Here is a 144179-nt window from a genome sequence, read left to right as displayed (position 1 = left end):
TATCAAACCAATGTGCTAGCTACTGTCCATCCCAACTATGCTACTATCAAACCAATGTGCTAGCTACTGTCCATCCCAACTATGCTACAATCAAACCAATGTGCTATCTACTGTCAATCCCAACAATGCTATCAAACCTATGTGCTAGCTACTGTCCATCCATCAAACCAATGTGCTAGCTACTGTCCATCCCAACAATGATGCTATCAAACCAATGTGCTAGCTACTGTCCATCCCAACTATGCTACTATCAAACCAACTTGCTAGCTACTGTCCATCCCAACTATGCTACTATCAAACCAATGTGCTAGCTACTGTCCATCCCAACTATGCTACTATCAAACCAATGTGCTAGCTACTGTCCATCCCAACTATGCTACTATCAAACCAATGTGCTAGCTACTGTCCATCCCAACTATGCTACAATCAAACCAATGTGCTATCTACTGTCAATCCCAACAATGCTATCAAACCTATGTGCTAGCTACTGTCCATCCATCAAACCAATGTGCTAGCTACTGTCCATCCCAACTATGCTACTATCAAACCAATGTGCTAGCTACTGTCCATCCCAACTATGCTACTATCAAACCAATGTGCTAGCTACTGTCCATCCCAACTATGCTACTATCAAACCAATGCGCTAGCTACTGTCCATCCCAACTATGCTACTATCAAACCAATGCGCTAGCTACTGTCCATTCCAACTATGCTACTATCAAACCAATGCGCTAGCTACAGTCCATCCCAACTATGCTACTATCAAACCAATGCGCTAGCTACTGTCCATCCCAACTATGCTACTATCAAACCAATGCGCTAGCTACTGTCCATCCCAACTATGATGCTATCAAACCAATGTGCTAGCTACTGTCCATCCCAACTATGCTACTATCAAACCAATGTGCTAGCTACTGTCCATCCCAACTATGCTACTATCAAACCAATGTGCTAGCTACTGTCCATCCCAACTATGCTACTATCAAACCAATGCGCTAGCTACTGTCCATCCCAACTATGCTACTATCAAAACAATGCGCTAGCTACTGTCCATTCCAACTATGCTACTATCAAACCAATGCGCTAGCTACAGTCCATCCCAACTATGCTACTATCAAACCAATGCGCTAGCTACTGTCCATCCCAACTATGCTACTATCAAACCAATGCGCTAGCTACTGTCCATCCCAACTATGATGCTATCAAACCAATGTGCTAGCTACTGTCCATCCCAACTATGCTACTATCAAACCAATGTGCTAGCTACTGTCCATCCCAACTATGCTACTATCAAACCAATGTGCTAGCTACTGTCCATCCCAACTATGCTACTATCAAACCAATGTGCTAGCTACTGTCCATCCCAACTATGCTACTATCAAACCAATGTGCTAGCTACTGTCCATCCCAACGATGCTACAATCAAACCAATGCGCTAGCTACAGTCCATCCCAACTATGCTACTATCAAACCAATGCGCTAGCTACTGTCCATCCCAACTATGCTACTATCAAACCAATGCGCTAGCTACTGTCCATCACAACTATGATGCTATCAAACCAATGTGCTAGCTACTGTCCATCCCAACTATGCTACTATCAAACCAATGTGCTAGCTACTGTCCATCCCAACTATGCTACAATCAAACCAATGTGCTATCTACTGTCTATCCCAACAATGCTATCAAACCTATGTGCTAGCTACTGTACATCCCAACTATACTACTATCAAACCAATGCGCTAGCTACTGTCCATCCCAACTATGCTACTATCAAACCAATGTGCTAGCTACTGTCCATCCCAACTATGCTACTATCAAACCAATGTGCTAGCTACTGTCCATCCCAACTATGCTACTATCAAACCAATGTGCTAGCTACTGTCCATCCCAACTATGCTACTATCAAACCAATGCGCTAGCTACTGTCCATCCCAACTATGCTACTATCAAACCAATGCGCTAGCTACTGTCCATTCCAACTATGCTACTATCAAACCAATGCGCTAGCTACTGTCCATCCCAACTATGCTACTATCAAACCAATGCGCTAGCTACTGTCCATCCCAACTATGATGCTATCAAACCAATGTGCTAGCTACTGTCCATCCCAACTATGCTACTATCAAACCAATGTGCTAGCTACTGTCCATCCCAACTATGCTACTATCAAACCAATGTGCTAGCTACTGTCCATCCCAACTATGCTACTATCAAACCAATGTGCTAGCTACTGTCCATCCCAACTATGCTACTATCAAACCAATGTGCTAGCTACTGTCCATCCCAACGATGCTACAATCAAACCAATGCGCTAGCTACAGTCCATCCCAACTATGCTACTATCAAACCAATGCGCTAGCTACTGTCCATCCCAACTATGCTACTATCAAACCAATGCGCTAGCTACTGTCCATCCCAACTATGATGCTATCAAACCAATGTGCTAGCTACTGTCCATCCCAACTATGCTACTATCAAACCAATGTGCTAGCTACTGTCCATCCCAACTATGCTACAATCAAACCAATGTGCTATCTACTGTCCATCCCAACAATGCTATCAAACCTATGTGCTAGCTACTGTACATCCCAACTATACTACTATCAAACCAATGCGCTAGCTACTGTCCATCCCAACTATGATGCTATCAAACCAATGTGCTAGCTACTGTCCATCCCAACTATACTACTATCAAACCAACTTGCTAGCTACTGTCCATCCCAACTATGCTACTATCAAACCAATGTGCTAGCTACTGTCCATCCCAACTATGCTACTATCAAACCAATGTGCTAGCTACTGTCCATCCCAACTATGCTACTATCAAACCAATGCGCTAGCTACTGTCCATCCCAACTATGCTACTATCAAACCAATGCGCTAGCTACTGTCCATCCCAACTATGATGCTATCAAACCAATGTGCTAGCTACTGTCCATCCCAACTATGCTACTATAAAACCAATGTGCTAGCTACTGTCCATCCCAACTATGCTACAATCAAACCAATGTGCTATCTACTGTCCATCCCAACAATGCTATCAAACCTATGTGCTAGCTTCTGTACATCCCAACTATACTACTATCAAACCAATGCGCTAGCTACTGTCCATCCCAACTATGATGCTATCAAACCAATGTGCTAGCTACTGTCCATCCCAACTATACTACTATCAAACCAACTTGCTAGCTACTGTCCATCCCAACTATGCTACTATCAAACCAATGTGCTAGCTACTGTCCATCCCAACTATGCTACTATCAAACCAATGTGCTAGCTACTGTCCATCCCAACTATGCTACTATCAAACCAATGCGCTAGCTACTGTCCATCCCAACTATGCTACTATCAAACCAATGTGCTAGCTACTGTCCATCCCAACTATAATGCTATCAAACCAATGTGCTAGCTACTGTCCATCCCAACTATGCTACTATAAAACCAATGTGCTAGCTACTGTCCATCCCAACTATGCTACAATCAAACCAATGTGCTATCTACTGTCCATCCCAACAATGCTATCAAACCTATGTGCTAGCTACTGTACATCCCAACTATGCTACTATCAAACCAATGTGCTAGCTACTGTCCATCCCAACTATGCTACTATCAAACCAATGTGCTAGCTACTGTCCATCCCAACTATGCTACTATCAAACCAATGCGCTAGCTACTGTCCATTCCAACTATGCTACTATCAAACCAATGCGCTAGCTACAGTCCATCCCAACTATGCTACTATCAAACCAATGCGCTAGCTACTGTCCATCCCAACTATGCTACTATCAAACCAATGCGCTAGCTACTGTCCATCCCAACTATGATGCTATCAAACCAATGTGCTAGCTACTGTCCATCCCAACTATGCTACTATCAAACCAATGTGCTAGCTACTGTCCATTCCAACTATGCTACTATCAAACCAATGTGCTAGCTACTGTCCATCCTAACTATGCTACAATCAAACCAATGTGCTATCTACTGTCCATCCCAACAATGCTATCAAGCCTATGTGCTAGCTACTGTACATCCCAACTATGCTACTATCAAACCAATGTGCTAGCTACTGTCCATCCCAACTATGCTACTATCAAACCAATGTGCTAGCTACTGTCCATCCCAACTATGCTACTATCAAACCAATGCGCTAGCTACTGTCCATCCCAACTATGCTACTATCAAACCAATGCGCTAGCTACTGTCCATCCCAACTATGCTACTATCAAACCAATGCGCTAGCTACTGTCCATCCCAACTATGATGCTATCAAACCAATGTGCTAGCTACTGTCCATCCCAACTATGCTACTATAAAACCAATGTGCTAGCTACTGTCCATCCCAACTATGCTACAATCAAACCAATGTGCTATCTACTGTCCATCCCAACAATGCTATCAAACCTATGTGCTAGCTACTGTCCATCCATCAAACCAATGTGCTAGCTACTGTCCATCCCAACTATGCTACTATCAAACCAATGTGCTAGCTACTGTCCATCCCAACTATGCTACAATCAAACCAATGCGCTAGCTACAGTCCATCCCAACTATGCTACTATCAAACCAATGTGCTAGCTACTGTCCATCCCAACTATGCTACTATCAAACCAATGTGCTAGCTACTGTCCATCCCAACTATGCTACTATCAAACCAATGCGCTAGCTACTGTCCATCCCAACTATGCTACTATCAAACCAATGCGCTAGCTACTGTCCATTCCAACTATGCTACTATCAAACCAATGCGCTAGCTACAGTCCATCCCAACTATGCTACTATCAAACCAATGCGCTAGCTACTGTCCATCCCAACTATGCTACTATCAAACCAATGCGCTAGCTACTGTCCATCCCAACTATGATGCTATCAAACCAATGTGCTAGCTACTGTCCATCCCAACTATGCTACTATCAAACCAATGTGCTAGCTACTGTCCATCCCAACTATGCTACTATCAAACCAATGTGCTAGCTACTGTCCATCCCAACTATGCTACTATCAAACCAATGCGCTAGCTACTGTCCATCCCAACTATGCTACTATCAAACCAATGCGCTAGCTACTGTCCATTCCAACTATGCTACTATCAAACCAATGCGCTAGCTACAGTCCATCCCAACTATGCTACTATCAAACCAATGCGCTAGCTACTGTCCATCCCAACTATGCTACTATCAAACCAATGCGCTAGCTACTGTCCATCCCAACTATGATGCTATCAAACCAATGTGCTAGCTACTGTCCATCCCAACTATGCTACTATCAAACCAATGTGCTAGCTACTGTCCATCCCAACTATGCTACTATCAAACCAATGTGCTAGCTACTGTCCATCCCAACTATGCTACTATCAAACCAATGTGCTAGCTACTGTCCATCCCAACTATGCTACTATCAAACCAATGTGCTAGCTACTGTCCATCCCAACGATGCTACAATCAAACCAATGCGCTAGCTACAGTCCATCCCAACTATGCTACTATCAAACCAATGCGCTAGCTACTGTCCATCCCAACTATGCTACTATCAAACCAATGCGCTAGCTACTGTCCATCACAACTATGATGCTATCAAACCAATGTGCTAGCTACTGTCCATCCCAACTATGCTACTATCAAACCAATGTGCTAGCTACTGTCCATCCCAACTATGCTACAATCAAACCAATGTGCTATCTACTGTCTATCCCAACAATGCTATCAAACCTATGTGCTAGCTACTGTACATCCCAACTATACTACTATCAAACCAATGCGCTAGCTACTGTCCATCCCAACTATGCTACTATCAAACCAATGTGCTAGCTACTGTCCATCCCAACTATGCTACTATCAAACCAATGTGCTAGCTACTGTCCATCCCAACTATGCTACTATCAAACCAATGTGCTAGCTACTGTCCATCCCAACTATGCTACTATCAAACCAATGCGCTAGCTACTGTCCATCCCAACTATGCTACTATCAAACCAATGCGCTAGCTACTGTCCATTCCAACTATGCTACTATCAAACCAATGCGCTAGCTACTGTCCATCCCAACTATGCTACTATCAAACCAATGCGCTAGCTACTGTCCATCCCAACTATGATGCTATCAAACCAATGTGCTAGCTACTGTCCATCCCAACTATGCTACTATCAAACCAATGTGCTAGCTACTGTCCATCCCAACTATGCTACTATCAAACCAATGTGCTAGCTACTGTCCATCCCAACTATGCTACTATCAAACCAATGTGCTAGCTACTGTCCATCCCAACTATGCTACTATCAAACCAATGTGCTAGCTACTGTCCATCCCAACGATGCTACAATCAAACCAATGCGCTAGCTACAGTCCATCCCAACTATGCTACTATCAAACCAATGCGCTAGCTACTGTCCATCCCAACTATGCTACTATCAAACCAATGCGCTAGCTACTGTCCATCCCAACTATGATGCTATCAAACCAATGTGCTAGCTACTGTCCATCCCAACTATGCTACTATCAAACCAATGTGCTAGCTACTGTCCATCCCAACTATGCTACAATCAAACCAATGTGCTATCTACTGTCCATCCCAACAATGCTATCAAACCTATGTGCTAGCTACTGTACATCCCAACTATACTACTATCAAACCAATGCGCTAGCTACTGTCCATCCCAACTATGATGCTATCAAACCAATGTGCTAGCTACTGTCCATCCCAACTATACTACTATCAAACCAACTTGCTAGCTACTGTCCATCCCAACTATGCTACTATCAAACCAATGTGCTAGCTACTGTCCATCCCAACTATGCTACTATCAAACCAATGTGCTAGCTACTGTCCATCCCAACTATGCTACTATCAAACCAATGCGCTAGCTACTGTCCATCCCAACTATGCTACTATCAAACCAATGCGCTAGCTACTGTCCATCCCAACTATGATGCTATCAAACCAATGTGCTAGCTACTGTCCATCCCAACTATGCTACTATAAAACCAATGTGCTAGCTACTGTCCATCCCAACTATGCTACAATCAAACCAATGTGCTATCTACTGTCCATCCCAACAATGCTATCAAACCTATGTGCTAGCTTCTGTACATCCCAACTATACTACTATCAAACCAATGCGCTAGCTACTGTCCATCCCAACTATGATGCTATCAAACCAATGTGCTAGCTACTGTCCATCCCAACTATACTACTATCAAACCAACTTGCTAGCTACTGTCCATCCCAACTATGCTACTATCAAACCAATGTGCTAGCTACTGTCCATCCCAACTATGCTACTATCAAACCAATGTGCTAGCTACTGTCCATCCCAACTATGCTACTATCAAACCAATGCGCTAGCTACTGTCCATCCCAACTATGCTACTATCAAACCAATGTGCTAGCTACTGTCCATCCCAACTATGATGCTATCAAACCAATGTGCTAGCTACTGTCCATCCCAACTATGCTACTATAAAACCAATGTGCTAGCTACTGTCCATCCCAACTATGCTACAATCAAACCAATGTGCTATCTACTGTCCATCCCAACAATGCTATCAAACCTATGTGCTAGCTACTGTACATCCCAACTATGCTACTATCAAACCAATGTGCTAGCTACTGTCCATCCCAACTATGCTACTATCAAACCAATGTGCTAGCTACTGTCCATCCCAACTATGCTACTATCAAACCAATGCGCTAGCTACTGTCCATTCCAACTATGCTACTATCAAACCAATGCGCTAGCTACAGTCCATCCCAACTATGCTACTATCAAACCAATGCGCTAGCTACTGTCCATCCCAACTATGATGCTATCAAACCAATGTGCTAGCTACTGTCCATCCCAACTATGCTACTATCAAACCAATGTGCTAGCTACTGTCCATTCCAACTATGCTACTATCAAACCAATGTGCTAGCTACTGTCCATCCTAACTATGCTACAATCAAACCAATGTGCTATCTACTGTCCATCCCAACAATGCTATCAAGCCTATGTGCTAGCTACTGTACATCCCAACTATGCTACTATCAAACCAATGTGCTAGCTACTGTCCATCCCAACTATGCTACTATCAAACCAATGTGCTAGCTACTGTCCATCCCAACTATGCTACTATCAAACCAATGCGCTAGCTACTGTCCATCCCAACTATGCTACTATCAAACCAATGCGCTAGCTACTGTCCATCCCAACTATGCTACTATCAAACCAATGCGCTAGCTACTGTCCATCCCAACTATGATGCTATCAAACCAATGTGCTAGCTACTGTCCATCCCAACTATGCTACTATAAAACCAATGTGCTAGCTACTGTCCATCCCAACTATGCTACAATCAAACCAATGTGCTATCTACTGTCCATCCCAACAATGCTATCAAACCTATGTGCTAGCTACTGTCCATCCATCAAACCAATGTGCTAGCTACTGTCCATCCCAACTATGCTACTATCAAACCAATGTGCTAGCTACTGTCCATCCCAACTATGCTACTATCAAACCAATGCGCTAGCTACTGTCCATCCCAACTATGCTACTATCAAACCAATGCGCTAGCTACTGTCCATCCCAACTATGATGCTATCAAACCAATGTGCTAGCTACTGTCCATCCCAACTATGCTACTATAAAACCAATGTGCTAGCTACTGTCCATCCCAACTATGCTACAATCAAACCAATGTGCTATCTACTGTCCATCCCAACAATGCTATCAAACCTATGTGCTAGCTACTGTCCATCCATCAAACCAATGTGCTAGCTACTGTCCATCCCAACTATGCTACTATCAAACCAATGTGCTAGCTACTGTCCATCCCAACTATGCTACTATCAAACCAATGCGCTAGCTACTGTCCATCCCAACTATGCTACTATCAAACCAATGCGCTAGCTACTGTCCATCCCAACTATGATGCTATCAAACCAATGTGCTAGCTACTGTCCATCCCAACTATGCTACTATAAAACCAATGTGCTAGCTACTGTCCATCCCAACTATGCTACAATCAAACCAATGTGCTATCTACTGTCCATCCCAACAATGCTATCAAACCTATGTGCTAGCTACTGTACATCCCAACTATGCTACTATCAAACCAATGTGCTAGCTACTGTCCATCCCAACTATGCTACTATCAAACCAATGTGCTAGCTACTGTCCATCCCAACTATTCTACTATCAAACCAATGCGCTAGCTACTGTCCATTCCAACTATGCTACTATCAAACCAATGCGCTAGCTACAGTCCATCCCAACTATGCTACTATCAAACCAATGCGCTAGCTACTGTCCATCCCAACTATGCTACTATCAAACCAATGCGCTAGCTACTGTCCATCCCAACTATGATGCTATCAAACCAATGTGCTAGCTACTGTCCATCCCAACTATGCTACTATCAAACCAATGTGCTAGCTACTGTCCATTCCAACTATGCTACTATCAAACCAATGTGCTAGCTACTGTCCATCCTAACTATGCTACAATCAAACCAATGTGCTATCTACTGTCCATCCCAACAATGCTATCAAGCCTATGTGCTAGCTACTGTACATCCCAACTATGCTACTATCAAACCAATGTGCTAGCTACTGTCCATCCCAACTATGCTACTATCAAACCAATGTGCTAGCTACTGTCCATCCCAACTATGCTACTATCAAACCAATGCGCTAGCTACTGTCCATCCCAACTATGCTACTATCAAACCAATGTGCTAGCTACTGTCCATCCCAACTATGATGCTATCAAACCAATGTGCTAGCTACTGTCCATCCCAACTATGCTACTATAAAACCAATGTGCTAGCTACTGTCCATCCCAACTATGCTACAATCAAACCAATGTGCTATCTACTGTCCATCCCAACAATGCTATCAAACCTATGTGCTAGCTACTGTCCATCCATCAAACCAATGTGCTAGCTACTGTCCATCCCAACTATGCTACTATCAAACCAATGTGCTAGCTACTGTCCATCCCAACTATGCTACTATCAAACCAATGCGCTAGCTACTGTCCATCCCAACTATGCTACTATCAAACCAATGCGCTAGCTACTGTCCATCCCAACTATGATGCTATCAAACCAATGTGCTAGCTACTGTCCATCCCAACTATGCTACTATAAAACCAATGTGCTAGCTACTGTCCATCCCAACTATGCTACAATCAAACCAATGTGCTATCTACTGTCCATCCCAACAATGCTATCAAACCTATGTGCTAGCTACTGTACATCCCAACTATGCTACTATCAAACCAATGTGCTAGCTACTGTCCATCCCAACTATGCTACTATCAAACCAATGTGCTAGCTACTGTCCATCCCAACTATGCTACTATCAAACCAATGCGCTAGCTACTGTCCATTCCAACTATGCTACTATCAAACCAATGCGCTAGCTACAGTCCATCCCAACTATGCTACTATCAAACCAATGCGCTAGCTACTGTCCATCCCAACTATGCTACTATCAAACCAATGCGCTAGCTACTGTCCATCCCAACTATGATGCTATCAAACCAATGTGCTAGCTACTGTCCATCCCAACTATGCTACTATCAAACCAATGTGCTAGCTACTGTCCATTCCAACTATGCTACTATCAAACCAATGTGCTAGCTACTGTCCATCCTAACTATGCTACAATCAAACCAATGTGCTATCTACTGTCCATCCCAACAATGCTATCAAACCTATGTGCTAGCTACTGTACATCCCAACTATGCTACTATCAAACCAATGTGCTAGCTACTGTCCATCCCAACAATGCTATCAAACCTATGTGCTAGCTACTGTACATCCCAACTATACTACTATCAAACCAATGCGCTAGCTACTGTCCATCCCAACTATGATGCTATCAAACCAATGTGCTAGCTACTGTCCATCCCAACTATGCTACTATCAAACCAATGTGCTAGCTACTGTCCATTCCAACTATGCTACTATCAAACCAATGTGCTATCTACTGTCCATCCCAACAATGCTACTATCAAACCAATGCGCTACTTACAGTCCATCCCAACTATGCTACTATCAAACCAATGCGCTAGCTACTGTCCATCCCAACTATGATGCTATCAAACCAATGTGCTAGCTACTGTCCATCCCATCTATGCTACTATCAAACCAATGTGCTAGCTACTGTCCATCCCAACTATGCTACAATCAAACCAATGTGCTAGCTACTGTCCATCCCAACTATGCTACTATAAAACCAATGTGCTAGCTACTGTCCATCCCAACTATGCTACAATCAAACCAATGTGCTATCTACTGTCCATCCCAACAATGCTATCAAACCTATGTGCTAGCTACTGTCCATCCATCAAACCAATGTGCTAGCTACTGTCCATCCCAACTATGCTACTATCAAACCAATGTGCTAGCTACTGTCCATCCCAACTATGCTACTATCAAACCAATGCGCTAGCTACTGTCCATCCCAACTATGCTACTATCAAACCAATGCGCTAGCTACTGTCCATCCCAACTATGATGCTATCAAACCAATGTGCTAGCTACTGTCCATCCCAACTATGCTACTATAAAACCAATGTGCTAGCTACTGTCCATCCCAACTATGCTACAATCAAACCAATGTGCTATCTACTGTCCATCCCAACAATGCTATCAAACCTATGTGCTAGCTACTGTACATCCCAACTATGCTACTATCAAACCAATGTGCTAGCTACTGTCCATCCCAACTATGCTACTATCAAACCAATGTGCTAGCTACTGTCCATCCCAACTATGCTACTATCAAACCAATGCGCTAGCTACTGTCCATTCCAACTATGCTACTATCAAACCAATGCGCTAGCTACAGTCCATCCCAACTATGCTACTATCAAACCAATGCGCTAGCTACTGTCCATCCCAACTATGCTACTATCAAACCAATGCGCTAGCTACTGTCCATCCCAACTATGATGCTATCAAACCAATGTGCTAGCTACTGTCCATCCCAACTATGCTACTATCAAACCAATGTGCTAGCTACTGTCCATTCCAACTATGCTACTATCAAACCAATGTGCTAGCTACTGTCCATCCTAACTATGCTACAATCAAACCAATGTGCTATCTACTGTCCATCCCAACAATGCTATCAAACCTATGTGCTAGCTACTGTACATCCCAACTATGCTACTATCAAACCAATGTGCTAGCTACTGTCCATCCCAACAATGCTATCAAACCTATGTGCTAGCTACTGTACATCCCAACTATACTACTATCAAACCAATGCGCTAGCTACTGTCCATCCCAACTATGATGCTATCAAACCAATGTGCTAGCTACTGTCCATCCCAACTATGCTACTATCAAACCAATGTGCTAGCTACTGTCCATTCCAACTATGCTACTATCAAACCAATGTGCTATCTACTGTCCATCCCAACAATGCTACTATCAAACCAATGCGCTACTTACAGTCCATCCCAACTATGCTACTATCAAACCAATGCGCTAGCTACTGTCCATCCCAACTATGATGCTATCAAACCAATGTGCTAGCTACTGTCCATCCCATCTATGCTACTATCAAACCAATGTGCTAGCTACTGTCCATCCCAACTATGCTACAATCAAACCAATGTGCTATCTACTGTCCATCCCAACAATGCTATCAAACCTATGTGCTAGCTACTGTACATCCCAACTATACTACTATCAAACCAATGCGCTAGCTACTGTCCATCCCAACTATGATGCTATCAAACCAATGTGCTAGCTACTGTCCATCCCAACTATACTACTATCAAACCAACTTGCTAGCTACTGTCCATCCCAACTATGCTACTATCAAACCAATGTGCTAGCTACTGTCCATCCCAACTATGCTACTATCAAACCAATGTGCTAGCTACTGTCCATCCCAACTATGCTACTATCAAACCAATGCGCTAGCTACTGTCCATCCCAACTATGCTACTATCAAACCAATGCGCTAGCTACTGTCCATCCCAACTATGATGCTATCAAACCAATGTGCTAGCTACTGTCCATCCCAACTATGCTACTATAAAACCAATGTGCTAGCTACTGTCCATCCCAACTATGCTACAATCAAACCAATGTGCTATCTACTGTCCATCCCAACAATGCTATCAAACCTATGTGCTAGCTACTGTACATCCCAACTATACTACTATCAAACCAATGCGCTAGCTACTGTCCATCCCAACTATGATGCTATCAAACCGATGTGCTAGCTACTGTCCATCCCAACTATACTACTATCAAACCAACTTGCTAGCTACTGTCCATCCCAACTATGCTACTATCAAACCAATGCGCTAGCTACTGTCCATCCCAACTATGATGCTATCAAACCAATGTGCTAGCTACTGTCCATCCCAACTATGCTACTATAAAACCAATGTGCTAGCTACTGTCCATCCCAACTATGCTACAATCAAACCAATGTGCTATCTACTGTCCATCCCAACAATGCTATCAAACCTATGTGCTAGCTACTGTACATCCCAACTATACTACTATCAAACCAATGCGCTAGCTACTGTCCATCCCAACTATGATGCTATCAAACCGATGTGCTAGCTACTGTCCATCCCAACTATACTACTATCAAACCAACTTGCTAGCTACTGTCCATCCCAACTATGCTACTATCAAACCAATGTGCTAGCTACTGTCCATCCCAACTATGCTACTATCAAACCAATGTGCTAGCTACTGTCCATCCCAACTATGCTACTATCAAACCAATGCGCTAGCTACTGTCCATCCCAACTATGCTACTATCAAACCAATGTGCTAGCTACTGTCCATCCCAACTATGATGCTATCAAACCAATGTGCTAGCTACTGTCCATCCCAACTATGCTACTATAAAACCAATGTGCTAGCTACTGTCCATCCCAACTATGCTACAATCAAACCAATGTGCTATCTACTGTCCATCCCAACAATGCTATCAAACCTATGTGCTAGCTACTGTACATCCCAACTATGCTACTATCAAACCAATGTGCTAGCTACTGTCCATCCCAACTATGCTACTATCAAACCAATGTGCTAGCTACTGTCCATCCCAACTATGCTACTATCAAACCAATGCGCTAGCTACTGTCCATTCCAACTATGCTACTATCAAACCAATGCGCTAGCTACAGTCCATCCCAACTATGCTACTATCAAACCAATGCGCTAGCTACTGTCCATCCCAACTATGCTACTATCAAACCAATGCGCTAGCTACTGTCCATCCCAACTATGATGCTATCAAACCAATGTGCTAGCTACTGTCCATCCCAACTATGCTACTATCAAACCAATGTGCTAGCTACTGTCCATTCCAACTATGCTACTATCAAACCAATGTGCTAGCTACTGTCCATCCTAACTATGCTACAATCAAACCAATGTGCTATCTACTGTCCATCCCAACAATGCTATCAAGCCTATGTGCTAGCTACTGTACATCCCAACTATGCTACTATCAAACCAATGTGCTAGCTACTGTCCATCCCAACTATGCTACTATCAAACCAATGTGCTAGCTACTGTCCATCCCAACTATGCTACTATCAAACCAATGCGCTAGCTACTGTCCATCCCAACTATGCTACTATCAAACCAATGCGCTAGCTACTGTCCATCCCAACTATGATGCTATCAAACCAATGTGCTAGCTACTGTCCATCCCAACTATGCTACTATAAAACCAATGTGCTAGCTACTGTCCATCCCAACTATGCTACAATCAAACCAATGTGCTATCTACTGTCCATCCCAACAATGCTATCAAACCTATGTGCTAGCTACTGTCCATCCATCAAACCAATGTGCTAGCTACTGTCCATCCCAACTATGCTACTATCAAACCAATGTGCTAGCTACTGTCCATCCCAACTATGCTACTATCAAACCAATGCGCTAGCTACTGTCCATCCCAACTATGCTACTATCAAACCAATGCGCTAGCTACTGTCCATCCCAACTATGATGCTATCAAACCAATGTGCTAGCTACTGTCCATCCCAACTATGCAACTATAAAACCAATGTGCTAGCTACTGTCCATCCCAACTATGCTACAATCATTCAATGTGCTATCTACTGTCCATCCCAACAATGCTATCAAACCTATGTGCTAGCTACTGTACATCCCAACTATGCTACTATCAAACCAATGTGCTAGCTACTGTCCATCCCAACTATGCTACTATCAAACCAATGTGCTAGCTACTGTCCATCCCAACTATGCTACTATCAAACCAATGCGCTAGCTACTGTCCATTCCAACTATGCTACTATCAAACCAATGCGCTAGCTACAGTCCATCCCAACTATGCTACTATCAAACCAATGCGCTAGCTACTGTCCATCCCAACTATGCTACTATCAAACCAATGCGCTAGCTACTGTCCATCCCAACTATGATGCTATCAAACCAATGTGCTAGCTACTGTCCATCCCAACTATGCTACTATCAAACCAATGTGCTAGCTACTGTCCATTCCAACTATGCTACTATCAAACCAATGTGCTAGCTACTGTCCATCCTAACTATGCTACAATCAAACCAATGTGCTATCTACTGTCCATCCCAACAATGCTATCAAACCTATGTGCTAGCTACTGTACATCCCAACTATGCTACTATCAAACCAATGTGCTAGCTACTGTCCATCCCAACAATGCTATCAAACCTATGTGCTAGCTACTGTACATCCCAACTATACTACTATCAAACCAATGCGCTAGCTACTGTCCATCCCAACTATGATGCTATCAAACCAATGTGCTAGCTACTGTCCATCCCAACTATGCTACTATCAAACCAATGTGCTAGCTACTGTCCATTCCAACTATGCTACTATCAAACCAATGTGCTATCTACTGTCCATCCCAACAATGCTACTATCAAACCAATGCGCTACTTACAGTCCATCCCAACTATGCTACTATCAAACCAATGCGCTAGCTACTGTCCATCCCAACTATGCTACTATCAAACCAATGCGCTAGCTACTGTCCATCCCAACTATGATGCTATCAAACCGATGTGCTAGCTACTGTCCATCCCAACTATGCTACTATCAAACCAATGTGCTAGCTACTGTCCATCCCAACTATGCTACAATCAAACCAATGTGCTATCTACTGTCCATCCCAACAATGCTATCAAACCTATGTGCTAGCTACTGTACATCCCAACTATACTACTATCAAACCAATGCGCTAGCTACTGTCCATCCCAACTATGATGCTATCAAACCAATGTGCTAGCTACTGTCCATCCCAACTATGCTACTATCAAACCAACTTGCTAGCTACTGTCCATCCCAACTATGCTACTATCAAACCAATGTGCTAGCTACTGTCCATCCCAACTATGCTACTATCAAACCAATGTGCTAGCTACTGTCCATCCCAACTATGCTACTATCAAACCAATGTGCTAGCTACTGTCCATCCCAACTATGCTACTATCAAACCAATGTGCTAGCTACTGTCCATCCCAACTATGCTACTATCAAACCAATGCGCTAGCTACTGTCCATCCCAACTATGATGCTATCAAACCAATGTGCTAGCTACTGTCCATCCCAACTATTCTACTATCAAACCAATGTAATAGCTACTGTCCATCCCAACTATGCTACTATCAAACCAATGCGCTAGCTACTGTCCATCCCAACTATGCTACTATCAAACCAATGCGCTAGCTACTGTCCATCCCAACTATGATGCTATCAAACCAATGTGCTAGCTACTGTCCATCCCAACTATGCTATCAAACCAATGTAATAGCTACTGTCCATCCCAACTATGCTACTATCAAACCAATGTGCTAGCTACTGTCCATCCCAACTATTCTACTATCAAACCCATGCGCTAGCTACTGTCCATTCCAACTCTGCTACTATCAAACCAATGCGCTTGCTACAGTCCATCCCAACTATGCTACTATCAAACCAATGCGCTAGCTACTGTCCATCCCAACTATGCTACTATCAAACCAATGCGCTAGCTACTGTCCATCCCAACTATGATGCTATCAAACCAATGTGCTAGCTACTGTCCATCCCAACTATGCTACTATCAAACCAATGTGCTAGCTACTGTCCATCCCAACTATGCTACTATCAAACCAATGTGCTAGCTACTGTCCATCCCAACTATGCTATCAAACCAATGTGCTAGCTACTGTACATCCCAACTATGCTACTATCAAACCAATGTGCTAGCTACTGTCCATCCCAACAATGCTATCAAACCTATGTGCTAGCTACTGTACATCCCAACTATACTACTATCAAACCAATGCGCTAGCTACTGTCCATCCCAACTATGATGCTATCAAACCAATGTGCTAGCTACTGTCCATCCCAACTATGCTACTATCAAACCAATGTGCTAGCTACTGTCCATTCCAACTATGCTACTATCAAACCAATGTGCTATCTACTGTCCATCCCAACAATGCTACTATCAAACCAATGCGCTACTTACAGTCCATCCCAACTATGCTACTATCAAACCAATGCGCTAGCTACTGTCCATCCCAACTATGCTACTATCAAACCAATGCGCTAGCTACTGTCCATCCCAACTATGATGCTATCAAACCGATGTGCTAGCTACTGTCCATCCCAACTATGCTACTATCAAACCAATGTGCTAGCTACTGTCCATCCCAACTATGCTACAATCAAACCAATGTGCTATCTACTGTCCATCCCAACAATGCTATCAAACCTATGTGCTAGCTACTGTACATCCCAACTATACTACTATCAAACCAATGCGCTAGCTACTGTCCATCCCAACTATGATGCTATCAAACCAATGTGCTAGCTACTGTCCATCCCAACTATGCTACTATCAAACCAACTTGCTAGCTACTGTCCATCCCAACTATGCTACTATCAAACCAATGTGCTAGCTACTGTCCATCCCAACTATGCTACTATCAAACCAATGTGCTAGCTACTGTCCATCCCAACTATGCTACTATCAAACCAATGTGCTAGCTACTGTCCATCCCAACTATGCTACTATCAAACCAATGTGCTAGCTACTGTCCATCCCAACTATGCTACTATCAAACCAATGCGCTAGCTACTGTCCATCCCAACTATGATGCTATCAAACCAATGTGCTAGCTACTGTCCATCCCAACTATTCTACTATCAAACCAATGTAATAGCTACTGTCCATCCCAACTATGCTACTATCAAACCAATGCGCTAGCTACTGTCCATCCCAACTATGCTACTATCAAACCAATGCGCTAGCTACTGTCCATCCCAACTATGATGCTATCAAACCAATGTGCTAGCTACTGTCCATCCCAACTATGCTATCAAACCAATGTAATAGCTACTGTCCATCCCAACTATGCTACTATCAAACCAATGTGCTAGCTACTGTCCATCCCAACTATTCTACTATCAAACCAATGCGCTAGCTACTGTCCATTCCAACTCTGCTACTATCAAACCAATGCGCTTGCTACAGTCCATCCCAACTATGCTACTATCAAACCAATGCGCTAGCTACTGTCCATCCCAACTATGATGCTATCAAACCAATGTGCTAGCTACTGTCCATCCCAACTATGCTACTATCAAACCAATGTGCTAGCTACTGTCCATCCCAACTATGCTACTATCAAACCAATGTGCTAGCTACTGTCCATCCCAACTATGCTACTATCAAACCAATGTGCTAACTACTGTCCATCCCAACTATGCTACTATCAAACCAATGTGCTAGCTACTGTCCATCCCAACTATGCTACTATCAAACCAATGTGCTAGCACCTGTCCATCCCAACTATGCTATCAAACCAATGTAATAGCTACTGTCCATCCCAACTATGCTACTATCAAACCAATGCGCTAGCTACTGTCCATCCCAACTATGCTACTATCAAACCAATGCACTAGCTACTGTCCATCCCAACTATGATGCTATCAAACCAATGTGCTAGCTACTGTCCATCCCAACTATGCTATCAAACCAATGTAATAGCTACTGTCCATCCCAACTATGCTACTATCAAACCAATGTGCTAGCTACTGTCCATCCCAACTATGCTACTTTCAAACCAATGTGCTAGCTACTGTCCATCCCAACTATGCTACTATCAAACCAATGTGCTAGCTACTGTCCATCCCAACTATGCTACTATCAAACCAATGTGCTAGCTACTGTCCATCCCAACTATGCTACAATCAAACCAATGTGCTATCTACTGTCAATCCCAACAATGCTATCAAACCTATGTGCTAGCTACTGTCCATCCATCAAACCAATGTGCTAGCTACTGTCCATCCCAACTATGCTACTATCAAACCAATGTGCTAGCTACTGTCCATCCCAACTATGCTACTATCAAACCAATGTGCTAGCTACTGTCCATCCCAACTATGCTACTATCAAACCAATGCGCTAGCTACTGTCCATCCCAACTATGCTACTATCAAACCAATGCGCTAGCTACTGTCCATTCCAACTATGCTACTATCAAACCAATGCGCTAGCTACAGTCCATCCCAACTATGCTACTATCAAACCAATGCGCTAGCTACTGTCCATCCCAACTATGCTACTATCAAACCAATGCGCTAGCTACTGTCCATCCCAACTATGATGCTATCAAACCAATGTGCTAGCTACTGTCCATCCCAACTATGCTACTATCAAACCAATGTGCTAGCTACTGTCCATCCCAACTATGCTACTATCAAACCAATGCGCTAGCTACTGTCCATCCCAACTATGCTACTATCAAACCAATGCGCTAGCTACTGTCCATCCCAACTATGCTACTATCAAACCAATGCGCTAGCTACTGTCCATTCCAACTATGCTACTATCAAACCAATGCGCTAGCTACAGTCCATCCCAACTATGCTACTATCAAACCAATGCGCTAGCTACTGTCCATCCCAACTATGCTACTATCAAACCAATGCGCTAGCTACTGTCCATCCCAACTATGATGCTATCAAACCAATGTGCTAGCTACTGTCCATCCCAACTATGCTACTATCAAACCAATGTGCTAGCTACTGTCCATCCCAACTATGCTACTATCAAACCAATGTGCTAGCTACTGTCCATCCCAACTATGCTACTATCAAACCAATGTGCTAGCTACTGTCCATCCCAACTATGCTACTATCAAACCAATGTGCTAGCTACTGTCCATCCCAACGATGCTACAATCAAACCAATGCGCTAGCTACAGTCCATCCCAACTATGCTACTATCAAACCAATGCGCTAGCTACTGTCCATCCCAACTATGCTACTATCAAACCAATGCGCTAGCTACTGTCCATCACAACTATGATGCTATCAAACCAATGTGCTAGCTACTGTCCATCCCAACTATGCTACTATCAAACCAATGTGCTAGCTACTGTCCATCCCAACTATGCTACAATCAAACCAATGTGCTATCTACTGTCCATCCCAACAATGCTATCAAACCTATGTGCTAGCTACTGTACATCCCAACTATACTACTATCAAACCAATGCGCTAGCTACTGTCCATCCCAACTATGCTACTATCAAACCAATGTGCTAGCTACTGTCCATCCCAACTATGCTACTATCAAACCAATGTGCTAGCTACTGTCCATCCCAACTATGCTACTATCAAACCAATGTGCTAGCTACTGTCCATCCCAACTATGCTACTATCAAACCAATGTGCTAGCTACTGTCCATCCCAACTATGCTACTATCAAACCAATGCGCTAGCTACTGTCCATTCCAACTATGCTACTATCAAACCAATGCGCTAGCTACAGTCCATCCCAACTATGCTACTATCAAACTAATGCGCTAGCTACAGTCCATCCCAACTATGCTACTATCAAACCAATGCGCTAGCTACTGTCCATCCCAACTATGCTACTATCAAACCAATGCGCTAGCTACTGTCCATCCCAACTATGATGCTATCAAACCAATGTGCTAGCTACTGTCCATCCCAACTATGCTACTATCAAACCAATGTGCTAGCTACTGTCCATCCCAACTATGCTACTATCAAACCAATGTGCTAGCTACTGTCCATCCCAACTATGCTACTATCAAACCAATGTGCTAGCTACTGTCCATCCTAACTATGCTACTATCAAACCAATGTGCTAGCTACTGTCCATCCCAACGATGCTACAATCAAACCAATGCGCTAGCTACAGTCCATCCCAACTATGCTACTATCAAACCAATGCGCTAGCTACTGTCCATCCCAACTATGCTACTATCAAACCAATGCGCTAGCTACTGTCCATCCCAACTATGATGCTATCAAACCAATGTGCTAGCTACTGTCCATCCCAACTATGCTACTATCAAACCAATGTGCTAGCTACTGTCCATCCCAACTATGCTACAATCAAACCAATGTGCTATCTACTGTCCATCCCAACAATGCTATCAAACCTATGTGCTAGCTACTGTACATCCCAACTATACTACTATCAAACCAATGCGCTAGCTACTGTCCATCCCAACTATGATGCTATCAAACCAATGTGCTAGCTACTGTCCATCCCAACTATACTACTATCAAACCAACTTGCTAGCTACTGTCCATCCCAACTATGCTACTATCAAACCAATGTGCTAGCTACTGTCCATCCCAACTATGCTACTATCAAACCAATGTGCTAGCTACTGTCCATCCCAACTATGCTACTATCAAACCAATGCGCTAGCTACTGTCCATCCCAACTATGCTACTATCAAACCAATGCGCTAGCTACTGTCCATCCCAACTATGATGCTATCAAACCAATGTGCTAGCTACTGTCCATCCCAACTATGCTACTATAAAACCAATGTGCTAGCTACTGTCCATCCCAACTATGCTACAATCAAACCAATGTGCTATCTACTGTCCATCCCAACAATGCTATCAAACCTATGTGCTAGCTACTGTACATCCCAACTATACTACTATCAAACCAATGCGCTAGCTACTGTCCATCCCAACTATGATGCTATCAAACCAATGTGCGAGCTACTGTCCATCCCAACTATACTACTATCAAACCAACTTGCTAGCTACTGTCCATCCCAACTATGCTACTATCAAACCAATGTGCTAGCTACTGTCCATCCCAACTATGCTACTATCAAACCAATGTGCTAGCTACTGTCCATCCCAACTATGCTACTATCAAACCAATGCGCTAGCTACTGTCCATCCCAACTATGCTACTATCAAACCAATGTGCTAGCTACTGTCCATCCCAACTATGATGCTATCAAACCAATGTGCTAGCTACTGTCCATCCCAACTATGCTACTATAAAACCAATGTGCTAGCTACTGTCCATCCCAACTATGCTACAATCAAACCAATGTGCTATCTACTGTCCATCCCAACAATGCTATCAAACCTATGTGCTAGCTACTGTACATCCCAACTATGCTACTATCAAACCAATGTGCTAGCTACTGTCCATCCCAACTGTGCTACTATCAAACCAATGTGCTAGCTACTGTCCATCCCAACTATGCTACTATCAAACCAATGCGCTAGCTACTGTCCATTCCAACTATGCTACTATCAAACCAATGCGCTAGCTACAGTCCATCCCAACTATGCTACTATCAAACCAATGCGCTAGCTACTGTCCATCCCAACTATGCTACTATCAAACCAATGCGCTAGCTACTGTCCATCCCAACTATGATGCTATCAAACCAATGTGCTAGCTACTGTCCATCCCAACTATGCTACTATCAAACCAATGTGCTAGCTACTGTCCATTCCAACTATGCTACTATCAAACCAATGTGCTAGCTACTGTCCATTCTAACTATGCTACAATCAAACCAATGTGCTATCTACTGTCCATCCCAACAATGCTATCAAGCCTATGTGCTAGCTACTGTACATCCCAACTATGCTACTATCAAACCAATGTGCTAGCTACTGTCCATCCCACCAATGCTATCAAACCTATGTGCTAGCTACTGTACATCCCAACTATACTACTATCAAACCAATGCGCTAGCTACTGTCCATCCCAACTATGATGCTATCAAACCAATGTGCTAGCTACTGTCCATCCCAACTATGCTACTATCAAACCAATGTGCTAGCTACTGTCCATTCCAACTATGCTACTATCAAACCAATGTGCTATCTACTGTCCATCCCAACAATGCTACTATCAAACCAATGCGCTACTTACAGTCCATCCCAACTATGCTACTATCAAACCAATGCGCTAGCTACTGTCCATCCCAACTATGCTACTATCAAACCAATGCGCTAGCTACTGTCCATCCCAACTATGATGCTATCAAACCAATGTGCTAGCTACTGTCCATCCCAACTATGCTACTATCAAACCAATGTGCTAGCTACTGTCCATCCCAACTATGCTACAATCAAACCAATGTGCTATCTACTGTCCATCCCAACAATGCTATCAAACCTTTGTGCTAGCTACTGTACATCCCAACTATACTACTATCAAACAAATGCGCTAGCTACTGTCCATCCCAACTATGATGCTATCAAACCAATGTGCTAGCTACTGTCCATCCCAACTATACTACTATCAAACCAACTTGCTAGCTACTGTCCATCCCAACTATGCTACTATCAAACCAATGTGCTAGCTACTGTCCATCCCAACTATGCTACTATCAAACCAATGTGCTAGCTACTGTCCATCCCAACTATGCTACTATCAAACCAATGCGCTAGCTACTGTCCATCCCAACTATGCTACTATCAAACCAATGCGCTAGCTACTGTCCATCCCAACTATGATGCTATCAAACCAATGTGCTAGCTACTGTCCATCCCAACTATGATGCTATCAAACCAATGTGCGAGCTACTGTCCATCCCAACTATACTACTATCAAACCAACTTGCTAGCTACTGTCCATCCCAACTATGCTACTATCAAACCAATGTGCTAGCTACTGTCCATCCCAACTATGCTACTATCAAACCAATGTGCTAGCTACTGTCCATCCCAACTATGCTACTATCAAACCAATGCGCTAGCTACTGTCCATCCCAACTATGCTACTATCAAACCAATGCGCTAGCTACTGTCCATCCCAACTATGATGCTATCAAACCAATGTGCTAGCTACTGTCCATCCCAACTATGCTACTATCAAACCAATGTGCTAGCTACTGTCCATTCCAACTATGCTACTATCAAACCAATGTGCTAGCTACTGTCCATCCTAACTATGCTACAATCAAACCAATGTGCTATCTACTGTCCATCCCAACAATGCTATCAAGCCTATGTGCTAGCTACTGTACATCCCAACTATGCTACTATCAAACCAATGTGCTAGCTACTGTCCATCCCAACAATGCTATCAAACCTATGTGCTAGCTACTGTACATCCCAACTATACTACTATCAAACCAATGCGCTAGCTACTGTCCATCCCAACTATGATGCTATCAAACCAATGTGCTAGCTACTGTCCATCCCAACTATGCTACTATCAAACCAATGTGCTAGCTACTGTCCATTCCAACTATGCTACTATCAAACCAATGTGCTATCTACTGTCCATCCCAACAATGCTACTATCAAACCAATGCGCTACTTACAGTCCATCCCAACTATGCTACTATCAAACCAATGCGCTAGCTACTGTCCATCCCAACTATGCTACTATCAAACCAATGCGCTAGCTACTGTCCATCCCAACTATGATGCTATCAAACCAATGTGCTAGCTACTGTCCATCCCAACTATGCTACTATCAAACCAATGTGCTAGCTACTGTCCATCCCAACTATGCTACAATCAAACCAATGTGCTATCTACTGTCCATCCCAACAATGCTATCAAACCTATGTGCTAGCTACTGTACATCCCAACTATACTACTATCAAACCAATGCGCTAGCTACTGTCCATCCCAACTATGATGCTATCAAACCAATGTGCTAGCTACTGTCCATCCCAACTATACTACTATCAAACCAACTTGCTAGCTACTGTCCATCCCAACTATGCTACTATCAAACCAATGTGCTAGCTACTGTCCATCCCAACTATGCTACTATCAAACCAATGTGCTAGCTACTGTCCATCCCAACTATGCTACTATCAAACCAATGCGCTAGCTACTGTCCATCCCAACTATGCTACTATCAAACCAATGCGCTAGCTACTGTCCATCCCAACTATGATGCTATCAAACCAATGTGCTAGCTACTGTCCATCCCAACTATGCTACTATAAAACCAATGTGCTAGCTACTGTCCATCCCAACTATGCTACAATCAAACCAATGTGCTATCTACTGTCCATCCCAACAATGCTATCAAACCTATGTGCTAGCTACTGTACATCCCAACTATGCTACTATCAAACCAATGTGCTAGCTACTGTCCATCCCAACTATGCTACTATCAAACCAATGTGCTAGCTACTGTCCATCCCAACTATGCTACTATCAAACCAATGCGTTAGCTACTGTCCATTCCAACTATGCTACTATCAAACCAATGCGCTAGCTACAGTCCATCCCAACTATGCTACTATCAAACCAATGCGCTAGCTACTGTCCATCCCAACTATGATGCTATCAAACCAATGTGCTAGCTACTGTCCATCCCAACTATGCTACTATAAAACCAATGTGCTATCTACTGTCCATCCCAACAATGCTATCAAACCTATGTGCTAGCTACTGTACATCCCAACTATACTACTATCAAACCAATGCGCTAGCTACTGTCCATCCCAACTATGATGCTATCAAACCAATGTGCTAGCTACTGTCCATCCCAACTATACTACTATCAAACCAACTTGCTAGCTACTGTCCATCCCAACTATGCTACTATCAAACCAATGTGCTAGCTACTGTCCATCCCAACTATGCTACTATCAAACCAATGTGCTAGCTACTGTCCATCCCAACTATGCTACTATCAAACCAATGCGCTAGCTACTGTCCATCCCAACTATGCTACTATCAAACCAATGCGCTAGCTACTGTCCATCCCAACTATGATGCTATCAAACCAATGTGCTAGCTACTGTCCATCCCAACTATGCTACTATAAAACCAATGTGCTAGCTACTGTCCATCCCAACTATGCTACAATCAAACCAATGTGCTATCTACTGTCCATCCCAACAATGCTATCAAACCTATGTGCTAGCTACTGTACATCCCAACTATGCTACTATCAAACCAATGTGCTAGCTACTGTCCATCCCAACTATGCTACTATCAAACCAATGTGCTAGCTACTGTCCATCCCAACTATGCTACTATCAAACCAATGCGCTAGCTACTGTCCATTCCAACTATGCTACTATCAAACCAATGCGCTAGCTACAGTCCATCCCAACTATGCTACTATCAAACCAATGCGCTAGCTACTGTCCATCCCAACTATGATGCTATCAAACCAATGTGCTAGCTACTGTCCATCCCAACTATGCTACTATAAAACCAATGTGCTAGCTACTGTCCATCCCAACTATGCTTCAATCAAACCAATGTGCTATCTACTGTCCATCCCAACAATGCTATCAAACCTATGTGCTAGCTACTGTACATCCCAACTATGCTACTATCAAACCAATGTGCTAGCTACTGTCCATCCCAACTATGCTACTATCAAACCAATGCGCTAGCTACTGTCCATCCCAACTATGCTACTATCAAACCAATGCGCTAGCTACTGTCCATCCCAACTATGATGCTATCAAACCAATGTGCTAGCTACTGTCCATCCCAACTATGCTACTATCAAACCAATGTGCTAGCTACTGTCCATCCCAACTATGCTACTATCAAACCAATGTGCTAGCTACTGTCCATCCCAACTATGCTACTATCAAACCAATGTGCTAGCTACTGTCCATCCCAACTATGCTACTATCAAACCAATGTGCTAGCTACTGTCCATCCCAACGATGCTACAATCAAACCAATGCGCTAGCTACAGTCCATCCCAACTATGCTACTATCAAACCAATGCGCTAGCTACTGTCCATCCCAACTATGCTACTATCAAACCAATGCGCTAGCTACTGTCCATCACAACTATGATGCTATCAAACCAATGTGCTAGCTACTGTCCATCCCAACTATGCTACTATCAAACCAATGTGCTAGCTACTGTCCATCCCAACTATGCTACAATCAAACCAATGTGCTATCTACTGTCCATCCCAACAATGCTATCAAACCTATGTGCTAGCTACTGTACATCCCAACTATACTACTATCAAACCAATGCGCTAGCTACTGTCCATCCCAACTATGCTACTATCAAACCAATGTGCTAGCTACTGTCCATCCCAACTATGCTACTATCAAACCAATGTGCTAGCTACTGTCCATCCCAACTATGCTACTATCAAACCAATGTGCTAGCTACTGTCCATCCCAACTATGCTACTATCAAACCAATGTGCTAGCTACTGTCCATCCCAACTATGCTACTATCAAACCAATGCGCTAGCTACTGTCCATTCCAACTATGCTACTATCAAACCAATGCGCTAGCTACAGTCCATCCCAACTATGCTACTATCAAACTAATGCGCTAGCTACAGTCCATCCCAACTATGCTACTATCAAACCAATGCGCTAGCTACTGTCCATCCCAACTATGCTACTATCAAACCAATGCGCTAGCTACTGTCCATCCCAACTATGATGCTATCAAACCAATGTGCTAGCTACTGTCCATCCCAACTATGCTACTATCAAACCAATGTGCTAGCTACTGTCCATCCCAACTATGCTACTATCAAACCAATGTGCTAGCTACTGTCCATCCCAACTATGCTACTATCAAACCAATGTGCTAGCTACTGTCCATCCTAACTATGCTACTATCAAACCAATGTGCTAGCTACTGTCCATCCCAACGATGCTACAATCAAACCAATGCGCTAGCTACAGTCCATCCCAACTATGCTACTATCAAACCAATGCGCTAGCTACTGTCCATCCCAACTATGCTACTATCAAACCAATGCGCTAGCTACTGTCCATCCCAACTATGATGCTATCAAACCAATGTGCTAGCTACTGTCCATCCCAACTATGCTACTATCAAACCAATGTGCTAGCTACTGTCCATCCCAACTATGCTACAATCAAACCAATGTGCTATCTACTGTCCATCCCAACAATGCTATCAAACCTATGTGCTAGCTACTGTACATCCCAACTATACTACTATCAAACCAATGCGCTAGCTACTGTCCATCCCAACTATGATGCTATCAAACCAATGTGCTAGCTACTGTCCATCCCAACTATACTACTATCAAACCAACTTGCTAGCTACTGTCCATCCCAACTATGCTACTATCAAACCAATGTGCTAGCTACTGTCCATCCCAACTATGCTACTATCAAACCAATGTGCTAGCTACTGTCCATCCCAACTATGCTACTATCAAACCAATGCGCTAGCTACTGTCCATCCCAACTATGCTACTATCAAACCAATGCGCTAGCTACTGTCCATCCCAACTATGATGCTATCAAACCAATGTGCTAGCTACTGTCCATCCCAACTATGCTACTATAAAACCAATGTGCTAGCTACTGTCCATCCCAACTATGCTACAATCAAACCAATGTGCTATCTACTGTCCATCCCAACAATGCTATCAAACCTATGTGCTAGCTACTGTACATCCCAACTATACTACTATCAAACCAATGCGCTAGCTACTGTCCATCCCAACTATGATGCTATCAAACCAATGTGCGAGCTACTGTCCATCCCAACTATACTACTATCAAACCAACTTGCTAGCTACTGTCCATCCCAACTATGCTACTATCAAACCAATGTGCTAGCTACTGTCCATCCCAACTATGCTACTATCAAACCAATGTGCTAGCTACTGTCCATCCCAACTATGCTACTATCAAACCAATGCGCTAGCTACTGTCCATCCCAACTATGCTACTATCAAACCAATGTGCTAGCTACTGTCCATCCCAACTATGATGCTATCAAACCAATGTGCTAGCTACTGTCCATCCCAACTATGCTACTATAAAACCAATGTGCTAGCTACTGTCCATCCCAACTATGCTACAATCAAACCAATGTGCTATCTACTGTCCATCCCAACAATGCTATCAAACCTATGTGCTAGCTACTGTACATCCCAACTATGCTACTATCAAACCAATGTGCTAGCTACTGTCCATCCCAACTATGCTACTATCAAACCAATGTGCTAGCTACTGTCCATCCCAACTATGCTACTATCAAACCAATGCGCTAGCTACTGTCCATTCCAACTATGCTACTATCAAACCAATGCGCTAGCTACAGTCCATCCCAACTATGCTACTATCAAACCAATGCGCTAGCTACTGTCCATCCCAACTATGCTACTATCAAACCAATGCGCTAGCTACTGTCCATCCCAACTATGATGCTATCAAACCAATGTGCTAGCTACTGTCCATCCCAACTATGCTACTATCAAACCAATGTGCTAGCTACTGTCCATTCCAACTATGCTACTATCAAACCAATGTGCTAGCTACTGTCCATTCTAACTATGCTACAATCAAACCAATGTGCTATCTACTGTCCATCCCAACAATGCTATCAAGCCTATGTGCTAGCTACTGTACATCCCAACTATGCTACTATCAAACCAATGTGCTAGCTACTGTCCATCCCACCAATGCTATCAAACCTATGTGCTAGCTACTGTACATCCCAACTATACTACTATCAAACCAATGCGCTAGCTACTGTCCATCCCAACTATGATGCTATCAAACCAATGTGCTAGCTACTGTCCATCCCAACTATGCTACTATCAAACCAATGTGCTAGCTACTGTCCATTCCAACTATGCTACTATCAAACCAATGTGCTATCTACTGTCCATCCCAACAATGCTACTATCAAACCAATGCGCTACTTACAGTCCATCCCAACTATGCTACTATCAAACCAATGCGCTAGCTACTGTCCATCCCAACTATGCTACTATCAAACCAATGCGCTAGCTACTGTCCATCCCAACTATGATGCTATCAAACCAATGTGCTAGCTACTGTCCATCCCAACTATGCTACTATCAAACCAATGTGCTAGCTACTGTCCATCCCAACTATGCTACAATCAAACCAATGTGCTATCTACTGTCCATCCCAACAATGCTATCAAACCTATGTGCTAGCTACTGTACATCCCAACTATACTACTATCAAACAAATGCGCTAGCTACTGTCCATCCCAACTATGATGCTATCAAACCAATGTGCTAGCTACTGTCCATCCCAACTATACTACTATCAAACCAACTTGCTAGCTACTGTCCATCCCAACTATGCTACTATCAAACCAATGTGCTAGCTACTGTCCATCCCAACTATGCTACTATCAAACCAATGTGCTAGCTACTGTCCATCCCAACTATGCTACTATCAAACCAATGCGCTAGCTACTGTCCATCCCAACTATGCTACTATCAAACCAATGCGCTAGCTACTGTCCATCCCAACTATGATGCTATCAAACCAATGTGCTAGCTACTGTCCATCCCAACTATGATGCTATCAAACCAATGTGCGAGCTACTGTCCATCCCAACTATACTACTATCAAACCAACTTGCTAGCTACTGTCCATCCCAACTATGCTACTATCAAACCAATGTGCTAGCTACTGTCCATCCCAACTATGCTACTATCAAACCAATGTGCTAGCTACTGTCCATCCCAACTATGCTACTATCAAACCAATGCGCTAGCTACTGTCCATCCCAACTATGCTACTATCAAACCAATGCGCTAGCTACTGTCCATCCCAACTATGATGCTATCAAACCAATGTGCTAGCTACTGTCCATCCCAACTATGCTACTATCAAACCAATGTGCTAGCTACTGTCCATTCCAACTATGCTACTATCAAACCAATGTGCTAGCTACTGTCCATCCTAACTATGCTACAATCAAACCAATGTGCTATCTACTGTCCATCCCAACAATGCTATCAAGCCTATGTGCTAGCTACTGTACATCCCAACTATGCTACTATCAAACCAATGTGCTAGCTACTGTCCATCCCAACAATGCTATCAAACCTATGTGCTAGCTACTGTACATCCCAACTATACTACTATCAAACCAATGCGCTAGCTACTGTCCATCCCAACTATGATGCTATCAAACCAATGTGCTAGCTACTGTCCATCCCAACTATGCTACTATCAAACCAATGTGCTAGCTACTGTCCATTCCAACTATGCTACTATCAAACCAATGTGCTATCTACTGTCCATCCCAACAATGCTACTATCAAACCAATGCGCTACTTACAGTCCATCCCAACTATGCTACTATCAAACCAATGCGCTAGCTACTGTCCATCCCAACTATGCTACTATCAAACCAATGCGCTAGCTACTGTCCATCCCAACTATGATGCTATCAAACCAATGTGCTAGCTACTGTCCATCCCAACTATGCTACTATCAAACCAATGTGCTAGCTACTGTCCATCCCAACTATGCTACAATCAAACCAATGTGCTATCTACTGTCCATCCCAACAATGCTATCAAACCTATGTGCTAGCTACTGTACATCCCAACTATACTACTATCAAACCAATGCGCTAGCTACTGTCCATCCCAACTATGATGCTATCAAACCAATGTGCTAGCTACTGTCCATCCCAACTATACTACTATCAAACCAACTTGCTAGCTACTGTCCATCCCAACTATGCTACTATCAAACCAATGTGCTAGCTACTGTCCATCCCAACTATGCTACTATCAAACCAATGTGCTAGCTACTGTCCATCCCAACTATGCTACTATCAAACCAATGCGCTAGCTACTGTCCATCCCAACTATGCTACTATCAAACCAATGCGCTAGCTACTGTCCATCCCAACTATGATGCTATCAAACCAATGTGCTAGCTACTGTCCATCCCAACTATGCTACTATAAAACCAATGTGCTAGCTACTGTCCATCCCAACTATGCTACAATCAAACCAATGTGCTATCTACTGTCCATCCCAACAATGCTATCAAACCTATGTGCTAGCTACTGTACATCCCAACTATGCTACTATCAAACCAATGTGCTAGCTACTGTCCATCCCAACTATGCTACTATCAAACCAATGTGCTAGCTACTGTCCATCCCAACTATGCTACTATCAAACCAATGCGTTAGCTACTGTCCATTCCAACTATGCTACTATCAAACCAATGCGCTAGCTACAGTCCATCCCAACTATGCTACTATCAAACCAATGCGCTAGCTACTGTCCATCCCAACTATGATGCTATCAAACCAATGTGCTAGCTACTGTCCATCCCAACTATGCTACTATAAAACCAATGTGCTATCTACTGTCCATCCCAACAATGCTATCAAACCTATGTGCTAGCTACTGTACATCCCAACTATACTACTATCAAACCAATGCGCTAGCTACTGTCCATCCCAACTATGATGCTATCAAACCAATGTGCTAGCTACTGTCCATCCCAACTATACTACTATCAAACCAACTTGCTAGCTACTGTCCATCCCAACTATGCTACTATCAAACCAATGTGCTAGCTACTGTCCATCCCAACTATGCTACTATCAAACCAATGTGCTAGCTACTGTCCATCCCAACTATGCTACTATCAAACCAATGCGCTAGCTACTGTCCATCCCAACTATGCTACTATCAAACCAATGCGCTAGCTACTGTCCATCCCAACTATGATGCTATCAAACCAATGTGCTAGCTACTGTCCATCCCAACTATGCTACTATAAAACCAATGTGCTAGCTACTGTCCATCCCAACTATGCTACAATCAAACCAATGTGCTATCTACTGTCCATCCCAACAATGCTATCAAACCTATGTGCTAGCTACTGTACATCCCAACTATGCTACTATCAAACCAATGTGCTAGCTACTGTCCATCCCAACTATGCTACTATCAAACCAATGTGCTAGCTACTGTCCATCCCAACTATGCTACTATCAAACCAATGCGCTAGCTACTGTCCATTCCAACTATGCTACTATCAAACCAATGCGCTAGCTACAGTCCATCCCAACTATGCTACTATCAAACCAATGCGCTAGCTACTGTCCATCCCAACTATGATGCTATCAAACCAATGTGCTAGCTACTGTCCATCCCAACTATGCTACTATAAAACCAATGTGCTAGCTACTGTCCATCCCAACTATGCTTCAATCAAACCAATGTGCTATCTACTGTCCATCCCAACAATGCTATCAAACCTATGTGCTAGCTACTGTACATCCCAACTATGCTACTATCAAACCAATGTGCTAGCTACTGTCCATCCCAACTATGCTACTATCAAACCAATGTGCTAGCTACTGTCCATCCCAACTATGCTACTATCAAACCAATGCGCTAGCTACTGTCCATTCCAACTATGCTACTATCAAACCAATGCGCTAGCTACAGTCCATCCCAACTATGCTACTATCAAACCAATGCGCTAGCTACTGTCCATCCCAACTATGATGCTATCAAACCAATGTGCTAGCTACTGTCCATCCCAACTATGCTACTATAAAACCAATGTGCTAGCTACTGTCCATCCCAACTATGCTTCAATCAAACCAATGTGCTATCTACTGTCCATCCCAACAATGCTATCAAACCTATGTGCTAGCTACTGTACATCCCAACTATGCTACTATCAAACCAATGTGCTAGCTACTGTCCATCCCAACTATGCTACTATCAAACCAATGCGCTAGCTACTGTCCATTCCAACTATGCTACTATCAAACCAATGCGCTAGCTACTGTCCATCCCAACTATGCTACTATCAAACCAATGTGCTAGCTACTGTCCATTCCAACTATGCTACTATCAAACCAATGTGCTAGCTACTGTCCATCCTAACTATGCTACAATCAAACCAATGTGCTATCTACTGTCCATCCCAACAATGCTATCAAGCCTATGTGCTAGCTACTGTACATCCCAACTATGCTACTATCAAACCAATGTGCTAGCTACTGTCCATCCCAACAATGCTATCAAACCTATGTGCTAGCTACTGTACATCCCAACTATACTACTATCAAACCAATGCGCTAGCTACTGTCCATCCCAACTATGATGCTATCAAACCAATGTGCTAGCTACTGTCCATCCCAACTATGCTACTATCAAACCAATGTGCTAGCTACTGTCCATTCCAACTATGCTACTATCAAACCAATGTGCTATCTACTGTCCATCCCAACAATGCTACTATCAAACCAATGCGCTACTTACAGTCCATCCCAACTATGCTACTATCAAACCAATGCGCTAGCTACTGTCCATCCCAACTATGCTACTATCAAACCAATGCGCTAGCTACTGTCCATCCCAACTATGATGCTATCAAACCAATGTGCTAGCTACTGTCCATCCCAACTATGCTACTATCAAACCAATGTGCTAGCTACTGTCCATCCCAACTATGCTACAATCAAACCAATGTGCTATCTACTGTCCATCCCAACAATGCTATCAAACCTATGTGCTAGCTACTGTACATCCCAACTATACTACTATCAAACCAATGCGCTAGCTACTGTCCATCCCAACTATGATGCTATCAAACCAATGTGCTAGCTACTGTCCATCCCAACTATACTACTATCAAACCAACTTGCTAGCTACTGTCCATCCCAACTATGCTACTATCAAACCAATGTGCTAGCTACTGTCCATCCCAACTATGCTACTATCAAACCAATGTGCTAGCTACTGTCCATCCCAACTATGCTACTATCAAACCAATGCGCTAGCTACTGTCCATCCCAACTATGCTACTATCAAACCAATGCGCTAGCTACTGTCCATCCCAACTATGATGCTATCAAACCAATGTGCTAGCTACTGTCCATCCCAACTATGCTACTATAAAACCAATGTGCTAGCTACTGTCCATCCCAACTATGCTACAATCAAACCAATGTGCTATCTACTGTCCATCCCAACAATGCTATCAAACCTATGTGCTAGCTACTGTACATCCCAACTATGCTACTATCAAACCAATGTGCTATCTACTGTCCATCCCAACAATGCTATCAAACCTATGTGCTAGCTACTGTACATCCCAACTATGCTACTATCAAACCAATGTGCTAGCTACTGTCCATCCCAACTATGCTACTATCAAACCAATGTGCTAGCTACTGTCCATCCCAACTATGCTACTATCAAACCAATGCGCTAGCTACTGTCCATTCCAACTATGCTACTATCAAACCAATGCGCTAGCTACAGTCCATCCCAACTATGCTACTATCAAACCAATGCGCTAGCTACTGTCCATCCCAACTATGCTACTATCAAACCAATGCGCTAGCTACTGTCCATCCCAACTATGATGCTATCAAACCAATGTGCTAGCTACTGTCCATCCCAACTATGCTACTATCAAACCAATGTGCTAGCTACTGTCCATTCCAACTATGCTACTATCAAACCAATGTGCTAGCTACTGTCCATCCTAACTATGCTACAATCAAACCAATGTGCTATCTACTGTCCATCCCAACAATGATATCAAGCCTATGTGCTAGCTACTGTACATCCAAACTATGCTACTATCAAACCAATGTGCTAGCTACTGTCCATCCCAACAATGCTATCAAACCTATGTGCTAGCTACTGTACATCCCAACTATACTACTATCAAACCAATGCGCTAGCTACTGTCCATCCCAACTATGATGCTATCAAACCAATGTGCTAGCTACTGTCCATCCCAACTATGCTACTATCAAACCAATGTGCTAGCTACTGTCCATTCCAACTATGCTACTATCAAACCAATGTGCTATCTACTGTCCATCCCAACAATGCTACTATCAAACCAATGCGCTACTTACAGTCCATCCCAACTATGCTACTATCAAACCAATGCGCTAGCTACTGTCCATCCCAACTATGATGCTATCAAACCAATGTGCTAGCTACTGTCCATCCCAACTATGCTACTATAAAACCAATGTGCTAGCTACTGTCCATCCCAACTATGCTACAATCAAACCAATGTGCTATCTACTGTCCATCCCAACAATGCTATCAAACCTATGTGCTAGCTACTGTACATCCCAACTATACTACTATCAAACCAATGCGCTAGCTACTGTCCATCCCAACTATGATGCTATCAAACCAATGTGCTAGCTACTGTCCATCCCAACTATACTACTATCAAACCAACTTGCTAGCTACTGTCCATCCCAACTATGCTACTATCAAACCAATGTGCTAGCTACTGTCCATCCCAACTATGCTACTATCAAACCAATGTGCTAGCTACTGTCCATCCCAACTATGCTACTATCAAACCAATGCGCTAGCTACTGTCCATCCCAACTATGCTACTATCAAACCAATGCGCTAGCTACTGTCCATCCCAACTATGATGCTATCAAACCAATGTGCTAGCTACTGTCCATCCCAACTATGCTACTATAAAACCAATGTGCTAGCTACTGTCCATCCCAACTATGCTACAATCAAACCAATGTGCTATCTACTGTCCATCCCAACAATGCTATCAAACCTATGTGCTAGCTACTGTACATCCCAACTATGCTACTATCAAACCAATGTGCTAGCTACTGTCCATCCCAACTATGCTACTATCAAACCAATGTGCTAGCTACTGTCCATCCCAACTATGCTACTATCAAACCAATGCGTTAGCTACTGTCCATTCCAACTATGCTACTATCAAACCAATGCGCTAGCTACAGTCCATCCCAACTATGCTACTATCAAACCAATGCGCTAGCTACTGTCCATCCCAACTATGATGCTATCAAACCAATGTGCTAGCTACTGTCCATCCCAACTATGCTACTATAAAACCAATGTGCTATCTACTGTCCATCCCAACAATGCTATCAAACCTATGTGCTAGCTACTGTACATCCCAACTATACTACTATCAAACCAATGCGCTAGCTACTGTCCATCCCAACTATGATGCTATCAAACCAATGTGCTAGCTACTGTCCATCCCAACTATACTACTATCAAACCAACTTGCTAGCTACTGTCCATCCCAACTATGCTACTATCAAACCAATGTGCTAGCTACTGTCCATCCCAACTATGCTACTATCAAACCAATGTGCTAGCTACTGTCCATCCCAACTATGCTACTATCAAACCAATGCGCTAGCTACTGTCCATCCCAACTATGCTACTATCAAACCAATGCGCTAGCTACTGTCCATCCCAACTATGATGCTATCAAACCAATGTGCTAGCTACTGTCCATCCCAACTATGCTACTATAAAACCAATGTGCTAGCTACTGTCCATCCCAACTATGCTACAATCAAACCAATGTGCTATCTACTGTCCATCCCAACAATGCTATCAAACCTATGTGCTAGCTACTGTACATCCCAACTATGCTACTATCAAACCAATGTGCTAGCTACTGTCCATCCCAACTATGCTACTATCAAACCAATGTGCTAGCTACTGTCCATCCCAACTATGCTACTATCAAACCAATGCGCTAGCTACTGTCCATTCCAACTATGCTACTATCAAACCAATGCGCTAGCTACAGTCCATCCCAACTATGCTACTATCAAACCAATGCGCTAGCTACTGTCCATCCCAACTATGATGCTATCAAACCAATGTGCTAGCTACTGTCCATCCCAACTATGCTACTATAAAACCAATGTGCTAGCTACTGTCCATCCCAACTATGCTTCAATCAAACCAATGTGCTATCTACTGTCCATCCCAACAATGCTATCAAACCTATGTGCTAGCTACTGTACATCCCAACTATGCTACTATCAAACCAATGTGCTAGCTACTGTCCATCCCAACTATGCTACTATCAAACCAATGCGCTAGCTACTGTCCATCCCAACTATGCTACTATCAAACCAATGCGCTAGCTACTGTCCATCCCAACTATGATGCTATCAAACCAATGTGCTAGCTACTGTCCATCCCAACTATGCTACTATCAAACCAATGTGCTAGCTACTGTCCATCCCAACTATGCTACTATCAAACCAATGTGCTAGCTACTGTCCATCCCAACTATGCTACTATCAAACCAATGTGCTAGCTACTGTCCATCCCAACTATGCTACTATCAAACCAATGTGCTAGCTACTGTCCATCCCAACGATGCTACAATCAAACCAATGCGCTAGCTACAGTCCATCCCAACTATGCTACTATCAAACCAATGCGCTAGCTACTGTCCATCCCAACTATGCTACTATCAAACCAATGCGCTAGCTACTGTCCATCACAACTATGATGCTATCAAACCAATGTGCTAGCTACTGTCCATCCCAACTATGCTACTATCAAACCAATGTGCTAGCTACTGTCCATCCCAACTATGCTACAATCAAACCAATGTGCTATCTACTGTCCATCCCAACAATGCTATCAAACCTATGTGCTAGCTACTGTACATCCCAACTATACTACTATCAAACCAATGCGCTAGCTACTGTCCATCCCAACTATGCTACTATCAAACCAATGTGCTAGCTACTGTCCATCCCAACTATGCTACTATCAAACCAATGTGCTAGCTACTGTCCATCCCAACTATGCTACTATCAAACCAATGTGCTAGCTACTGTCCATCCCAACTATGCTACTATCAAACCAATGTGCTAGCTACTGTCCATCCCAACTATGCTACTATCAAACCAATGCGCTAGCTACTGTCCATTCCAACTATGCTACTATCAAACCAATGCGCTAGCTACAGTCCATCCCAACTATGCTACTATCAAACTAATGCGCTAGCTACAGTCCATCCCAACTATGCTACTATCAAACCAATGCGCTAGCTACTGTCCATCCCAACTATGCTACTATCAAACCAATGCGCTAGCTACTGTCCATCCCAACTATGATGCTATCAAACCAATGTGCTAGCTACTGTCCATCCCAACTATGCTACTATCAAACCAATGTGCTAGCTACTGTCCATCCCAACTATGCTACTATCAAACCAATGTGCTAGCTACTGTCCATCCCAACTATGCTACTATCAAACCAATGTGCTAGCTACTGTCCATCCTAACTATGCTACTATCAAACCAATGTGCTAGCTACTGTCCATCCCAACGATGCTACAATCAAACCAATGCGCTAGCTACAGTCCATCCCAACTATGCTACTATCAAACCAATGCGCTAGCTACTGTCCATCCCAACTATGCTACTATCAAACCAATGCGCTAGCTACTGTCCATCCCAACTATGATGCTATCAAACCAATGTGCTAGCTACTGTCCATCCCAACTATGCTACTATCAAACCAATGTGCTAGCTACTGTCCATCCCAACTATGCTACAATCAAACCAATGTGCTATCTACTGTCCATCCCAACAATGCTATCAAACCTATGTGCTAGCTACTGTACATCCCAACTATACTACTATCAAACCAATGCGCTAGCTACTGTCCATCCCAACTATGATGCTATCAAACCAATGTGCTAGCTACTGTCCATCCCAACTATACTACTATCAAACCAACTTGCTAGCTACTGTCCATCCCAACTATGCTACTATCAAACTAATGTGCTAGCTACTGTCCATCCCAACTATGCTACTATCAAACCAATGTGCTAGCTACTGTCCATCCCAACTATGCTACTATCAAACCAATGCGCTAGCTACTGTCCATCCCAACTATGCTACTATCAAACCAATGCGCTAGCTACTGTCCATCCCAACTATGATGCTATCAAACCAATGTGCTAGCTACTGTCCATCCCAACTATGCTACTATAAAACCAATGTGCTAGCTACTGTCCATCCCAACTATGCTACAATCAAACCAATGTGCTATCTACTGTCCATCCCAACAATGCTATCAAACCTATGTGCTAGCTACTGTACATCCCAACTATACTACTATCAAACCAATGCGCTAGCTACTGTCCATCCCAACTATGATGCTATCAAACCAATGTGCGAGCTACTGTCCATCCCAACTATACTACTATCAAACCAACTTGCTAGCTACTGTCCATCCCAACTATGCTACTATCAAACCAATGTGCTAGCTACTGTCCATCCCAACTATGCTACTATCAAACCAATGTGCTAGCTACTGTCCATCCCAACTATGCTACTATCAAACCAATGCGCTAGCTACTGTCCATCCCAACTATGCTACTATCAAACCAATGTGCTAGCTACTGTCCATCCCAACTATGATGCTATCAAACCAATGTGCTAGCTACTGTCCATCCCAACTATGCTACTATAAAACCAATGTGCTAGCTACTGTCCATCCCAACTATGCTACAATCAAACCAATGTGCTATCTACTGTCCATCCCAACAATGCTATCAAACCTATGTGCTAGCTACTGTACATCCCAACTATGCTACTATCAAACCAATGTGCTAGCTACTGTCCATCCCAACTATGCTACTATCAAACCAATGTGCTAGCTACTGTCCATCCCAACTATGCTACTATCAAACCAATGCGCTAGCTACTGTCCATTCCAACTATGCTACTATCAAACCAATGCGCTAGCTACAGTCCATCCCAACTATGCTACTATCAAACCAATGCGCTAGCTACTGTCCATCCCAACTATGATGCTATCAAACCAATGTGCTAGCTACTGTCCATCCCAACTATGCTACTATCAAACCAATGTGCTAGCTACTGTCCATTCCAACTATGCTACTATCAAACCAATGTGCTAGCTACTGTCCATTCTAACTATGCTACAATCAAACCAATGTGCTATCTACTGTCCATCCCAACAATGCTATCAAGCCTATGTGCTAGCTACTGTACATCCCAACTATGCTACTATCAAACCAATGTGCTAGCTACTGTCCATCCCACCAATGCTATCAAACCTATGTGCTAGCTACTGTACATCCCAACTATACTACTATCAAACCAATGCGCTAGCTACTGTCCATCCCAACTATGATGCTATCAAACCAATGTGCTAGCTACTGTCCATCCCAACTATGCTACTATCAAACCAATGTGCTAGCTACTGTCCATTCCAACTATGCTACTATCAAACCAATGTGCTATCTACTGTCCATCCCAACAATGCTACTATCAAACCAATGCGCTACTTACAGTCCATCCCAACTATGCTACTATCAAACCAATGCGCTAGCTACTGTCCATCCCAACTATGCTACTATCAAACCAATGCGCTAGCTACTGTCCATCCCAACTATGATGCTATCAAACCAATGTGCTAGCTACTGTCCATCCCAACTATGCTACTATCAAACCAATGTGCTAGCTACTGTCCATCCCAACTATGCTACAATCAAACCAATGTGCTATCTACTGTCCATCCCAACAATGCTATCAAACCTATGTGCTAGCTACTGTACATCCCAACTATACTACTATCAAACAAATGCGCTAGCTACTGTCCATCCCAACTATGATGCTATCAAACCAATGTGCTAGCTACTGTCCATCCCAACTATACTACTATCAAACCAACTTGCTAGCTACTGTCCATCCCAACTATGCTACTATCAAACCAATGTGCTAGCTACTGTCCATCCCAACTATGCTACTATCAAACCAATGTGCTAGCTACTGTCCATCCCAACTATGCTACTATCAAACCAATGCGCTAGCTACTGTCCATCCCAACTATGCTACTATCAAACCAATGCGCTAGCTACTGTCCATCCCAACTATGATGCTATCAAACCAATGTGCTAGCTACTGTCCATCCCAACTATGATGCTATCAAACCAATGTGCGAGCTACTGTCCATCCCAACTATACTACTATCAAACCAACTTGCTAGCTACTGTCCATCCCAACTATGCTACTATCAAACCAATGTGCTAGCTACTGTCCATCCCAACTATGCTACTATCAAACCAATGTGCTAGCTACTGTCCATCCCAACTATGCTACTATCAAACCAATGCGCTAGCTACTGTCCATCCCAACTATGCTACTATCAAACCAATGCGCTAGCTACTGTCCATCCCAACTATGATGCTATCAAACCAATGTGCTAGCTACTGTCCATCCCAACTATGCTACTATCAAACCAATGTGCTAGCTACTGTCCATTCCAACTATGCTACTATCAAACCAATGTGCTAGCTACTGTCCATCCTAACTATGCTACAATCAAACCAATGTGCTATCTACTGTCCATCCCAACAATGCTATCAAGCCTATGTGCTAGCTACTGTACATCCCAACTATGCTACTATCAAACCAATGTGCTAGCTACTGTCCATCCCAACAATGCTATCAAACCTATGTGCTAGCTACTGTACATCCCAACTATACTACTATCAAACCAATGCGCTAGCTACTGTCCATCCCAACTATGATGCTATCAAACCAATGTGCTAGCTACTGTCCATCCCAACTATGCTACTATCAAACCAATGTGCTAGCTACTGTCCATTCCAACTATGCTACTATCAAACCAATGTGCTATCTACTGTCCATCCCAACAATGCTACTATCAAACCAATGCGCTACTTACAGTCCATCCCAACTATGCTACTATCAAACCAATGCGCTAGCTACTGTCCATCCCAACTATGCTACTATCAAACCAATGCGCTAGCTACTGTCCATCCCAACTATGATGCTATCAAACCAATGTGCTAGCTACTGTCCATCCCAACTATGCTACTATCAAACCAATGTGCTAGCTACTGTCCATCCCAACTATGCTACAATCAAACCAATGTGCTATCTACTGTCCATCCCAACAATGCTATCAAACCTATGTGCTAGCTACTGTACATCCCAACTATACTACTATCAAACCAATGCGCTAGCTACTGTCCATCCCAACTATGATGCTATCAAACCAATGTGCTAGCTACTGTCCATCCCAACTATACTACTATCAAACCAACTTGCTAGCTACTGTCCATCCCAACTATGCTACTATCAAACCAATGTGCTAGCTACTGTCCATCCCAACTATGCTACTATCAAACCAATGTGCTAGCTACTGTCCATCCCAACTATGCTACTATCAAACCAATGCGCTAGCTACTGTCCATCCCAACTATGCTACTATCAAACCAATGCGCTAGCTACTGTCCATCCCAACTATGATGCTATCAAACCAATGTGCTAGCTACTGTCCATCCCAACTATGCTACTATAAAACCAATGTGCTAGCTACTGTCCATCCCAACTATGCTACAATCAAACCAATGTGCTATCTACTGTCCATCCCAACAATGCTATCAAACCTATGTGCTAGCTACTGTACATCCCAACTATGCTACTATCAAACCAATGTGCTAGCTACTGTCCATCCCAACTATGCTACTATCAAACCAATGTGCTAGCTACTGTCCATCCCAACTATGCTACTATCAAACCAATGCGTTAGCTACTGTCCATTCCAACTATGCTACTATCAAACCAATGCGCTAGCTACAGTCCATCCCAACTATGCTACTATCAAACCAATGCGCTAGCTACTGTCCATCCCAACTATGATGCTATCAAACCAATGTGCTAGCTACTGTCCATCCCAACTATGCTACTATAAAACCAATGTGCTATCTACTGTCCATCCCAACAATGCTATCAAACCTATGTGCTAGCTACTGTACATCCCAACTATACTACTATCAAACCAATGCGCTAGCTACTGTCCATCCCAACTATGATGCTATCAAACCAATGTGCTAGCTACTGTCCATCCCAACTATACTACTATCAAACCAACTTGCTAGCTACTGTCCATCCCAACTATGCTACTATCAAACCAATGTGCTAGCTACTGTCCATCCCAACTATGCTACTATCAAACCAATGTGCTAGCTACTGTCCATCCCAACTATGCTACTATCAAACCAATGCGCTAGCTACTGTCCATCCCAACTATGCTACTATCAAACCAATGCGCTAGCTACTGTCCATCCCAACTATGATGCTATCAAACCAATGTGCTAGCTACTGTCCATCCCAACTATGCTACTATAAAACCAATGTGCTAGCTACTGTCCATCCCAACTATGCTACAATCAAACCAATGTGCTATCTACTGTCCATCCCAACAATGCTATCAAACCTATGTGCTAGCTACTGTACATCCCAACTATGCTACTATCAAACCAATGTGCTAGCTACTGTCCATCCCAACTATGCTACTATCAAACCAATGTGCTAGCTACTGTCCATCCCAACTATGCTACTATCAAACCAATGCGCTAGCTACTGTCCATTCCAACTATGCTACTATCAAACCAATGCGCTAGCTACAGTCCATCCCAACTATGCTACTATCAAACCAATGCGCTAGCTACTGTCCATCCCAACTATGATGCTATCAAACCAATGTGCTAGCTACTGTCCATCCCAACTATGCTACTATAAAACCAATGTGCTAGCTACTGTCCATCCCAACTATGCTTCAATCAAACCAATGTGCTATCTACTGTCCATCCCAACAATGCTATCAAACCTATGTGCTAGCTACTGTACATCCCAACTATGCTACTATCAAACCAATGTGCTAGCTACTGTCCATCCCAACTATGCTACTATCAAACCAATGTGCTAGCTACTGTCCATCCCAACTATGCTACTATCAAACCAATGCGCTAGCTACTGTCCATTCCAACTATGCTACTATCAAACCAATGCGCTAGCTACAGTCCATCCCAACTATGCTACTATCAAACCAATGCGCTAGCTACTGTCCATCCCAACTATGATGCTATCAAACCAATGTGCTAGCTACTGTCCATCCCAACTATGCTACTATAAAACCAATGTGCTAGCTACTGTCCATCCCAACTATGCTTCAATCAAACCAATGTGCTATCTACTGTCCATCCCAACAATGCTATCAAACCTATGTGCTAGCTACTGTACATCCCAACTATGCTACTATCAAACCAATGTGCTAGCTACTGTCCATCCCAACTATGCTACTATCAAACCAATGCGCTAGCTACTGTCCATTCCAACTATGCTACTATCAAACCAATGCGCTAGCTACTGTCCATCCCAACTATGCTACTATCAAACCAATGTGCTAGCTACTGTCCATTCCAACTATGCTACTATCAAACCAATGTGCTAGCTACTGTCCATCCTAACTATGCTACAATCAAACCAATGTGCTATCTACTGTCCATCCCAACAATGCTATCAAGCCTATGTGCTAGCTACTGTACATCCCAACTATGCTACTATCAAACCAATGTGCTAGCTACTGTCCATCCCAACAATGCTATCAAACCTATGTGCTAGCTACTGTACATCCCAACTATACTACTATCAAACCAATGCGCTAGCTACTGTCCATCCCAACTATGATGCTATCAAACCAATGTGCTAGCTACTGTCCATCCCAACTATGCTACTATCAAACCAATGTGCTAGCTACTGTCCATTCCAACTATGCTACTATCAAACCAATGTGCTATCTACTGTCCATCCCAACAATGCTACTATCAAACCAATGCGCTACTTACAGTCCATCCCAACTATGCTACTATCAAACCAATGCGCTAGCTACTGTCCATCCCAACTATGCTACTATCAAACCAATGCGCTAGCTACTGTCCATCCCAACTATGATGCTATCAAACCAATGTGCTAGCTACTGTCCATCCCAACTATGCTACTATCAAACCAATGTGCTAGCTACTGTCCATCCCAACTATGCTACAATCAAACCAATGTGCTATCTACTGTCCATCCCAACAATGCTATCAAACCTATGTGCTAGCTACTGTACATCCCAACTATACTACTATCAAACCAATGCGCTAGCTACTGTCCATCCCAACTATGATGCTATCAAACCAATGTGCTAGCTACTGTCCATCCCAACTATACTACTATCAAACCAACTTGCTAGCTACTGTCCATCCCAACTATGCTACTATCAAACCAATGTGCTAGCTACTGTCCATCCCAACTATGCTACTATCAAACCAATGTGCTAGCTACTGTCCATCCCAACTATGCTACTATCAAACCAATGCGCTAGCTACTGTCCATCCCAACTATGCTACTATCAAACCAATGCGCTAGCTACTGTCCATCCCAACTATGATGCTATCAAACCAATGTGCTAGCTACTGTCCATCCCAACTATGCTACTATAAAACCAATGTGCTAGCTACTGTCCATCCCAACTATGCTACAATCAAACCAATGTGCTATCTACTGTCCATCCCAACAATGCTATCAAACCTATGTGCTAGCTACTGTACATCCCAACTATGCTACTATCAAACCAATGTGCTATCTACTGTCCATCCCAACAATGCTATCAAACCTATGTGCTAGCTACTGTACATCCCAACTATGCTACTATCAAACCAATGTGCTAGCTACTGTCCATCCCAACTATGCTACTATCAAACCAATGTGCTAGCTACTGTCCATCCCAACTATGCTACTATCAAACCAATGCGCTAGCTACTGTCCATTCCAACTATGCTACTATCAAACCAATGCGCTAGCTACAGTCCATCCCAACTATGCTACTATCAAACCAATGCGCTAGCTACTGTCCATCCCAACTATGCTACTATCAAACCAATGCGCTAGCTACTGTCCATCCCAACTATGATGCTATCAAACCAATGTGCTAGCTACTGTCCATCCCAACTATGCTACTATCAAACCAATGTGCTAGCTACTGTCCATTCCAACTATGCTACTATCAAACCAATGTGCTAGCTACTGTCCATCCTAACTATGCTACAATCAAACCAATGTGCTATCTACTGTCCATCCCAACAATGATATCAAGCCTATGTGCTAGCTACTGTACATCCCAACTATGCTACTATCAAACCAATGTGCTAGCTACTGTCCATCCCAACAATGCTATCAAACCTATGTGCTAGCTACTGTACATCCCAACTATACTACTATCAAACCAATGCGCTAGCTACTGTCCATCCCAACTATGATGCTATCAAACCAATGTGCTAGCTACTGTCCATCCCAACTATGCTACTATCAAACCAATGTGCTAGCTACTGTCCATTCCAACTATGCTACTATCAAACCAATGTGCTATCTACTGTCCATCCCAACAATGCTACTATCAAACCAATGCGCTACTTACAGTCCATCCCAACTATGCTACTATCAAACCAATGCGCTAGCTACTGTCCATCCCAACTATGCTACTATCAAACCAATGCGCTAGCTACTGTCCATCCCAACTATGATGCTATCAAACCAATGTGCTAGCTACTGTCCATCCCAACTATGCTACTATCAAACCAATGTGCTAGCTACTGTCCATCCCAACTATGCTACAATCAAACCAATGTGCTATCTACTGTCCATCCCAACAATGCTATCAAACCTATGTGCTAGCTACTGTACATCCCAACTATACTACTATCAAACCAATGCGCTAGCTACTGTCCATCCCAACTATGGTGCTATCAAACCAATGTGCTAGCTACTGTCCATCCCAACTATACTACTATCAAACCAACTTGCTAGCTACTGTCCATCCCAACTATGCTACTATCAAACCAATGTGCTAGCTACTGTCCATCCCAACTATGCTACTATCAAACCAATGTGCTAGCTACTGTCCATCCCAACTATGCTACTATCAAACCAATGCACTAGCTACTGTCCATCCCAACTATGCTACTATCAAACCAATGCGCTAGCTACTGTCCATCCCAACTATGATGCTATCAAACCAATGTGCTAGCTACTGTCCATCCCAACTATGCTACTATAAAACCAATGTGCTAGCTACTGTCCATCCCAACTATGCTACAATCAAACCAATGTGCTATCTACTGTCCATCCCAACAATGCTATCAAACCTATGTGCTAGCTACTGTACATCCCAACTATGCTACTATCAAACCAATGTGCTAGCTACTGTCCATCCCAACTATGCTACTATCAAACCAATGTGCTAGCTACTGTCCATCCCAACTATGCTACTATCAAACCAATGCGCTAGCTACTGTCCATTCCAACTATGCTACTATCAAACCAATGCGCTAGCTACAGTCCATCCCAACTATGCTACTATCAAACCAATGCGCTAGCTACTGTCCATCCCAACTATGATGCTATCAAACCAATGTGCTAGCTACTGTCCATCCCAACTATGCTACTATAAAACCAATGTGCTAGCTACTGTCCATCCCAACTATGCTACAATCAAACCAATGTGCTATCTACTGTCCATCCCAACAATGCTATCAAACCTATGTGCTAGCTACTGTACATCCCAACTATGCTACTATCAAACCAATGTGCTAGCTACTGTCCATCCCAACTATGCTACTATCAAACCAATGTGCTAGCTACTGTCCATCCCAACTATGCTACTATCAAACCAATGCGCTAGCTACTGTCCATTCCAACTATGCTACTATCAAACCAATGCGCTAGCTACTGTCCATCCCAACTATGCTACTATCAAACCAATGTGCTAGCTACTGTCCATTCCAACTATGCTACTATCAAACCAATGTGCTAGCTACTGTCCATCCTAACTATGCTACAATCAAACCAATGTGCTATCTACTGTCCATCCCAACAATGCTATCAAGCCTATGTGCTAGCTACTGTACATCCCAACTATGCTACTATCAAACCAATGTGCTAGCTACTGTCCATCCCAACAATGCTATCAAACCTATGTGCTAGCTACTGTACATCCCAACTATACTACTATCAAACCAATGCGCTAGCTACTGTCCATCCCAACTATGCTACTATCAAACCAATGTGCTAGCTACTGTCCATTCCAACTATGCTACTATCAAACCAATGTGCTAGCTACTGTCCATCCTAACTATGCTACAATCAAACCAATGTGCTATCTACTGTCCATCCCAACAATGCTATCAAGCCTATGTGCTAGCTACTGTACATCCCAACTATGCTACTATCAAACCAATGTGCTAGCTACTGTCCATCCCAACAATGCTATCAAACCTATGTGCTAGCTACTGTACATCCCAACTATACTACTATCAAACCAATGCGCTAGCTACTGTCCATCCCAACTATGATGCTATCAAACCAATGTGCTAGCTACTGTCCATCCCAACTATGCTACTATCAAACCAATGTGCTAGCTACTGTCCATTCCAACTATGCTACTATCAAACCAATGTGCTATCTACTGTCCATCCCAACAATGCTACTATCAAACCAATGCGCTACTTACAGTCCATCCCAACTATGCTACTATCAAACCAATGCGCTAGCTACTGTCCATCCCAACTATGCTACTATCAAACCAATGCGCTAGCTACTGTCCATCCCAACTATGATGCTATCAAACCAATGTGCTAGCTACTGTCCATCCCAACTATGCTACTATCAAACCAATGTGCTAGCTACTGTCCATCCCAACTATGCTACAATCAAACCAATGTGCTATCTACTGTCCATCCCAACAATGCTATCAAACCTATGTGCTAGCTACTGTACATCCCAACTATACTACTATCAAACCAATGCGCTAGCTACTGTCCATCCCAACTATGATGCTATCAAACCAATGTGCTAGCTACTGTCCATCCCAACTATACTACTATCAAACCAACTTGCTAGCTACTGTCCATCCCAACTATGCTACTATCAAACCAATGTGCTAGCTACTGTCCATCCCAACTATGCTACTATCAAACCAATGTGCTAGCTACTGTCCATCCCAACTATGCTACTATCAAACCAATGCGCTAGCTACTGTCCATCCCAACTATGCTACTATCAAACCAATGCGCTAGCTACTGTCCATCCCAACTATGATGCTATCAAACCAATGTGCTAGCTACTGTCCATCCCAACTATGCTACTATAAAACCAATGTGCTAGCTACTGTCCATCCCAACTATGCTACAATCAAACCAATGTGCTATCTACTGTCCATCCCAACAATGCTATCAAACCTATGTGCTAGCTACTGTACATCCCAACTATGCTACTATCAAACCAATGTGCTAGCTACTGTCCATCCCAACTATGCTACTATCAAACCAATGTGCTAGCTACTGTCCATCCCAACTATGCTACTATCAAACCAATGCGCTAGCTACTGTCCATTCCAACTATGCTACTATCAAACCAATGCGCTAGCTACAGTCCATCCCAACTATGCTACTATCAAACCAATGCGCTAGCTACTGTCCATCCCAACTATGCTACTATCAAACCAATGCGCTAGCTACTGTCCATCCCAACTATGATGCTATCAAACCAATGTGCTAGCTACTGTCCATCCCAACTATGCTACTATCAAACCAATGTGCTAGCTACTGTCCATTCCAACTATGCTACTATCAAACCAATGTGCTAGCTACTGTCCATCCTAACTATGCTACAATCAAACCAATGTGCTATCTACTGTCCATCCCAACAATGCTATCAAACCTATGTGCTAGCTACTGTACATCCCAACTATGCTACTATCAAACCAATGTGCTAGCTACTGTCCATCCCAACAATGCTATCAAACCTATGTGCTAGCTACTGTACATCCCAACTATACTACTATCAAACCAATGTGCTAGCTACTGTCCATCCCAACTATGCTACTATCAAACCAATGTGCTAGCTACTGTATATCCCAACTATGCTACAATCAAACCAATGTGCTATCTACTGTCCATCCCAACAATGCTATCAAACCTATGTGCTAGCTACTGTCCATCCATCAAACCAATGTGCTAGCTACTGTCCATCCCAACTATGCTACTATCAAACCAATGTGCTAGCTACTGTCCATCCCAACTATGCTACTATCAAACCAATGTGCTAGCTACTGTCCATCCCAACTATGCTACTATCAAACCAATGTGCTAGCTACTGTCCATCCCAACTATGCTACTATCAAACCAATGTGCTAGCTACTGTCCATCCCAACTATGCTACTATCAAACCAATGTGCTAGCTACTGTCCATCCCAACTATGCTACTATCAAACCAATGTGCTAGCTACTGTCCATCCCAACTATGCTACTATCAAACCAATGCGCTAGCTACTGTCCATCCCAACTATGATGCTATCAAACCAATGTGCTAGCTACTGTCCATCCCAACTATGCTATCAAACCAATGTAATAGCTACTGTCCATCCCAACTATGCTACTATCAAACCAATGTGCTAGCTACTGTCCATCCCAACTATGCTACAATCAAACCAATGTGCTATCTACTGTCCATCCCAACAATGCTATCAAACCTATGTGCTAGCTACTGTACATCCCAACTATACTACTATCAAACCAATGCGCTAGCTACTGTCCATCCCAACTATGATGCTATCAAACCAATGTGCTAGCTACTGTCCATCCCAACTATGCTACTATCAAACCAACTTGCTAGCTACTGTCCATCCCAACTATGCTACTATCAAACCAATGTGCTAGCTACTGTCCATCCCAACTATGCTACTATCAAACCAATGTGCAAGCTACTGTCCATCCCAACTATGCTACTATCAAACCAATGTGCTAGCTACTGTCCATCCCAACTATGCTACTATCAAACCAATGTGCTAGCTACTGTCCATCCCAACTATGCTACAATCAAACCAATGTGCTATCTACTGTCCATCCCAACAATGCTATCAAACCTATGTGCTAGCTACTGTCCATCCATCAAACCAATGTGCTAGCTACTGTCCATCCCAACTATGCTACTATCAAACCAATGTGCTAGCTACTGTCCATTCCAACTATGCTACTATCAAACCAATGTGCTAGCTACTGTCCATCCCAACTATGCTATCAAACCAATGTAATAGCTACTGTCCATCCCAACTATGCTACTATCAAACCTGTGCTAGCTAAATCCCAACAATGCTACGATCAAAACAATGTGCTAGCTACTGTCCATCCCAACTATGCTACTTTCAAACCAATGTGCTAGCTACTGTCCATCCCAACTATGCTACTATCAAACCAATGTGCTAGCTACTGTCCATCCCAACTATGCTACAATCAAACCAATGTGCTATCTACTGTCCATCCCAACAATGCTATCAAACCTATGTGCTAGCTACTGTACATCCCAACTATGCTACTATCAAACCAATGTGCTAGCTACTGTCCATCCCAACTATGCTACTATCAAACCAATGTGCTAGCTACTGTCCATCCCAACTATGCTACTATCAAACCAATGCGCTAGCTACTGTCCATTCCAACTATGCTACTATCAAACCAATGCGCTAGCTACTGTCCATCCCAACTATGCTACTATCAAACCAATGTGCTAGCTACTGTCCATTCCAACTATGCTACTATCAAACCAATGTGCTAGCTACTGTCCATCCTAACTATGCTACAATCAAACCAATGTGCTATCTACTGTCCATCCCAACAATGCTATCAAGCCTATGTGCTAGCTACTGTACATCCCAACTATGCTACTATCAAACCAATGTGCTAGCTACTGTCCATCCCAACAATGCTATCAAACCTATGTGCTAGCTACTGTACATCCCAACTATACTACTATCAAACCAATGCGCTAGCTACTGTCCATCCCAACTATGATGCTATCAAACCAATGTGCTAGCTACTGTCCATCCCAACTATGCTATCAAACCAATGTAATAGCTACTGTCCATCCCAACTATGCTACTATCAAACCAATGTGCTAGCTACTGTCCATCCCAACTATGCTACAATCAAACCAATGTGCTATCTACTGTCCATCCCAACAATGCTATCAAACCTATGTGCTAGCTACTGTACATCCCAACTATACTACTATCAAACCAATGCGCTAGCTACTGTCCATCCCAACTATGATGCTATCAAACCAATGTGCTAGCTACTGTCCATCCCAACTATGCTACTATCAAACCAACTTGCTAGCTACTGTCCATCCCAACTATGCTACTATCAAACCAATGTGCTAGCTACTGTCCATCCCAACTATGCTACTATCAAACCAATGTGCTAGCTACTGTCCATCCCAACTATGCTACTATCAAACCAATGTGCTAGCTACTGTCCATCCCAACTATGCTACTATCAAACCAATGTGCTAGCTACTGTCCATCCCAACTATGCTACAATCAAACCAATGTGCTATCTACTGTCCATCCCAACAATGCTATCAAACCTATGTGCTAGCTACTGTCCATCCATCAAACCAATGTGCTAGCTACTGTCCATCCCAACTATGCTACTATCAAACCAATGTGCTAGCTACTGTCCATTCCAACTATGCTACTATCAAACCAATGTGCTAGCTACTGTCCATCCCAACTATGCTATCAAACCAATGTAATAGCTACTGTCCATCCCAACTATGCTACTATCAAACCTGTGCTAGCTAAATCCCAACAATGCTACGATCAAAACAATGTGCTAGCTACTGTCCATCCCAACTATGCTACTTTCAAACCAATGTGCTAGCTACTGTCCATCCCAACTATGCTACTATCAAACCAATGTGCTAGCTACTGTCCATCCCAACTATGCTACAATCAAACCAATGTGCTATCTACTGTCCATCCCAACAATGCTATCAAACCTATGTGCTAGCTACTGTACATCCCAACTATGCTACTATCAAACCAATGTGCTAGCTACTGTCCATCCCAACTATGCTACTATCAAACCAATGTGCTAGCTACTGTCCATCCCAACTATGCTACTATCAAACCAATGCGCTAGCTACTGTCCATTCCAACTATGCTACTATCAAACCAATGCGCTAGCTACTGTCCATCCCAACTATGCTACTATCAAACCAATGTGCTAGCTACTGTCCATTCCAACTATGCTACTATCAAACCAATGTGCTAGCTACTGTCCATCCTAACTATGCTACAATCAAACCAATGTGCTATCTACTGTCCATCCCAACAATGCTATCAAGCCTATGTGCTAGCTACTGTACATCCCAACTATGCTACTATCAAACCAATGTGCTAGCTACTGTCCATCCCAACAATGCTATCAAACCTATGTGCTAGCTACTGTACATCCCAACTATACTACTATCAAACCAATGCGCTAGCTACTGTCCATCCCAACTATGATGCTATCAAACCAATGTGCTATCTACTGTCCATCCCAACAATGCTACTATCAAACCAATGCGCTACTTACAGTCCATCCCAACTATGCTACTATCAAACCAATGCGCTAGCTACTGTCCATCCCAACTATGCTACTATCAAACCAATGCGCTAGCTACTGTCCATCCCAACTATGATGCTATCAAACCAATGTGCTAGCTACTGTCCATCCCAACTATGCTACTATCAAACCAATGTGCTAGCTACTGTCCATCCCAACTATGCTACAATCAAACCAATGTGCTATCTACTGTCCATCCCAACAATGCTATCAAACCTATGTGCTAGCTACTGTACATCCCAACTATACTACTATCAAACCAATGCGCTAGCTACTGTCCATCCCAACTATGATGCTCTCAAACCAATGTGCTAGCTACTGTCCATCCCAACTATACTACTATCAAACCAACTTGCTAGCTACTGTCCATCCCAACTATGCTACTATCAAACCAATGTGCTAGCTACTGTCCATCCCAACTATGCTACTATCAAACCAATGTGCTAGCTACTGTCCATCCCAACTATGCTACTATCAAACCAATGCGCTAGCTACTGTCCATCCCAACTATGCTACTATCAAACCAATGCGCTAGCTACTGTCCATCCCAACTATGATGCTATCAAACCAATGTGCTAGCTACTGTCCATCCCAACTATGCTACTATAAAACCAATGTGCTAGCTACTGTCCATCCCAACTATGCTACAATCAAACCAATGTGCTATCTACTGTCCATCCCAACAATGCTATCAAACCTATGTGCTAGCTACTGTACATCCCAACTATGCTACTATCAAACCAATGTGCTAGCTACTGTCCATCCCAACTATGCTACTATCAAACCAATGTGCTAGCTACTGTCCATCCCAACTATGCTACTATCAAACCAATGCGCTAGCTACTGTCCATTCCAACTATGCTACTATCAAACCAATGCGCTAGCTACAGTCCATCCCAACTATGCTACTATCAAACCAATGTGCTAGCTACTGTCCATCCCAACTATGCTACTATCAAACCAATGCGCTAGCTACTGTCCATCCCAACTATGATGCTATCAAACCAATGTGCTAGCTACTGTCCATCCCAACTATGCTACTATCAAACCAATGTGCTAGCTACTGTCCATTCCAACTATGCTACTATCAAACCAATGTGCTAGCTACTGTCCATCCTAACTATGCTACAATCAAACCAATGTGCTATCTACTGTCCATCCCAACAATGCTATCAAACCTATGTGCTAGCTACTGTACATCCCAACTATGCTACTATCAAACCAATGTGCTAGCTACTGTCCATCCCAACAATGCTATCAAACCTATGTGCTAGCTACTGTACATCCCAACTATACTACTATCAAACCAATGTGCTAGCTACTGTCCATCCCAACTATGCTACTATCAAACCAATGTGCTAGCTACTGTATATCCCAACTATGCTACAATCAAACCAATGTGCTATCTACTGTCCATCCCAACAATGCTATCAAACCTATGTGCTAGCTACTGTCCATCCATCAAACCAATGTGCTAGCTACTGTCCATCCCAACTATGCTACTATCAAACCAATGTGCTAGCTACTGTCCATCCCAACTATGCTACTATCAAACCAATGTGCTAGCTACTGTCCATCCCAACTATGCTACTATCAAACCAATGTGCTAGCTACTGTCCATCCCAACTATGCTACTATCAAACCAATGTGCTAGCTACTGTCCATCCCAACTATGCTACTTTTAAACCAATGTGCTAGCTACTGTCCATCCCAACTATGCTACTATCAAACCAATGTGCTAGCTACTGTCCATCCCAACTATGCTACTATCAAACCAATGCGCTAGCTACTGTCCATCCCAACTATGATGCTATCAAACCAATGTGCTAGCTACTGTCCATCCCAACTATGCTATCAAACCAATGTAATAGCTACTGTCCATCCCAACTATGCTACTATCAAACCAATGTGCTAGCTACTGTCCATCCCAACTATGCTACAATCAAACCAATGTGCTATCTACTGTCCATCCCAACAATGCTATCAAACCTATGTGCTAGCTACTGTACATCCCAACTATACTACTATCAAACCAATGCGCTAGCTACTGTCCATCCCAACTATGATGCTATCAAACCAATGTGCTAGCTACTGTCCATCCCAACTATGCTACTATCAAACCAACTTGCTAGCTACTGTCCATCCCAACTATGCTACTATCAAACCAATGTGCTAGCTACTGTCCATCCCAACTATGCTACTATCAAACCAATGTGCTAGCTACTGTCCATCCCAACTATGCTACTATCAAACCAATGTGCTAGCTACTGTCCATCCCAACTATGCTACTATCAAACCAATGTGCTAGCTACTGTCCATCCCAACTATGCTACAATCAAACCAATGTGCTATCTACTGTCCATCCCAACAATGCTATCAAACCTATGTGCTAGCTAATGTCCATCCATCAAACCAATGTGCTAGCTACTGTCCATCCCAACTATGCTACAATCAAACCAATGTGCTATCTACTGTCCATCCCAACAATGCTATCAAACCTATGTGCTAGCTACTGTCCATCCATCAAACCAATGTGCTAGCTACTGTCCATCCCAACTATGCTACTATCAAACCAATGTGCTAGCTACTGTCCATTCCAACTATGCTACTATCAAACCAATGTGCTAGCTACTGTCCATCCCAACTATGCTATCAAACCAATGTAATAGCTACTGTCCATCCCAACTATGCTACTATCAAACCTGTGCTAGCTAAATCCCAACAATGCTACGATCAAAACAATGTGCTAGCTACTGTCCATCCCAACTATGCTACTTTCAAACCAATGTGCTAGCTACTGTCCATCCCAACTATGCTACTATCAAACCAATGTGCTAGCTACTGTCCATCCCAACTATGCTACAATCAAACCAATGTGCTATCTACTGTCCATCCCAACAATGCTATCAAACCTATGTGCTAGCTACTGTACATCCCAACTATGCTACTATCAAACCAATGTGCTAGCTACTGTCCATCCCAACTATGCTACTATCAAACCAATGTGCTAGCTACTGTCCATCCCAACTATGCTACTATCAAACCAATGCGCTAGCTACTGTCCATTCCAACTATGCTACTATCAAACCAATGCGCTAGCTACTGTCCATCCCAACTATGCTACTATCAAACCAATGTGCTAGCTACTGTCCATTCCAACTATGCTACTATCAAACCAATGTGCTAGCTACTGTCCATCCTAACTATGCTACAATCAAACCAATGTGCTATCTACTGTCCATCCCAACAATGCTATCAAGCCTATGTGCTAGCTACTGTACATCCCAACTATGCTACTATCAAACCAATGTGCTAGCTACTGTCCATCCCAACAATGCTATCAAACCTATGTGCTAGCTACTGTACATCCCAACTATACTACTATCAAACCAATGCGCTAGCTACTGTCCATCCCAACTATGATGCTCTCAAACCAATGTGCTAGCTACTGTCCATCCCAACTATACTACTATCAAACCAACTTGCTAGCTACTGTCCATCCCAACTATGCTACTATCAAACCAATGTGCTAGCTACTGTCCATCCCAACTATGCTACTATCAAACCAATGTGCTAGCTACTGTCCATCCCAACTATGCTACTATCAAACCAATGCGCTAGCTACTGTCCATCCCAACTATGCTACTATCAAACCAATGCGCTAGCTACTGTCCATCCCAACTATGATGCTATCAAACCAATGTGCTAGCTACTGTCCATCCCAACTATGCTACTATAAAACCAATGTGCTAGCTACTGTCCATCCCAACTATGCTACAATCAAACCAATGTGCTATCTACTGTCCATCCCAACAATGCTATCAAACCTATGTGCTAGCTACTGTACATCCCAACTATGCTACTATCAAACCAATGTGCTAGCTACTGTCCATCCCAACTATGCTACTATCAAACCAATGTGCTAGCTACTGTCCATCCCAACTATGCTACTATCAAACCAATGCGCTAGCTACTGTCCATTCCAACTATGCTACTATCAAACCAATGCGCTAGCTACAGTCCATCCCAACTATGCTACTATCAAACCAATGTGCTAGCTACTGTCCATCCCAACTATGCTACTATCAAACCAATGCGCTAGCTACTGTCCATCCCAACTATGATGCTATCAAACCAATGTGCTAGCTACTGTCCATCCTAACTATGCTACTATCAAACCAATGTGCTAGCTACTGTCCATTCCAACTATGCTACTATCAAACCAATGTGCTAGCTACTGTCCATCCTAACTATGCTACAATCAAACCAATGTGCTATCTACTGTCCATCCCAACAATGCTATCAAACCTATGTGCTAGCTACTGTACATCCCAACTATGCTACTATCAAACCAATGTGCTAGCTACTGTCCATCCCAACAATGCTATCAAACCTATGTGCTAGCTACTGTACATCCCAACTATACTACTATCAAACCAATGTGCTAGCTACTGTCCATCCCAACTATGCTACTATCAAACCAATGTGCTAGCTACTGTATATCCCAACTATGCTACAATCAAACCAATGTGCTATCTACTGTCCATCCCAACAATGCTATCAAACCTATGTGCTAGCTACTGTCCATCCATCAAACCAATGTGCTAGCTACTGTCCATCCCAACTATGCTACTATCAAACCAATGTGCTAGCTACTGTCCATCCCAACTATGCTACTATCAAACCAATGTGCTAGCTACTGTCCATCCCAACTATGCTACTATCAAACCAATGTGCTAGCTACTGTCCATCCCAACTATGCTACTTTTAAACCAATGTGCTAGCTACTGTCCATCCCAACTATGCTACTATCAAACCAATGTGCTAGCTACTGTCCATCCCAACTATGCTACTATCAAACCAATGCGCTAGCTACTGTCCATCCCAACTATGATGCTATCAAACCAATGTGCTAGCTACTGTCCATCCCAACTATGCTATCAAACCAATGTAATAGCTACTGTCCATCCCAACTATGCTACTATCAAACCAATGTGCTAGCTACTGTCCATCCCAACTATGCTACAATCAAACCAATGTGCTATCTACTGTCCATCCCAACAATGCTATCAAACCTATGTGCTAGCTACTGTACATCCCAACTATACTACTATCAAACCAATGCGCTAGCTACTGTCCATCCCAACTATGATGCTATCAAACCAATGTGCTAGCTACTGTCCATCCCAACTATGCTACTATCAAACCAACTTGCTAGCTACTGTCCATCCCAACTATGCTACTATCAAACCAATGTGCTAGCTACTGTCCATCCCAACTATGCTACTATCAAACCAATGTGCTAGCTACTGTCCATCCCAACTATGCTACTATCAAACCAATGTGCTAGCTACTGTCCATCCCAACTATGCTACTATCAAACCAATGTGCTAGCTACTGTCCATCCCAACTATGCTACAATCAAACCAATGTGCTATCTACTGTCCATCCCAACAATGCTATCAAACCTATGTGCTAGCTACTGTCCATCCATCAAACCAATGTGCTAGCTACTGTCCATCCCAACTATGCTACAATCAAACCAATGTGCTATCTACTGTCCATCCCAACAATGCTATCAAACCTATGTGCTAGCTACTGTCCATCCATCAAACCAATGTGCTAGCTACTGTCCATCCCAACTATGCTACTATCAAACCAATGTGCTAGCTACTGTCCATTCCAACTATGCTACTATCAAACCAATGTGCTAGCTACTGTCCATCCCAACTATGCTATCAAACCAATGTAATAGCTACTGTCCATCCCAACTATGCTACTATCAAACCTGTGCTAGCTAAATCCCAACAATGCTACGATCAAAACAATGTGCTAGCTACTGTCCATCCCAACTATGCTACTTTCAAACCAATGTGCTAGCTACTGTCCATCCCAACTATGCTACTATCAAACCAATGTGCTAGCTACTGTCCATCCCAACTATGCTACAATCAAACCAATGTGCTATCTACTGTCCATCCCAACAATGCTATCAAACCTATGTGCTAGCTACTGTACATCCCAACTATGCTACTATCAAACCAATGTGCTAGCTACTGTCCATCCCAACTATGCTACTATCAAACCAATGTGCTAGCTACTGTCCATCCCAACTATGCTACTATCAAACCAATGCGCTAGCTACTGTCCATTCCAACTATGCTACTATCAAACCAATGCGCTAGCTACTGTCCATCCCAACTATGCTACTATCAAACCAATGTGCTAGCTACTGTCCATTCCAACTATGCTACTATCAAACCAATGTGCTAGCTACTGTCCATCCTAACTATGCTACAATCAAACCAATGTGCTATCTACTGTCCATCCCAACAATGCTATCAAGCCTATGTGCTAGCTACTGTACATCCCAACTATGCTACTATCAAACCAATGTGCTAGCTACTGTCCATCCCAACAATGCTATCAAACCTATGTGCTAGCTACTGTACATCCCAACTATACTACTATCAAACCAATGCGCTAGCTACTGTCCATCCCAACTATGATGCTATCAAACCAATGTGCTAGCTACTGTCCATCCCAACTATGCTACTATCAAACCAATGTGCTAGCTACTGTCCATTCCAACTATGCTACTATCAAACCAATGTGCTATCTACTGTCCATCCCAACAATGCTACTATCAAACCAATGCGCTACTTACAGTCCATCCCAACTATGCTACTATCAAACCAATGCGCTAGCTACTGTCCATCCCAACTATGCTACTATCAAACCAATGCGCTAGCTACTGTCCATCCCAACTATGATGCTCTCAAACCAATGTGCTAGCTACTGTCCATCCCAACTATACTACTATCAAACCAACTTGCTAGCTACTGTCCATCCCAACTATGCTACTATCAAACCAATGTGCTAGCTACTGTCCATCCCAACTATGCTACTATCAAACCAATGTGCTAGCTACTGTCCATCCCAACTATGCTACTATCAAACCAATGCGCTAGCTACTGTCCATCCCAACTATGATGCTCTCAAACCAATGTGCTAGCTACTGTCCATCCCAACTATACTACTATCAAACCAACTTGCTAGCTACTGTCCATCCCAACTATGCTACTATCAAACCAATGTGCTAGCTACTGTCCATCCCAACTATGCTACTATCAAACCAATGTGCTAGCTACTGTCCATTCCAACTATGCTACTATCAAACCAATGTGCTATCTACTGTCCATCCCAACAATGCTACTATCAAACCAATGCGCTACTTACAGTCCATCCCAACAATGCTATCAAACCTATGTGCTAGCTACTGTACATCCCAACTATACTACTATCAAACCAATGCGCTAGCTACTGTCCATCCCAACTATGATGCTCTCAAACCAATGTGCTAGCTACTGTCCATCCCAACTATACTACTATCAAACCAACTTGCTAGCTACTGTCCATCCCAACTATGCTACTATCAAACCAATGTGCTAGCTACTGTCCATCCCAACTATGCTACTATCAAACCAATGTGCTAGCTACTGTCCATCCCAACTATGCTACTATCAAACCAATGCGCTAGCTACTGTCCATCCCAACTATGCTACTATCAAACCAATGCGCTAGCTACTGTCCATCCCAACTATGATGCTATCAAACCAATGTGCTAGCTACTGTCCATCCCAACTATGCTACTATAAAACCAATGTGCTAGCTACTGTCCATCCCAACTATGCTACAATCAAACCAATGTGCTATCTACTGTCCATCCCAACAATGCTATCAAACCTATGTGCTAGCTACTGTACATCCCAACTATGCTACTATCAAACCAATGTGCTAGCTACTGTCCATCCCAACTATGCTACTATCAAACCAATGTGCTAGCTACTGTCCATCCCAACTATGCTACTATCAAACCAATGCGCTAGCTACTGTCCATTCCAACTATGCTACTATCAAACCAATGCGCTAGCTACAGTCCATCCCAACTATGCTACTATCAAACCAATGCGCTAGCTACTGTCCATCCCAACAATGCTACTATCAAACCAATGCGCTACTTACAGTCCATCCCAACTATGCTACTATCAAACCAATGCGCTAGCTACTGTCCATCCCAACTATGCTACTATCAAACCAATGCGCTAGCTACTGTCCATCCCAACTATGATGCTCTCAAACCAATGTGCTAGCTACTGTCCATCCCAACTATACTACTATCAAACCAACTTGCTAGCTACTGTCCATCCCAACTATGCTACTATCAAACCAATGTGCTAGCTACTGTCCATCCCAACTATGCTACTATCAAACCAATGTGCTAGCTACTGTCCATCCCAACTATGCTACTATCAAACCAATGCGCTAGCTACTGTCCATCCCAACTATGATGCTCTCAAACCAATGTGCTAGCTACTGTCCATCCCAACTATACTACTATCAAACCAACTTGCTAGCTACTGTCCATCCCAACTATGCTACTATCAAACCAATGTGCTAGCTACTGTCCATCCCAACTATGCTACTATCAAACCAATGTGCTAGCTACTGTCCATTCCAACTATGCTACTATCAAACCAATGTGCTATCTACTGTCCATCCCAACAATGCTACTATCAAACCAATGCGCTACTTACAGTCCATCCCAACAATGCTATCAAACCTATGTGCTAGCTACTGTACATCCCAACTATACTACTATCAAACCAATGCGCTAGCTACTGTCCATCCCAACTATGATGCTCTCAAACCAATGTGCTAGCTACTGTCCATCCCAACTATACTACTATCAAACCAACTTGCTAGCTACTGTCCATCCCAACTATGCTACTATCAAACCAATGTGCTAGCTACTGTCCATCCCAACTATGCTACTATCAAACCAATGTGCTAGCTACTGTCCATCCCAACTATGCTACTATCAAACCAATGCGCTAGCTACTGTCCATCCCAACTATGCTACTATCAAACCAATGCGCTAGCTACTGTCCATCCCAACTATGATGCTATCAAACCAATGTGCTAGCTACTGTCCATCCCAACTATGCTACTATAAAACCAATGTGCTAGCTACTGTCCATCCCAACTATGCTACAATCAAACCAATGTGCTATCTACTGTCCATCCCAACAATGCTATCAAACCTATGTGCTAGCTACTGTACATCCCAACTATGCTACTATCAAACCAATGTGCTAGCTACTGTCCATCCCAACTATGCTACTATCAAACCAATGTGCTAGCTACTGTCCATCCCAACTATGCTACTATCAAACCAATGCGCTAGCTACTGTCCATTCCAACTATGCTACTATCAAACCAATGCGCTAGCTACAGTCCATCCCAACTATGCTACTATCAAACCAATGCGCTAGCTACTGTCCATCCCAACTATGCTACTATCAAACCAATGCGCTAGCTACTGTCCATCCCAACTATGATGATATCAAACCAATGTGCTAGCTACTGTCCATCCCAACTATGCTACTATCAAACCAATGTGCTAGCTACTGTCCATTCCAACTATGCTACTATCAAACCAATGTGCTAGCTACTGTCCATCCTAACTATGCTACAATCAAACCAATGTGCTATCTACTGTCCATCCCAACAATGCTATCAAACCTATGTGCTAGCTACTGTACATCCCAACTATGCTACTATCAAACCAATGTGCTAGCTACTGTCCATCCCAACAATGCTATCAAACCTATGTGCTAGCTACTGTACATCCCAACTATACTACTATCAAACCAATGTGCTAGCTACTGTCCATCCCAACTATGCTACTATCAAACCAATGTGCTAGCTACTGTATATCCCAACTATGCTATAATCAAACCAATGTGCTATCTACTGTCCATCCCAACAATGCTATCAAACCTATGTGCTAGCTACTGTCCATCCATCAAACCAATGTGCTAGCTACTGTCCATCCCAACTATGCTACTATCAAACCAATGTGCTAGCTACTGTCCATCCCAACTATGCTACTATCAAACCAATGTGCTAGCTACTGTCCATCCCAACTATGCTACTATCAAACCAATGTGCTAGCTACTGTCCATCCCAACTATGCTACTATCAAACCAATGTGCTAGCTACTGTCCATCCCAACTATGCTACTATCAAACCAATGCGCTAGCTACTGTCCATTCCAACTATGCTACTATCAAACCAATGCGCTAGCTACAGTCCATCCCAACTATGCTACTATCAAACCAATGCGCTAGCTACTGTCCATCCCAACTATGCTACTATCAAACCAATGCGCTAGCTACTGTCCATCCCAACTATGATGCTATCAAACCAATGTGCTAGCTACTGTCCATCCCAACTATGCTACTATCAAACCAATGTGCTAGCTACTGTCCATTCCAACTATGCTACTATCAAACCAATGTGCTAGCTACTGTCCATCCTAACTATGCTACAATCAAACCAATGTGCTATCTACTGTCCATCCCAACAATGCTATCAAGCCTATGTGCTAGCTACTGTACATCCCAACTATGCTACTATCAAACCAATGTGCTAGCTACTGTCCATCCCAACAATGCTATCAAACCTATGTGCTAGCTACTGTACATCCCAACTATACTACTATCAAACCAATGCGCTAGCTACTGTCCATCCCAACTATGATGCTATCAAACCAATGTGCTAGCTACTGTCCATCCCAACTATGCTACTATCAAACCAATGTGCTAGCTACTGTCCATTCCAACTATGCTACTATCAAACCAATGTGCTATCTACTGTCCATCCCAACAATGCTACTATCAAACCAATGCGCTACTTACAGTCCATCCCAACTATGCTACTATCAAACCAATGCGCTAGCTACTGTCCATCCCAACTATGCTACTATCAAACCAATGCGCTAGCTACTGTCCATCCCAACTATGATGCTATCAAACCAATGTGCTAGCTACTGTCCATCCCAACTATGCTACTATCAAACCAATGTGCTAGCTACTGTCCATCCCAACTATGCTACAATCAAACCAATGTGCTATCTACTGTCCATCCCAACAATGCTATCAAACCTATGTGCTAGCTACTGTACATCCCAACTATACTACTATCAAACCAATGCGCTAGCTACTGTCCATCCCAACTATGATGCTATCAAACCAATGTGCTAGCTACTGTCCATCCCAACTATACTACTATCAAACCAACTTGCTAGCTACTGTCCATCCCAACTATGCTACTATCAAACCAATGTGCTAGCTACTGTCCATCCCAACTATGCTACTATCAAACCAATGTGCTAGCTACTGTCCATCCCAACTATGCTACTATCAAACCAATGCGCTAGCTACTGTCCATCCCAACTATGCTACTATCAAACCAATGCGCTAGCTACTGTCCATCCCAACTATGATGCTATCAAACCAATGTGCTAGCTACTGTCCATCCCAACTATGCTACTATAAAACCAATGTGCTAGCTACTGTCCATCCCAACTATGCTACAATCAAACCAATGTGCTATCTACTGTCCATCCCAACAATGCTATCAAACCTATGTGCTAGCTACTGTACATCCCAACTATGCTACTATCAAACCAATGTGCTAGCTACTGTCCATCCCAACTATGCTACTATCAAACCAATGTGCTAGCTACTGTCCATCCCAACTATGCTACTATCAAACCAATGCGCTAGCTACTGTCCATTCCAACTATGCTACTATCAAACCAATGCGCTAGCTACAGTCCATCCCAACTATGCTACTATCAAACCAATGCGCTAGCTACTGTCCATCCCAACTATGATGCTATCAAACCAATGTGCTAGCTACTGTCCATCCCAACTATGCTACTATAAAACCAATGTGCTAGCTACTGTCCATCCCAACTATGCTACAATCAAACCAATGTGCTATCTACTGTCCATCCCAACAATGCTATCAAACCTATGTGCTAGCTACTGTACATCCCAACTATGCTACTATCAAACCAATGTGCTAGCTACTGTCCATCCCAACTATGCTACTATCAAACCAATGTGCTAGCTACTGTCCATCCCAACTATGCTACTATCAAACCAATGCGCTAGCTACTGTCCATTCCAACTATGCTACTATCAAACCAATGCGCTAGCTACTGTCCATCCCAACTATGCTACTATCAAACCAATGCGCTAGCTACTGTCCATCCCAACTATGCTACTATCAAACCAATGCGCTAGCTACTGTCCATCCCAACTATGCTACTATAAAACCAATGTGCTAGCTACTGTCCATCCCAACTATGCTACAATCAAACCAATGTGCTATCTACTGTCCATCCCAACAATGCTATCAAACCTATGTGCTAGCTACTGTACATCCCAACTATGCTACTATCAAACCAATGTGCTAGCTACTGTCCATCCCAACTATGCTACTATCAAACCAATGTGCTAGCTACTGTCCATCCCAACTATGCTACTATCAAACCAATGCGCTAGCTACAGTCCATCCCAACTATGCTACTATCAAACCAATGCGCTAGCTACTGTCCATCCCAACTATGCTACAATCAAACCAATGTGCTATCTACTGTCCATCCCAACAATGCTATCAAACCTATGTGCTAGCTACTGTACATCCCAACTATACTACTATCAAACCAATGTGCGAGCTACTGTCCATCCCAACTATGCTACTATCAAACCAATGTGCTAGCTACTGTATATCCCAACTATGCTACAATCAAACCAATGTGCTATCTACTGTCCATCCCAACAATGCTATCAAACCTATGTGCTAGCTACTGTCCATCCATCAAACCAATGTGCTAGCTACTGTCCATCCCAACTATGCTACTATCAAACCAATGTGCTAGCTACTGTCCATCCCAACTATGCTACTATCAAACCAATGTGCTAGCTACTGTCCATCCCAACTATGCTACTATCAAACCAATGTGCTAGCTTCTGTCCATCCCAACTATGCTACTATCAAACCAATGTGCTAGCTACTGTCCATCCCAACTATGCTACTATCAAACCAATGCGCTAGCTACTGTCCATTCCAACTATGCTACTATCAAACCAATGCGCTAGCTACAGTCCATCCCAACTATGATGCTATCAAACCAATGTGCTAGCTACTGTCCATCCCAACTATGCTACTATAAAACCAATGTGCTAGCTACTGTCCATCCCAACTATGCTACAATCAAACCAATGTGCTATCTACTGTCCATCCCAACAATGCTATCAAACCTATGTGCTAGCTACTGTACATCCCAACTATGCTACTATCAAACCAATGTGCTAGCTACTGTCCATCCCAACTATGCTACTATCAAACCAATGTGCTAGCTACTGTCCATCCCAACTATGCTACTATCAAACCAATGCGCTAGCTACTGTCCATTCCAACTATGCTACTATCAAACCAATGCGCTAGCTACTGTCCATCCCAACTATGCTACTATCAAACCAATGCGCTAGCTACTGTCCATCCCAACTATGCTACTATCAAACCAATGCGCTAGCTACTGTCCATCCCAACTATGCTACTATAAAACCAATGTGCTAGCTACTGTCCATCCCAACTATGCTACAATCAAACCAATGTGCTATCTACTGTCCATCCCAACAATGCTATCAAACCTATGTGCTAGCTACTGTACATCCCAACTATGCTACTATCAAACCAATGTGCTAGCTACTGTCCATCCCAACTATGCTACTATCAAACCAATGTGCTAGCTACTGTCCATCCCAACTATGCTACTATCAAACCAATGCGCTAGCTACAGTCCATCCCAACTATGCTACTATCAAACCAATGCGCTAGCTACTGTCCATCCCAACTATGCTACAATCAAACCAATGTGCTATCTACTGTCCATCCCAACAATGCTATCAAACCTATGTGCTAGCTACTGTACATCCCAACTATACTACTATCAAACCAATGTGCGAGCTACTGTCCATCCCAACTATGCTACTATCAAACCAATGTGCTAGCTACTGTATATCCCAACTATGCTACAATCAAACCAATGTGCTATCTACTGTCCATCCCAACAATGCTATCAAACCTATGTGCTAGCTACTGTCCATCCATCAAACCAATGTGCTAGCTACTGTCCATCCCAACTATGCTACTATCAAACCAATGTGCTAGCTACTGTCCATCCCAACTATGCTACTATCAAACCAATGTGCTAGCTACTGTCCATCCCAACTATGCTACTATCAAACCAATGTGCTAGCTACTGTCCATCCCAACTATGCTACTATCAAACCAATGTGCTAGCTACTGTCCATCCCAACTATGCTACTATCAAACCAATGCGCTAGCTACTGTCCATTCCAACTATGCTACTATCAAACCAATGCGCTAGCTACAGTCCATCCCAACTATGCTACTATCAAACCAATGCGCTAGCTACTGTCCATCCCAACTATGCTACTATCAAACCAATGCGCTAGCTACTGTCCATCCCAACTATGATGCTATCAAACCAATGTGCTAGCTACTGTCCATCCCAACTATGCTACTATCAAACCAATGTGCTAGCTACTGTCCATTCCAACTATGCTACTATCAAACCAATGTGCTAGCTACTGTCCATCCTAACTATGCTACAATCAAACCAATGTGCTATCTACTGTCCATCCCAACAATGCTATCAAGCCTATGTGCTAGCTACTGTACATCCCAACTATGCTACTATCAAACCAATGTGCTAGCTACTGTCCATCCCAACAATGCTATCAAACCTATGTGCTAGCTACTGTACATCCCAACTATACTACTATCAAACCAATGCGCTAGCTACTGTCCATCCCAACTATGATGCTATCAAACCAATGTGCTAGCTACTGTCCATCCCAACTATGCTACTATCAAACCAATGTGCTAGCTACTGTCCATTCCAACTATGCTACTATCAAACCAATGTGCTATCTACTGTCCATCCCAACAATGCTACTATCAAACCAATGCGCTACTTACAGTCCATCCCAACTATGCTACTATCAAACCAATGCGCTAGCTACTGTCCATCCCAACTATGCTACTATCAAACCAATGCGCTAGCTACTGTCCATCCCAACTATGATGCTATCAAACCAATGTGCTAGCTACTGTCCATCCCAACTATGCTACTATCAAACCAATGTGCTAGCTACTGTCATTCCCAACTATGCTACAATCAAACCAATGTGCTATCTACTGTCCATCCCAACAATGCTATCAAACCTATGTGCTAGCTACTGTACATCCCAACTATACTACTATCAAACCAATGCGCTAGCTACTGTCCATCCCAACTATGATGCTATCAAACCAATGTGCTAGCTACTGTCCATCCCAACTATACTACTATCAAACCAACTTGCTAGCTACTGTCCATCCCAACTATGCTACAATCAAACCAATGTGCTAGCTACTGTCCATCCTAACTATGCTACAATCAAACCAATGTGCTATCTACTGTCCATCCCAACAATGCTATCAAGCCTATGTGCTAGCTACTGTACATCCCAACTATGCTACTATCAAACCAATGTGCTAGCTACTGTCCATCCCAACAATGCTATCAAACCTATGTGCTAGCTACTGTACATCCCAACTATACTACTATCAAACCAATGCACTAGCTACTGTCCATCCCAACTATGATGCTATCAAACCAATGTGCTAGCTACTGTCCATCCCAACTATGCTACTATCAAACCAATGTGCTAGCTACTGTCCATTCCAACTATGCTACTATCAAACCAATGTGCTATCTACTGTCCATCCCAACAATGCTACTATCAAACCAATGCGCTACTTACAGTCCATCCCAACTATGCTACTATCAAACCAATGCGCTAGCTACTGTCCATCCCAACTATGCTACTATCAAACCAATGCGCTAGCTACTGTCCATCCCAACTATGATGCTATCAAACCAATGTGCTAGCTACTGTCCATCCCAACTATGCTACTATCAAACCAATGTGCTAGCTACTGTCCATCCCAACTATGCTACAATCAAACCAATGTGCTATCTACTGTCCATCCCAACAATGCTATCAAACCTATGTGCTAGCTACTGTACATCCCAACTATACTACTATCAAACCAATGCGCTAGCTACTGTCCATCCCAACTATGATGCTATCAAACCAATGTGCTAGCTACTGTCCATCCCAACTATACTACTATCAAACCAACTTGCTAGCTACTGTCCATCCCAACTATGCTACTATCAAACCAATGTGCTAGCTACTGTCCATCCCAACTATGCTACTATCAAACCAATGTGCTAGCTACTGTCCATCCCAACTATGCTACTATCAAACCAATGCGCTAGCTACTGTCCATCCCAACTATGCTACTATCAAACCAATGCGCTAGCTACTGTCCATCCCAACTATGATGCTATCAAACCAATGTGCTAGCTACTGTCCATCCCAACTATGCTACTATAAAACCAATGTGCTAGCTACTGTCCATCCCAACTATGCTACAATCAAACCAATGTGCTATCTACTGTCCATCCCAACAATGCTATCAAACCTATGTGCTAGCTACTGTACATCCCAACTATGCTACTATCAAACCAATGTGCTAGCTACTGTCCATCCCAACTATGCTACTATCAAACCAATGTGCTAGCTACTGTCCATCCCAACTATGCTACTATCAAACCAATGCGCTAGCTACTGTCCATTCCAACTATGCTACTATCAAACCAATGCGCTAGCTACAGTCCATCCCAACTATGCTACTATCAAACCAATGCGCTAGCTACTGTCCATCCCAACTATGCTACTATCAAACCAATGCGCTAGCTACTGTCCATCCCAACTATGATGCTATCAAACCAATGTGCTAGCTACTGTCCATCCCAACTATGCTACTATCAAACCAATGTGCTAGCTACTGTCCATTCCAACTATGCTACTATCAAACCAATGTGCTAGCTACTGTCCATCCTAACTATGCTACAATCAAACCAATGTGCTATCTACTGTCCATCCCAACAATGCTATCAAACCTATGTGCTAGCTACTGTACATCCCAACTATGCTACTATCAAACCAATGTGCTAGCTACTGTCCATCCCAACAATGCTATCAAACCTATGTGCTAGCTACTGTACATCCCAACTATACTACTATCAAACCAATGTGCGAGCTACTGTCCATCCCAACTATGCTACTATCAAACCAATGTGCTAGCTACTGTATATCCCAACTATGCTACAATCAAACCAATGTGCTATCTACTGTCCATCCCAACAATGCTATCAAACCTATGTGCTAGCTACTGTCCATCCATCAAACCAATGTGCTAGCTACTGTCCATCCCAACTATGCTACTATCAAACCAATGTGCTAGCTACTGTCCATCCCAACTATGCTACTATCAAACCAATGTGCTAGCTACTGTCCATCCCAACTATGCTACTATCAAACCAATGTGCTAGCTACTGTCCATCCCAACTATGCTACTATCAAACCAATGTGCTAGCTACTGTCCATCCCAACTATGCTACTATCAAACCAATGCGCTAGCTACTGTCCATTCCAACTATGCTACTATCAAACCAATGCGCTAGCTACAGTCCATCCCAACTATGCTACTATCAAACCAATGCGCTAGCTACTGTCCATCCCAACTATGCTACTATCAAACCAATGCGCTAGCTACTGTCCATCCCAACTATGATGCTATCAAACCAATGTGCTAGCTACTGTCCATCCCAACTATGCTACTATCAAACCAATGTGCTAGCTACTGTCCATTCCAACTATGCTACTATCAAACCAATGTGCTAGCTACTGTCCATCCTAACTATGCTACAATCAAACCAATGTGCTATCTACTGTCCATCCCAACAATGCTATCAAGCCTATGTGCTAGCTACTGTACATCCCAACTATGCTACTATCAAACCAATGTGCTAGCTACTGTCCATCCCAACAATGCTATCAAACCTATGTGCTAGCTACTGTACATCCCAACTATACTACTATCAAACCAATGCGCTAGCTACTGTCCATCCCAACTATGATGCTATCAAACCAATGTGCTAGCTACTGTCCATCCCAACTATGCTACTATCAAACCAATGTGCTAGCTACTGTCCATTCCAACTATGCTACTATCAAACCAATGTGCTATCTACTGTCCATCCCAACAATGCTACTATCAAACCAATGCGCTACTTACAGTCCATCCCAACTATGCTACTATCAAACCAATGCGCTAGCTACTGTCCATCCCAACTATGCTACTATCAAACCAATGCGCTAGCTACTGTCCATCCCAACTATGATGCTATCAAACCAATGTGCTAGCTACTGTCCATCACAACTATGCTACTATCAAACCAATGTGCTAGCTACTGTCCATCCCAACTATGCTACAATCAAACCAATGTGCTATCTACTGTCCATCCCAACAATGCTATCAAACCTATGTGCTAGCTACTGTCCATCCCAACTATGCTACTATCAAACCAATGTGCTAGCTACTGTCCATCCCAACTATGCTACAATCAAACCAATGTGCTATCTACTGTCCATCCCAACAATGCTATCAAACCTATGTGCTAGCTACTGTACATCCCAACTATGCTACTATCAAACCAATGTGCTAGCTACTGTCCATCCCAACTATGCTACTATCAAACCAATGTGCTAGCTACTGTCCATCCCAACTATGCTACTATCAAACCAATGCGCTAGCTACTGTCCATTCCAACTATGCTACTATCAAACCAATGCGCTAGCTACTGTCCATCCCAACTATGCTGCTATCAAACCAATGTGCTAGCTACTGTCCATCCCAACTATGCTACTATCAAACCAATGTGCTAGCTACTGTCCATCCTAACTATGCTACAATCAAACCAATGTGCTATCTACTGTCCATCCCAACAATGCTATCAAACCTATGTGCTAGCTACTGTACATCCCAACTATGCTACTATCAAACCAATGTGCTAGCTACTGTCCATCCCAACAATGCTATCAAACCTATGTGCTAGCTACTGTACATCCCAACTATACTACTATCAAACCAATGCGCTAGCTACTGTCCATCCCAACTATGATGCTATCAAACCAATGTGCTAGCTACTGTCCATCCCAACTATGCTACTATCAAACCAATGTGCTAGCTACTGTCCATTCCAACTATGCTACTATCAAACCAATGTGCTATCTACTGTCCATCCCAACAATGCTACTATCAAACCAATGCGCTACTTACAGTCCATCCCAACTATGCTACTATCAAACCAATGCGCTAGCTACTGTCCATCCCAACTATGCTACTATCAAACCAATGCGCTAGCTACTGTCCATCCCAACTATGATGCTATCAAACCAATGTGCTAGCTACTGTCCATCCCAACTATGCTACTATCAAACCAATGTGCTAGCTACTGTCCATCCCAACTATGCTACAATCAAACCAATGTGCTATCTACTGTCCATCCCAACAATGCTATCAAACCTATGTGCTAGCTACTGTACATCCCAACTATACTACTATCAAACCAATGCGCTAGCTACTGTCCATCCCAACTATGATGCTATCAAACCAATGTGCTAGCTACCGTCCATCCCAACTATACTACTATCAAACCAACTTGCTAGCTACTGTCCATCCCAACTATGCTACTATCAAACCAATGTGCTAGCTACTGTCCATCCCAACTATGCTACTATCAAACCAATGTGCTAGCTACTGTCCATCCCAACTATGCTACTATCAAACCAATGCGCTAGCTACTGTCCATCCCAACTATGCTACTATCAAACCAATGCGCTAGCTACTGTCCATCCCAACTATGATGCTATCAAACCAATGTGCTAGCTACTGTCCATCCCAACTATGCTACTATAAAACCAATGTGCTAGCTACTGTCCATCCCAACTATGCTACAATCAAACCAATGTGCTATCTACTGTCCATCCCAACAATGCTATCAAACCTATGTGCTAGCTACTGTACATCCCAACTATGCTACTATCAAACCAATGTGCTAGCTACTGTCCATCCCAACTATGCTACTATCAAACCAATGTGCTAGCTACTGTCCATCCCAACTATGCTACTATCAAACCAATGCGCTAGCTACTGTCCATTCCAACTATGCTACTATCAAACCAATGCGCTAGCTACAGTCCATCCCAACTATGCTACTATCAAACCAATGCGCTAGCTACTGTCCATCCCAACTATGCTACTATCAAACCAATGCGCTAGCTACTGTCCATCCCAACTATGATGCTATCAAACCAATGTGCTAGCTACTGTCCATCCCAACTATGCTACTATCAAACCAATGTGCTAGCTACTGTCCATTCCAACTATGCTACTATCAAACCAATGTGCTAGCTACTGTCCATCCTAACTATGCTACAATCAAACCAATGTGCTATCTACTGTCCATCCCAACAATGCTATCAAACCTATGTGCTAGCTACTGTACATCCCAACTATGCTACTATCAAACCAATGTGCTAGCTACTGTCCATCCCAACAATGCTATCAAACCTATGTGCTAGCTACTGTACATCCCAACTATACTACTATCAAACCAATGTGCTAGCTACTGTCCATCCCAACTATGCTACTATCAAACCAATGTGCTAGCTACTGTATATCCCAACTATGCTACAATCAAACCAATGTGCTATCTACTGTCCATCCCAACAATGCTATCAAACCTATGTGCTAGCTACTGTCCATCCATCAAACCAATGTGCTAGCTACTGTCCATCCCAACTATGCTACTATCAAACCAATGTGCTAGCTACTGTCCATCCCAACTATGCTACTATCAAACCAATGTGCTAGCTACTGTCCATCCCAACTATGCTACTATCAAACCAATGTGCTAGCTACTGTCCATCCCAACTATGCTACTATCAAACCAATGTGCTAGCTACTGTCCATCCCAACTATGCTACTATCAAACCAATGTGCTAGCTACTGTCCATCCCAACTATGCTACTATCAAACCAATGTGCTAGCTACTGTCCATCCCAACTATGCTACTATCAAACCAATGCGCTAGCTACTGTCCATCCCAACTATGATGCTATCAAACCAATGTGCTAGCTACTGTCCATCCCAACTATGCTATCAAACCAATGTAATAGCTACTGTCCATCCCAACTATGCTACTATCAAACCAATGTGCTAGCTACTGTCCATCCCAACTATGCTACAATCAAACCAATGTGCTATCTACTGTCCATCCCAACAATGCTATCAAACCTATGTGCTAGCTACTGTACATCCCAACTATACTACTATCAAACCAATGCGCTAGCTACTGTCCATCCTAACTATGATGCTATCAAACCAATGTGCTAGCTACTGTCCATCCCAACTATGCTACTATCAAACCAACTTGCTAACTACTGTCCATCCCAACTATGCTACTATCAAACCAATGTGCTAGCTACTGTCCATCCCAACTATGCTACTATCAAACCAATGTGCTAGCTACTGTCCATCCCAACTATGCTACTATCAAACCAATGTGCTAGCTACTGTCCATCCCAACTATGCTACTATCAAACCAATGTGCTAGCTACTGTCCATCCCAACTATGCTACAATCAAACCAATGTGCTATCTACTGTCCATCCCAACAATGCTATCAAACCTATGTGCTAGCTACTGTCCATCCATAAAACCAATGTGCTAGCTACTGTCCATCCCAACTATGCTACTATCAAACCAATGTGCTAGCTACTGTCCATTCCAACTATGCTACTATCAAACCAATGTGCTAGCTACTGTCCATCCCAACTATGCTATCAAACCAATGTAATAGCTACTGTCCATCCCAACTATGCTACTATCAAACCTGTGCTAGCTAAATCCCAACAATGCTACGATCAAAACAATGTGCTAGCTACTGTCCATCCCAACTATGCTACTTTCAAACCAATGTGCTAGCTACTGTCCATCCCAACTATGCTACTATCAAACCAATGTGCTAGCTACTGTCCATCCCAACTATGCTACAATCAAACCAATGTGCTATCTACTGTCCATCCCAACAATGCTACTATCAAACCAATGCGCTAGCTACAGTCCATCCCAACTATGCTACTATCAAACCAATGCGCTAGCTACTGTCCATCCCAACTATGCTACTATGAAACCAATGCGCTAGCTACTGTCCATCCCAACTATGATGCTATCAAACCAATGTGCTAGCTACTGTCCATCCCAACTATGCTACTATCAAACCAATGTGCTAGCTACTGTCCATCCCAACTATGCTACAATCAAACCAATGTGCTATCTACTGTCCATCCCAACAATGCTATCAAACATATGTGCTAGCTACTGTACATCCCAACTATGCTACTATCAAACCAATGCGCTAGCTACTGTCCATCCCAACTATGCTACTATCAAACCAATGCGCTAGCTACTGTCCATCCCAACTATGATGCTATCAAACCAATGTGCTAGCTACTGTCCATCCCAACTATGCTACTATCAAACCAATGTGCTAACTACTGTCCATCCCAACTATGCTACTATCAAACCAATGTGCTAGCTACTGTCCATCCCAACTATGCTACTATCAAACCAATGTGCTAGCTACTGTCCATCCCAACTATGCTATCAAACCAATGTAATAGCGACTGTCCATCCCAACTATGCTACTATCAAACCAATGTGCTAGCTACTGTCCATCCCAACTATACTACTATCAAACCAATGCGCTAGCTACTGTCCATTCCAACTATGCTACTATCAAACCAATGCGCTAGCTACTGTCCATCCCAACTATGCTACTATCAAACCAATGCGCTAGCTACTGTCCATCCCAACTATGATGCTATCAAACCAATGTGCTAGCTACTGTCCATCCCAACTATGCTACTATAAAACCAATGTGCTAGCTAATGTCCCTCCCAACTATGCTACAATCAAACCAATGTGCTATCTACTGTCCATCCCAACAATGCTATCAAACCTATGTGCTAGCTACTGTACATCCCAACTATGCTACTATCAAACCAATGTGCTAGCTACTGTCCATCCCAACTATGCTACTATCAAACCAATGTGCTAGCTACTGTCCATCCCAACTATGCTACTATCAAACCAATGCGCTAGCTACTGTCCATTCCAACTATGCTACTATCAAACCAATGCGCTAGCTACAGTCCAACCCAACTATGCTACTATCAAACCAATGCGCTAGCTACTGTCCATCCCAACTATGCTACTATCAAACCAATGCGCTAGCTACTGTCCATCCCAACTATGATGCTATCAAACCAATGTGCTAGCTACTGTCCATCCCAACTATGCTACTATCAAACCAATGTGCTAGCTACTGTCCATTCCAACTATGCTACTATCAAACCAATGTGCTAGCTACTGTCCATCCTAACTATGCTACAATCAAACCAATGTGCTATCTACTGTCCATCCCAACAATGCTATCAAACCTATGTGCTAGCTACTGTACATCCCAACTATGCTACTATCAAACCAATGTGCTAGCTACTGTCCATCCCAACTATGCTACTATCAAACCAATGTGCTAGCTACTGTCCATCCCAACTATGCTACTATCAAACCAATGTGCTAGCTACTGTACATCCCAACTATGCTACTATCAAACCAATGTGCTAGCTACTGTACATCCCAACTATGCTACTATCAAACCTGTGCTAGCTAAATCCCAACAATGCTACGATCAAAACAATGTGCTAGCTACTGTCCATCCCAACTATGCTACTTTCAAACCAATGTGCTAGCTACTGTCCATCCCAACTATGCTACTATCAAACCAATGTGCTAGCTACTGTCCATCCCAACTATGCTACAATCAAACCAATGTGCTATCTACTGTCCATCCCAACAATGCTACTATCAAACCAATGCGCTAGCTACTGTCCATCCCAACAATGCTATCAAACCTATGTGCTAGCTACTGTACATCCCAACTATGCTACTATCAAACCAATGTGCTAGCTACTGTCCATCCCAACAATGCTATCAAACCTATGTGCTAGCTACTGTACATCCCAACTATACTACTATCAAACCAATGTGCGAGCTACTGTCCATCCCAACTATGCTACTATCAAACCAATGTGCTAGCTACTGTATATCCCAACTATGCTACAATCAAACCAATGTGCTATCTACTGTCCATCCCAACAATGCTATCAAACCTATGTGCTAGCTACTGTCCATCCATCAAACCAATGTGCTAGCTACTGTCCATCCCAACTATGCTACTATCAAACCAATGTGCTAGCTACTGTCCATCCCAACTATGCTACTATCAAACCAATGTGCTAGCTACTGTCCATCCCAACTATGCTACTATCAAACCAATGTGCTAGCTACTGTCCATCCCAACTATGCTACTATCAAACCAATGTGCTAGCTACTGTCCATCCCAACTATGCTACTATCAAACCAATGCGCTAGCTACTGTCCATTCCAACTATGCTACTATCAAACCAATGCGCTAGCTACAGTCCATCCCAACTATGCTACTATCAAACCAATGCGCTAGCTACTGTCCATCCCAACTATGCTACTATCAAACCAATGCGCTAGCTACTGTCCATCCCAACTATGATGCTATCAAACCAATGTGCTAGCTACTGTCCATCCCAACTATGCTACTATCAAACCAATGTGCTAGCTACTGTCCATTCCAACTATGCTACTATCAAACCAATGTGCTAGCTACTGTCCATCCTAACTATGCTACAATCAAACCAATGTGCTATCTACTGTCCATCCCAACAATGCTATCAAGCCTATGTGCTAGCTACTGTACATCCCAACTATGCTACTATCAAACCAATGTGCTAGCTACTGTCCATCCCAACAATGCTATCAAACCTATGTGCTAGCTACTGTACATCCCAACTATACTACTATCAAACCAATGCGCTAGCTACTGTCCATCCCAACTATGATGCTATCAAACCAATGTGCTAGCTACTGTCCATCCCAACTATGCTACTATCAAACCAATGTGCTAGCTACTGTCCATTCCAACTATGCTACTATCAAACCAATGTGCTATCTACTGTCCATCCCAACAATGCTACTATCAAACCAATGCGCTACTTACATTCCATCCCAACTATGCTACTATCAAACCAATGCGCTAGCTACTGTCCATCCCAACTATGCTACTATCAAACCAATGCGCTAGCTACTGTCCATCCCAACTATGATGCTATCAAACCAATGTGCTAGCTACTGTCCATCCCAACTATGCTACTATCAAACCAATGTGCTAGCTACTGTCCATCCCAACTATGCTACAATCAAACCAATGTGCTATCTACTGTCCATCCCAACAATGCTATCAAACCTATGTGCTAGCTACTGTCCATCCCAACTATGCTACTATCAAACCAATGTGCTAGCTACTGTCCATCCCAACTATGCTACAATCAAACCAATGTGCTATCTACTGTCCATCCCAACAATGCTATCAAACCTATGTGCTAGCTACTGTACATCCCAACTATGCTACTATCAAACCAATGTGCTAGCTACTGTCCATCCCAACTATGCTACTATCAAACCAATGTGCTAGCTACTGTCCATCCCAACTATGCTACTATCAAACCAATGCGCTAGCTACTGTCCATTCCAACTATGCTACTATCAAACCAATGCGCTAGCTACTGTCCATCCCAACTATGCTGCTATCAAACCAATGTGCTAGCTACTGTCCATCCCAACTATGCTACTATCAAACCAATGTGCTAGCTACTGTCCATCCTAACTATGCTACAATCAAACCAATGTGCTATCTACTGTCCATCCCAACAATGCTATCAAACCTATGTGCTAGCTACTGTACATCCCAACTATGCTACTATCAAACCAATGTGCTAGCTACTGTCCATCCCAACAATGCTATCAAACCTATGTGCTAGCTACTGTACATCCCAACTATACTACTATCAAACCAATGCGCTAGCTACTGTCCATCCCAACTATGATGCTATCAAACCAATGTGCTAGCTACTGTCCATCCCAACTATGCTACTATCAAACCAATGTGCTAGCTACTGTCCATTCCAACTATGCTACTATCAAACCAATGTGCTATCTACTGTCCATCCCAACAATGCTACTATCAAACCAATGCGCTACTTACAGTCCATCCCAACTATGCTACTATCAAACCAATGCGCTAGCTACTGTCCATCCCAACTATGCTACTATCAAACCAATGCGCTAGCTACTGTCCATCCCAACTATGATGCTATCAAACCAATGTGCTAGCTACTGTCCATCCCAACTATGCTACTATCAAACCAATGTGCTAGCTACTGTCCATCCCAACTATGCTACAATCAAACCAATGTGCTATCTACTGTCCATCCCAACAATGCTATCAAACCTATGTGCTAGCTACTGTACATCCCAACTATACTACTATCAAACCAATGCGCTAGCTACTGTCCATCCCAACTATGATGCTATCAAACCAATGTGCTAGCTACTGTCCATCCCAACTATACTACTATCAAACCAACTTGCTAGCTACTGTCCATCCCAACTATGCTACTATCAAACCAATGTGCTAGCTACTGTCCATCCCAACTATGCTACTATCAAACCAATGTGCTAGCTACTGTCCATCCCAACTATGCTACTATCAAACCAATGCGCTAGCTACTGTCCATCCCAACTATGCTACTATCAAACCAATGCGCTAGCTACTGTCCATCCCAACTATGATGCTATCAAACCAATGTGCTAGCTACTGTCCATCCCAACTATGCTACTATAAAACCAATGTGCTAGCTACTGTCCATCCCAACTATGCTACAATCAAACCAATGTGCTATCTACTGTCCATCCCAACAATGCTATCAAACCTATGTGCTAGCTACTGTACATCCCAACTATGCTACTATCAAACCAATGTGCTAGCTACTGTCCATCCCAACTATGCTACTATCAAACCAATGTGCTAGCTACTGTCCATCCCAACTATGCTACTATCAAACCAATGCGCTAGCTACTGTCCATTCCAACTATGCTACTATCAAACCAATGCGCTAGCTACAGTCCATCCCAACTATGCTACTATCAAACCAATGCGCTAGCTACTGTCCATCCCAACTATGCTACTATCAAACCAATGCGCTAGCTACTGTCCATCCCAACTATGATGCTATCAAACCAATGTGCTAGCTACTGTCCATCCCAACTATGCTACTATCAAACCAATGTGCTAGCTACTGTCCATTCCAACTATGCTACTATCAAACCAATGTGCTAGCTACTGTCCATCCTAACTATGCTACAATCAAACCAATGTGCTATCTACTGTCCATCCCAACAATGCTATCAAACCTATGTGCTAGCTACTGTACATCCCAACTATGCTACTATCAAACCAATGTGCTAGCTACTGTACATCCCAACTATACTACTATCAAACCAATGTGCTAGCTACTGTCCATCCCAACTATGCTACTATCAAACCAATGTGCTAGCTACTGTATATCCCAACTATGCTACAATCAAACCAATGTGCTATCTACTGTCCATCCCAACAATGCTATCAAACCTATGTGCTAGCTACTGTCCATCCATCAAACCAATGTGCTAGCTACTGTCCATCCCAACTATGCTACTATCAAACCAATGTGCTAGCTACTGTCCATCCCAACTATGCTACTATCAAACCAATGTGCTAGCTACTGTCCATCCCAACTATGCTACTATCAAACCAATGTGCTAGCTACTGTCCATCCCAACTATGCTACTATCAAACCAATGTGCTAGCTACTGTCCATCCCAACTATGCTACTATCAAACCAATGTGCTAGCTACTGTCCATCCCAACTATGCTACTATCAAACCAATGTGCTAGCTACTGTCCATCCCAACTATGCTACTATCAAACCAATGCGCTAGCTACTGTCCATCCCAACTATGATGCTATCAAACCAATGTGCTAGCTACTGTCCATCCCAACTATGCTATCAAACCAATGTAATAGCTACTGTCCATCCCAACTATGCTACTATCAAACCAATGTGCTAGCTACTGTCCATCCCAACTATGCTACAATCAAACCAATGTGCTATCTACTGTCCATCCCAACAATGCTATCAAACCTATGTGCTAGCTACTGTACATCCCAACTATACTACTATCAAACCAATGCGCTAGCTACTGTCCATCCTAACTATGATGCTATCAAACCAATGTGCTAGCTACTGTCCATCCCAACTATGCTACTATCAAACCAACTTGCTAACTACTGTCCATCCCAACTATGCTACTATCAAACCAATGTGCTAGCTACTGTCCATCCCAACTATGCTACTATCAAACCAATGTGCTAGCTACTGTCCATCCCAACTATGCTACTATCAAACCAATGTGCTAGCTACTGTCCATCCCAACTATGCTACTATCAAACCAATGTGCTAGCTACTGTCCATCCCAACTATGCTACAATCAAACCAATGTGCTATCTACTGTCCATCCCAACAATGCTATCAAACCTATGTGCTAGCTACTGTCCATCCATAAAACCAATGTGCTAGCTACTGTCCATCCCAACTATGCTACTATCAAACCAATGTGCTAGCTACTGTCCATTCCAACTATGCTACTATCAAACCAATGTGCTAGCTACTGTCCATCCCAACTATGCTATCAAACCAATGTAATAGCTACTGTCCATCCCAACTATGCTACTATCAAACCTGTGCTAGCTAAATCCCAACAATGCTACGATCAAAACAATGTGCTAGCTACTGTCCATCCCAACTATGCTACTTTCAAACCAATGTGCTAGCTACTGTCCATCCCAACTATGCTACTATCAAACCAATGTGCTAGCTACTGTCCATCCCAACTATGCTACAATCAAACCAATGTGCTATCTACTGTCCATCCCAACAATGCTACTATCAAACCAATGCGCTAGCTACAGTCCATCCCAACTATGCTACTATCAAACCAATGCGCTAGCTACTGTCCATCCCAACTATGCTACTATGAAACCAATGCGCTAGCTACTGTCCATCCCAACTATGATGCTATCAAACCAATGTGCTAGCTACTGTCCATCCCAACTATGCTACTATCAAACCAATGTGCTAGCTACTGTCCATCCCAACTATGCTACAATCAAACCAATGTGCTATCTACTGTCCATCCCAACAATGCTATCAAACATATGTGCTAGCTACTGTACATCCCAACTATGCTACTATCAAACCAATGCGCTAGCTACTGTCCATCCCAACTATGCTACTATCAAACCAATGCGCTAGCTACTGTCCATCCCAACTATGATGCTATCAAACCAATGTGCTAGCTACTGTCCATCCCAACTATGCTACTATCAAACCAATGTGCTAACTACTGTCCATCCCAACTATGCTACTATCAAACCAATGTGCTAGCTACTGTCCATCCCAACTATGCTACTATCAAACCAATGTGCTAGCTACTGTCCATCCCAACTATGCTATCAAACCAATGTAATAGCGACTGTCCATCCCAACTATGCTACTATCAAACCAATGTGCTAGCTACTGTCCATCCCAACTATACTTCTATCAAACCAATGCGCTAGCTACTGTCCATTCCAACTATGCTACTATCAAACCAATGCGCTAGCTACTGTCCATCCCAACTATGCTACTATCAAACCAATGCGCTAGCTACTGTCCATCCCAACTATGATGCTATCAAACCAATGTGCTAGCTACTGTCCATCCCAACTATGCTACTATAAAACCAATGTGCTAGCTAATGTCCCTCCCAACTATGCTACAATCAAACCAATGTGCTATCTACTGTCCATCCCAACAATGCTATCAAACCTATGTGCTAGCTACTGTACATCCCAACTATGCTACTATCAAACCAATGTGCTAGCTACTGTCCATCCCAACTATGCTACTATCAAACCAATGTGCTAGCTACTGTCCATCCCAACTATGCTACTATCAAACCAATGCGCTAGCTACTGTCCATTCCAACTATGCTACTATCAAACCAATGCGCTAGCTACAGTCCAACCCAACTATGCTACTATCAAACCAATGCGCTAGCTACTGTCCATCCCAACTATGCTACTATCAAACCAATGCGCTAGCTACTGTCCATCCCAACTATGATGCTATCAAACCAATGTGCTAGCTACTGTCCATCCCAACTATGCTACTATCAAACCAATGTGCTAGCTACTGTCCATTCCAACTATGCTACTATCAAACCAATGTGCTAGCTACTGTCCATCCTAACTATGCTACAATCAAACCAATGTGCTATCTACTGTCCATCCCAACAATGCTATCAAACCTATGTGCTAGCTACTGTACATCCCAACTATGCTACTATCAAACCAATGTGCTAGCTACTGTCCATCCCAACTATGCTACTATCAAACCAATGTGCTAGCTACTGTCCATCCCAACTATGCTACTATCAAACCAATGTGCTAGCTACTGTACATCCCAACTATGCTACTATCAAACCAATGTGCTAGCTACTGTACATCCCAACTATGCTACTATCAAACCTGTGCTAGCTAAATCCCAACAATGCTACGATCAAAACAATGTGCTAGCTACTGTCCATCCCAACTATGCTACTTTCAAACCAATGTGCTAGCTACTGTCCATCCCAACTATGCTACTATCAAACCAATGTGCTAGCTACTGTCCATCCCAACTATGCTACAATCAAACCAATGTGCTATCTACTGTCCATCCCAACAATGCTACTATCAAACCAATGCGCTAGCTACAGTCCATCCCAACTATGCTACTATCAAACCAATGCGCTAGCTACTGTCCATCCCAACTATGCTACTATGAAACCAATGCGCTAGCTACTGTCCATCCCAACTATGCTACTATCAAACCAATGCGCTAGCTACTGTCCATCCCAACTATGATGCTATCAAACCAATGTGCTAGCTACTGTCCATCCCAACTATGCTACTATCAAACCAATGTGCTAACTACTGTCCATCCAAACTATGCTACTATCAAACCAATGTGCTAGCTACTGTCCATCCCAACTATGCTACTATCAAACCAATGTGATAGCTACTGTCCATCCCAACTATGCTATCAAACCAATGTAATAGCTACTGTCCATCCCAACTATGCTACTATCAAACCAATGCGCTAGCTACTGTCCATCCCAACTATGCTACTATCAAACCAATGCGCTAGCTACTGTCCATCCCAACTATGATGCTATCAAACCAATGTGCTAGCTTCTGTCCATCCCAACTATGCTATCAAACCAATGTAATAGCTACTGTCCATCCCAACTATGCTACTATCAAACCAATGTGCTAGCTACTGTCCATCCCAACTATGCTACTATCAAACCAATGCGCTAGCTACTGTCCATTCCAACTATGCTACTATCAAACCAATGCGCTAGCTACAGTCCATCCCAACTATGCTACTATCAAACCAATGCGCTAGCTACAGTCCATCCCAACTATGCTACTATCAAACCAATGCGCTAGCTACTGTCCATCCCAACTATGCTACTATCAAACCAATGCGCTAGCTACTGTCCATCCCAACTATGATGCTATCAAACCAATGTGCTAGCTACTGTCCATCCCAACTATGCTACTATCAAACCAATGTGCTAGCTACTGTCCATCCCAACTATGCTACTATCAAACCAATGTGCTAGCTACTGTCCATCCCAACTATGCTACTATCAAACCAATGTGCTAGCTACTGTCCATCCCAACTATGCTACTATCAAACCAATGTGCTAGCTACTGTCCATCCCAACGATGCTACAATCAAACCAATGCGCTAGCTACAGTCCATCCCAACTATGCTACTATCAAACCAATGCGCTAGCTACTGTCCATCCCAACTATGCTACTATCAAATCAATGCGCTAGCTACTGTCCATCCCAACTATGCTACTATCAAACCAATGCGCTAGCTACTGTCCATCCCAACTATGATGCTATCAAACCAATGTGCTAGCTACTGTCCATCCCAACTATGCTACTATCAAACCAATGTGCTAGCTACTGTCCATCCCAACTATGCTACAATCAAACCAATGTGCTATCTACTGTCCATCCCAACAATGCTATCAAACCTATGTGCTAGCTACTGTACATCCCAACTATACTACTATCAAACCAATGCGCTAGCTACTGTCCATCCCAACTATGATGCTATCAAACCAATGTGCTAGCTACTGTCCATCCCAACTATGCTACTATCAAACCAATGTGCTAACTACTGTCCATCCCAACTATGCTACTATCAAACCAATGCGCTAGCTACAGTCCATCCCAACTATGCTACTATCAAACCAATGCGCTAGCTACTGTCCATCCCAACTATGCTACTATCAAACCAATGCGCTAGCTACTGTCCATCCCAACTATGATGCTATCAAACCAATGTGCTAGCTACTGTCCATCCCAACTATGCTACTATCAAACCAATGTGCTAGCTACTGTCCATCCCAACTATGCTACAATCAAACCAATGTGCTATCTACTGTCCATCCCAACAATGCTATCAAACCTATGTGCTAGCTACTGTACATCCCAACTATACTACTATCAAACCAATGCGCTAGCTACTGTCCATCCCAACTATGATGCTATCAAACCAATGTGCTAGCTACTGTCCATCCCAACTATGCTACTATCAAACCAATGTGCTAGCTACTGTCCATCCCAACTATGCTACTATCAAATCAATGTGCTAGCTACTGTCCATCCCAACTATGCTACTATCAAACCAATGTGCTAGCTACTGTCCATCCCAACTATGCTACTATCAAACCAATGCGCTAGCTACTGTCCATCCCAACTATGATGCTATCAAACCAATGTGCTAGCTACTGTCCATCCCAACTATTCTACTATCAAACCAATGTAATAGCTACTGTCCATCCCAACTATGCTACTATCAAACCAATGCGCTAGCTACTGTCCATCCCAACTATGCTACTATCAAACCAATGCGCTTGCTACTGTCCATCCCAACTATGATGCTATCAAACCAATGTGCTAGCTACTGTCCATCCCAACTATGCTATCAAACCAATGTAATAGCTACTGTCCATCCCAACTATGCTACTATCAAACCAATGTGCTAGCTACTGTCCATCCCAACTATTCTACTATCAAACCAATGCGCTAGCTACTGTCCATTCCAACTATGCTACTATCAAACCAATGCGCTTGCTACAGTCCATCCCAACTATGCTACTATCAAACCAATGCGCTAGCTACTGTCCATCCCAACTATGCTACTATCAAACCAATGTGCTAGCTACTGTCAATCCCAACTATGATGCTATCAAACCAATGTGCTAGCTACTGTCCATCCCAACTATGCTACTATCAAACCAATGTGCTAGCTACTGTCCATCCCAACTATGCTACTATCAAACCAATGTGCTAGCTACTGTCCATCCCAACTATGCTACTATCAAACCAATGTGCTAACTACTGTCCATCCCAACTATGCTACTATCAAACCAATGTGCTAGCTACTGTCCATCCCAACTATGCTACTATCAAACCAATGTGCTAGCTACTGTCCATCCCAACTATGCTATCAAACCAATGTAATAGCTACTGTCCATCCCAACTATGCTACTATCAAACCAATGCGCTAGCTACTGTCCATCCCAACTATGCTACTATCAAACCAATGCGCTAGCTACTGTCCATCCCAACTATGATGCTATCAAACCAATGTGCTAGCTACTGTCCATCCCAACTATGCTATCAAACCAATGTAATAGCTACGGTCCATCCCAACTATGCTACTATCAAACCAATGTGCTAGCTACTGTCCATCCCAACTATGCTACTTTCAAACCAATGTGCTATCTACTGTCCATCCCAACAATGCTATCAAACCTATGTGCTAGCTACTGTACATCCCAACTATACTACTATCAAACCAATGCGCTAGCTACTGTCCATCCCAACTATGATGCTATCAAACCAATGTGCTAGCTACTGTCCATCCCAACTATGCTACTATCAAACCAACTTGCTAGCTACTGTCCATCCCAACTATGCTACTATCAAACCAATGTGCTAGCTACTGTCCATCCCAACTATGCTACTATCAAACCAATGTGCTAGCTACTGTCCATCCCAACTATGCTACTATCAAACCAATGTGCTAGCTACTGTCCATCCCAACTATGCTACAATCAAACCAATGTGCTATCTACTGTCAATCCCAACAATGCTATCAAACCTATGTGCTAGCTACTGTCCATCCATCAAACCAATGTGCTAGCTACTGTCCATCCCAACTATGCTACTATCAAACCAATGTGCTAGCTACTGTCCATCCCAACTATGCTACTATCAAACCAATGTGCTAGCTACTGTCCATCCCAACTATGCTACTATCAAACCAATGTGCTAGCTACTGTCCATCCCAACTATGCTACTATCAAACCAATGTGCTAACTACTGTCCATCCAAACTATGCTACTATCAAACCAATGTGCTAGCTACTGTCCATCCCAACTATGCTACTATCAAACCAATGTGATAGCTACTGTCCATCCCAACTATGCTATCAAACCAATGTAATAGCTACTGTCCATCCCAACTATGCTACTATCAAACCAATGCGCTAGCTACTGTCCATCCCAACTATGCTACTATCAAACCAATGCGCTAGCTACTGTCCATCCCAACTATGATGCTATCAAACCAATGTGCTAGCTACTGTCCATCCCAACTATGCTATCAAACCAATGTAATAGCTACTGTCCATCCCAACTATGCTACTATCAAACCAATGTGCTAGCTACTGTCCATCCCAACTATGCTACTATCAAACCAATGCGCTAGCTACTGTCCATTCCAACTATGCTACTATCAAACCAATGCGCTAGCTACAGTCCATCCCAACTATGCTACTATCAAACCAATGCGCTAGCTACAGTCCATCCCAACTATGCTACTATCAAACCAATGCGCTAGCTACTGTCCATCCCAACTATGCTACTATCAAACCAATGCGCTAGCTACTGTCCATCCCAACTATGATGCTATCAAACCAATGTGCTAGCTACTGTCCATCCCAACTATGCTACTATCAAACCAATGTGCTAGCTACTGTCCATCCCAACTATGCTACTATCAAACCAATGTGCTAGCTACTGTCCATCCCAACTATGCTACTATCAAACCAATGTGCTAGCTACTGTCCATCCCAACTATGCTACTATCAAACCAATGTGCTAGCTACTGTCCATCCCAACGATGCTACAATCAAACCAATGCGCTAGCTACAGTCCATCCCAACTATGCTACTATCAAACCAATGCGCTAGCTACTGTCCATCCCAACTATGCTACTATCAAATCAATGCGCTAGCTACTGTCCATCCCAACTATGCTACTATCAAACCAATGCGCTAGCTACTGTCCATCCCAACTATGATGCTATCAAACCAATGTGCTAGCTACTGTCCATCCCAACTATGCTACTATCAAACCAATGTGCTAGCTACTGTCCATCCCAACTATGCTACAATCAAACCAATGTGCTATCTACTGTCCATCCCAACAATGCTATCAAACCTATGTGCTAGCTACTGTACATCCCAACTATACTACTATCAAACCAATGCGCTAGCTACTGTCCATCCCAACTATGATGCTATCAAACCAATGTGCTAGCTACTGTCCATCCCAACTATGCTACTATCAAACCAATGTGCTAACTACTGTCCATCCCAACTATGCTACTATCAAACCAATGCGCTAGCTACAGTCCATCCCAACTATGCTACTATCAAACCAATGCGCTAGCTACTGTCCATCCCAACTATGCTACTATCAAACCAATGCGCTAGCTACTGTCCATCCCAACTATGATGCTATCAAACCAATGTGCTAGCTACTGTCCATCCCAACTATGCTACTATCAAACCAATGTGCTAGCTACTGTCCATCCCAACTATGCTACAATCAAACCAATGTGCTATCTACTGTCCATCCCAACAATGCTATCAAACCTATGTGCTAGCTACTGTACATCCCAACTATACTACTATCAAACCAATGCGCTAGCTACTGTCCATCCCAACTATGATGCTATCAAACCAATGTGCTAGCTACTGTCCATCCCAACTATGCTACTATCAAACCAATGTGCTAGCTACTGTCCATCCCAACTATGCTACTATCAAATCAATGTGCTAGCTACTGTCCATCCCAACTATGCTACTATCAAACCAATGTGCTAGCTACTGTCCATCCCAACTATGCTACTATCAAACCAATGCGCTAGCTACTGTCCATCCCAACTATGATGCTATCAAACCAATGTGCTAGCTACTGTCCATCCCAACTATTCTACTATCAAACCAATGTAATAGCTACTGTCCATCCCAACTATGCTACTATCAAACCAATGCGCTAGCTACTGTCCATCCCAACTATGCTACTATCAAACCAATGCGCTTGCTACTGTCCATCCCAACTATGATGCTATCAAACCAATGTGCTAGCTACTGTCCATCCCAACTATGCTATCAAACCAATGTAATAGCTACTGTCCATCCCAACTATGCTACTATCAAACCAATGTGCTAGCTACTGTCCATCCCAACTATTCTACTATCAAACCAATGCGCTAGCTACTGTCCATTCCAACTATGCTACTATCAAACCAATGCGCTTGCTACAGTCCATCCCAACTATGCTACTATCAAACCAATGCGCTAGCTACTGTCCATCCCAACTATGCTACTATCAAACCAATGTGCTAGCTACTGTCAATCCCAACTATGATGCTATCAAACCAATGTGCTAGCTACTGTCCATCCCAACTATGCTACTATCAAACCAATGTGCTAGCTACTGTCCATCCCAACTATGCTACTATCAAACCAATGTGCTAGCTACTGTCCATCCCAACTATGCTACTATCAAACCAATGTGCTAACTACTGTCCATCCCAACTATGCTACTATCAAACCAATGTGCTAGCTACTGTCCATCCCAACTATGCTACTATCAAACCAATGTGCTAGCTACTGTCCATCCCAACTATGCTATCAAACCAATGTAATAGCTACTGTCCATCCCAACTATGCTACTATCAAACCAATGCGCTAGCTACTGTCCATCCCAACTATGCTACTATCAAACCAATGCGCTAGCTACTGTCCATCCCAACTATGATGCTATCAAACCAATGTGCTAGCTACTGTCCATCCCAACTATGCTATCAAACCAATGTAATAGCTACGGTCCATCCCAACTATGCTACTATCAAACCAATGTGCTAGCTACTGTCCATCCCAACTATGCTACTTTCAAACCAATGTGCTATCTACTGTCCATCCCAACAATGCTATCAAACCTATGTGCTAGCTACTGTACATCCCAACTATACTACTATCAAACCAATGCGCTAGCTACTGTCCATCCCAACTATGATGCTATCAAACCAATGTGCTAGCTACTGTCCATCCCAACTATGCTACTATCAAACCAACTTGCTAGCTACTGTCCATCCCAACTATGCTACTATCAAACCAATGTGCTAGCTACTGTCCATCCCAACTATGCTACTATCAAACCAATGTGCTAGCTACTGTCCATCCCAACTATGCTACTATCAAACCAATGTGCTAGCTACTGTCCATCCCAACTATGCTACAATCAAACCAATGTGCTATCTACTGTCAATCCCAACAATGCTATCAAACCTATGTGCTAGCTACTGTCCATCCATCAAACCAATGTGCTAGCTACTGTCCATCCCAACTATGCTACTATCAAACCAATGTGCTAGCTACTGTCCATCCCAACTATGCTACTATCAAACCAATGTGCTAGCTACTGTCCATCCCAACTATGCTACTATCAAACCAATGTGCTAGCTACTGTCCATCCCAACTATGCTACTATCAAACCAATGTGCTAGCTACTGTCCATCCCAACTATGCTACTATCAAACCAATGTGCTAGCTACTGTCCATCCCAACTATGCTACTATCAAACCAATGCGCTAGCTACTGTCCATCCCAACTATGATGCTATCAAACCAATGTGCTAGCTACTGTCCATCCCAACTATGCTATCAAACCAATGTAATAGCTACTGTCCATCCCAACTATGCTACTATCAAACCAATCCGCTAGCTACTGTCCATCCCAACTATGCTACTATCAAACCAATGCGCTAGCTACTGTCCATTCCAACTATGATGCTATCAAACCAATGTGCTAGCTACTGTCCATCCCAACTATGCTACTATCAAACCAATGTGCTAGCTACTGTCTATCCCAACTATGCTACTATCAAACCAATGTGCTAGCTACTGTCCATCCCAACTATCAAACCAATGTGCTAGCTACTGAACATCCCAGCTATGTTACTATCAAACCAATGCGCTAGCTACTGTCCATCCCAACTATGCTATTATCAAACCAATGTGCTAGCTACTGTCCATCCCAACTATCAAACCAATGTGCTAGCTACTGAACATCCCAGCTATGTTACTATCAAACCAATGTGCTAGCTACTGTCCATCCCAACTATGCTACTATCAAACCAATGTGCTAGCTACTGTCCATCCCAACTATGCTACTATCAAACCAATGTGCTAGCTACTGTCCATCCCAACTATGCTACAATCAAACCAATGTGCTATCTACTGTCCATCCCAACAATGCTATCAAACCTATGTGCTAGCTACTGTCCATCCATCAAACCAATGTGCTAGCTACTGTCCATCCCAACTATGCTACTATCAAACCAATGTGCTAGCTACTGTCCATCCCAACTATGCTACTATCAAACCAATGTGCTAGCTACTGTCCATCCCAACTATGCTACTATCAAACCAATGTGCTAGCTACTGTCCATCCCAACTATGCTACTATCAAACCAATGTGCTAGCTACTGTCCATCCCAACTATGCTACTATCAAACCAATGTGCTAGCTACTGTCCATCTGTTGATAATTATTTTCTTAATATACTTGGATTAAGAATAAGAGCACGCGAGTGGTCGATTCAGTCTGGGTAAAACAAAGACAGAGCTTTATTCTCAATACGTTTGCAAGCGGTCTCTCACAACAGGAAATGGATTCCAGCAGAGAGCCCCGTCCAATAGAGGCGGAGCCCTTTTAAAGGAACAGTGTCGTGACATAATGTTTGACCAGCTGCTCTGGCAGGCACATATGGCAGTGAGAAGTTAACTAAGGTGTGATTCCCACAAACATTGTAAAATAATTAAACAGAGGAAACAGGAACATCAATAGAATAAGATAAACAGAAACCTATCTTGGCGTGAACACATGGTGATGAGTTGAAATTCTTTAACAATTCCCCAATCTTGTGGGTAAAACATCCACAACAATAATAAATGAAAGAATCAACCATGTGGAATCAAATTATAAAATATCATCATAAGCAAGGTAAAAAGATAACATGATACTAATCTAATACAGATTTCATATATTCATGAGTGGAAAAAAAAACCTCTTTCTTTTGAGAGGAAAAAAAACTTAACTTCAAGTTTCAAAACAATTCAAAATCCTTATTTCCAATGGCACAGACTTGACTAAGTTCTTGAGTTGAATGAAGGTCTAATTCAACTTCTCCTTTGAACATTAATGCAGTAATGGGTATCTCTGTAACAGTATTCAAACACTTTCCAATACACTTAAGAACAATGCCAATAATAATAATAATCAAAATAATAATCATAAAAATGATACCTAGAGATCTGAGAATATTTCCAGAACTTGAAAAAGCATTATCGAAAATTCCCCAAGCATTAAACCCATGGACAGTCTTTAAAGTCTGAATACCTTTCATGTTTGATTCATGGAACTCTGTTAATGTGGCATTTGGATCTGAGATGAACGAACAACATTCTGACCCTACAATCGCGCATGTTCCTCCTTTACTAGCAAGAATTATATCTAAGGCAAACCTATTCTGTAGCACAACTTTCTTCATTTCATTCACCTCCTTAGCTAAGGCTGAAATTACTCTGTCCGATGCATTCAAGTGATCCGCCAAGACAGCGGAGAGAGTCATGAGTTCAGTTTGGGTGTTATACATGCCATAGTTAGGGAAAAATACACCAAAAATAAACTGAAAGGGCGATATAGCACGACGATGTCTATAATTGGATTGATGATGAATTACCTGCATTTCAGCGTGATCCACCTTCCTAATCATGGGGATTAAATGAGCAAGATAGCATCTTCCTACACTGTTGCTATTTAGGTTTGAATAAGCTGTATCGCCACAGACTAGAAATACCCCTTTTGGAAGGCCTATCGCTGAACCTGGATACAAGAATTCGTAGATAGGAGCAACGCAGGAGCTAGTGCCTAGATCATTAATTTGTGTCCTAATTTGTGTGTTGTATCTGAAAAGATCAATACAGGCTGTAACCTGTTGAAGAGGTACTACTTTGAATTGGTCGACTTGATTTTGATGTTCCATTTCTTGAGGATGCAATTTTGTTTGTGCTTTAATGATACAATCGATAATTTGACATTTTAATCCAGAAATGGTAATTGAATTTCGCCAATTAACTGTAGTAGATACAGCTGTGCAAGCTAACCTAGTACTCGGTGCATGATTGTCTATTTGGACTAATATAACTTGAATTTTGTGAACCAATCCCTGTCCAGCTATTTCAGAAAAGTGTGTAACCTTGAACAGAATAAGGCGGGAGAAATTAGAAGGTCTATGATTCTCATTAACCTCTAGTGTCAATTTGCTTAGAATAACCTCTTCAATCCCTGTATAGGAGTTACCTAGTCTATCTAATCCTACATGAAAGTGACAAGCAGAGGATTGTCCAGGAGCAGAGAAAACATGAGTAGCTAAACCCTGCCAGTCATAGTGTGACCATTCTGCTTGGGTTAAAGGAATTGGATAGAATATGGGCGCAGCAGTACTAAGAGGTACATTTTGACAAATCCAACAGTTAGCGTAGTTCATTCTATGTGCAAAGTCTCTGACTACACTAATAGCTTCATTAGGATGCTTCTTTTCCTGTCCAATTGACTTAGCTGATTTGGTTAGGTGCATAGAGCAGTTAAACACAGTACCTCGAGGATAATCTGGAACAGATCTACAAATGTCAACTCCATAATTCTTTGTTCTTGATACTCGCATAACATCTTTAGCTAAAACACACCAATAAGGAGAATCTTTCTCTACATTAACTTCAGTCACAGTTACAATAGTAGAACCTGGGAATCGTTTGTTACTTTCAAATCTCACATAAGCAGTATGCAGCATCTTCCATCCATCTTCGTCTACCGTATAGACCCAACAGTCAAGTGGAGTGCAACGCTCAACGGGACAAACGAATACTGGAGTGTGTTCTTGTCTTTTCCTTCGTTCAATGGTTTCAGTTTCAGGAGAGAACTGGTCCGAGTTCTCTTTCAAGGGGGGTGCGAGTAGGTGTGTGAGGGGGAGTGTGGTTGGATTATGATTGGGCGTTGCTGGGGCAGGGGTCAAAGTTGTCATCATGACAGCAATGAGGAAAAGATAGGGTGTGTTATCCTTGGTCTGATTCCTCAGATGAGGAGACCAGAGAGTGAGCTTTCGCCCTGGTGGTGACACCGGGTAATGCATCTTGGTTGTTGGAATCTTTTGGCCGGCTGGCCTCCTCTTGGTTTGGAACCAGCCTGCAGTGGGTGGCGTGTACCCAAGACGTCCTCTCAGCTACTTTGATGGCCGTCTGGGTTGTCAGCAAGATCTGGTACGGGCCCAGCCAACGAGCACTATTCCACGCCTTCCGTTTCAGGTCCCGGATCACCACCCATTGGCCTGGCTGGAGGTGATGCAAGAAACCCTCTCTGGCATCCGGGATGGTCGCCTTCACTCTGTTGAAGAGATCTTTTAGTATGTTGTTGAGTGCCAGACAATACTGTACCATGTCTTGTTCACAGGACATCAGAGTCAGCTTGTTCTGGGGAAAAGGTTTGTTAAACATTCTCATAGGTCTACCAGAAATGATTTCATAGGGGGAGAGCCCCGTAGTTTGGTGGGGACGGCCCCTCATGAACATCAAAGCTAAAGGTAAAATTTTCATCCATGACAGATTTGTCTCTGCCATCAGTTTGGTGAGCTTAACCTTCAATGTCTGGTTAGCTCTTTCTACAATCCCAGCTGATGCAGCATGGTAACTGCAGTGCGTTCGGAGGTCAATTTGCAAACTCTTACAAATCTCATTAATCACATTATTCACAAAATGGCTTCCTCTATCAGAGGAAAGTTTCAAAGGCAATCCCCATCTGGGGATTATCTCTCGGAGGAGACTCCTGGCCACAGCGATTGCTGAGGCATGCCTGCAAGGGAAAACTTCAGTCCACTTAGAAAAAACATCAGTTAAGACAAGGCAATATTTATACCCTTCGCATGGTGTAAGTTCAATAAAATCCATCATCACATGTTCCCACGGAGACTCTGGTCTCGGGTGAGCTGACATTTTCATTTTGATACCTTTCCCAATGTTGTTTTGCATACAGATGATGCATTTGGCACAACTCTGCTCTGCAAACACAGTGAACCCTGGCGCATACCAATACCTTTGTACATCATCCACAACTCCTAATTTTGAAATATGATCAGGACCATGCGCTAGTTTGAACGCATACTGGAAACAAGAACGAGGTAAGACTGGTTTGTTATTAGGTCCTAGCCATAACCTGCTTTCATCATTGAATGTGCATTTGGTTTTCCACTTCTTCTTCTCATCAGGAGGAGCAGATTCCTGTAGGTCGGCAATGTCGTTCAGAGACATGGGAGGAGAGACCTGTGAATCCACAGATGAGAGAGAGAGCATAGACAACACAGGAGCGCAAGAGGAGAGTGCCGCCGCTTTAGCAGCTGAGTCAGCAGCCGTATTACCTATGGACACAGGATCCAAGGTTCTAGCATGAGCTTTACATTTGCATACTGCTAAACTGGATGGCAACAACATTGCTTGCAATAAATGGTTAATCAAAGTATTATGAGCAATGGGTTTACCACTTGAGGTAAGGAACCCACGATTCCTCCATAGCATCGCAAAATCATGGACTGTGCTAAACGCATATGCACTGTCAGTGTGGATAGTAGCAGACTTACCCTTGGCTAAAATACATGCCCTGGTGAGCGCAAATAATTCAGCAGCCTGTGCAGAGAGATGGTTAGGAAGTCTGGCTGATTCCAGCACTGTAACAGCAGTAGTAACCGCATAGGCAACAACAGGCTCACCAGCTTGTGATCGCTGGGCAGAACCATCCACAAAGAGTTCAAAATCAGGGTTAGACAAAGGAACATCAGTGAGGTCAGGGCGTGGCTTACTGACTAAGTCAATAACAGCCACACAATCATGTGGATCTCCGTCATCTGGTGTTGGCAACAGTGTCGCTGGATTCAGGACAGTACATCTCTGGAGAGTAACATTAGACATGGTTAGTAACACATTCTGATAGTGTAACAGTCTCGCTGGATGCAGGTGTGAGGTCTTTGCCTGTAAAAGTAAAGCAGAAACAGCATGTGGAACATTCACGATTAGTGGTCGCATGGCTACCACGTCGACACATCCCAATACTGCTTCAGTGGCCGCCGCCACTGATCTAAGACATGGGATTAACCCTCTAACTACACTATCAAGCCTTTTAGAGTAGTATGCTACCGGTCTGTACCGGTCCCCATGCTTTTGGGTTAAAACGGCGGACATATAACCGTCCTTTTCATTTGTGAAAAGGTGGAAAGGCTTTTCATAGTCAGGGAGACCTAAACAAGGGGCTGTAGACAGCCTCTGTTTAAGGGCCGTTAGAGTCAGTCGTGCTTCGTCAGTCCAGGTGATTTGGTCAGAGGGAGAAAGGTTGCGTCCGTGGGCCAGATCGGACAAGGGTTGTGTGAGCTCAGCGAAATCCGGGACCCAGGCCCGGCAATAGTTTGCAGTTCCTAACAGAGACATCATTTGTTTTTTGGTTGTAGGCATGGGCAGAGCAAGGATAGCCTCCACACGGCTGCTACCTAAAGATTTTCCATTTTTAGAAATAACGTGACCTAGGTATGTAACCTGTTCACGCACCAGCTGGATTTTGTGTTTGGAAACCTTATGGCCATTCTCTGCTAAATAAAACAACAATGCGTTTGTGTCTTTGACACATGACTCCTTGTCTGAGCTAGCAACAAGCAAATCATCCATATACTGGACAATGATGCTATTCTGTGGTGGAATAAACCCTTCTAAGCTGCGCGCGAGCTCTGCATTGTAGATAGAAGGACTATCAACAAATCCTTGAGGCATAACATTCCACACATATGTTTTGTTCTTGAACTGGAAAGCAAACCAATGTCTGCTATCAGGGTGTACAGGTACAGAAAAAAATGCATTACTGAGATCAATAACACTAAAGAAAGTAGCTGATGAAGGAATGGAGGCAAGGAGGGTTACAGGATTAGGACAAAGAGGAGTCCTAGCAATGACAGCTTCATTAACACAACGCAAATCTTGAACAAAACGCCATTCTCCTGAGGCTTTGCGCACAGGGAGGATTGGAGAATTGACAGGAGAGCTGTCAACCTCAGAAATGGCTCCACGCTCTAACAAAGATGCATGTACCTCTGCAATACCTTCTATAGCCTCTAGAGGGAGCGGGTACTGAGCGCGCTTTGGTCGGAATGAACCTTTAGGGGTAACTACAACAGGATTCACGTTTCGAATTTTCCCTATATCAAATTTGTCCTTTGCCCATAATGAATTTGGAAGTCCTTGTAACACAGATAAATCCTCAGATAAGTCATCAGATTGTGTCTGGAAGAAACATGATCCTTGGATTCCCCTAGTGACTGGAATAGCCCAGGTGTAAGGAAATGCTCTTACCCCCGTCTTGGGGGAATACCTCATTTGATGAGGATTTCCGACCCAGTCCGTTATTGTCATTATGTCCATCAGCCACGCATCAGCATCCCTCCTATTAACAAACTCAGAAACAGCAAGAGACACATGAGGCACAGAATGACCATCATACAGCTGTTTCTGTGTACCGTTAAGGTCGACAGAAAGAACTGCATGATCCGGTCCAACATACAACACATTACACATCAATGTCTCATCCACTTGAGGCAACATCCAAGTGTCCTCAAACCCATGGTCTTGGCTTAAAAAAGATGTTGATGCGGTACAGAGCAAGTTATCATGAGGGCTGAGCGGAGCATCGTAGCTATAACATGTCCGTACTTTTGAAAACAACTTTTCCAAATGTTGTGATGTATGAGTGTTACAATCAACATACCAATTATAAGACCAATCGGTAGGCGCGTCGGTGTACATGGTTGTCACCTCCGGAGGTGTCATTGTTGATGATCTGAGTATGGTGACACCTTCTGAGGAGCAGGTCATCTGGAAACCTAGCTTACATAACAAGTCTCGCCCACAAAGATTCACTGGACAACATTCACTCAAAATGAACTGGTGTGTTAGCTGACAATCATCTACTTCCACTTTCAATGGAACAGTCACTCTTTCATTCTTCACAATGCCTGCAGCACCAACAGTTTTAGCCAGCTCCTCAGTCACTTGAGGACGCTGTGTCATGCTAGCAGTACTAATTACAGAAGAATGAGCACCTGTGTCAGCCAAAAAAAACAAACTTTCCCCATTAACAGTCATAGTTACAGTAGGATTATCAGATGGTTTGGTATGCAGATTAAGGTATTGATGAATATGAATGATTCTCTCCTCATCACGTACACACTCACTTTCCCTAGCTTTCCCTACCTGTCCTACACCTAGTCAGAAACCACTTCCCTGCGGAGAACTGACAGAGACTCCAGGAGGGGGTGCAGATCCCCATTGGTTAGGAGAAGACCTTTGTACCCTAGCGTATTGTCTACATTCCCTCCAGAAATGCCCTTTTCTCCCACAGTGATTACAGCGCTCATTTGATTTGTTAAACCTGCTGGGTGGTTGTGAATTACCCTGATTCCCTCTATTCTCCCTTGATTGTTGACGCTGTCCATCTCTCTGCTGTGGCTCTGTGCGAGCATTGGAGTTGAAGTACCTAACCTGTGCAGCCTGCAGCTTCACGTCAGAGTCCTTCTTTTCAGCAGCCTCCCTTTGCTCCTTTAGCAGAGTGAAACGTTCGGCAAATCTGAACACACCCACGACCTGTACTAGCGGTTGTGTTTCCCAGTTTACACACGAAGTCCTGACTTGGTCACTAAGGGCAGGGAGAACATTGTTCATTAATTGTTGTTTCAAAACAGTATTGTAGTCATTGGCATGCTTATTCATGCCCGAGTGAAGAGAAAAAGTTTTCTCCAGGCGTTCATAAAAATCATCGAAAGATTCATTCAGCTTCTGTTTACAGGAGGAGATCAGGTCCCAGTTAGTTTGTGGAGGGAACCGGAGCCTGATTCTCTGCAGCAGCTGTAACACCTGAGGTGCAAATAAAGGATCATCAAAAGTCAATTTATCATCAAAATTTCCCCTTATATCAGCCCATTTGAGACGTAGCGCAAGCCTCATTACAGCCTCAAGTTCCTCAGAGTGCGGTCTGTACATCTGAACAGCTGCATTCACATCTCTCTCAAAGCTGTCAATGTCCTTAGCAGGATCAGGTAATGAGGAAGCCAGCTCCCGCAGCTCATCACAACGGAAAGGTCTGTAGACATCAGAAAAAGGGCTCCATATGGCGTGACCTGGATGGCCCAGAGGTGGTTGAGGTACAGGATTAATGCATCTAATCATTGGCAATAGCATCTTGCCTAATGCAGAAGAGAGTTGTTGTTCCTGAACCTGACCAGTAGACCTAAGACTATAGTGCTGATGGCCCTCGACTGTTTCAAGAGCAGGGGGAGAAATAGTATCAGGGGGAGACCATAAAGGAGGTGAGACTTTGGCTGAGGTGTCATCAGGAGTCACAGAGCCAGTCAATGAAGGGGATGAGTCAGTAGAAAGGGAAGTTTCAGGGAAGGAAATAGCCAATTTAGACTGACTGTGAACATCACCAAAAGAAGACCCTGCCGGAGTACTGTTATGGGAATAATAACCTGGAGGGGGTGACATCTGAAGCAACCAAGGAGCTTTAGGGTGGGCTCCAAAAGGAGTTCCAGTAGAGGGAGAGGGGAGATGTGAAACCTGAGAGGGGACAGATGACGGACCAGCAATAGGGGTCGTAAACCGTGACAATGCAGGACCAGGGGGGGGGGGTTGAACCATGGAGGTTGGCGGAAGTGTCGGGACTGGAAGAGGGGGGGGCAGCACAAGAGGGGGGGGCAGCACCTGGGCTAGAGGAGGGATGATGCCCTGCTGAGCCTGAGGGTTTGGAACAGGGATGGCCGCATTTGGATCAGGATATAAACGACACGGTTCTAAAAGGTCATCGTTGTCTGAAGGAGAAATTAATTTCTTAACATAAACAGCTTTAGCAGTGACAGAGTTTTTCCTAGCCTCCCTTTTGTTGCGGGCAGTTTCAGCTCTATCAATTGAGTCATTTGCAGCTGTTTCCCAAGCAAGAAAGTGAGACCAGTTAATGGCATTCTCTGATTTCCTACCTAGCTTAGTTAATTGAAACTCCTTAAGCTGTCTCTTAACTGTCCCTAGCAATTTAACAGACAGTGTACCAGACACAGGAGGAAAATCACTATTTTTAGCCCATAAAGAAATTTGCTCACACACACTCGGATCATACTTTAATGCCACTATCTTGGCAGCCCCCATTAAAGGTTCCCTTTTTGGTGCACTAGCAGTACTTCCCATTTTACAAATCCAAACAAATATCAAAATTACAGTAAAAAAACAATAACTGCTGTGTTGAGAGGGTTTTTTTTTTTTTTTTTTTTTCTGTTACTTTTTTTTTTTCTTCCCAAAATGGCAGACTTCAGAAACCAAAATGGTGGATCCTCAATGTTTGAGGAAAAACAGGACCTCTCTCTTTTTTTTTTTTCACAAGCAGCAAAACAGGAAGTCAATCCAGTGTGCACAAAGGTAGCTAAGCACGTGGGCTAACCAACATGTGGAACCAACCACGTGGACGAATTAGCTAGCACAGAGAAGCTAATCAATGAAACAAAAGGACAAAAAACCAAAGCTAACAGAAATACAAGATACGTAGCTTGGAGCAGAATTAAAAGAACAAAGGATGAGCACAAGAGTGCCGTAGAAATACCAAAATAATCCCAACACTGAACACAAAACAAAGCCAGCACAACAGATAGTTAAATGCAAAACCAAACCGTAGCATGTACAGAAGTTTAACACTAAACAAAAACCCAGGATCTGAAATCCCAAGACAAGACAAACACAATGAAACAAAACAAGGCCTACTCGACTCACTTAACAAAAGCAAATCACCCGGGGTTTAAAAGTTCTCGAAGTGTAACAGCCACCTCCGTGTAAGGCTTTTCGAGAGTAATAACGCTGTGTAGTACTCCACTATCAGTACTGGGAACGCTGTAAAATGCGTCGCAAACAAAAACCTAACCCTGGTTAGATATATAGGGCAGGGAGAACATTAGGTAATTTAAGCGGGCACGCGGTCAATAACCGGCTTCAAGAACAAATGCATGTACAGAAATGCATGTATAACAACCGGTGCGAATAAAACTATGGTCAATGTCTCCAGCTGAAAAACACAATCGTACCACTATAATTTAGATTCACAACGTACCAGACCTTTCAGCGGGCTGCAGAGGAGAAGGGCATCGAGAAAACAGCCAGCAAGTTACGCGAGCCGCTCGACGTTTGAGTCCCCAAGTTAAAAACTCGTCGCGGATCCACGCATCGCCTCCGGAGCACGCGAAAAAGACTCGTAGTTGTCCCAGAAACCGCAATTCGGTTTTACAGACCCGTCGCCAGATTGTTGATAATTATTTTCTTAATATACTTGGATTAAGAATAAGAGCACGCGAGTGGTCGATTCAGTCTGGGTAAAACAAAGACAGAGCTTTATTCTCAATACGTTTGCAAGCGGTCTCTCACAACAGGAAATGGATTCCAGCAGAGAGCCCCGTCCAATAGAGGCGGAGCCCTTTTAAAGGAACAGTGTCGTGACATAATGTTTGACCAGCTGCTCTGGCAGGCACATATGGCAGTGAGAAGTTAACTAAGGTGTGATTCCCACAAACATTGTAAAATAATTAAACAGAGGAAACAGGAACATCAATAGAATAAGATAAACAGAAACCTATCTTGGCGTGAACACATGGTGATGAGTTGAAATTCTTTAACACATCCCAACTATGCTACTATCAAACCAATGCGCTAGCTACTGTCCATCCCAACTATGATGCTATCAAACCAATGTGCTAGCTACTGTCCATCCCAACTATGCTATCAAACCAATGTAATAGCTACTGTCCATCCCAACTATGCTACTATCAAACCAATGTGCTAGCTACTGTCCATCCCAACTATGCTACAATCAAACCAATGTGCTATCTACTGTCCATCCCAACAATGCTATCAAACCTATGTGCTAGCTACTGTACATCCCAACTATACTACTATCAAACCAATGCGCTAGCTACTGTCCATCCCAACTATGATGCTATCAAACCAATGTGCTAGCTACTGTCCATCCCAACTATGCTACTATCAAACCAACTTGCTAGCTACTGTCCATCCCAACTATGCTACTATCAAACCAATGTGCTAGCTACTGTCCATCCCAACTATGCTACTATCAAACCAATGTGCTAGCTACTGTCCATCCCAACTATGCTACTATCAAACCAATGTGCTAGCTACTGTCCATCCCAACTATGCTACTATCAAACCAATGTGCTAGCTACTGTCCATCCCAACTATGCTACAATCAAACCAATGTGCTATCTACTGTCCATCCCAACAATGCTATCAAACCTATGTGCTAGCTACTGTCCATCCATCAAACCAATGTGCTAGCTACTGTCAATCCCAACTATGCTACTATCAAACCAATGTGCTAGCTACTGTCCATTCCAACTATGCTACTATCAAACCAATGTGCTAGCTACTGTCCATCCTAACTATGCTACAATCAAACCAATGTGCTATCTACTGTCCATCCCAACAATGCTATCAAACCTATGTGCTAGCTACTGTACATCCCAACTATGCTACTATCAAACCAATGTGCTAGCTACTGTCCATCCCAACTATGCTACTATCAAACCAATGTGCTAGCTACTGTCCATCCCAACTATGCTACTATCAAACCAATGTGCTAGCTACTGTACATCCCAACTATGCTACTATCAAACCAATGTGCTAGCTACTGTACATCCCAACTATGCTACTATCAAACCTGTGCTAGCTAAATCCCAACAATGCTACGATCAAAACAATGTGCTAGCTACTGTCCATCCCAACTATGCTACTTTCAAACCAATGTGCTAGCTACTGCCCATCCCAACTATGCTACTATCAAACCAATGTGCTAGCTACTGTCCATCCCAACTATGCTACTATCAAACCAATGTGCTAGCTACTGTCCATTCCAACTATGCTACTATCAAACCAATGTGCTAGCTACTGTCCATCCTAACTATGCTACAATCAAACCAATGTGCTATCTACTGTCCATCCCAACAATGCTATCAAACCTATGTGCTAGCTACTGTACATCCCAACTATGCTACTATCAAACCAATGTGCTAGCTACTGTCCATCCCAACTATGCTACTATCAAACCAATGTGCTAGCTACTGTCCATCCCAACTATGCTACTATCAAACCAATGTGCTAGCTACTGTACATCCCAACTATGCTACTATCAAACCAATGTGCTAGCTACTGTACATCCCAACTATGCTACTATCAAACCTGTGCTAGCTAAATCCCAACAATGCTACTATCAAACCAATGTGCTAGCTACTGTCCATCCCAACTATGCTACTATCAAACCAATGTGCTAGCTACTGTCCATTCCAACTATGCTACTATCAAACCAATGTGCTAGCTACTGTCCATCCTAACTATGCTACAATCAAACCAATGTGCTATCTACTGTCCATCCCAACAATGCTATCAAACCTATGTGCTAGCTACTGTACATCCCAACTATGCTACTATCAAACCAATGTGCTAGCTACTGTCCATCCCAACTATGCTACAATCAAACCAATGCGCTAGCTACAGTCCATCCCAACTATGCTACTATCAAACCAATGCGCTAGCTACTGTCCATCCCAACTATGCTACTATCAAATCAATGCGCTAGCTACTGTCCATCCCAACTATGCTACTATCAAACCAATGCGCTAGCTACTGTCCATCCCAACTATGATGCTATCAAACCAATGTGCTAGCTACTGTCCATCCCAACTATGCTACTATCAAACCAATGTGCTAGCTACTGTCCATCCCAACTATGCTACAATCAAACCAATGTGCTATCTACTGTCCATCCCAACAATGCTATCAAACCTATGTGCTAGCTACTGTACATCCCAACTATACTACTATCAAACCAATGCGCTAGCTACTGTCCATCCCAACTATGATGCTATCAAACCAATGTGCTAGCTACTGTCCATCCCAACTATGCTACTATCAAACCAATGTGCTAACTACTGTCCATCCCAACTATGCTACTATCAAACCAATGCGCTAGCTACAGTCCATCCCAACTATGCTACTATCAAACCAATGCGCTAGCTACTGTCCATCCCAACTATGCTACTATCAAACCAATGCGCTAGCTACTGTCCATCCCAACTATGATGCTATCAAACCAATGTGCTAGCTACTGTCCATCCCAACTATGCTACTATCAAACCAATGTGCTAGCTACTGTCCATCCCAACTATGCTACAATCAAACCAATGTGCTATCTACTGTCCATCCCAACAATGCTATCAAACCTATGTGCTAGCTACTGTACATCCCAACTATACTACTATCAAACCAATGCGCTAGCTACTGTCCATCCCAACTATGATGCTATCAAACCAATGTGCTAGCTACTGTCCATCCCAACTATGCTACTATCAAACCAATGTGCTAGCTACTGTCCATCCCAACTATGCTACTATCAAATCAATGTGCTAGCTACTGTCCATCCCAACTATGCTACTATCAAACCAATGTGCTAGCTACTGTCCATCCCAACTATGCTACTATCAAACCAATGCGCTAGCTACTGTCCATCCCAACTATGATGCTATCAAACCAATGTGCTAGCTACTGTCCATCCCAACTATTCTACTATCAAACCAATGTAATAGCTACTGTCCATCCCAACTATGCTACTATCAAACCAATGCGCTAGCTACTGTCCATCCCAACTATGCTACTATCAAACCAATGCGCTTGCTACTGTCCATCCCAACTATGATGCTATCAAACCAATGTGCTAGCTACTGTCCATCCCAACTATGCTATCAAACCAATGTAATAGCTACTGTCCATCCCAACTATGCTACTATCAAACCAATGTGCTAGCTACTGTCCATCCCAACTATTCTACTATCAAACCAATGCGCTAGCTACTGTCCATTCCAACTATGCTACTATCAAACCAATGCGCTTGCTACAGTCCATCCCAACTATGCTACTATCAAACCAATGCGCTAGCTACTGTCCATCCCAACTATGCTACTATCAAACCAATGTGCTAGCTACTGTCAATCCCAACTATGATGCTATCAAACCAATGTGCTAGCTACTGTCCATCCCAACTATGCTACTATCAAACCAATGTGCTAGCTACTGTCCATCCCAACTATGCTACTATCAAACCAATGTGCTAGCTACTGTCCATCCCAACTATGCTACTATCAAACCAATGTGCTAACTACTGTCCATCCCAACTATGCTACTATCAAACCAATGTGCTAGCTACTGTCCATCCCAACTATGCTACTATCAAACCAATGTGCTAGCTACTGTCCATCCCAACTATGCTATCAAACCAATGTAATAGCTACTGTCCATCCCAACTATGCTACTATCAAACCAATGCGCTAGCTACTGTCCATCCCAACTATGCTACTATCAAACCAATGCGCTAGCTACTGTCCATCCCAACTATGATGCTATCAAACCAATGTGCTAGCTACTGTCCATCCCAACTATGCTATCAAACCAATGTAATAGCTACGGTCCATCCCAACTATGCTACTATCAAACCAATGTGCTAGCTACTGTCCATCCCAACTATGCTACTTTCAAACCAATGTGCTATCTACTGTCCATCCCAACAATGCTATCAAACCTATGTGCTAGCTACTGTACATCCCAACTATACTACTATCAAACCAATGCGCTAGCTACTGTCCATCCCAACTATGATGCTATCAAACCAATGTGCTAGCTACTGTCCATCCCAACTATGCTACTATCAAACCAACTTGCTAGCTACTGTCCATCCCAACTATGCTACTATCAAACCAATGTGCTAGCTACTGTCCATCCCAACTATGCTACTATCAAACCAATGTGCTAGCTACTGTCCATCCCAACTATGCTACTATCAAACCAATGTGCTAGCTACTGTCCATCCCAACTATGCTACTATCAAACCAATGTGCTATCTACTGTCAATCCCAACAATGCTATCAAACCTATGTGCTAGCTACTGTCCATCCATCAAACCAATGTGCTAGCTACTGTCCATCCCAACTATGCTACTATCAAACCAATGTGCTAGCTACTGTCCATCCCAACTATGCTACTATCAAACCAATGTGCTAGCTACTGTCCATCCCAACTATGCTACTATCAAACCAATGTGCTAGCTACTGTCCATCCCAACTATGCTACTATCAAACCAATGTGCTAGCTACTGTCCATCCCAACTATGCTACTATCAAACCAATGTGCTAGCTACTGTCCATCCCAACTATGCTACTATCAAACCAATGCGCTAGCTACTGTCCATCCCAACTATGATGCTATCAAACCAATGTGCTAGCTACTGTCCATCCCAACTATGCTACTATCAAACCAATGTGCTAGCTACTGTACATCCCAACTATGCTACTATCAAACCAATGTGCTAGCTACTGTACATCCCAACTATGCTACTATCAAACCTGTGCTAGCTAAATCCCAACAATGCTACGATCAAAACAATGTGCTAGCTACTGTCCATCCCAACTATGCTACTTTCAAACCAATGTGCTAGCTACTGTCCATCCCAACTATGCTACTATCAAACCAATGTGCTAGCTACTGTCCATCCCAACTATGCTACAATCAAACCAATGTGCTATCTACTGTCCATCCCAACTATGCTACAATCAAACCAATGTGCTATCTACTGTCCATCCCAACAATGCTACTATCAAACCAATGCGCTAGCTACAGTCCATCCCAACTATGCTACTATCAAACCAATGCGCTAGCTACTGTCCATCCCAACTATGCTACTATGAAACCAATGCGCTAGCTACTGTCCATCCCAACTATGATGCTATCAAACCAATGTGCTAGCTACTGTCCATCCCAACTATGCTACTATCAAACCAATGTGCTAGCTACTGTCCATCCCAACTATGCTACAATCAAACCAATGTGCTATCTACTGTCCATCCCAACAATGCTATCAAACCTATGTGCTAGCTACTGTACATCCCAACTATGCTACTATCAAACCAATGTAATAGCTACTGTCCATCCCAACTATGCTACTATCAAACCAATCCGCTAGCTACTGTCCATCCCAACTATGCTACTATCAAACCAATGCGCTAGCTACTGTCCATTCCAACTATGATGCTATCAAACCAATGTGCTAGCTACTGTCCATCCCAACTATGCTACTATCAAACCAATGTGCTAGCTACTGTCTATCCCAACTATGCTACTATCAAACCAATGTGCTAGCTACTGTCCATCCCAACTATCAAACCAATGTGCTAGCTACTGAACATCCCAGCTATGTTACTATCAAACCAATGCGCTAGCTACTGTCCATCCCAACTATGCTATTATCAAACCAATGTGCTAGCTACTTTCCATCCCAACTATCAAACCAATGTGCTAGCTACTGAACATCCCAGCTATGTTACTATCAAACCAATGTGCTAGCTACTGTCCATCCCAACTATGCTACTATCAAACCAATGTGCTAGCTACTGTCCATCCCAACTATGCTACTATCAAACCAATGTGCTAGCTACTGTCCATCCCAACTATGCTACAATCAAACCAATGTGCTATCTACTGTCCATCCCAACAATGCTATCAAACCTATGTGCTAGCTACTGTCCATCCATCAAACCAATGTGCTAGCTACTGTCCATCCCAACTATGCTACTATCAAACCAATGTGCTAGCTACTGTCCATCCCAACTATGCTACTATCAAACCAATGTGCTAGCTACTGTCCATCCCAACTATGCTACTATCAAACCAATGTGCTAGCTACTGTCCATCCCAACTATGCTACTATCAAACCAATGTGCTAGCTACTGTCCATCCCAACTATGCTACTATCAAACCAATGTGCTAGCTACTGTCCATCCCAACTATGCTACTATCAAACCAATGCGCTAGCTACTGTCCATCCCAACTATGATGCTATCAAACCAATGTGCTAGCTACTGTCCATCCCAACTATGCTATCAAACCAATGTAATAGCTACTGTCCATCCCAACTATGCTACTATCAAACCAATGTGCTAGCTACTGTCCATCCCAACTATGCTACAATCAAACCAATGTGCTATCTACTGTCCATCCCAACAATGCTATCAAACCTATGTGCTAGCTACTGTACATCCCAACTATACTACTATCAAACCAATGCGCTAGCTACTGTCCATCCCAACTATGATGCTATCAAACCAATGTGCTAGCTACTGTCCATCCCAACTATGCTACTATCAAACCAACTTGCTAGCTACTGTCCATCCCAACTATGCTACTATCAAACCAATGTGCTAGCTACTGTCCATCCCAACTATGCTACTATCAAACCAATGTGCTAGCTACTGTCCATCCCAACTATGCTACTATCAAACCAATGTGCTAGCTACTGTCCATCCCAACTATGCTACTATCAAACCAATGTGCTAGCTACTGTCCATCCCAACTATGCTACAATCAAACCAATGTGCTATCTACTGTCCATCCCAACAATGCTATCAAACCTATGTGCTAGCTACTGTCCATCCATCAAACCAATGTGCTAGCTACTGTCAATCCCAACTATGCTACTATCAAACCAATGTGCTAGCTACTGTCCATTCCAACTATGCTACTATCAAACCAATGTGCTAGCTACTGTCCATCCTAACTATGCTACAATCAAACCAATGTGCTATCTACTGTCCATCCCAACAATGCTATCAAACCTATGTGCTAGCTACTGTACATCCCAACTATGCTACTATCAAACCAATGTGCTAGCTACTGTCCATCCCAACTATGCTACTATCAAACCAATGTGCTAGCTACTGTCCATCCCAACTATGCTACTATCAAACCAATGTGCTAGCTACTGTACATCCCAACTATGCTACTATCAAACCAATGTGCTAGCTACTGTACATCCCAACTATGCTACTATCAAACCTGTGCTAGCTAAATCCCAACAATGCTACGATCAAAACAATGTGCTAGCTACTGTCCATCCCAACTATGCTACTTTCAAACCAATGTGCTAGCTACTGCCCATCCCAACTATGCTACTATCAAACCAATGTGCTAGCTACTGTCCATCCCAACTATGCTACTATCAAACCAATGTGCTAGCTACTGTCCATTCCAACTATGCTACTATCAAACCAATGTGCTAGCTACTGTCCATCCTAACTATGCTACAATCAAACCAATGTGCTATCTACTGTCCATCCCAACAATGCTATCAAACCTATGTGCTAGCTACTGTACATCCCAACTATGCTACTATCAAACCAATGTGCTAGCTACTGTCCATCCCAACTATGCTACTATCAAACCAATGTGCTAGCTACTGTCCATCCCAACTATGCTACTATCAAACCAATGTGCTAGCTACTGTACATCCCAACTATGCTACTATCAAACCAATGTGCTAGCTACTGTACATCCCAACTATGCTACTATCAAACCTGTGCTAGCTAAATCCCAACAATGCTACTATCAAACCAATGTGCTAGCTACTGTCCATCCCAACTATGCTACTATCAAACCAATGTGCTAGCTACTGTCCATTCCAACTATGCTACTATCAAACCAATGTGCTAGCTACTGTCCATCCTAACTATGCTACAATCAAACCAATGTGCTATCTACTGTCCATCCCAACAATGCTATCAAACCTATGTGCTAGCTACTGTACATCCCAACTATGCTACTATCAAACCAATGTGCTAGCTACTGTCCATCCCAACTATGCTACTATCAAACCAATGTGCTAGCTACTGTCCATCCCAACTATGCTACTATCAAACCAATGTGCTAGCTACTGTACATCCCAACTATGCTACTATCAAACCAATGTGCTAGCTACTGTACATCCCAACTATGCTACTATCAAACCTGTGCTAGCTAAATCCCAACAATGCTACGATCAAAACAATGTGCTAGCTACTGTCCATCCCAACTATGCTACTTTCAAACCAATGTGCTAGCTACTGTCCATCCCAACTATGCTACTATCAAACCAATGTGCTAGCTACTGTCCATCCCAACTATGCTACAATCAAACCAATGTGCTATCTACTGTCCATCCCAACTATGCTACAATCAAACCAATGTGCTATCTACTGTCCATCCCAACAATGCTACTATCAAACCAATGCGCTAGCTACAGTCCATCCCAACTATGCTACTATCAAACCAATGCGCTAGCTACTGTCCATCCCAACTATGCTACTATGAAACCAATGCGCTAGCTACTGTCCATCCCAACTATGATGCTATCAAACCAATGTGCTAGCTACTGTCCATCCCAACTATGCTACTATCAAACCAATGTGCTAGCTACTGTCCATCCCAACTATGCTACAATCAAACCAATGTGCTATCTACTGTCCATCCCAACAATGCTATCAAACCTATGTGCTAGCTACTGTACATCCCAACTATGCTACTATCAAACCAATGCGCTAGCTACTGTCCATCCCAACTATGCTACTATCAAACCAATGCGCTAGCTACTGTCCATCCCAACTATGATGCTATCAAACCAATGTGCTAGCTACTGTCCATCCCAACTATGCTACTATCAAACCAATGTGCTAACTACTGTCCATCCCAACTATGCTACTATCAAACCAATGTGCTAGCTACTGTCCATCCCAACTATGCTACTATCAAACCAATGTGCTAGCTACTGTCCATCCCAACTATGCTATCAAACCAATGTAATAGCTACTGTCCATCCCAACTATGCTACTATCAAACCAATGCGCTAGCTACTGTCCATCCCAACTATGCTACAATCAAACCAATGCGCTAGCTACTGTCCATCCCAACTATGCTATCAAACCAATGTAATAGCTACTGTCCATCCCAACTATGCTACTATCAAACCAATGTGCTAGCTACTGTCCATCCCAACTATGCTACTATCAAACCAATGCGCTAGCTACTGTCCATTCCAACTATGCTACTATCAAACCAATGCGCTAGCTACAGTCCATCCCAACTATGCTACTATCAAACCAATGCGCTAGCTACAGTCCATCCCAACTATGCTACTATCAAACCAATGCGCTAGCTACTGTCCATCCCAACTATGCTACTATCAAACCAATGCGCTAGCTACTGTCCATCCCAACTATGATGCTATCAAACCAATGTGCTAGCTACTGTCCATCCCAACTATGCTACTATCAAACCAATGTGCTAGCTACTGTCCATCCCAACTATGCTACTATCAAACCAATGTGCTAGCTACTGTCCATCCCAACTATGCTACTATCAAACCAATGTGCTAGCTACTGTCCATCCCAACTATGCTACTATCAAACCAATGTGCTAGCTACTGTCCATCCCAACGATGCTACAATCAAACCAATGCGCTAGCTACAGTCCATCCCAACTATGCTACTATCAAACCAATGCGCTAGCTACTGTCCATCCCAACTATGCTACTATCAAACCAATGCGCTAGCTACTGTCCATCCCAACTATGATGCTATCAAACCAATGTGCTAGCTACTGTCCATCCCAACTATGCTACTATCAAACCAATGTGCTAGCTACTGTCCATCCCAACTATGCTACAATCAAACCAATGTGCTATCTACTGTCCATCCCAACAATGCTATCAAACCTATGTGCTAGCTACTGTACATCCCAACTATACTACTATCAAACCAATGCGCTAGCTACTGTCCATCCCAACTATGATGCTATCAAACCAATGTGCTAGCTACTGTCCATCCCAACTATACTACTATCAAACCAACTTGCTAGCTACTGTCCATCCCAACTATGCTACTATCAAACCAATGTGCTAGCTACTGTCCATCCCAACTATGCTACTATCAAACCAATGTGCTAGCTACTGTCCATCCCAACTATGCTACTATCAAACCAATGCGCTAGCTACTGTCCATCCCAACTATGCTACTATCAAACCAATGCGCTAGCTACTGTCCATCCCAACTATGATGCTATCAAACCAATGTGCTAGCTACTGTCCATCCCAACTATGCTACTATAAAACCAATGTGCTAGCTACTGTCCATCCCAACTATGCTACAATCAAACCAATGTGCTATCTACTGTCCATCCCAACAATGCTATCAAACCTATGTGCTAGCTACTGTACATCCCAACTATGCTACTATCAAACCAATGTGCTAGCTACTGTCCATCCAACTATGCTACTATCAAACCAATGTGCTAGCTACTGTCCATCCCAACTATGCTACTATCAAACCAATGCGCTAGCTACTGTCCATTCCAACTATGCTACTATCAAACCAATGCGCTAGCTACAGTCCATCCCAACTATGCTACTATCAAACCAATGCGCTAGCTACTGTCCATCCCAACTATGCTACTATCAAACCAATGCGCTAGCTACTGTCCATCCCAACTATGATGCTATCAAACCAATGTGCTAGCTACTGTCCATCCCAACTATGCTACTATCAAACCAATGTGCTAGCTACTGTCCATTCCAACTATGCTACTATCAAACCAATGTGCTAGCTACTGTCCATCCTAACTATGCTACAATCAAACCAATGTGCTATCTACTGTCCATCCCAACAATGCTATCAAACCTATGTGCTAGCTACTGTACATCCCAACTATGCTACTATCAAACCAATGTGCTAGCTACTGTCCATCCCAACAATGCTATCAAACCTATGTGCTAGCTACTGTACATCCCAACTATACTACTATCAAACCAATGCGCTAGCTACTGTCCATCCCAACTATGATGCTATCAAACCAATGTGCTAGCTACTGTCCATCCCAACTATGCTACTATCAAACCAATGTGCTAGCTACAGTCCATTCCAACTATGCTACTATCAAACCAATGTGCTATCTACTGTCCATCCCAACAATGCTACTATCAAACCAATGCGCTACTTACAGTCCATCCCAACTATGCTACTATCAAACCAATGCGCTAGCTACTGTCCATCCCAACTATGCTACTATCAAACCAATGCGCTAGCTACTGTCAATCCCAACTATGATGCTATCAAACCAATTTGCTAGCTACTGTCCATCCCAACTATGCTACTATCAAACCAATGTGCTAGCTACTGTCCATCCCAACTATGCTACAATCAAACCAATGTGCTATCTACTGTCCATCCCAACAATGCTATCAAACCTATGTGCTAGCTACTGTACATCCCAACTATACTACTATCAAACCAACTTGCTAGCTACTGTCCATCCCAACTATGCTACTATCAAACCAATGTGCTAGCTACTGTCCATCCCAACTATGCTACTATCAAACCAATGTGCTAGCTACTGTCCATCCCAACTATGCTACTATCAAACCAATGCGCTAGCTACTGTCCATCCCAACTATGCTACTATCAAACCAATGCGCTAGCTACTGTCCATCCCAACTATGATGCTATCAAACCAATGTGCTAGCTACTGTCCATCCCAACTATGCTACTATAAAACCAATGTGCTAGCTACTGTCCATCCCAACTATGCTACAATCAAACCAATGTGCTATCTACTGTCCATCCCAACAATGCTATCAAACCTATGTGCTAGCTACTGTACATCCCAACTATGCTACTATCAAACCAATGTGCTAGCTACTGTCCATCCAACTATGCTACTATCAAACCAATGTGCTAGCTACTGTCCATCCCAACTATGCTACTATCAAACCAATGCGCTAGCTACTGTCCATTCCAACTATGCTACTATCAAACCAATGCGCTAGCTACAGTCCATCCCAACTATGCTACTATCAAACCAATGCGCTAGCTACTGTCCATCCCAACTATGCTACTATCAAACCAATGCGCTAGCTACTGTCCATCCCAACTATGATGCTATCAAACCAATGTGCTAGCTACTGTCCATCCCAACTATGCTACTATCAAACCAATGTGCTAGCTACTGTCCATTCCAACTATGCTACTATCAAACCAATGTGCTAGCTACTGTCCATCCTAACTATGCTACAATCAAACCAATGTGCTATCTACTGTCCATCCCAACAATGCTATCAAACCTATGTGCTAGCTACTGTACATCCCAACTATGCTACTATCAAACCAATGTGCTAGCTACTGTCCATCCCAACAATGCTATCAAACCTATGTGCTAGCTACTGTACATCCCAACTATACTACTATCAAACCAATGCGCTAGCTACTGTCCATCCCAACTATGATGCTATCAAACCAATGTGCTAGCTACTGTCCATCCCAACTATGCTACTATCAAACCAATGTGCTAGCTACAGTCCATTCCAACTATGCTACTATCAAACCAATGTGCTATCTACTGTCCATCCCAACAATGCTACTATCAAACCAATGCGCTACTTACAGTCCATCCCAACTATGCTACTATCAAACCAATGCGCTAGCTACTGTCCATCCCAACTATGCTACTATCAAACCAATGCGCTAGCTACTGTCAATCCCAACTATGATGCTATCAAACCAATTTGCTAGCTACTGTCCATCCCAACTATGCTACTATCAAACCAATGTGCTAGCTACTGTCCATCCCAACTATGCTACAATCAAACCAATGTGCTATCTACTGTCCATCCCAACAATGCTATCAAACCTATGTGCTAGCTACTGTACATCCCAACTATACTACTATCAAACCAATGCGCTAGCTACTGTCCATCCCAACTATGATGCTATCAAACCAATGTGCTAGCTACTGTCCATCCCAACTATACTACTATCAAACCAACTTGCTAGCTACTGTCCATCCCAACTATGCTACTATCAAACCAATGTGCTAGCTACTGTCCATCCCAACTATGCTACTATCAAACCAATGCGCTAGCTACTGTCCATCCCAACTATGCTACTATCAAACCAATGCGCTAGCTACTGTCCATCCCAACTATGATGCTATCAAACCAATGTGCTAGCTACTGTCCATCCCAACTATGCTACTATAAAACCAATGTGCTAGCTACTGTCCATCCCAACTATGCTACAATCAAACCAATGTGCTATCTACTGTCCATCCCAACAATGCTATCAAACCTATGTGCTAGCTACTGTACATCCCAACTATGCTACTATCAAACCAATGTGCTATCTACTGTCCATCCCAACAATGCTATCAAACCTATGTGCTAGCTACTGTCCATCCATCAAACCAATGTGCTAGCTACTGTCCATCCCAACTATGCTACTATCAAACCAATGTGCTAGCTACTGTCCATCCCAACTATGCTACTATCAAACCAATGTGCTGGCTACTGTCCATCCCAACTATGCTACTATCAAACCAATGTGCTAGCTACTGTCCATCCCAACTATGCTACTATCAAACCAATGTGCTAGCTACTGTCCATCCCAACTATGCTACTATCAAACCAATGCGCTAGCTACTGTCCATCCCAACTATGATGCTATCAAACCAATGTGCTAGCTACTGTCCATCCCAACTATGCTATCAAACCAATGTAATAGCTACTGTCCATCCCAACTATGCTACTATCAAACCAATGTGCTAGCTACTGTCCATCCCAACTATGCTACAATCAAACCAATGTGCTATCTACTGTCCATCCCAACAATGCTATCAAACCTATGTGCTAGCTACTGTACATCCCAACTATACTACTATCAAACCAATGCGCTAGCTACTGTCCATCCCAACTATGATGCTATCAAACCAATGTGCTAGCTACTGTCCATCCCAACTATGCTACTATCAAACCAACTTGCTAGCTACTGTCCATCCCAACTATGCTACTATCAAACCAATGTGCTAGCTACTGTCCATCCCAACTATGCTACTATCAAACCAATGTGCTAGCTACTGTCCATCCCAACTATGCTACTATCAAACCAATGTGCTAGCTACTGTCCATCCCAACTATGCTACTATCAAACCAATGTGCTAGCTACTGTCCATCCCAACTATGCTACAATCAAACCAATGTGCTATCTACTGTCCATCCCAACAATGCTATCAAACCTATGTGCTAGCTACTGTCCATCCATCAAACCAATGTGCTAGCTACTGTCCATCCCAACTATGCTACTATCAAACCAATGTGCTAGCTACTGTCCATCCCAACTATGCTACTATCAAACCAATGTGCTAGCTACTGTCCATCCCAACTATGCTACTATCAAACCAATGTGCTAGCTACTGTCCATCCCAACTATGCTACTATCAAACCAATGTGCTAGCTACTGTCCATCCCAACTATGCTACTATCAAACCAATGCGCTAGCTACTGTCCATCCCAACTATGATGCTATCAAACCAATGTGCTAGCTACTGTCCATCCCAACTATGCTATCAAACCAATGTAATAGCTACTGTCCATCCCAACTATGCTACTATCAAACCAATCCGCTAGCTACTGTCCATCCCAACTATGCTACTATCAAACCAATGCGCTAGCTACTGTCCATCCCAACTATGATGCTATCAAACCAATGTGCTAGCTACTGTCCATCCCATCTATGCTACTATCAAACCAATGTGCTAGCTACTGTCTATCCCAACTATGCTACTATCAAACCAATGTGCTAGCTACTGTCCATCCCAACTATCAAACCAATGTGCTAGCTACTGAACATCCCAGCTATGTTACTATCAAACCAATGCGCTAGCTACTGTCCATCCCAACTATACTATTATCAAACCAATGTGCTAGCTACTGTCCATCCCAACTATCAAACCAATGTGCTAGCTACTGAACATCCCAGCTATGTTACTATCAAACCAATGTGCTAGCTACTGTCCATCCCAACTATGCTACTATCAAACCAATGTGCTAGCTACTGTCCATCCCAACTATGCTACTATCAAACCAATGTGCTAGCTACTGTCCATCCCAACTATGCTACAATCAAACCAATGTGCTATCTACTGTCCATCCCAACAATGCTATCAAACCTATGTGCTAGCTACTGTCCATCCATCAAACCAATGTGCTAGCTACTGTCCATCCCAACTATGCTACTATCAAACCAATGTGCTAGCTACTGTCCATCCCAACTATGCTACTATCAAACCAATGTGCTAGCTACTGTCCATCCCAACTATGCTACTATCAAACCAATGTGCTAGCTACTGTCCATCCCAACTATGCTACTATCAAACCAATGTGCTAGCTACTGTCCATCCCAACTATGCTACTATCAAACCAATGTGCTAGCTACTGTCCATCCCAACTATGCTACTATCAAACCAATGTGCTAGCTACTGTCCATCCCAACTATGCTACTATCAAACCAATGTGCTAGCTACTGTCCATCCCAACTATGCTACTATCAAACCAATGTGCTAGCTACTGTCCATCCAAACTATGCTACTATCAAACCAATGTGCTAGCTACTGTCCATCCCAACTATGCTACTATCAAACCAATGTGCTAGCTACTGTCCATCCCAACTATGCTACAATCAAACCAATGTGCTATCTACTGTCCATCCCAACAATGCTATCAAACCTATGTGCTAGCTACTGTCCATCCATCAAACCAATGTGCTAGCTACTGTCCATCCCAACTATGCTACTATCAAACCAATGTGCTAGCTACTGTCCATCCCAACTATGCTACTATCAAACCAATGTGCTAGCTACTGTCCATCCCAACTATGCTACTATCAAACCAATGTGCTAGCTACTGTCCATCCCAACTATGCTACTATCAAACCAATGTGCTAGCTACTGTCCATCCCAACTATGCTACTATCAAACCAATGTGCTAGCTACTGTCCATCCCAACTATGCTACTATCAAACCAATGCGCTAGCTACTGTCCATCCCAACTATGATGCTATCAAACCAATGTGCTAGCTACTGTCCATCCCAACTATGCTATCAAACCAATGTAATAGCTACTGTCCATCCCAACTATGCTACTATCAAACCAATCCGCTAGCTACTGTCCATCCCAACTATGCTACTATCAAACCAATGCGCTAGCTACTGTCCATCCCAACTATGATGCTATCAAACCAATGTGCTAGCTACTGTCCATCCCAACTATGCTACTATCAAACCAATGTGCTAGCTACTGTCCATCCCAACTATGCTACTATCAAACCAATGTGCTAGCTACTGTCCATCCCAACTATGCTACTATCAAACCAATGTGCTAGCTACTGTACATCCCAACTATGCTACTATCAAACCAATGTGCTAGCTACTGTACATCCCAACTATGCTACTATCAAACCTGTGCTAGCTAAATCCCAACAATGCTACGATCAAAACAATGTGCTAGCTACTGTCCATCCCAACTATGCTACTTTCAAACCAATGTGCTAGCTACTGTCCATCCCAACTATGCTACTATCAAACCAATGTGCTAGCTACTGTTCATCCCAACTATGCTACTATCAAACCAATGTGCTAGCTACTGTCCATTCCAACTATGCTACTATCAAACCAATGTGCTAGCTACTGTCCATCCTAACTATGCTACAATCAAACCAATGTGCTATCTACTGTCCATCCCAACAATGCTATCAAACCTATGTGCTAGCTACTGTACATCCCAACTATGCTACTATCAAACCAATGTGCTAGCTACTGTCCATCCCAACTATGCTACTATCAAACCAATGTGCTAGCTACTGTCCATCCCAACTATGCTACTATCAAACCAATGTGCTAGCTACTGTACATCCCAACTATGCTACTATCAAACCAATGTGCTAGCTACTGTACATCCCAACTATGCTACTATCAAACCTGTGCTAGCTAAATCCCAACAATGCTACTATCAAACCAATGTGCTAGCTACTGTGCATCCCAACTATGCTACTATCAAACCAATGTGCTAGCTACTGTCCATTCCAACTATGCTACTATCAAACCAATGTGCTAGCTACTGTCCATCCTAACTATGCTACAATCAAACCAATGTGCTATCTACTGTCCATCCCAACAATGCTATCAAACCTATGTGCTAGCTACTGTACATCCCAACTATGCTACTATCAAACCAATGTGCTAGCTACTGTCCATCCCAACTATGCTACTATCAAACCAATGTGCTAGCTACTGTCCATCCCAACTATGCTACTATCAAACCAATGTGCTAGCTACTGTACATCCCAACTATGCTACTATCAAACCAATGTGCTAGCTACTGTACATCCCAACTATGCTACTATCAAACCTGTGCTAGCTAAATCCCAACAATGCTATGATCAAAACAATGTGCTAGCTACTGTCCATCCCAACTATGCTACTTTCAAACCAATGTGCTAGCTACTGTCCATCCCAACTATGCTACTATCAAACCAATGTGCTAGCTACTGTCCATCCCAACTATGCTACAATCAAACCAATGTGCTATCTACTGTCCATCCCAACTATGCTACAATCAAACCAATGTGCTATCTACTGTCCATCCCAACAATGCTACTATCAAACCAATGCGCTAGCTACAGTCCATCCCAACTATGCTACTATCAAACCAATGCGCTAGCTACTGTCCATCCCAACTATGCTACTATGAAACCAATGCGCTAGCTACTGTCCATCCCAACTATGATGCTATCAAACCAATGTGCTAGCTACTGTCCATCCCAACTATGCTACTATCAAACCAATGTGCTAGCTACTGTCCATCCCAACTATGCTACAATCAAACCAATGTGCTATCTACTGTCCATCCCAACAATGCTATCAAACCTATGTGCTAGCTACTGTACATCCCAACTATGCTACTATCAAACCAATGCGCTAGCTACTGTCCATCCCAACTATGCTACTATCAAACCAATGCGCTAGCTACTGTCCATCCCAACTATGATGCTATCAAACCAATGTGCTAGCTACTGTCCATCCCAACTATGCTACTATCAAACCAATGTGCTAACTACTGTCCATCCCAACTATGCTACTATCAAACCAATGTGCTAGCTACTGTCCATCCCAACTATGCTACTATCAAACCAATGTGCTAGCTACTGTCCATCCCAACTATGCTATCAAACCAATGTAATAGCTACTGTCCATCCCAACTATGCTACTATCAAACCAATGCGCTAGCTACTGTCCATCCCAACTATGCTACTATCAAACCAATGCGCTAGCTACTGTCCATCCCAACTATGCTATCAAACCAATGTAATAGCTACTGTCCATCCCAACTATGCTACTATCAAACCAATGTGCTAGCTACTGTCCATCCCAACTATGCTACTATCAAACCAATGCGCTAGCTACTGTCCATTCCAACTATGCTACTATCAAACCAATGCGCTAGCTACAGTCCATCCCAACTATGCTACTATCAAACCAATGCGCTAGCTACAGTCCATCCCAACTATGCTACTATCAAACCAATGCGCTAGCTACTGTCCATCCCAACTATGCTACTATCAAACCAATGCGCTAGCTACTGTCCATCCCAACTATGATGCTATCAAACCAATGTGCTAGCTACTGTCCATCCCAACTATGCTACTATCAAACCAATGTGCTAGCTACTGTCCATCCCAACTATGCTACTATCAAACCAATGTGCTAGCTACTGTCCATCCCAACTATGCTACTATCAAACCAATGTGCTAGCTACTGTCCATCCCAACTATGCTACTATCAAACCAATGTGCTAGCTACTGTCCATCCCAACGATGCTACAATCAAACCAATGCGCTAGCTACAGTCCATCCCAACTATGCTACTATCAAACCAATGCGCTAGCTACTGTCCATCCCAACTATGCTACTATCAAACCAATGCGCTAGCTACTGTCCATCCCAACTATGATGCTATCAAACCAATGTGCTAGCTACTGTCCATCCCAACTATGCTACTATCAAACCAATGTGCTAGCTACTGTCCATCCCAACTATGCTACAATCAAACCAATGTGCTATCTACTGTCCATCCCAACAATGCTATCAAACCTATGTGCTAGCTACTGTACATCCCAACTATACTACTATCAAACCAATGCGCTAGCTACTGTCCATCCCAACTATGATGCTATCAAACCAATGTGCTAGCTACTGTCCATCCCAACTATACTACTATCAAACCAACTTGCTAGCTACTGTCCATCCCAACTATGCTACTATCAAACCAATGTGCTAGCTACTGTCCATCCCAACTATGCTACTATCAAACCAATGTGCTAGCTACTGTCCATCCCAACTATGCTACTATCAAACCAATGCGCTAGCTACTGTCCATCCCAACTATGCTACTATCAAACCAATGCGCTAGCTACTGTCCATCCCAACTATGATGCTATCAAACCAATGTGCTAGCTACTGTCCATCCCAACTATGCTACTATAAAACCAATGTGCTAGCTACTGTCCATCCCAACTATGCTACAATCAAACCAATGTGCTATCTACTGTCCATCCCAACAATGCTATCAAACCTATGTGCTAGCTACTGTACATCCCAACTATGCTACTATCAAACCAATGTGCTAGCTACTGTCCATCCAACTATGCTACTATCAAACCAATGTGCTAGCTACTGTCCATCCCAACTATGCTACTATCAAACCAATGCGCTAGCTACTGTCCATTCCAACTATGCTACTATCAAACCAATGCGCTAGCTACAGTCCATCCCAACTATGCTACTATCAAACCAATGCGCTAGCTACTGTCCATCCCAACTATGCTACTATCAAACCAATGCGCTAGCTACTGTCCATCCCAACTATGATGCTATCAAACCAATGTGCTAGCTACTGTCCATCCCAACTATGCTACTATCAAACCAATGTGCTAGCTACTGTCCATTCCAACTATGCTACTATCAAACCAATGTGCTAGCTACTGTCCATCCTAACTATGCTACAATCAAACCAATGTGCTATCTACTGTCCATCCCAACAATGCTATCAAACCTATGTGCTAGCTACTGTACATCCCAACTATGCTACTATCAAACCAATGTGCTAGCTACTGTCCATCCCAACAATGCTATCAAACCTATGTGCTAGCTACTGTACATCCCAACTATACTACTATCAAACCAATGCGCTAGCTACTGTCCATCCCAACTATGATGCTATCAAACCAATGTGCTAGCTACTGTCCATCCCAACTATGCTACTATCAAACCAATGTGCTAGCTACAGTCCATTCCAACTATGCTACTATCAAACTAATGTGCTATCTACTGTCCATCCCAACAATGCTACTATCAAACCAATGCGCTACTTACAGTCCATCCCAACTATGCTACTATCAAACCAATGCGCTAGCTACTGTCCATCCCAACTATGATGCTATCAAACCAATTTGCTAGCTACTGTCCATCCCAACTATGCTACTATCAAACCAATGTGCTAGCTACTGTCCATCCCAACTATGCTACAATCAAACCAATGTGCTATCTACTGTCCATCCCAACAATGCTATCAAACCTATGTGCTAGCTACTGTACATCCCAACTATACTACTATCAAACCAATGCGCTAGCTACTGTCCATCCCAACTATGATGCTATCAAACCAATGTGCTAGCTACTGTCCATCCCAACTATACTACTATCAAACCAACTTGCTAGCTACTGTCCATCCCAACTATGCTACTATCAAACCAATGTGCTAGCTACTGTCCATCCCAACTATGCTACTATCAAACCAATGTGCTAGCTACTGTCCATCCCAACTATGCTACTATCAAACCAATGCGCTAGCTACTGTCCATCCCAACTATGCTACTATCAAACCAATGCGCTAGCTACTGTCCATCCCAACTATGATGCTATCAAACCAATGTGCTAGCTACTGTCCATCCCAACTATGCTACTATAAAACCAATGTGCTAGCTACTGTCCATCCCAACTATGCTACAATCAAACCAATGTGCTATCTACTGTCCATCCCAACAATGCTATCAAACCTATGTGCTAGCTACTGTACATCCCAACTATGCTACTATCAAACCAATGTGCTAGCTACTGTCCATCCCAACTATGCTACTATCAAACCAATGTGCTAGCTACTGTCCATCCCAACTATGCTACTATCAAACCAATGTGCTAGCTACTGTCCATCCCAACTATGCTATCAAACCAATGTAATAGCTACTGTCCATCCCAACTATGCTACTATCAAACCAATGTGCTAGCTACTGTCCATCCCAACTATGCTACAATCAAACCAATGTGCTATCTACTGTCCATCCCAACAATGCTATCAAACCTATGTGCTAGCTACTGTACATCCCAACTATACTACTATCAAACCAATGCGCTAGCTACTGTCCATCCCAACTATGATGCTATCAAACCAATGTGCTAGCTACTGTCCATCCCAACTATGCTACTATCAAACCAACTTGCTAGCTACTGTCCATCCCAACTATGCTACTATCAAACCAATGTGCTAGCTACTGTCCATCCCAACTATGCTACTATCAAACCAATGTGCTAGCTACTGTCCATCCCAACTATGCTACTATCAAACCAATGTGCTAGCTACTGTCCATCCCAACTATGCTACTATCAAACCAATGTGCTAGCTACTGTCCATCCCCACTATGCTACAATCAAACCAATGTGCTATCTACTGTCCATCCCAACAATGCTATCAAACCTATGTGCTAGCTACTGTCCATCCATCAAACCAATGTGCTAGCTACTGTCCATCCCAACTATGCTACTATCAAACCAATGTGCTAGCTACTGTCCATCCCAACTATGCTACTATCAAACCAATGTGCTAGCTACTGTCCATCCCAACTATGCTACTATCAAACCAATGTGCTAGCTACTGTCCATCCCAACTATGCTACTATCAAACCAATGTGCTAGCTACTGTCCATCCCAACTATGCTACTATCAAACCAATGCGCTAGCTACTGTCCATCCCAACTATGATGCTATCAAACCAATGTGCTAGCTACTGTCCATCCCAACTATGCTATCAAACCAATGTAATAGCTACTGTCCATCCCAACTATGCTACTATCAAACCAATCCGCTAGCTACTGTCCATCCCAACTATGCTACTATCAAACCAATGCGCTAGCTACTGTCCATCCCAACTATGATGCTATCAAACCAATGTGCTAGCTACTGTCCATCCCATCTATGCTACTATCAAACCAATGTGCTAGCTACTGTCTATCCCAACTATGCTACTATCAAACCAATGTGCTAGCTACTGTCCATCCCAACTATCAAACCAATGTGCTAGCTACTGAACATCCCAGCTATGTTACTATCAAACCAATGCGCTAGCTACTGTCCATCCCAACTATACTATTATCAAACCAATGTGCTAGCTACTGTCCATCCCAACTATCAAACCAATGTGCTAGCTACTGAACATCCCAGCTATGTTACTATCAAACCAATGTGCTAGCTACTGTCCATCCCAACTATGCTACTATCAAACCAATGTGCTAGCTACTGTCCATCCCAACTATGCTACTATCAAACCAATGTGCTAGCTACTGTCCATCCCAACTATGCTACAATCAAACCAATGTGCTATCTACTGTCCATCCCAACAATGCTATCAAACCTATGTGCTAGCTACTGTCCATCCATCAAACCAATGTGCTAGCTACTGTCCATCCCAACTATGCTACTATCAAACCAATGTGCTAGCTACTGTCCATCCCAACTATGCTACTATCAAACCAATGTGCTAGCTACTGTCCATCCCAACTATGCTACTATCAAACCAATGTGCTAGCTACTGTCCATCCCAACTATGCTACTATCAAACCAATGTGCTAGCTACTGTCCATCCCAACTATGCTACTATCAAACCAATGTGCTAGCTACTGTCCATCCCAACTATGCTACTATCAAACCAATGTGCTAGCTACTGTCCATCCCAACTATGCTACTATCAAACCAATGTGCTAGCTACTGTCCATCCAAACTATGCTACTATCAAACCAATGTGCTAGCTACTGTCCATCCCAACTATGCTACTATCAAACCAATGTGCTAGCTACTGTCCATCCCAACTATGCTACAATCAAACCAATGTGCTATCTACTGTCCATCCCAACAATGCTATCAAACCTATGTGCTAGCTACTGTCCATCCATCAAACCAATGTGCTAGCTACTGTCCATCCCAACTATGCTACTATCAAACCAATGTGCTAGCTACTGTCCATCCCAACTATGCTACTATCAAACCAATGTGCTAGCTACTGTCCATCCCAACTATGCTACTATCAAACCAATGTGCTAGCTACTGTCCATCCCAACTATGCTACTATCAAACCAATGTGCTAGCTACTGTCCATCCCAACTATGCTACTATCAAACCAATGTGCTAGCTACTGTCCATCCCAACTATGCTACTATCAAACCAATGCGCTAGCTACTGTCCATCCCAACTATGATGCTATCAAACCAATGTGCTAGCTACTGTCCATCCCAACTATGCTATCAAACCAATGTAATAGCTACTGTCCATCCCAACTATGCTACTATCAAACCAATCCGCTAGCTACTGTCCATCCCAACTATGCTACTATCAAACCAATGCGCTAGCTACTGTCCATCCCAACTATGATGCTATCAAACCAATGTGCTAGCTACTGTCCATCCCAACTATGCTACTATCAAACCAATGTGCTAGCTACTGTCTATCCCAACTATGCTACTATCAAACCAATGTGCTAGCTACTGTCCATCCCGACTATCAAACCAATGTGCTAGCTACTGAACATCCCAGCTATGTTACTATCAAACCAATGCGCTAGCTACTGTCCATCCCAACTATACTATTATCAAACCAATGTGCTAGCTACTGTCCATCCCAACTATCAAACCAATGTGCTAGCTACTGAACATCCCAGCTATGTTACTATCAAACCAATGTGCTAGCTACTGTCCATCCCAACTATGCTACTATCAAACCAATGTGCTAGCTACTGTCCATCCCAACTATGCTACTATCAAACCAATGTGCTAGCTACTGTCCATCCCAACTATGCTACAATCAAACCAATGTGCTATCTACTGTCCATCCCAACAATGCTATCAAACCTATGTGCTAGCTACTGTCCATCCATCAAACCAATGTGCTAGCTACTGTCCATCCCAACTATGCTACTATCAAACCAATGTGCTAGCTACTGTCCATCCCAACTATGCTACTATCAAACCAATGTGCTAGCTTCTGTCCATCCCAACTATGCTACTATCAAACCAATGTGCTAGCTACTGTCCATCCCAACTATGCTACTATCAAACCAATGTGCTAGCTACTGTCCATCCCAACTATGCTACTATCAAACCAATGTGCTAGCTACTGTCCATCCCAACTATGCTACTATCAAACCAATGTGCTAGCTACTGTCCATCCCAACTATGCTACTATCAAACCAATGTGCTAGCTACTGTCCATCCCAACTATGATGCTATCAAACCAATGTGCTAGCTACTGTCCATCCCAACTATGCTATCAAACCAATGTAATAGCTACTGTCCATCCCAACTATGCTACTATCAAACCAATGCGCTAGCTACTGTCCATCCCAACTATGCTACTATCAAACCAATGCGCTAGCTACTGTCCATCCCAACTATGCTATAAAACCAATGTAATAGCTACTGTCCATCCCAACTATGCTACTATCAAACCAATGTGCTAGCTACTGTCCATCTCAACTATGCTACTATCAAACCAATGCGCTAGCTACTGTCCATTCCAACTATGCTACTATCAAACCCAATGTGCTAGCTACTGTCCATCCCAACTATGCTATCAAACCAATGTGCTAGCTACTGTCCATCCCAACTATGCTACTATCAAACCAATGTGCTAGCTACTGTCCATCCCAACTATGCTACTATCAAACCAATGTGCTAGCTACTGTCCATCCCAACTATGCTACTATCAAACCAATGTGCTAGCTACTGTCCATCCCAACTATGCTACTATCAAACCAATGCGCTAGCTACTGTCCATCCCAACTATGCTACTATCAAACCAATGCGCTAGCTACTGTCCATCCCAACTATGCTATAAAACCAATGTAATAGCTACTGTCCATCCCAACTATGCTACTATCAAACCAATGTGCTAGCTACTGTCCATCTCAACTATGCTACTATCAAACCAATGTGCTAGCTACTGTACATCCCAACTATACTACTATCAAACCAATGCGCTAGCTACTGTCCATCCCAACTATGATGCTATCAAACCAATGTGCTAGCTACTGTCCATCCCAACTATGCTACTATCAAACCAACTTGCTAGCTACTGTCCATCCCAACTATGCTACTATCAAACCAATGTGCTAGCTACTGTCCATCCCAACTATGCTACTATCAAACCAATGTGCTAGCTACTGTCCATCCCAACTATGCTACTATCAAACCAATGTGCTAGCTACTGTCCATCCCAACTATGCTACTATCAAACCAATGTGCTAGCTACTGTCCATCCCAACTATGCTACAATCAAACCAATGTGCTATCTACTGTCCATCCCAACAATGCTATCAAACCTATGTGCTAGCTACTGTCCATCCATCAAACCAATGTGCTAGCTACTGTCAATCCCAACTATGCTACTATCAAACCAATGTGCTAGCTACTGTCCATTCCAACTATGCTACTATCAAACCAATGTGCTAGCTACTGTCCATCCTAACTATGCTACAATCAAACCAATGTGCTATCTACTGTCCATCCCAACAATGCTATCAAACCTATGTGCTAGCTACTGTACATCCCAACTATGCTACTATCAAACCAATGTGCTAGCTACTGTCCATCCCAACTATGCTACTATCAAACCAATGTGCTAGCTACTGTCCATCCCAACTATGCTACTATCAAACCAATGTGCTAGCTACTGTACATCCCAACTATGCTACTATCAAACCAATGTGCTAGCTACTGTACATCCCAACTATGCTACTATCAAACCTGTGCTAGCTAAATCCCAACAATGCTACGATCAAAACAATGTGCTAGCTACTGTCCATCCCAACTATGCTACTTTCAAACCAATGTGCTAGCTACTGTCCATCCCAACTATGCTACTATCAAACCAATGTGCTAGCTACTGTCCATCCCAACTATGCTACTATCAAACCAATGTGCTAGCTACTGTCCATTCCAACTATGCTACTATCAAACCAATGTGCTAGCTACTGTCCATCCTAACTATGCTACAATCAAACCAATGTGCTATCTACTGTCCATCCCAACAATGCTATCAAACCTATGTGCTAGCTACTGTACATCCCAACTATGCTACTATCAAACCAATGTGCTAGCTACTGTCCATCCCAACTATGCTACTATCAAACCAATGTGCTAGCTACTGTCCATCCCAACTATGCTACTATCAAACCAATGTGCTAGCTACTGTACATCCCAACTATGCTACTATCAAACCAATGTGCTAGCTACTGTACATCCCAACTATGCTACTATCAAACCTGTGCTAGCTAAATCCCAACAATGCTACTATCAAACCAATGTGCTAGCTACTGTCCATCCCAACTATGCTACTATCAAACCAATGTGCTAGCTACTGTCCATTCCAACTATGCTACTATCAAACCAATGTGCTAGCTACTGTCCATCCTAACTATGCTACAATCAAACCAATGTGCTATCTACTGTCCATCCCAACAATGCTATCAAACCTATGTGCTAGCTACTGTACATCCCAACTATGCTACTATCAAACCAATGTGCTAGCTACTGTCCATCCCAACTATGCTACTATCAAACCAATGTGCTAGCTACTGTCCATCCCAACTATGCTACTATCAAACCAATGTGCTAGCTACTGTACATCCCAACTATGCTACTATCAAACCAATGTGCTAGCTACTGTACATCCCAACTATGCTACTATCAAACCTGTGCTAGCTAAATCCCAACAATGCTACGATCAAAACAATGTGCTAGCTACTGTCCATCCCAACTATGCTACTTTCAAACCAATGTGCTAGCTACTGTCCATCCCAACTATGCTACTATCAAACCAATGTGCTAGCTACTGTCCATCCCAACTATGCTACAATCAAACCAATGTGCTATCTACTGTCCATCCCAACTATGCTACAATCAAACCAATGTGCTATCTACTGTCCATCCCAACAATGCTACTATCAAACCAATGCGCTAGCTACAGTCCATCCCAACTATGCTACTATCAAACCAATGCGCTAGCTACTGTCCATCCCAACTATGCTACTATGAAACCAATGCGCTAGCTACTGTCCATCCCAACTATGATGCTATCAAACCAATGTGCTAGCTACTGTCCATCCCAACTATGCTACTATCAAACCAATGTGCTAGCTACTGTCCATCCCAACTATGCTACAATCAAACCAATGTGCTATCTACTGTCCATCCCAACAATGCTATCAAACCTATGTGCTAGCTACTGTACATCCCAACTATGCTACTATCAAACCAATGCGCTAGCTACTGTCCATCCCAACTATGCTACTATCAAACCAATGCGCTAGCTACTGTCCATCCCAACTATGATGCTATCAAACCAATGTGCTAGCTACTGTCCATCCCAACTATGCTACTATCAAACCAATGTGCTAACTACTGTCCATCCCAACTATGCTACTATCAAACCAATGTGCTAGCTACTGTCCATCCCAACTATGCTACTATCAAACCAATGTGCTAGCTACTGTCCATCCCAACTATGCTATCAAACCAATGTAATAGCTACTGTCCATCCCAACTATGCTACTATCAAACCAATGCGCTAGCTACTGTCCATCCCAACTATGCTACTATCAAACCAATGCGCTAGCTACAGTCCATCCCAACTATGCTATCAAACCAATGTAATAGCTACTGTCCATCCCAACTATGCTACTATCAAACCAATGTGCTAGCTACTGTCCATCCCAACTATGCTACTATCAAACCAATGCGCTAGCTACTGTCCATTCCAACTATGCTACTATCAAACCAATGCGCTAGCTACAGTCCATCCCAACTATGCTACTATCAAACCAATGCGCTAGCTACAGTCCATCCCAACTATGCTACTATCAAACCAATGCGCTAGCTACTGTCCATCCCAACTATGCTACTATCAAACCAATGCGCTAGCTACTGTCCATCCCAACTATGATGCTATCAAACCAATGTGCTAGCTACTGTCCATCCCAACTATGCTACTATCAAACCAATGTGCTAGCTACTGTCCATCCCAACTATGCTACTATCAAACCAATGTGCTAGCTACTGTCCATCCCAACTATGCTACTATCAAACCAATGTGCTAGCTACTGTCCATCCCAACTATGCTACTATCAAACCAATGTGCTAGCTACTGTCCATCCCAACGATGCTACAATCAAACCAATGCGCTAGCTACAGTCCATCCCAACTATGCTACTATCAAACCAATGCGCTAGCTACTGTCCATCCCAACTATGCTACTATCAAACCAATGCGCTAGCTACTGTCCATCCCAACTATGATGCTATCAAACCAATGTGCTAGCTACTGTCCATCCCAACTATGCTACTATCAAACCAATGTGCTAGCTACTGTCCATCCCAACTATGCTACAATCAAACCAATGTGCTATCTACTGTCCATCCCAACAATGCTATCAAACCTATGTGCTAGCTACTGTACATCCCAACTATACTACTATCAAACCAATGCGCTAGCTACTGTCCATCCCAACTATGATGCTATCAAACCAATGTGCTAGCTACTGTCCATCCCAACTATACTACTATCAAACCAACTTGCTAGCTACTGTCCATCCCAACTATGCTACTATCAAACCAATGTGCTAGCTACTGTCCATCCCAACTATGCTACTATCAAACCAATGTGCTAGCTACTGTACATCCCAACTATGCTACTATCAAACCAATGTGCTAGCTACTGTACATCCCAACTATGCTACTATCAAACCTGTGCTAGCTAAATCCCAACAATGCTACGATCAAAACAATGTGCTAGCTACTGTCCATCCCAACTATGCTACTTTCAAACCAATGTGCTAGCTACTGTCCATCCCAACTATGCTACTATCAAACCAATGTGCTAGCTACTGTCCATCCCAACTATGCTACAATCAAACCAATGTGCTATCTACTGTCCATCCCAACTATGCTACAATCAAACCAATGTGCTATCTACTGTCCATCCCAACAATGCTACTATCAAACCAATGCGCTAGCTACAGTCCATCCCAACTATGCTACTATCAAACCAATGCGCTAGCTACTGTCCATCCCAACTATGCTACTATGAAACCAATGCGCTAGCTACTGTCCATCCCAACTATGATGCTATCAAACCAATGTGCTAGCTACTGTCCATCCCAACTATGCTACTATCAAACCAATGTGCTAGCTACTGTCCATCCCAACTATGCTACAATCAAACCAATGTGCTATCTACTGTCCATCCCAACAATGCTATCAAACCTATGTGCTAGCTACTGTACATCCCAACTATGCTACTATCAAACCAATGCGCTAGCTACTGTCCATCCCAACTATGCTACTATCAAACCAATGCGCTAGCTACTGTCCATCCCAACTATGATGCTATCAAACCAATGTGCTAGCTACTGTCCATCCCAACTATGCTACTATCAAACCAATGTGCTAACTACTGTCCATCCCAACTATGCTACTATCAAACCAATGTGCTAGCTACTGTCCATCCCAACTATGCTACTATCAAACCAATGTGCTAGCTACTGTCCATCCCAACTATGCTATCAAACCAATGTAATAGCTACTGTCCATCCCAACTATGCTACTATCAAACCAATGCGCTAGCTACTGTCCATCCCAACTATGCTACTATCAAACCAATGCGCTAGCTACAGTCCATCCCAACTATGCTATCAAACCAATGTAATAGCTACTGTCCATCCCAACTATGCTACTATCAAACCAATGTGCTAGCTACTGTCCATCCCAACTATGCTACTATCAAACCAATGCGCTAGCTACTGTCCATTCCAACTATGCTACTATCAAACCAATGCGCTAGCTACAGTCCATCCCAACTATGCTACTATCAAACCAATGTGCTAGCTACTGTCCATCCCAACTATACTACTATCAAACCAACTTGCTAGCTACTGTCCATCCCAACTATGCTACTATCAAACCAATGTGCTAGCTACTGTCCATCCCAACTATGCTACTATCAAACCAATGTGCTAGCTACTGTACATCCCAACTATGCTACTATCAAACCAATGTGCTAGCTACTGTACATCCCAACTATGCTACTATCAAACCTGTGCTAGCTAAATCCCAACAATGCTACGATCAAAACAATGTGCTAGCTACTGTCCATCCCAACTATGCTACTTTCAAACCAATGTGCTAGCTACTGTCCATCCCAACTATGCTACTATCAAACCAATGTGCTAGCTACTGTCCATCCCAACTATGCTACAATCAAACCAATGTGCTATCTACTGTCCATCCCAACTATGCTACAATCAAACCAATGTGCTATCTACTGTCCATCCCAACAATGCTACTATCAAACCAATGCGCTAGCTACAGTCCATCCCAACTATGCTACTATCAAACCAATGCGCTAGCTACTGTCCATCCCAACTATGCTACTATGAAACCAATGCGCTAGCTACTGTCCATCCCAACTATGATGCTATCAAACCAATGTGCTAGCTACTGTCCATCCCAACTATGCTACTATCAAACCAATGTGCTAGCTACTGTCCATCCCAACTATGCTACAATCAAACCAATGTGCTATCTACTGTCCATCCCAACAATGCTATCAAACCTATGTGCTAGCTACTGTACATCCCAACTATGCTACTATCAAACCAATGCGCTAGCTACTGTCCATCCCAACTATGCTACTATCAAACCAATGCGCTAGCTACTGTCCATCCCAACTATGATGCTATCAAACCAATGTGCTATCTACTGTCCATCCCAACTATGCTACTATCAAACCAATGTGCTAACTACTGTCCATCCCAACTATGCTACTATCAAACCAATGTGCTAGCTACTGTCCATCCCAACTATGCTACTATCAAACCAATGTGCTAGCTACTGTCCATCCCAACTATGCTATCAAACCAATGTAATAGCTACTGTCCATCCCAACTATGCTACTATCAAACCAATGCGCTAGCTACTGTCCATCCCAACTATGCTACTATCAAACCAATGCGCTAGCTACTGTCCATCCCAACTATGCTATCAAACCAATGTAATAGCTACTGTCCATCCCAACTATGCTACTATCAAACCAATGTGCTAGCTACTGTCCATCCCAACTATGCTACTATCAAACCAATGCGCTAGCTACTGTCCATTCCAACTATGCTACTATCAAACCAATGCGCTAGCTACAGTCCATCCCAACTATGCTACTATCAAACCAATGCGCTAGCTACAGTCCATCCCAACTATGCTACTATCAAACCAATGCGCTAGCTACTGTCCATCCCAACTATGCTACTATCAAACCAATGCGCTAGCTACTGTCCATCCCAACTATGATGCTATCAAACCAATGTGCTAGCTACTGTCCATCCCAACTATGCTACTATCAAACCAATGTGCTAGCTACTGTCCATCCCAACTATGCTACTATCAAACCAATGTGCTAGCTACTGTCCATCCCAACTATGCTACTATCAAACCAATGTGCTAGCTACTGTCCATCCCAACTATGCTACTATCAAACCAATGTGCTAGCTACTGTCCATCCCAACGATGCTACAATCAAACCAATGCGCTAGCTACAGTCCATCCCAACTATGCTACTATCAAACCAATGCGCTAGCTACTGTCCATCCCAACTATGCTACTATCAAACCAATGCGCTAGCTACTGTCCATCCCAACTATGATGCTATCAAACCAATGTGCTAGCTACTGTCCATCCCAACTATGCTACTATCAAACCAATGTGCTAGCTACTGTCCATCCCAACTATGCTACAATCAAACCAATGTGCTATCTACTGTCCATCCCAACAATGCTATCAAACCTATGTGCTAGCTACTGTACATCCCAACTATACTACTATCAAACCAATGCGCTAGCTACTGTCCATCCCAACTATGATGCTATCAAACCAATGTGCTAGCTACTGTCCATCCCAACTATACTACTATCAAACCAACTTGCTAGCTACTGTCCATCCCAACTATGCTACTATCAAACCAATGTGCTAGCTACTGTCTATCCCAACTATGCTACTATCAAACCAATGTGCTAGCTACTGTCCATCCCAACTATCAAACCAATGTGCTAGCTACTGAACATCCCAGCTATGTTACTATCAAACCAATGCGCTAGCTACTGTCCATCCCAACTATACTATTATCAAACCAATGTGCTAGCTACTGTCCATCCCAACTATCAAACCAATGTGCTAGCTACTGAACATCCCAGCTATGTTACTATCAAACCAATGTGCTAGCTACTGTCCATCCCAACTATGCTACTATCAAACCAATGTGCTAGCTACTGTCCATCCCAACTATGCTACTATCAAACCAATGTGCTAGCTACTGTCCATCCCAACTATGCTACAATCAAACCAATGTGCTATCTACTGTCCATCCCAACAATGCTATCAAACCTATGTGCTAGCTACTGTCCATCCATCAAACCAATGTGCTAGCTACTGTCCATCCCAACTATGCTACTATCAAACCAATGTGCTAGCTACTGTCCATCCCAACTATGCTACTATCAAACCAATGTGCTAGCTTCTGTCCATCCCAACTATGCTACTATCAAACCAATGTGCTAGCTACTGTCCATCCCAACTATGCTACTATCAAACCAATGTGCTAGCTACTGTCCATCCCAACTATGCTACTATCAAACCAATGTGCTAGCTACTGTCCATCCCAACTATGCTACTATCAAACCAATGTGCTAGCTACTGTCCATCCCAACTATGCTACTATCAAACCAATGTGCTAGCTACTGTCCATCCCAACTATGATGCTATCAAACCAATGTGCTAGCTACTGTCCATCCCAACTATGCTATCAAACCAATGTAATAGCTACTGTCCATCCCAACTATGCTACTATCAAACCAATGCGCTAGCTACTGTCCATCCCAACTATGCTACTATCAAACCAATGCGCTAGCTACTGTCCATCCCAACTATGCTATAAAACCAATGTAATAGCTACTGTCCATCCCAACTATGCTACTATCAAACCAATGTGCTAGCTACTGTCCATCTCAACTATGCTACTATCAAACCAATGCGCTAGCTACTGTCCATTCCAACTATGCTACTATCAAACCCAATGTGCTAGCTACTGTCCATCCCAACTATGCTATCAAACCAATGTGCTAGCTACTGTCCATCCCAACTATGCTACTATCAAACCAATGTGCTAGCTACTGTCCATCCCAACTATGCTACTATCAAACCAATGTAATAGCTACTGTCCATCCCAACTATGCTACTATCAAACCAATGTGCTAGCTACTGTCCATCCCAACTATGCTACAATCAAACCAATGTGCTATCTACTGTCCATCCCAACAATGCTATCAAACCTATGTGCTAGCTACTGTACATCCCAACTATACTACTATCAAACCAATGCGCTAGCTACTGTCCATCCCAACTATGATGCTATCAAACCAATGTGCTAGCTACTGTCCATCCCAACTATGCTACTATCAAACCAACTTGCTAGCTACTGTCCATCCCAACTATGCTACTATCAAACCAATGTGCTAGCTACTGTCCATCCCAACTATGCTACTATCAAACCAATGTGCTAGCTACTGTCCATCCCAACTATGCTACTATCAAACCAATGTGCTAGCTACTGTCCATCCCAACTATGCTACTATCAAACCAATGTGCTAGCTACTGTCCATCCCAACTATGCTACAATCAAACCAATGTGCTATCTACTGTCCATCCCAACAATGCTATCAAACCTATGTGCTAGCTACTGTCCATCCATCAAACCAATGTGCTAGCTACTGTCAATCCCAACTATGCTACTATCAAACCAATGTGCTAGCTACTGTCCATTCCAACTATGCTACTATCAAACCAATGTGCTAGCTACTGTCCATCCTAACTATGCTACAATCAAACCAATGTGCTATCTACTGTCCATCCCAACAATGCTATCAAACCTATGTGCTAGCTACTGTACATCCCAACTATGCTACTATCAAACCAATGTGCTAGCTACTGTCCATCCCAACTATGCTACTATCAAACCAATGTGCTAGCTACTGTCCATCCCAACTATGCTACTATCAAACCAATGTGCTAGCTACTGTACATCCCAACTATGCTACTATCAAACCAATGTGCTAGCTACTGTACATCCCAACTATGCTACTATCAAACCTGTGCTAGCTAAATCCCAACAATGCTACGATCAAAACAATGTGCTAGCTACTGTCCATCCCAACTATGCTACTTTCAAACCAATGTGCTAGCTACTGTCCATCCCAACTATGCTACTATCAAACCAATGTGCTAGCTACTGTCCATCCCAACTATGCTACTATCAAACCAATGTGCTAGCTACTGTCCATTCCAACTATGCTACTATCAAACCAATGTGCTAGCTACTGTCCATCCTAACTATGCTACAATCAAACCAATGTGCTATCTACTGTCCATCCCAACAATGCTATCAAACCTATGTGCTAGCTACTGTACATCCCAACTATGCTACTATCAAACCAATGTGCTAGCTACTGTCCATCCCAACTATGCTACTATCAAACCAATGTGCTAGCTACTGTCCATCCCAACTATGCTACTATCAAACCAATGTGCTAGCTACTGTACATCCCAACTATGCTACTATCAAACCAATGTGCTAGCTACTGTACATCCCAACTATGCTACTATCAAACCTGTGCTAGCTAAATCCCAACAATGCTACTATCAAACCAATGTGCTAGCTACTGTCCATCCCAACTATGCTACTATCAAACCAATGTGCTAGCTACTGTCCATTCCAACTATGCTACTATCAAACCAATGTGCTAGCTACTGTCCATCCTAACTATGCTACAATCAAACCAATGTGCTATCTACTGTCCATCCCAACAATGCTATCAAACCTATGTGCTAGCTACTGTACATCCCAACTATGCTACTATCAAACCAATGTGCTAGCTACTGTCCATCCCAACTATGCTACTATCAAACCAATGTGCTAGCTACTGTCCATCCCAACTATGCTACTATCAAACCAATGTGCTAGCTACTGTACATCCCAACTATGCTACTATCAAACCAATGTGCTAGCTACTGTACATCCCAACTATGCTACTATCAAACCTGTGCTAGCTAAATCCCAACAATGCTACGATCAAAACAATGTGCTAGCTACTGTCCATCCCAACTATGCTACTTTCAAACCAATGTGCTAGCTACTGTCCATCCCAACTATGCTACTATCAAACCAATGTGCTAGCTACTGTCCATCCCAACTATGCTACAATCAAACCAATGTGCTATCTACTGTCCATCCCAACTATGCTACAATCAAACCAATGTGCTATCTACTGTCCATCCCAACAATGCTACTATCAAACCAATGCGCTAGCTACAGTCCATCCCAACTATGCTACTATCAAACCAATGCGCTAGCTACTGTCCATCCCAACTATGCTACTATGAAACCAATGTGCTAGCTACTGTCCATCCCAACTATGATGCTATCAAACCAATGTGCTAGCTACTGTCCATCCCAACTATGCTACTATCAAACCAATGTGCTAGCTACTGTCCATCCCAACTATGCTACAATCAAACCAATGTGCTATCTACTGTCCATCCCAACAATGCTATCAAACCTATGTGCTAGCTACTGTACATCCCAACTATGCTACTATCAAACCAATGCGCTAGCTACTGTCCATCCCAACTATGCTACTATCAAACCAATGCGCTAGCTACTGTCCATCCCAACTATGATGCTATCAAACCAATGTGCTAGCTACTGTCCATCCCAACTATGCTACTATCAAACCAATGTGCTAACTACTGTCCATCCCAACTATGCTACTATCAAACCAATGTGCTAGCTACTGTCCATCCCAACTATGCTACTATCAAACCAATGTGCTAGCTACTGTCCATCCCAACTATGCTATCAAACCAATGTAATAGCTACTGTCCATCCCAACTATGCTACTATCAAACCAATGCGCTAGCTACTGTCCATCCCAACTATGCTACTATCAAACCAATGCGCTAGCTACTGTCCATCCCAACTATGCTATCAAACCAATGTAATAGCTACTGTCCATCCCAACTATGCTACTATCAAACCAATGTGCTAGCTACTGTCCATCCCAACTATGCTACTATCAAACCAATGCGCTAGCTACTGTCCATTCCAACTATGCTACTATCAAACCAATGCGCTAGCTACAGTCCATCCCAACTATGCTACTATCAAACCAATGCGCTAGCTACAGTCCATCCCAACTATGCTACTATCAAACCAATGCGCTAGCTACTGTCCATCCCAACTATGCTACTATCAAACCAATGCGCTAGCTACTGTCCATCCCAACTATGATGCTATCAAACCAATGTGCTAGCTACTGTCCATCCCAACTATGCTACTATCAAACCAATGTGCTAGCTACTGTCCATCCCAACTATGCTACTATCAAACCAATGTGCTAGCTACTGTCCATCCCAACTATGCTACTATCAAACCAATGTGCTAGCTACTGTCCATCCCAACTATGCTACTATCAAACCAATGTGCTAGCTACTGTCCATCCCAACGATGCTACAATCAAACCAATGCGCTAGCTACAGTCCATCCCAACTATGCTACTATCAAACCAATGCGCTAGCTACTGTCCATCCCAACTATGCTACTATCAAACCAATGCGCTAGCTACTGTCCATCCCAACTATGATGCTATCAAACCAATGTGCTAGCTACTGTCCATCCCAACTATGCTACTATCAAACCAATGTGCTAGCTACTGTCCATCCCAACTATGCTACAATCAAACCAATGTGCTATCTACTGTCCATCCCAACAATGCTATCAAACCTATGTGCTAGCTACTGTACATCCCAACTATACTACTATCAAACCAATGCGCTAGCTACTGTCCATCCCAACTATGATGCTATCAAACCAATGTGCTAGCTACTGTCCATCCCAACTATACTACTATCAAACCAACTTGCTAGCTACTGTCCATCCCAACTATGCTACTATCAAACCAATGTGCTAGCTACTGTCCATCCCAACTATGCTACTATCAAACCAATGTGCTAGCTACTGTCCATCCCAACTATGCTACTATCAAACCAATGCGCTAGCTACTGTCCATCCCAACTATGCTACTATCAAACCAATGCGCTAGCTACTGTCCATCCCAACTATGATGCTATCAAACCAATGTGCTAGCTACTGTCCATCCCAACTATGCTACTATAAAACCAATGTGCTAGCTACTGTCCATCCCAACTATGCTACAATCAAACCAATGTGCTATCTACTGTCCATCCCAACAATGCTATCAAACCTATGTGCTAGCTACTGTACATCCCAACTATGCTACTATCAAACCAATGTGCTAGCTACTGTCCATCCAACTATGCTACTATCAAACCAATGTGCTAGCTACTGTCCATCCCAACTATGCTACTATCAAACCAATGCGCTAGCTACTGTCCATTCCAACTATGCTACTATCAAACCAATGCGCTAGCTACAGTCCATCCCAACTATGCTACTATCAAACCAATGCGCTAGCTACTGTCCATCCCAACTATGCTACTATCAAACCAATGCGCTAGCTACTGTCCATCCCAACTATGATGCTATCAAACCAATGTGCTAGCTACTGTCCATCCCAACTATGCTACTATCAAACCAATGTGCTAGCTACTGTCCATTCCAACTATGCTACTATCAAACCAATGTGCTAGCTACTGTCCATCCTAACTATGCTACAATCAAACCAATGTGCTATCTACTGTCCATCCCAACAATGCTATCAAACCTATGTGCTAGCTACTGTACATCCCAACTATGCTACTATCAAACCAATGTGCTAGCTACTGTCCATCCCAACAATGCTATCAAACCTATGTGCTAGCTACTGTACATCCCAACTATACTACTATCAAACCAATGCGCTAGCTACTGTCCATCCCAACTATGATGCTATCAAACCAATGTGCTAGCTACTGTCCATCCCAACTATGCTACTATCAAACCAATGTGCTAGCTACAGTCCATTCCAACTATGCTACTATCAAACCAATGTGCTATCTACTGTCCATCCCAACAATGCTACTATCAAACCAATGCGCTACTTACAGTCCATCCCAACTATACTACTATCAAACCAATGCGCTAGCTACTGTCCATCCCAACTATGCTACTATCAAACCAATGCGCTAGCTACTGTCAATCCCAACTATGATGCTATCAAACCAATTTGCTAGCTACTGTCCATCCCAACTATGCTACTATCAAACCAATGTGCTAGCTACTGTCCATCCCAACTATGCTACAATCAAACCAATGTGCTATCTACTGTCCATCCCAACAATGCTATCAAACCTATGTGCTAGCTACTGTACATCCCAACTATACTACTATCAAACCAATGCGCTAGCTACTGTCCATCCCAACTATGATGCTATCAAACCAATGTGCTAGCTACTGTCCATCCCAACTATACTACTATCAAACCAACTTGCTAGCTACTGTCCATCCCAACTATGCTACTATCAAACCAATGTGCTAGCTACTGTCCATCCCAACTATGCTACTATCAAACCAATGTGCTAGCTACTGTCCATCCCAACTATGCTACTATCAAACCAATGCGCTAGCTACTGTCCATCCCAACTATGCTACTATCAAACCAATGCGCTAGCTACTGTCCATCCCAACTATGATGCTATCAAACCAATGTGCTAGCTACTGTCCATCCCAACTATGCTACTATAAAACCAATGTGCTAGCTACTGTCCATCCCAACTATGCTACAATCAAACCAATGTGCTATCTACTGTCCATCCCAACAATGCTATCAAACCTATGTGCTAGCTACTGTACATCCCAACTATGCTACTATCAAACCAATGTGCTAGCTACTGTCCATCCCAACTATGCTACTATCAAACCAATGTGCTAGCTACTGTCCATCCCAACTATGCTACTATCAAACCAATGTGCTAGCTACTGTCCATCCCAACTATGCTATCAAACCAATGTAATAGCTACTGTCCATCCCAACTATGCTACTATCAAACCAATGTGCTAGCTACTGTCCATCCCAACTATGCTACAATCAAACCAATGTGCTATCTACTGTCCATCCCAACAATGCTATCAAACCTATGTGCTAGCTACTGTACATCCCAACTATACTACTATCAAACCAATGCGCTAGCTACTGTCCATCCCAACTATGATGCTATCAAACCAATGTGCTAGCTACTGTCCATCCCAACTATGCTACTATCAAACCAACTTGCTAGCTACTGTCCATCCCAACTATGCTACTATCAAACCAATGTGCTAGCTACTGTCCATCCCAACTATGCTACTATCAAACCAATGTGCTAGCTACTGTCCATCCCAACTATGCTACTATCAAACCAATGTGCTAGCTACTGTCCATCCCAACTATGCTACTATCAAACCAATGTGCTAGCTACTGTCCATCCCCACTATGCTACAATCAAACCAATGTGCTATCTACTGTCCATCCCAACAATGCTATCAAACCTATGTGCTAGCTACTGTCCATCCATCAAACCAATGTGCTAGCTACTGTCCATCCCAACTATGCTACTATCAAACCAATGTGCTAGCTACTGTCCATCCCAACTATGCTACTATCAAACCAATGTGCTAGCTACTGTCCATCCCAACTATGCTACTATCAAACCAATGTGCTAGCTACTGTCCATCCCAACTATGCTACTATCAAACCAATGTGCTAGCTACTGTCCATCCCAACTATGCTACTATCAAACCAATGCGCTAGCTACTGTCCATCCCAACTATGATGCTATCAAACCAATGTGCTAGCTACTGTCCATCCCAACTATGCTATCAAACCAATGTAATAGCTACTGTCCATCCCAACTATGCTACTATCAAACCAATCCGCTAGCTACTGTCCATCCCAACTATGCTACTATCAAACCAATGCGCTAGCTACTGTCCATCCCAACTATGATGCTATCAAACCAATGTGCTAGCTACTGTCCATCCCATCTATGCTACTATCAAACCAATGTGCTAGCTACTGTCTATCCCAACTATGCTACTATCAAACCAATGTGCTAGCTACTGTCCATCCCAACTATCAAACCAATGTGCTAGCTACTGAACATCCCAGCTATGTTACTATCAAACCAATGCGCTAGCTACTGTCCATCCCAACTATACTATTATCAAACCAATGTGCTAGCTACTGTCCATCCCAACTATCAAACCAATGTGCTAGCTACTGAACATCCCAGCTATGTTACTATCAAACCAATGTGCTAGCTACTGT

This window comes from Borostomias antarcticus (assembly GCF_949987555.1).
Source record: "Borostomias antarcticus genome assembly, contig: scaffold_70, whole genome shotgun sequence".
Classification (NCBI taxonomy): domain Eukaryota; kingdom Metazoa; phylum Chordata; class Actinopteri; order Stomiiformes; family Stomiidae; genus Borostomias; species Borostomias antarcticus.
This window is presented reverse-complemented; position numbering follows the sequence as displayed.